Source organism: Labrus bergylta, chromosome 5 (assembly GCF_963930695.1).
Source record: "Labrus bergylta chromosome 5, fLabBer1.1, whole genome shotgun sequence".
Lineage (NCBI taxonomy): Eukaryota > Metazoa > Chordata > Actinopteri > Labriformes > Labridae > Labrus > Labrus bergylta.
The window spans coordinates 18,342,293-18,472,582 of NC_089199.1; the positions used below are offsets into that span (position 1 = coordinate 18,342,293).

At 41.1% G+C, this 130,290-nt stretch overlaps 1 protein-coding gene across 4 annotated transcripts; it reads left to right on the forward strand.

Annotated features, from left to right (window-relative positions):
* The first annotated feature begins 10,457 nt into the window (after nt 1-10,457).
* On the forward strand, nt 10,458-117,649 carry LOC109983382 (chemokine-like protein TAFA-1). Of its 4 annotated transcripts, none has more exons than XM_020633080.3 (6): nt 10,466-11,218; nt 13,453-13,589; nt 98,924-99,064; nt 109,432-109,556; nt 110,919-111,010; nt 112,274-113,587. In XM_020633080.3, exons 2-5 carry the CDS (start codon nt 13,466-13,468, stop codon nt 110,943-110,945), a joined length of 417 nt encoding a protein of 138 aa, XP_020488736.1. In that variant the 5' UTR covers nt 10,466-11,218; nt 13,453-13,465; the 3' UTR covers nt 110,946-111,010; nt 112,274-113,587. The 4 variants fall into 4 exon arrangements, with proteins under 4 accessions (XP_020488737.1, XP_020488736.1, XP_020488734.1 ...); XM_020633078.3 differs by lacking the exon at nt 112,274-113,587 and adding an exon at nt 116,371-117,649 and having other exon boundaries at nt 10,472-11,218; XM_020633079.3 differs by lacking the exons at nt 10,466-11,218; nt 112,274-113,587 and adding exons at nt 11,776-12,071; nt 116,371-117,649.
* The last annotated feature ends 12,641 nt before the right edge of the window (nt 117,650-130,290 follow it).

The following is a 130,290-nucleotide window of genomic DNA, read 5'->3' on the forward strand; positions in this document are numbered from 1 at the left end:
AACAGAATGTATCAAGATTATTTAAGTTCAGTCAGGACCACTTTGTCAAAAGAATACTTTGACGCACTTATTTATATTTGGCGGTATGGCTCTGTGAGGGATTTCCCTGCCCTTCCACACACTTACATGGAAAGCATTAGGCAGGAACAGCACATATTCCTGCCCTTCCCGTGCATACAAGGAAAGCTATAAGGCAGGGAGATAAGCAGCAACCCCCCCCCCCCAGAGCAAGCATCAATGACAAGCATGATATTGATTAAGTTAGAATAGCAGAAAAGGAGGAGCTGGGGAGGAAGAGGGGTGCAAATGCGCTTGCAAATGCGGCTTGCAGAGGGAGCAGCAAAAGTAAGCAGGCTAGAACAGTTTAAATAGGGCGGCATATTTACTATTTGGTCAATAGGACGCTTCAAAGCAAATCAGCTGGCCATCAGCTGATGCGGCTGCGTGGGATCAGCTGTTACCGAAACTCTGGCATGATAATAGAGCGTGACTCCGTGGCCTGCCTGAACTAACGCTACGCTCCATTTTTTCAAGCTTCAAACTTTTATCTTGTATCAAAAACCACAACCCCGTTGGACGTGCTGAGTCTTACTTGTTACGTTCAAAATAGCATGTCATTTTAGCATTCATTGTTTGAAATTTGATTTGATTTGATTTGACTGATTTCAGGTGAAACAGTTGTATTGCCATAGCACTGAAAACAACATAAAACCTCTGACAGTTATAGTCATTGAAAACCTCTAATTGACTTCATAATGTTGATGCTGACAAGAGGTAGCTCAATTACTACCATTCCACATCTCCCACTGTCAGGAGCACCCCCGACCTTTCCTCCAGCACTAAAAACAAAGTTGAAACAGAACAAGCTGCTGCTGACATGATAAACGACAGGGGTGATGCACTGCAATTAGCTGTGATGAATTGCACAGCCACTTTAGATACTCTGTAAATAATTGATTTTAAAAAGAGTCATCAGATGTTTGCATTCCTAAACTACAAGCATCAGTGTCAGTGGGTGATGTATGGAAACCCAGTTAAGAGCCCATTTCCCTCCCATTCCACCGGGAAAGAGAAGAGGCCGCAGTAAATAACCAGCACACTGCCAGAGGGGGAAAGGAAGAGCGCTGTGATGAGAGGAGAAAATCTCCTGTAACCTCACCACCTTCCTCTCTCTCTCTGCCTCCTGCTTATGCTACATCATGCATTTATTTTTTTTCACCCCATCCCCCTTCACCCTCTCCTCTGTGTGTCTCAATCTCCTTTGCTTTCTTGCCCTCTCAATCCTACTTCTTTCATTCCTGCATGCCTGGTGGACGATGGCTGAAAGGAAGGTGGAATTGGATGCCTCCCTCTCAGAGCTTTCCTTTCAGACTTGTCGGAGATTTCTCTCTCTGGAGTGAGATGTTACAGCTCACTGGCTCATCGTTGTCCAAAACATCAACTGTCTGTCACGGTCAGCCATGACTCTAAAGAGTCCAAGTCATTCAGAAGAACAAACACGCTTCTATAAAAACCTGCAGAACATACACTTTGATTAAACACACAATAATAGTATATTTTACATACTAGACAATGTTTTGAAACAGCATTTGTCATTTCCTGTTATGACTAAAGAGATGAGAAAACATTGCCATTGCTGTTTCTTCCATTACTAACTCCCAAGGCTGCATTTAGGGGCTCGCAATAACATTGCAATCTCTATTTTCTGAATTTGGTTAGTCACTCCACCGCGTGTGTTCTATAATTCTGCTCTCAAGTATTGCTGACTCACTCAAGTACCTCCAAATGAACATTAAGAAGTCCCTCTCCAATGCAATGAATTGTATTGGAAAATGCAATCCTTCGTGGGTTGAAGCATGGCATGTTTGGCATTCAACAGCGACGGAATCTTTCCTCAGGGCTTCATCGCCCCTTCTGACAGACCATAATTGTCGGCAGAGGGAAAACGTTCAACACCCTTGTCTCACAGCTGATGAAAAAGGTCACTTCGGTTCGTCCATATTGCACTGACCTGCTGAGTCACCGGTACATTCAACAGTGGCTGCACAGGCTGACAACTCAGTCGTCGGTCCCCCCCCCCCCCCTTTTTTTTTTTCCTCGTCGGCTTTTCACAGCAAAGCAACAGCAGTTTTAATCCCTTCCCACAGGTTGAAACCATCTCCTCTCTTATCTCCTCCTGCTTCTCTTTGAGTGATGGACAGGCAGCTTGAACCGTTATGGAAGGCAGCTAGACAGGTCAAAGGTGGCTGAGCAGAATAATCCCTTTATGAAACCCTCCTGCTCCACTGAAGTAAAGCTGGCGCTAGGAAGGTCAGCGTATAGGCTCCGTCCCTCCTCAGCATCAGCCAGAAATTGTACCGCTCTATTCACTCCTTTACCTTGAGAGGCACACAGCTGGCTTATCGCCCTGGAATTGGCTGTGCAGCATGAATGCAGCAGGAGAGAGAAGCCGGATGAATGTTTGAATGGGGCTCGAGTGTGAATGCCTTTTAGCTGTTATACTCTATCTGCTGCAAGCTTCTTGCTATCCTCTATCTCTTGTTTAACTCTGTCTCTTTTACTTTTATATCAAGCTTTTTTTCCAAACATCCTCTGGGTCTATGTCCTTGGAATTGAATCCATCTCAGCTGTTTGCGATCTGGGAGTTTTAAGCCGACCTGAGTGAGGCATGAGTCAGGCTGAAAGGGATCATGCCCTTTTGTACGGGTCAGCTCAGGATCAAACCTGTTCGACTGCAACACTGTGTCCAGATGAAAAGAGTAAAAGTCAGTTGAGAGAACATCTCACTGGCCTTGGAGAAGGCATTAAGACTGATTCTGTTGGTTTAAAGTTTCCTGGATCAATATCTTTAAACAAAATGAATTAAGAGAAATGTGTAATGTGAAATGTTCATGAACTCACAAATAATTAGCACTCCACTCTGCAGATCATGCTAAAGTAGAAGTTTGTTTAGATCTCATTGCACTCTTTAACCTAGTTTTTTTTATATCTCCACTATATTGTGTTGTATTCACCTGTCAAATATTAAATGGTAACGCGCCAAAGTTATTGTCTCTCTGGTTAACATAGTCAATATTCAATGCCGAAAAGGCAATGTTACACTACCTTTGAGCTGCGGCTTTTTTTCCCGGCACCCTCACCACACCCTCTCTGTAAGTCGCTCAACCCCTTGAGCACTCTGCTCTGCCGGACCCTGATAACCGCAGGTGAGATGACAGAGCGCTCAGGTACAGGAGTTGCTCTAACTGTCAATTAAAGGAAGGCTCAGAAGATAGCCTCTGAAGTGACTTCTCACTAAAGGATGTTGTAGCCTACCTTTCTCTTCTGTTATTTAGACAGCGTGTGATGGAGGGCAATCCCCCGTTGGAAAATTGTTGCATGATATATGGTAAAATATATAAAGGAATGCTCATTTATAATGCTATATTAGTAATATGAATTAACTTAGTGTGGCATAAACTTCAGGTTCAAATTTGTGTGCAGCTCCAGACAGAGGCAGGGGCAAAAATGGCTCTTTTGATGGATCATTTACATTTATGTTCTATTCTGTAAAGAGGGCATTGCTCCCTGTAAACTTATAAACAGCTAAAGTTGTTCATTATTTTACAGTGTGTTTTAAAATCTAAGAACAGATCCTAAAAAAAAACAACATGAACTTGGTTGTTTTGGCATTTTTATTCTGGACGGTAAAAAAAGGGTTTTGTTCTTTGTTAAAGTCCAATGGTAAAAACTGAAAGTTAGAAACTGAAGTTAGAAACACGGCTCAGCTTCTGGAAAAGCCAGCTCAAGTTATGTTTCTTCTATGAAAATCTGGTTTTACAGTAAGGAAAACATCTTGTGCTTTTCAAACTTTTTTCAACACATTTTCAGTTTTTTGGTATTCTCTCACTGTTCTAATCAGTGTCATTCGAAGAGAAAGCAGGAAACTGAATGTTTTGACTGTTCACTACCTGTCCAGCACCAAAAGCCATGCAGAAAAAGTAAACATCTAAAAGGTAAAGAGACAGATATTTCCTTCAGAAGTTGTGCGTGAGAAAAACAGAAGTAAACAGAGTCTTCAAGTGGATGGTAAGGCTGGTACAAGTTCACTGATGTTTTTTTGCATCATATCAACTCTAAAAGGTGTTTATGTGTCAATTTATTGTCTACATCTTGTTGCAATGCCCCCTCAGGAGGTCAGAAAATCTAATAAGGCAGAAAAATCAACAGAGTGATAAATAATGTGCAAACGCATTGTGTTGCTTAGATACTTTTTTCAGATGATTGCTATGCTGCAAACATGCTTCTAATTTCTGTTAACAAGTGGTGATAGACATGACTAACTCATTCCCTGATTCATTTCTAATAACAAATAGGAGGTGTTCATGAGTTTGACAGCTGTCATTTTGTGTAAGCCCCGAGCAAATTCAGTACAAGCTCGTTTTCAATTTGAAAAGTGGAAAGCGGCGGGTTCTTGTTTTCATCAGCATCACTCACTTCATCACGCCTTTTTCTCTCAGTGAGTCCCCTGTCTCATCAGTTTAATAGCGCTGTATTGAGCACAGCGTTTCCACAGGTGGTCTCCTCGGGCAAGAACCCAACCCCACTGTCCCTGGTCCAATTACAGCAAGAAGGAGAGGACATTTTTATTGGTCTGCGAGGGGACATTTCCATGGCCGCCATCGTCTCCAGGAGTAGAGTCATATAGCGCTCAATTACTCCTCAATCGTGAAACGGCAGGAGAGAGAAATGGTCCCCTGCTGAGTCCCATGGTGAATCCCAACACATTACCTGCATAGAATTTCTGACCTACTTCAAACACACACTATAAAAAACAACAACTTACTGTCACTCCTACCAAACAATATATGATTGAATATGTGGCGAGCAATATTCCCCAGGGAGAGAAAAACAGAAAACCTCTTATTACATACAACACATGAAAATGATTTAAAGTCATTTCAACAATTTTAAATGCAAAGGTGGTTTAAATAAGAAAATCATCATCAAGCAACGCATCACTAAACGAGGGAAAGCCATTTTAATAACTATAAGTATGATTTAAAAAGCCCAAAAAATAAACAAAGATGGCAAACCAAAGTACTTTTTTTCAAAGAAAAAAAAGAATCTTCGTATGCAGATGATTTAGTTAAATCCCTAATTTGCAGTATGCTTACGCAACAGGCCAAATTACTATGACTTCAATTTACATCCAAAATAAGATTAACATAACGAGATTTGAAATTGTAACAAGATTCATAAAACATGAAATAACATCTTTTCCTGAATTCTACTTCCATTGAGATGGTCCTAAATCACAGTCAACAATTAAATCTTGTAGAGCAATTTGCAAATGACTTACTGATTAAAATATGAACAATGTAAAAAAATGAATCTGCTCAGTGCATCTCTTGTAAATGTCAGTGTTGTCAATTCATGTTAATCCTTGCTTTTCATGGTTTCATAGATTGTTCTTGGAATAGAAAAAGAAGCAAAGGCTGACAGCCGCCTACCAGCCACAAGGATACACATTTGTTTGCCAAAATGTTGTCATATGTTCATCAGCATACATAAACATGCCTGCACGCCAAGCAGTAATAAGGATCATCTCATATAAATGTACAAAAAACAGTTGCAAATATACACTCTATAAATTTGCAAACATTATGCACCCGAGATGTGGTTAAACATGTCTTAGGGTCCATTTGGAAAAATTAGGAATAAGTGAATATTTTTAAATGTCTTTCTTTTTTACATTTTATTCATGGTGGTCTGTATGATGCACATTAAAATGTATAGAGTCATACCTGTGGATAGATACTATAAATGGGATACAATGTGAGAAACTTCATCAATCTAGAAAAAAGGAAAGAAGGCAGGAGATCAGACTATATCACAGTCATTGGTGCCAACTGGTCTAGTAAAGTAAACTAACACAATTACATGGACATCCTGGAGGTCTAACATAGCTTTAACTCCCTTTGGAGACCTTACTGTTGCTTTCTTAAGGCCCTGACACACCAAGGAAATTGTCGGCCATCGGTCCTATAGTTGGACCGTCAGTGAGCGGTCGTCGCTCTAGTTTTTGCTGTGTGAGCGGCTCCGTCGCTATCCGTATGCCTTTTTTTGGCCATTTCAACATGTTGAATCAGCGTCAGTGGTCGGTGAGAGAAACCTCTCTGATTGGCTGTTCGGGGGTTTCATTTATCTCTAGCTCTCGACACAGGTTCGGAAAAGCCCCTTGAGCCTGATGCTGTAGTAGTATCTGTGATTTCCACCATTAGTGCGGTTTCTCAATATTTGTCGCCTCCGCCTCATCTTTTATTTTTCCACTAAAAGACCAAGGGCTGACAACGCCATTTTCAACTTTTTGTCAAACATTCTTGATTAGTAGGCTACCTATAATACGAGTGGTGTGCGACATTGGTGTGAAAATGGTTTTCTCGTATCGCAACATCAGACTACCGCCACCTGCTGGCAAAGAGAGTTATTTCCTCTCACACATGCACGAACGTGGTGGTTTTGGCCAAGACAAGAGGTGACGTGAGACAACACCACAGACGGCCTTACGGCCAACTTCCACCAGCTGCGTGTCCGGTCCGTCTCCGCTCCATCCCGGCAGCGGAGGTGATAGGTTTTCACTTTATTCAATGTGTGTGCTTCCACTGGGTCTACTGCGCTTAGTCTCATCTTTTTTGGATACACTGCTCTTTGTTTGGCCTGACTGTTGATTTTTATTGTATTATTGTCTTGAGTTCCTCCTTTTGCTTTTTCTGTCAAAGCACTTTGTAAACACCTGTTTTTAAAGGTGCTATATTAATAAAGTTATTATTATTATTGTTCATTAGTAGTAGTAGTTAATACTGTACATTCCATAACAAGCTGCCTGTTAAAACCCTAATTAAGTTTTTTAGTCAGGCTGGTGATCATTCAGGTGTGAGCTTCCCTGTCTTGAAAATACAGATGTTACTTTTCCCTGCTCGAGTTAAATCACAGGAATATACCGGTGAGTTATTGTCTATAAGCAATCAGGACAGTCCTTGGCTTATAGAGTGGCTGGCTCGCTGTTGGCAGTGTGAAGGCAGACAAGACAGGCAAACAAAGAGAAAGAGCTATAGCAAGCAGGTCATTACAAGAGTCCCAGGGGAAACACAACACACGGATCAAATGCAAAGACAACATGCAGGATGTGGCAGATTACCCCTTAAAGCTGTTAATATGTGAAAAAAAAAAAAACTATGCACGGGTACTCATGTTACCTGCCCCTCCCTTACACAAATAGGGTCCTATTTTATAGGATCTAAAGTGCACAGTCTAAATGTATGCTGAAAGGTTATTGTGGGCATGTCTGTCTAATTGTGCTGTGCTCAATGTGGGCACGGAGTGAGGGGCAGAGCTCAAACATATTGGGTTAAGTCTCTTGATTGTACATGGGTATGTTTTAAGCATTACATGAATCAAACTGATAGCTCATTTAACTTCACTCACAGCCCACTGTATGAAATATGTTTATGCTCAGATTGAAGTTATATCAAGCAGAAATCATAAACACACAGTGCACAACAGCGTAACTTAATTTATTCCTAAAATCTCTTGACACATCGATAGTATCAAGTAGGACCCATTGATAACTGACGTTCAGAAGGCTTAACGTCAAAGAAATGCAGGATTTAAGATAGCGCCCATCACGTAACATTCCTTCTGGTTGATTTTGAGCAGTCCAACAAGAGAAGATTGAAAAATCAGTATTTCCCTGGTTAAGAAATAACAATTTTCTTTGCAGGGCTATATCATTTCATCTCTAAGTGTTTATTCTCTCTCATAAGTCCTGCTGAAAAGGAGAAGCTGACGATAAAGCCTGAAAGGTTTATATGTGGAGAACTGTGTATCCTCAAACCTTAGCTTTTACATTTAAAATCCCACTGTTACAAATCTACAATATCCTCCCCGTCAGGTTCCCTCGGTAATGAACACCTGTGAGCAAAAGCTGGAAAAGGATGCTCTGATAAATGTGAAATAAATTATTTCTTCAGATCAAGCCCCTTCGTTTCATAAATCATTTTCTTCCCTTCACCATACACCACTGACCAAGAATTGCCGCTGCATACTTCTTCTAAATGAATTCACGCTTCCTGCATTAATCCTCACTTCTTTTTAGCTATTTTCTTTCTCTCCCCCTGTCCCTGTTTCCCTCTGTCATTCTGCCTTTATCTGTGATAGTATGTTTATGGAATAGGAGCCTATTGAGAGTAGGTTTTCTAACAACAAATCTTTTCATCAGATAAAATATGCTTGGCCTGCTCTGGCGAGATCTGATTAAAGTACTTAGTCATATTAATGGACATAGGCTCTATTTTTAAAGGAAAGCAGAACGCTGCTGTAGGTGGGTGGATTTGAGGGGTTTAAAAACATTATTTTGGTCCTGCTAGCAGATGCATATTGAATCTTGTTGGCTGCACTGCAAGGAAGATTCTTATTAGCCAGAGGGAGAAACAGAAAGAAAGAGAACGACAGAATGAGAGGGAAACACAGAGAGTGAGAGAGCCACATTGGCAAACGCTGCTATTTAACAGGGCTGCCCAGATCCAAACACAGAGTTGGCCAGTGATTGGTCGGTAGTGGTTAGGTCTTGGCACGGACTGCAGCGACAGCTGTTTGGAAATGATGGAAGCCCCTGAGAAAGGCGACAGGAAAGAGCGGGACCACGACAACAACCCAGAATTACTGCAAAATTTCCGTTGTCCCAGACATTCTCCCAACACGGCTCACACTGACGCAGAATGAAAAAATCAGGAGAGCGAGACAAATCAACAAAAAGAAACAAATAAAGATACAAATGAGGGACTTGTGTTGTCACTGCTCATTGCTGAATGGAACATGTAGTAATTGGATGCCTTCAATCTTAAGTTCTCCTCTGGGGCTTGTTTGTGGGCCTTTTTTTATTTCACGGCTTCATCTCAGTCCATCGGGACTGATCATGAAAACAAAGACAAAATGAAATTTGAGCGTGGATGCTATTAAAGCTCCTCGCAAAAGGAAATATCAACACGTACAAATAAGCCTGTTTATTGGTAATCAAGCTGTTTTGTGCAAATAAAGCCTGACGGTGTAGGAACACTAATCAATGTGGTAATTACTCTGCAGTTCCTGCTTAATGTGTGTCTGGTCACTTAACATGTGGTGTGCTTTACCCAACAGAGATCAAGATGGCAGCTTCACTGTTCATAACTGTGTTCCTGCTAGATTATTGCAGATCTGTGTGGATACAAAGGACACGGTCCAAAGGCAAAAACACACCACCATTGTGCAGGAAAAACCACCACAGCACTCCTATTTTGAAGCACAGGAGGAGGTCTCTGCTAACAGCCACTATCTTAGCCACTCAGGTACTCGCATCACACTTTGAGTAATCCAACAGAGGGAATAATAAATCCCTTCAAGATATCTGCCTCCATTTTTGTACTCTGTGTTTGTCTACGTGTAGCCCCTCTCTCACCCTGCAGTAATACTGTGCACATCTAGCCATCAGATCTCACTGTGGCGTCTACAGAACACGCAGAGGTGGTAGAGGAGATGGTCCAAGATAACCTGAATCACAGTACAGTGACCAGCAATTGAGTGTGCCGTCTTGGGAAATTCCACCCACAAGATAAACGGACTGCAAGAGCCAAATACACAGCTGATCATTTTGAACAAATAACAGTATCTAGTGTTCTGACACAAAGTTTATCTGGATATTTCTCATCAAATGTATCTGTCCGCACTCCCCCGCAGCACCAACACCATCCTCACAGTCTGCCAGCAGCCCCTCAGCTGTGCATTGTTGTGAGCAGCATAGGGTTCATTTCCCATAAAATGTCAGACAGTGAGTGAGTCAGCCATGGCAGGTTTGCGTAGGATTGGCATAAACTGTAAATCTCATGGTTGACAGTATAATGAGTTAAAGAGGAGTTCCTCCATATGGAATGGAAGCGTACTCTGCTTTCACCTGCCTGCCTGCCTGCATGGCTCAGTCACAATGGAAACACACACACATGGGTAACACACCCACACAAACACATACAAAAGACAATGGTTGTGTTTCCTTCAATGCCATGCAGCTGCTGTGGATACAAGTTTTGTTTCAGTGGTGGGAAAGCTAAAAAAAAAAAGAAAAAAAAAAAAAAAGGGGGGTAGGCAGTACAAACAAGCCCCCACAAAAACAGGTAGAAAAGCACAGCTGGCTCGTGGTGGATAATATGGTGATTGCAGAGCTCTGATGAGGCACTCTGCCTTCTATTAAAAGTGCAGTGCTGGGAGCATATTCCTCTCCCACCCTTCAAACTCTGCAGGGCGATGACTAAAAGAGGCACATTCAGTCATCTCCCCCTCCACACCCTCTCCAACTGACAAATGCACACAGCTAAGAGTCAGCTGAATGCTGCGCTCACATGTGGATGGGAGCCTGGGATGTATACAGGGCTGGGTTAATAAAGCATGCCTAATTTACTGATGAAGTCTTGATGCAGAAGTGGGCAGTCTTTGCTTTAAGACATGTGATCCGACTCTCTCTCTCAGCCCTCTCTCTCACTCTTGCTCTTTCCAGCTGGGCTTCATTGTAATATACACACACACACACACACACACACACTCTCACTCACACACACCCAAGCACGCTCTCTCACACATTCGCTCAGGCTCTCTCACACAGACTCTCTACTTAGTGCGCTGGAGAGAGGACTGAGGCTCACACTATCAGCAAAGCTTCTCAATGGGGGGACGCAGCCAAGAGCAGACAGAGCAGTCATTCCACTGGAGTCTTCCGCCGCATGCGTGAGAAGGAGACGACAAGTAAGGGGGCTAAATTAGCTCCCTGTCATCACAACAGTAGAGTTCTGCAGACGGAGCAGAGACACGGGCTGAAGGAAGGCAGAGAGCAAGAGATCTGTGATCGCATGTGGCAGATACAGCAGTGACATGATCAGCCTCCCATCCTGTCCAGTTTGTTACTTAGACCTCAGGCTGTTTTTTCTCCTCACTGTTTGCACTCGGAAGTGAGAAGCAGGGGTCCAGAGGAGACTGTGTTGAGGGAAAAGAAGAGCATTTCAGCACCCCTTTTTTTTTGTGTATTGTTAAGCTTTTCTGGGACCGGAATTTCAGGCGGGAACCCCTTGCTTCAAAGTATGGATGTATTTAAGACAGAGGAGTGAGTCTGCAGTGATTCTGGCTGAGCTCCTTTCCTCCTGAACACATTGCTCAGGTAAGGGTGTGGGACTTTCGAGGAATCCTTCCTCTGCTGTTTTGGGGACATGATGGGTGGGATGGGGTGGGGTTTATTAACTTGGACAACCCAATTTTAGGAGACACAACTGCTTGTTGAAAGGATGACAGACTATGACTGTTTTTCTTCTGCATGAAAGTAGTGACAAAATGAAAACAGAATTTGCCAATTTAAATCTTCTAAAAATTAAAATACACAAGACTTTCGAACATGTTTAAAATTGGTACAGTTAGTTCCATTCTTTATGTAAGCAGTGTGTATATGCTGAAAGACAGACTAAAAGTCAAAGTGTTCACTGAATCTGAGTTAAAGTGCGTTTGGAAGAGAAGAGGCGTCTCATTCCCTTTTCCTGAGTGGTTAAATTAATTAGTGTGACAGTGTGTGTCCACGAGTCGTCCCTGAAGTTGTCTTTGAAATCGAAGTGAAGGCTGGAAGAAACAGACCGAGGCTAATCTTCTAAAATCACGTCGCGCGTTGTGCAGGTGCTTTGGCAATTTATGCTCCTGCAGGTGTTCTGCTGTTTAAGGACCGCATTTTACTCTCTCAGGCTGGACTTTCCAATTACGCACAGAGGGGCTGTCGTCTCTCGTTTTACGTGACAGAACAAAAACAAAGAGTAAACAGCCTGCGGTGTGTTTTTTTTTTTCTGTTTCGCCAGGAAGACAACACGGATATTGACTGAGAAAATGAGGCTACAGCAGCCACTACAAGAGTTCTGTTCTGTTTTTCCTGAGAGCTGTTTTCCCTCTGAACTTCGTCTGATATGATGCCCAAGCTTGTTCGCTTTATTTAATGTCTGCTGTGCGCCTTCTCCTCTGGTAAAACGCTGCTGGTAAGAAACCACATTTGATTTTCGGCAAGAATGCCTCCCGATAACCGGGAGCAGCTCACAGTCTCTGCGCAATATGCAGCTAACCACGCGAGCGCAACGATCCCTCTGAATATTCAATCAGCTCGGCGATCAGAAACACTGTGTGGTGTAGAAAAAAAAAAAAAGGGAGGAAAACATATCCAGGGGACCAGTTCACATTTCCATCAAACCGGCGGATTAGTCTGGATTCCGTTCAGGGGTGGGGATTTACAACGGTCTGTTCATAATTATATGCTTACTTTTGCCTGAATATTAAACAGGGCACAAAACACACATGGCCTTTTGAAGTAACTTAATGGCTCTAATCCCAGTTACACATCTGAGCACAAAAAGGGTTTAGTTGGAGCAAACAAGCAAGCAGTAGCGTTGGTGCTTTCTGGATACAAGTTACTCATTCACACCTGCTTCATGGCACTTTTGAAACATTCATGTGTTGAAATGTGTCCCCTGGGTTTGAAGTTCATATTGAAGAGACTCCCTGGGGCTCACCACATTCTCTTGTGTATTAAGATATTGTAGAATCGAACACCAAACAGAGTATCAGATCCACACCTACTACATCATATTCACTCGAGTAACAACCTCTATGAAAAATGAAACATGTGAATGTACATTTGCAGTCAGTGTCTGAGTGATTTGGATTGAAGATAACATTCTCATCAAAACTGCTGAGTAGTGTGTGGACAGCTATGGGAAAGTTAATAAACTCTGCCACGGTTTGGTTTAAAGGAGATGGTGTGATGCTTCTTTATTCCCGCCGCAGGTTCTGAGTGGAGATAAGCTCCAATAACACCTGGAAAGGAGGAGAGCATGGTTATTCTAAGAGGGCTAAGGCGTGTCTCCATATGCTGGCCATCAGCAGCCATTAGGCAGTCGCTGAACAAAACTGCAACACAGCCATTCCTTTTTTTAAATTAAATCTTTTCGAAACCTTTCAGAACAATCCTGGCTTCATTGTTGCTGCTGATGTTCATGGAAATGTCCTTTTTTTTAAAAACAGCATAGATAAGACATAGCATTTCATTGTTAGTTTTCATGGGAAAGCCTGATGTTGCTAAACTTGTTTTTTTGTTAGAGTCTGTACTCTGCAGGTATTTTTAAATCCTGATTTTTTTCCCTTATTTTATTTCATACATAAAGTAGAAATCTCTTGTACACTTTTCGTCATAAATATTTATGTAACATAAGCATATCACAAGTGGAATAAGTACATCTCCGCTTCCTCAGTGTTGTGCGTTTCAGTACACATAATGTTTGTGTTGTAAAATTTTAGGTACTGTTACTCATCTCTGTTCCTGTTTTTTCCCCTGCTGTGCCTCCCCTGCGGTGTGCCGCCCTGCAGACCCGGCCTCACCATGTCCTGGTTGTTGGCCATGTGGATTAGCCTGGGCTTCCTGCTGCTGTGCCAGGCCACACTCTACCAGACCATCCAGCAGCACCATGTGGCCCGGCCCGGTCGCACAGACATCCTCACCCTGGGTACGTGTTTGTTTTTTTCACATTTTGGGTTCACAGCACACGCGGCGTTAACCGTGCGAGCTGCTGCCCTCTGGAATGGGCAGCACTTCTCTGCTTTGGCTGTTTGAAGGCAACAGAGAGAGACTGCTGCAGTATGTCAGAATGATTTGCCACGGCGTTGCACTGTAACATGATGATTCACCATGCTCACAGTCACACAGGCTGAGTAAAGGGGAGGCGGCTAATTGTGCTTCTAATTGCAGGTTACCTACTTATATTTAGTCACCCTCAAATCTAAAATTCCATATTCATTTTGTGGTATTTATAGAAGACATCTGTAGACTGTATTGCTATCTCTGTTTCTCTGGCAGTGCTGTTTAAATCTGAACATGAAAACCCTGTTAGACAAAGATCTTCTTCAAACACTCTGAGTAAGCTGGTAGGGAGATGAATTGTCTACGCAGTGAAGAATTCTTTACTACACCCTGAGTCTTGCTGGGAGACTGCTTGGAGTAGGACAAGCTGTAGGCAAAAATCCCTATTACTGTGCTGGTAGCCTAGGGAGCTTTGATCACTGTGGCTTAGATGGAAATGACAATTATGTTTCCCTCTTTTGCACTGGAAACGTTTGGCAATTAAGCCCGGTGCCTTCTGCACCGTAGGGGTAAAAGGGGAGGATAGACGCCGAGGCAGATCTTAATTCTCTGATTATCGAGGAGCTTACCAGCAATGCTTATTGTGTATGTGGGAGTGTTAAAGGGAAGGCATACGATTTTTTTTCTAGAGCAAAGCAAAGGCTTTCTTTAAGCTTTTAACAATGAGTGTGACTCCCATGCTGAACCCTCACAGAGAGTGAGGCTCTCTCTCCAGAAGTGAAGCGGCTGTTAAACATTGATGCTATCTTCTGCTTGGTTCCCCGTGTGTGTGTGTGTGTTGGTTTATGTGTGTGTGTGAGTTACATTGCAAGGCAAAAATACAGTAATTGATGCACAGCAAAAGGGGGGGAAACTCCTGCATTGAATTCTCCATGCTTGTGTTGAACACTGGTGGCTTTAAGCAGCATGTCAGAGAATTGGCTTTCTTTGCTGTGGAACAGCTGACACATGAGAATCCCGGCTATGATAGATGGAAAAGTTCCTAAAGTATCTGAGTTGCCGTTAATTGGAACAAGAGGGTGAGGGATGAGCGACACAGAGCTCTGAATGAATTCTTAAAAGCTGGCTTCCAGTTTTTCTGTCGTTTTTTTTTCCTTCTTTTTGACTGGTTGGCAAGTGGAGCTTGGTGCCAAAGATGTACAAGCAAGTGCAAGGCTCAGTAAGTGTCTCTTGAATAATGCAGTGGTCCCAAAGGGCTAGAAGGGGAAAAATAAGAGCCCCCCTCCCAACCTCCCCTCCCTCCTCCAGCTTCAAGCACCACCCTTGGCGTATATCTAGAAGAGTCATCCAGGCAAGGGATAGTTATGGGTGAGAGTTCTCTGTAAGGTTTCCTGTCAGGCGGTTCAAAGCGCACACTTACTGCTTGCAGCGCTGAAGAGGGTGCATGCTCCCACAGTGACCAGCATTTTCTCACTCAGGCCATTATCGTGTGGCATTTTCACGGCTCTTGTGGGGTTACTTGTGCTGTTTAGAACAATCAAGCCTGAGAGTATGCAAGGTTAGAGAACTCAGATGGATAATAAACACGGAGTTCATTGATTTGATCTTCTTGGATTTCATATAAGAGACTGATTTAGGCCAAAACACTAAATTTTAAGATGTAATCAGAAGAAGCTATTTTATAGTCCACAGCGTTCACACTGCAGTAAACAGTCATTTACAGCGGCGCTACAGAAAACTTTTAAACTCAAACAAATCATGATGGATGACGGCTGTAATTGGTGCTGACAATCATAATATTAAGATATGTTGTGGGTTTTTACCGTCTTAATCAGCAGGCTTCCCAGGGATAAGTGTCCATCACAACCAGGCGTTGGAAGCGAGCACATCTGTTTTTCTTTTATTTCCCTGCAGCTCTGCGACTGTACAATTTACTGTACATCATATTTTTTATTTAAAGAAGAATAAGCCGACATCAATCTTACTCATCCATGGAGTAGCGTTAACCGATCTAACCAGAACTGCTCTCTCAGAATTGAAATGCTATGATGAATATTTGAATTAGAATTGATTTTATAATTTGAGAGGCTCTCCGGTTTCATTGAGGCCAGAGCCCTCAGATATAAATAGATATGCCTGTGTAGGACGTAGCTAAGAAAGAAAAAAAAAAAATGGAGAGAGATGTCTTGCCTTGAAGAAAATCTATTGGCTTTCATGCTTGGCTGTTTTTCCTGTAATCAAATAAGGTGTCTGTGTTTCTAAGGGAGGATGAAAAGATGCGTGATACACAGAAGACAAAGTTGTAATATGGTTTTGTTAATGACGCATGAGGATCTCAGGATACGAATTGTCTGTGCTGATGAGCAGATTCATATAAAGTGTTTTATATGGGATTCACATACGCAGTTTGTTTGCTGACTCTGATGCGTTTTCTGCAAAATAGCTGGCTGACAAGATGGGTGAAGCTGTTTTCCTCCTACTGTACTGTCTTCAGTACAGTCATACGTCTTGAAGGGAAACAGGGGGTTGGTATATTGCAAGAAACCACATCCTGATATAAATTTCTTTTGTATTTCTTGGCATGCAGCCCGGCAGACTGTCTGAGAAACTGAGTGGTACAAAAACTCACAAGCCATCCCAAAAAAATAAAGACTAAGACAAACAGACGTGGGGATGATGTGAGGGTATCTGAGGAGGGGAAGTGAAGGGCATGTTGAGTGAGGTGCAGATGTAATTCTCCAGCCTGTTGATGCGTTTAACACTTTAGAAATTAGCTAGTCTGCCTTCTGCAGCACTGAGCTGCAAAAGGAAGATATAAAGTTTCAAGTTGCATTTGTTTATTTTAAATGTTTCTCTGACAAATCGGTGTAGTCATCGCCCAGGCTGAGATCGAGTAACAAGTTGCCTTACTGCCTCGTCACCTGTTCAGGAAGCAGCGCCTGCTCTCCTTCCCATGAGCCTTTGCTCCACACTGCTTCTCCTTTGCGTCCTGCTTGTACCGCCGAAGATTGATGGCGGCCTGATTCCGGGCAGCCAATTCTGGTCTCTCAAGAAATAATCCACTACATTGACAGATGAGCCGAATGTGACATGACACACACACACACACACACATACACTCGCCCGGCTCTACTCCCTCCCCACCTGCCAAGACAGTGAGCAAGAAGTGCTCATTGCCAAGACTGCTGCTGCACAAACCAGGCTTCTCATGACAGCACATAGTATTGGACTCAATAGTAAGGCAGTAAAAGTAAAACCAATTTACATTGTCAGTGCATTGCTGGCAGGAGACAGTGAAGAGTTGACACGTCTTTCTTCTCATGCTCCCTAAAAAAGTTGTCTAGTCAGGTTATTAAAGTTATGTAACTGCATTAGTGTATTTAAGTTTAAAATCAGTCATGTTCATAATGTATCAATACCCAGAGGGGCAGTCTGAATATAACAATGCTTGAGCTCTTGCTTTGTTGTATTATGACTCTGACAGGGCAGATAAAGAGAGTCTCAGATCTAATAGAACAACATGATATCTGTTCCAGGTGCAGCTGTAAAACTAACTCCACACTGCCTGTTACACTTTGATGGCAATCTGTTTTGTTTGACCATTTTTGCGTCAGCCATAATGACAATGCTGTACAGTGTACATTGCACTATTAGGGGAACAGTCTTGTTTTACTAAGCGCCTATTATGCAAGTTACCTGCTGTTGGTTTGAAAACAAAGCATAATCAAAGGCTGGAATGAAATGTGATTGAACTTTAAATGGCAGACAAAGGTATGCAGACTATGCATGTATATGAAAAATACTATACACGACTGCACAAAATGATAAACACAAGTGAATTGGTGCCGCTGTTTAGAATTTATCCACTGATTTGACATGTCTTATAATGTCTCATCACATATGGCTGAGAAGTATTTTAATTGGCTGATTGTTCAGTGTGCCACAATGTCCTCTCGGGGGGGAAGAAAAACATGCAATTACTTGGATTAGCCAAGAAACATAACGTGGAAAAAGAGCAAAAGTGAGTTCCTAGTCAAGCTTTAATGAAATAAGAAACTCTTCCTCTGCTCTTCAAACACTGTTGTATTCAACTTTAGCTTTATGTATCCAATGAAGCTCCAGTTCTTGAACTTAAGATCTGAGGATCAGGGTTTTCTGGGGAGAGGAAGCTTGACAAGATACGGGGTGCTGACACAAACCTTGAACCTGATTTAGAATTGCTGTCTCAGTAAATTAGGATGGGTCTGGAAGCTATACCCACTCTAAGCATGGATTGATTTTTTTTTTTTGCACCTCTTTTTCTCTTTCTTTCTATCCCTGAATGATTGGCTGCTTCACATGATTGATGATTTTTCTCTCAGTGTTTGGGAATGTTTGAAAATGATCCTAACTGGCTCACACCTGAATGCACACACTGCGTTTTATCTTGGAGCTCGTTTCCATAGTTTTTGAACTCCTTGTGAAAATTCCCTTTTTTTTTTCTTTTTTTTTACATCGTCCTCTTCAGTGGAGGAAATCTTCTTGTTATTCTGCTTCTTCTGCCGGTGTAAGAGCTTTTGTGATCCATCCATATTACCCTCAGAAAACGCTTCCTTCCCTTATAGTGTTTTTGTTTTTGCCAATTAAATCTGCTTTATTTACATCCCCATTAAACTGTGGGGACTAATTAGAGTGAGAATTGATGGTGGAAGAAAATTCAATTAAATTATAGTCACTTGAATGGATGAAGCCTGAGTCATATAAGTGGTTGAAAAGGAATTCTTGGAACCCTCTGGCAGCATTGGCTCATGTGGAAACACGGCAACATATAGAATTAACTGCCGATACAGGCTTTATACACACACACATGCACACACACACACACACACACACACACACACACAATCCAATCATTATATCTCCAGGCTGTAGAATTGCCTTTTATATTATTGAAGTAGGATTGTATTCATTTTTTTTTTTTTTTAAATTGGTGTTTATCATGTAAAAGTACCTCTTTCAGATCCTAATTTAACTATAGGGAAATTAAAGAAAACATATTCATGACAAACATTTGATTTAAAACATACATTTCCTGAACATGGCATCTACAAAGCCTGCCAACAGAGGAAGTAAAATCCCATAATGCACCTCCACATGACTATATAATTGCTTTGAAAACTGGGCTTAGGTAGGGAGCTCATCAGCGTTATATGATCCCACTCTCTATCACACAGCATGCCCTTCGAGGTAATGAAAGCAACCTTTCCTAAAAAACTAGGCAATAACTGGCTGATCATTCAGGTGCCGAGCTGCTCTCTCTCTCTCTCTCGCTCTCTCTCGCTTTGCCTGGCCGTAGCCTGCCACTCCATCCTCTTGTCCCCCCTCCCTCCCTTCCATCTCCTCGTCTCTATCGGCCCCTCAGACGATTTGTCATGGATCAGATGAGACAATTTGTCATGGATTAGTGCACTTAAATGTCTTTGTGATAGTGGAAGCAGTCAGTGGAAAAGCTTAGGAATCCTATTACACTGCGTTTTATGGCCGGCAAGAGGAGGAGGGAGAAGTGGAGGTTGAATTGGCACTTTCTATAGCCTGCGTGCCATTTCTTGACTTTTTCTCCTCACATAATCAGATATTCACTTATAGAGGTGAGCTCCAGTGATGTGTCTCAACTGGGAGAGTAGATCAGAAATTAGTTGTTTGTTCTTGAATCACCACTTGCTGCATTAGTTGACATTTAATTGCCTGTTTGCCACTGTTACTATATACTAAGTGTTCATTCTTCCCCGGCTCATAAGCAGTTTTAATATAATACAAGCGGTAGATCAATTTATCCATTTCAACCCACAGTAATTATGGGGGTCTTAGAATTCAATAAGTAGTAATGAAAGAGTGGATCAAACTAGCTCTAGTTAGCTAGCATAAGCTATTGCTAAATGTCCAGATATGGTTACAAATTCCTTTCAGAGCCCTCGAAGTTTCGAGTTTCTTCAAAAAATGTACCTTTACTTCCTCGACTACCTTTACTTCTTTAGGTTTATGTCTTTGGGTAGTTGGTTGGTTAACAAGGCATGCTAACATTTGTAGCTGCAATATCACCCTTATGAAGTATTGTTGTTGGACATAATATTTCTTCTGTTAAAATTTCAATATATTTTTTAGCATTTTTTTATTTTTCAGTTGTACATATTGTCCAATATAGAGTTTAAATTGAATTAAAGGAATGGGTAACTTGTGAGTGCTGATAGCCTAGCGGTTATGTTGCGCACCCCATGAACAGAGGCTGTTTTCGAAACCGCATACTATACTACTAGTACATACTGATTTGGCCAAAATGCAGTATGCAGTATGCAGTATGTGAACAACTGCGAGATCTGCAGTATGCCAAAAATACCAGGATGTCATACTGATTCGGGAAAATTGTACAGTATGCATCGGACCAGTCTACCTCGCGTACTGTTTCCCACAATGCAAAGTGCCAGGTCAGAGATCAAAATGCTGGAGCGCAGCTGTTTGAACTCGTCGGTGGCGGTGACTGAATATCTTGCCACAGTATGAACCAATAACAAATATGACATGTTCATATATTTATAAGTCTTACCACCTCGGATTTTCCTGCTTTGTAGACTGTACAGTGCATGTGCCACAGCTGGACAAGCAGCTGCAATTACAGGGTCCTTGGCTTGCTCTATTACTACAAATTATTCACAGCTGAGTAAAACCAGTTTAACCGGGGCCAAGCATACTGCAAAATAACTGACGACTGGCAGTCATACTACATACTACTGTTGAACTCAGTGTGCAGTATACAGTATATACTGCATACTGATTTAGATAGTATAGATATGCGGTTTCGAAAACAGCCAGAGTTATAGTCCTCGTAGCAGTGGCTACCTCGGCCCCGTCATGCAAGTCATCCTCTACTCTCTCCTCCCTACCCCTCCTGTCTCTCTTCAGCTGTCCTATCAAATGAAGGCAAAAAGGCTTTAAGAAATTTAAGAGTTGTTTTAAAATAGAAGGATAACTTTAACATTTGCAGGAACGTCTGGTTGCTGTAACAGTCTTTCCATTGGTTACTTGGAGCGAACATCTTCATGTGTCTGAGTAAATCAGTGATAACGAACATATTCAAAATAATCTCTATAAATTACCTCAGACTTCTTGGGCTGAAGGCAACCCTATAAAAACAATGTAAAGGTTATTGTTTTGCTAACTTTTCCAAAAAGTGAAAATATAACCAACTGTGAGCTGAGTATAACGAGCATCAGGCACACCACACTGTGGTTGACCCAGATGGTATGAGGCACCGCTGGTAAAACATTGTGTTTTGATAAGAGTCCCTGTAGAGCAGACAAACAGCATCAGGGCAAAGGAGTTAGCAAGTGGCCAATTATATGTTTGCCTTTTCAAGACTTTGCCCCCTACTGTTTTTTAAGTGCCACTCACAGCTGTGAATGAGTTAGTGAGAAATAATCAGCGCATGTCTCAACGGGCAAATAGAAAGATTCACCTGTGGCAAAGTTGCCATGTCATTAGTATTTATTTGCTCAATGGTCTTTGTCACATCACGCCTTGCACTGCATGTACTTTCACTCCTTGAGTGCGATCAGATGACAGATTACGTCCTATTTATCTCTGATGATTGTCCCAGACAGAGTGCAAAAATTCAATTTCATACTGGGTGGCTCATTCCTCCAATTATTTCTAATGAGTGGAAAAGTATATAAATAGACAAACAAGTCGCACAGTGCAAAGTGTGTTCAAACAACCCATCTATCTAGCTGCACCTTGGGTTACACATTTGTGTCTTGGGGTAGTCTATTTTCAGCTGTATATTTTAGAGTAGACCGCTATTTGTACTTTTTCTACCTGGATTTCTTCAGTCTATCTGCTTTTAGCACATCCATATCATTTTCACTGAAGAGAGCAGCAGAAAGTGACTGTATCATTACCATTTTTATATATACAATATCTTATGCAGCTTCTCCATCACCTCTGGACCCTCAGTAGCGTCTCACTGAAGTAAAAAAAAAAGCTTGCTTATGTTAATGGAGTAAAGAGACACACTGGCAGGTAATTGTGATGCAGCAGAGCTACTTGGTGGCATCATTTAGAACCACTGCAGGGGACAAATGTTACTCATTGAGTGTTTTGTTTGCAGTAGACTCACTTTGCAGTGGCAAGTCATTTACCCAGTGGCAGTCAAATAAGGTTTTCTTAACCATGCTGCAAATTTTCTTTCTAACACTTATTTTAACTGCATTTATCTTCATTTTTTTGAAGGCAATTATTGGGAAAACTTTTCGGAGATTTAAAAAAAGTTCATCTTAGTGTCATCTCCAACACAACCTAAACGTAACACCCTCTGTAATGACCATATCACTGAAATTGTAAGTGATATGGCCAAGTTAAACAACCGGCTGTTTTAATTAGAGCTATGGATTACAACAAGCAGCATCACTCTGAGTGTCAATGCATGTACATGCACAGTTACTTTCCAGTTGAGTGACCATCTTGTCTCTGTTGTATATCTTTTCCGCAAGTGTCTGATAACTGCACTTGAGGAATCAACGCTACTTATTTGTTTATCTATATCTATTTATTTCTACAGATTTCACAAATCTAAAAATATCACAATATCAATATTTTTATCGGCCCTACAAAATACAGTCAAAATATGGTCAGGACCTAGTTTTAATGTCTCCTTTAACTTCACTTCTGATATAAAGGTGATTCTTCTTGGCTTACATCTTCTTCAGGGTGTGTGCGATGGGTTTTTTCGAATGTTTCAAGCCCTATGAGTAAAAACCCGAGTGCCTGGACTTGGATCATTCATACCAAAATGTTTTTTGTTTTTAAGTTTCCATCCACCTTTTTTTGAAGTATTCCCTTCCATGAGCATTGTTAGTTTGAGGGGTAGCAGAAACGCTCTTGTTGTCTCTCTTCTTCACTTTCATTGAGATTGATACAGGAAAAAAAAAAAGACAAACTGACATTCAAGCCTCTGAAATATTTACAGTTAATTTCTGTAAATTAAACTTTGCATGCGTCTTTATGAATAAGTAACAATTGATCACATGTCTATTTTGTAACAACTCCACAATTATTACCATTCAGTCTTTCAGCTGGATAGCGCTTCACAAAGTGTTGAGCTTTCTTCTTGGTGCTTTTGGTTTCGTTTCCAACAAATTTACATTTTTGGTTTATTGTCAGGTCTAACATAATGTTGATTTTGGCCAACAGGCAGCAAAAAAACAACACCTGGTATCAAACAACACACAAACAAAGGAAGCCACTAATGAACTTAACTAAATCTCCTCTGATGAAGAGTCGGATTTGTTTTTCAGGAGCTGGTGAGGAACCAAAAATAGAGCGACGAAGATTCATCTGGTGGACACATACATAATGTCCATGTAATGTCCATGAAGTACAACTCTAAACACACTCACATCTCACTACCATCCTCTGAGAAAACTTGTGAAAACCACTTAATGTTTGCATCTTCTGGGTTTCAAGATTGTTTTCAGTCTCCTAATAACAGCACATTTGGGATCCATGTATATTTAATTTGTTGCTACGGTGACTTGCTTTCTCGGTGCTTCCCAGTGAATCATTCATTCGAGCCCTGACAGGGGACAAAAATGGATTATGGTGCTTGGAATTATGGAAACAGAAATCCTCTTGCTTGAATATGTCCCCACCTGTCAGAGGAATGATTGAAAGTCCGTCTAAATTTTCCACCCGGGGTGCTCTGTCAGCATTAGCTGAGCTCTATTTGTCTTGTCTGATGTGTCCCGCTGAATCTATGCGGCTGAGGCAGCGCCGTATTGTCTTATCACAGCTTTATCTGACAGCAGAGCCTCTAATAATGAAACTTAGGTTGAGATGTCACAGTTAACTGTTCATCACGGATATAAAAAATACAGAATACGACACATGAGATGGACATGCACAAATACCTGAATAAATGGACTGCATGTCTCTTTGCAGTTCTTCTCACTATTATGTGCCTTGTATTACAAGTGCCAGTCACTTATGTTGTACAGTAGATGGCAAGAAAAGTGACAGACTGTTGGGAAAAGGGAAGACAATTAGTATTCACTGGCCCTGCAATGTGTCTTCATTTGCCACAGTACATGTCAGGTATTGTGAACATGGCTCGATGCCCTCACACCTCTCTGCTTGCCTGTTGGCCAGCAGAGAGAGAATGAAGGACGACGTGGCACCTGCATGTGTCTGTCTGTAGCCTAATGACCCAGAGGAGACTTCTTTCTCACACACGCTGTCTCTCTCCTCACTTTTATGCTCTTTATCTTAGTCGTTTTCCGGACATCTTGTCTTCTTATTAGCCGCGCGGCTTATCTGCCTCGGGTCTTATCCCAATCTTCTTCTTCTTTTACTCACTAACTCCTCGACGCGTCACTTTCGTCTTTAGGCTTGCCAAAAAGGACACATTTAGCCTCAGTTATCTTGGGAAACTGAGCAAAGTTGGCAGTGTGTATTTGCGGGGAAATATTATTTAGAACCTCAGGCAGCCAGTGTAGGATTTTCTCTTTCTCATCTAACGTCCCAGAGGTTTAAGTGGTATGAGCTACAGAGCTTTTCCAACAAAAAGACCTTTTGACCTGCTTTTTGTAAGTTTTGTGAGTTGAGTTTAAATGAGGATTAATGCCTGCTCTGAGGAACTTGTTCAACCTTTTCCCTGAGGACATTGGTGGAAGTGTGAGAACGGTATACATATGTTCAAAATAAGAGGTTATTGGAACCGAGCTGCTAGAACTGAATACCTTTCTGCACAATGTCTTTGATCATAACATCTTTTCCCCGTCCTTGTGGATTTCAGCCGTCTCAGAGGCATAAACTGCAAAGCACACATGCATGATAAATAAAGAGCGCTGGAACTCTACTGAAGAATAACTGGATCCCTCACCTCATCTTTTATCATAATAATGTTTTCTTTGTCCTTGTAGAGTTGAATCCACATCAAGGCTTTCGAGCTCAAACTCCCTCGTGAAAGCCAAACAAAAACATCAGTTTATTTAATCAAGTTACCCCGCTCTTACTTAAGGACAACTTGGCTGAGTCCAAAACCATTTATGAGGAACCAGGGGAGCTGAAGCATCTGGTCTGTCCCCCCAAAAAACTAGACCTAAAACAAACCATGCATGTTAGTGTATACTGTCCACACCAAATTCAATGTAAAATCAGGTATATCAATGTACTGAAGACTCATTCTTGAACTCTTAAAGCAATTTTCTGATGCTGCATGAATGGTTTTCCTTTTGTTTCCATTTTTAGAAAATATTTTTAGACTTTTTTTTTTGTCCAGTAAATTTCCGTCGTAACCTAAGCGTGTAATGAAAAGTTTGAGCGGATGTGTTCTCTCTAGGATCAAGGGCTTTAGTTTTGCTCTAAGCAAATGCAAAAAAAGCTCTATACGAGTGCAATGTTTCACTGAAAAGAGAAGCAGTACCTCTGGCTCACTAACTGTATATTAGCTTTTAGTATTACATTCCACCTCTTCCCCTGTTTTTGCTGAGTGCATGACTCGCGCCGAGCCACGCTCACACATCTCGACACGACTCCCCCCTTCTTCTCTTAGGTGCAATCAAAGCGTACGCCTTTGATTTGAGCATGAATAAACCAAGGGACTGTTTTGAGATACATTCAGAGGAGTGAGCAGCATCTTTTGTCTAGCTTGGATATTGCACTTTTCTTTTTCACAGACTGCACGTCAGAGCGATGGCAGACACTGGCTCTGTCTAAGCACTCACATTAGTCACAGTCCCCAGTATTATTCATTCGCTGTTGTCAGACTTTCACACGTTCATCTCCTGTCTCACATCATGATGGATGATAAAAAATTATGATAATAAATACTGTACATGGCAAATCTCACCTTAGAAATAAACATGCATTCAGCATGCAGTTGCAGCTTCTCTGAGTTTGCTGGAAATAGTGGAGCTACACACATCCTGACAGGGCCGTCACAGCGGGCCAGGTCTCTGTGCAGCACCATGTCGCTGTAGTGATGTTATTACAGTTTTGGATGATTCACATGAGAGGGCAGGCAGGCCGACAGCATCACTGTTTTTTTTTTTTCTTGGCTCTTCAGCAAATGAGAAATGTCACCCACAGTTGCAGTCGTGGTAGGCCTGAGGGGGTACATATTAGAAAAGTTGTGACTATTTGCTCCACTTGTGTAATGTAGTTGCTGATATATATATACCAAAGGATATGGAATTCAAAAGGAGGGTGGGAGAGAAATACTGAAAATACAAAGAGGAAGAGGGAGGTAAAAGTGGTGAAGAATATAGAAACCCGTGAACAAGGCTCATTTGGAGCGCTAAAATAGACTATAACATGCAAAGTCAATTTCTGACACTTTTAACTTCCACCCAAAAGTTACCCAGCTGTGTATACATGTAGCCTTGTGTGTTTCATTACACTGTGTCCTGGGTTGAGATGTGCAAATAGAAAATGTTTTATTTCCACCCAAGCACCCACTGAGGCGCAAACTATGTTTTCAAGCTTGAACCCTGTTTTAGATCGTACCTTAGCCTTTTGATAACCTGGTGTTAGATATGTGTCATACTGCTTCAGTGTCACAGAAGAACTGTCAGACATCCTTTCTGTTCTTATAATAGAACGCCTGTGTCATTTTCTCAAACCTCCAACATAGCTCTGTTGGGTTTTAATTCATGTTACTTTAATGCCTATAGCTCTGTCTTTGTTTAGTTTAATCAAAGCTGCTTTACAGGACTTTACAATGTCAAATCGATTCTGAAATAAACCGCTCCTCGGGCTCATAAGGTGTGCATAAAGGAGCAATAAAGGATGTAGGAATACAGTTAATGGCAGCCTGTTTATTGCTTGTTTGGAGCATGTCTTCCTAATAGAGTCTGAAAGCACAATTTAACACAGTCACTGAAATGCAAACACTGGCTTTGTTTACATGGACACGAATAATCAGAGTAGAAATTGGAATAAAAATGTTTCATGTAAAACACTTCAATCTGAAGGGACTGATCTGATCCGGCTCATCCGGAAATAAATTTCATTCCGATCCACAGGGGTGGTTTGTGCCAATCTTCATTTGGATTAATATTGTTGTTCAGGCTTTATTGTATTTTTTTTATTGTATTTATTTAGATTTTACAGGGTACAGTGAGTGCATATTAATCAACACATCTGCATATATGCCAGAGTTAGCCAAAAGGCTAGTTTCCATCTGTTATCCCTGGATCTGATTGCTTCCTACTGTTTGGGATAAAGCTACTCTCACTGGGCATGTCTGCCTCTCTCTTTCACTGGGCATGTCTAAAAACCCTCCTGCAGACCTGCCTGGCACTCTCCATCTGTTCATTGATTTCAGGACAATATATGTACTGCTGAGATTGCAATAACTGCAAGAGAAGAAGAAGAAAAGTCAAATAAAAATCCAGATATCCAAAGTCTCAGACGTGAGAGAGGAAGAGAATGAAATCTCTGGCACAGTGGGTGGGAGAGTGGAGGAATAACATCTGGAGACGTGCAGAAACAGCATTGTTTGTTTACAAGACAGGGGGAGTCAATCTGCACGGTGACTCTGGCGTGCTTACTAAAAACTGTTCTCTGTTCATAAACACATAGCGAGGCTTGAGTTCTGCTTGAAATAGATCTCGATCCAGAGAACAACTTTTCTGACTCAAGCCCATTGACAGAAGCGTATCTGACGCATGTAAGAACAGAGATCAATTTCTCAAAAGTTATGCACAGGTTTTATGTGTTAACGGAAAGGAACAGCTTATCTTGCTGCAATTTCAGGTTGATTAGACTGCACGTCTAAATGATTTTATTTGGATCAAATGCTTGATACATGCACACACACATCATATTTGGATCACTTTATTTCATGGTCATGTAGATGGTGGAGTTGGAATCCCCAATCGAAATCCCCCATGTTAAAATGGCAATTTTCACAGCAGAAGTAAACATGTTTACTGCCCACCACAACTCCACATCTTTGGCTGTTACTAGATTAATCAAAGTCTGTAGGTAGTATTTCTAATAAGGCATCTGACATCAATTGACTTCAAAACGCCTCTTTAGAATCCAATGGATGAGTCACTGAGACTAAGTCCTTGTTTTATTACACCAATGGTAAAAACGTGATCTATAGCTTTGACTCAAATAACACTTGACTCAATTACGGTCTGCTAGAATAACGCTGGTCATGTAAAAAAAGAAAAATTACAAAAGAAAACCCCAGAAAATACAATCAACCCGTCAGTTTGAAGGGTTTCTCCTCAGAACAATTGTCTAAACAGTATACAACCACCAACAACTAAAATATACACCTTCACAGAAATCTTGCCAAGTTCATCATTCAATCAACAGAAATGTATTTTTAGATGTCATTAAAAATAATTTATTACTAAACATATTTGAAATAGTGAACAATGCATAACGATACACTCAAATACAGCACAAGACATTCTATTGTTTTTATGTTTAACCTTTCCTGCGGTGGTGAAAATATGCTTCACCTAATACACCATGAGGCTGAAAACACCTGGAATTAACTTGAGCACCACTTCAGCTCTGAATCGATTAGATGAGATTTTCTGGAGCCTGGGGAGATGAAAGCTTTACAGCTGAGCCAAACAGATGTTATCCAGCACCAAGGCTTGGGACTAGGGGACCTCTTTCTGACTTTCCAGCTACCCAGAGGCAAGTGCTTATGATAGTAGTATTGGTGATATTGGAAGGTGATTACTTAGAAGACTCTGGTGACCACAATATCTCATCCATGAGGTGAATGGGATGAGAAGCGGGTACAGACTTGTGTGTGGTCTCTGATAGTGGCAACACTTGATATAGGTGTCTTACACATGGGACAGCCACAATAACACATTCATTCCTTTTCATGAAGAAGAGAAGCTTATGTTGTCCTTAATGAGGAATGTGACTCTTGCATTTCACGCGTAAAGGATAAAGATAAAACAATAGATGCATACAATGTAGGTTTAGCAATACAATAGTGTGAAACATTTCAGATATATGAAAAAAGTCCAATCTTTTTGTGTTATTGAGGGAGAGTTTTTGTTCCTATTTGTTGCTGAATACAAGAGTGAAGACGATTCCTGCTTCTCTGTGGATATGTGGATCCTGTTCAAGCATTGCTGCCAGTTGGAGGAGGCAGAAATGACTTTGAACAGGGAGAAAATTTGGCCGATCAATCTCCCATCCCCTGTCCAAGAACTAGACTACCATCGATCATTGTACTCTTCTTGTTGCATCTCATTCCCTAGTAAGATGCTAGCTGCCATCTTCTAACACTTGCCTCTGGAGTTTTACATGTCTGGCTGGATTCACCTGTTTCAGAGAGCAGAGCTCCGTATGCAAAAGAGGGCTTGCTGCCGTGCTGAGGCTGATGTGCGGCCAGACAGATGGTATCCATTTGATCAGGGAGATGCTGTAATGGTGGGCCAGGAATGGCTAAGACAGACGCCCAGTGAGTGTTCATGAGCAGGCAATACTTACCATCGTGCCTGGCAGTGAAACTTGAACCTTTACAAAGATAACCTTGTTTTTCTCTTACTGATCTGTCAGGTTGTTCTGCCAGATTGATATTTAGACATGAGCACACGTGTATTTCACATCAATGGTGACATGCCTCTCTGTCCATGCTTACTGAATACATACGGATATTGTCATTAATGTTTTTACTGTTGTTCCGACATGTCTTCAGACCAAATCAACAAAATAATTTAAACGTTGGTTAATAAAGCGAAGATCTTCTACAAATCACGCTCCAAGTGTTCAAGTCCTGAGTTTCATGCTAGGGTAAGAATGCTTACTTGCTATCAATGAGATGTTTGCTCATTGTTTTTACCGTAACCTGACTACAGTAAGAGGGAAATAAGCACTAAGTACAGCAGGGGTTGATAGGAATCGCTCTCATTTTTGCTCCTATTGTGTATTTCATAGTTTTGTGACTATTAAGCTTTGTTTTATTGTGGATAGTAAGATACATCGCCACCATCTCTTGATGTTATACTTCTCTGTTACTATGTCTTATGGCGGATCAGAGGCAAAACGACTTCACCCCACTATTCCACCTCAGCGTGTTACACGATGCAGATAAGGTGTAACTGAGGTGTAAATAAGAGAAGTCTTGAGCTGGGAAAATAAGTGACTTGTAAATTCAGATGTTTTTTTTTTTTTTTTTTTTTTAATTAGTACCTTCACCAGACGTTATTGAGCACAAAAAAATCAATTATTGAGCACACTCGATTGTGTTTGCACTGTTGCAATGAATCAGCTGGCAATGCTTTATGAAAAAATGTCACATAGATTCATTTTATTGTGTTGTATGGCATGATTTCCTTTTTTTTATATTTGTCTCTTGTTTGAATTTTTAAATGATCCTTTTAACAAAAGATAACTGAAACTGGCCTGATCCCTTTTTAGTGAAATGTTTGCCATTCATGTTCTCAGTCATTTGTAGCACATTTGTATCCAACTGTTTTCATGTGTATCAGATTTGAATGGGAATAGCTCTTTGCTCCATTATCAAACTATTTGACCTCATAACCTTAGCTGCTGATCCCCAGTATGCCCAACTATGTTTTATGTTTTCATTTCAGCTTCAGTTCACAGAGAATATGCCAAGTACACAGAAGGGTTTGTTTCTGTTTAATTGTTCTTTAAGAAGAGAGGCAACTCCTTAATGTTTAATCTTTCTTTGAACGCTGTGATTGTGTCCTTTTTCTTTTTGACCCAATTACTTGTCACGGAGCGGAGACATTTGTAGCATCACATTTAGCTCTTATCTCTTCACACTTGCAGATCGTTTTTAAAAGGTTAGACATTAATGGCAAGAATCCCCTCCTCTCTCCTCCTCCTCCTCCTCTTCTCCCCCCCTCTTTACAGATACGAGATTACACATTTTACCCTGAGCAACAGACAGAAACTAATCCGCGGTCCATGCCAGATATTAGGGCCTGTGCTCGCTGTGTGGCTGACAGCTCAGCAGCAGGGCTGAGTTTTGATATTGGACATTTAACAGACCACTGTAAAAATCCAGCTGCTGAACCATGCACAGATTCACATACATTGCTTTTTCACCATCAAAGTGCTTAAAATAAAAGATAAAACATCAAAAGCTTGAACCTCCACACACAGAGACCCAAAACAGATGTCACATGGTGGTGTTGATGAGGAAGTATTCAGCGTGATTTGGAGTATAGCAAATTTTAAATAGCAAGATAAGCTGTGGGGCTATCACGGTAAGTGTGATAAGTATCCCATTAAGTTCCCTATGGCCTCCACTTTCTCTCTGAATCAGTGGATCCTAAGTGGAGAAATTAATATTTAATGACTCTGTTAGGTTGCTAAAGACACTTGCCGGGTGACTACTTCAAACATGCACGGTATCAAACCAACCTTTTGACTCTCCCTCTGCAGAAATAAGCTTATCACAAACTGGAGATACGCTTTAAGACCAATATTCTCTTTGGGTTGCCCCAACTTTAACATAAATTTACATTTGATTTCAAAGCAGTCTGCATGAGTGCAGAAATGTACCTACAGTTTATTAAATACTGTTTATTTTCGCTTGCATTTTTCGCTTCTCCCCCATTTATGCCAATAATTTTTTTTTTTTATACTTTTGTCAAATGAATATACTTTATCCTTCAACACACACTTGTTGTGGCTGTTCAATGGCTATACAATCAATGTTTCTTCCCCCTACAGTTAGAATTGTAACAGCTAAAAGAAGGGCCTGTAAATGTCAGACTCAAACAGATTACAACAGTGTAAAAACTGTAATTCATCCCATATTTATGAGTGCTTGTTATTTTTACATATTCATCAGACTGTGGAGAAAAAGCACATTAACTGTTGCCAGTTTTAAATTCCATCTGCCTCTATACTTCAACACTCGGAAAAGCAGCAAAATCATCAAATACTCCCTCAGAATTTAAACATAAGTAACCACCGTTCACTTCTTGAATTAAAGTCACACCTGGATGCATATTAAATGGATGGGGGGGGAATCTACTCAGCATTCATCATGCATGTTCCATATATAAGCATCTTGCACTTTATTAGGGTATCATACATTTCAGATCTGAATTTCAATATCGAGATCTCAGCCTTATTCAGAAATTACCATGACATTATTTGGCTTAGTCAGAACCCAATGTCTCTGTTTTTGACTAAATTAATACTGGCTGCTAAGAATATAGCATGTCGTTACATTTGCTTAGGATGAGTGCTTGTGCATGACATTATGTGTGAGGTTTTGTGGTTAACCACCGCACAGGGTGTAATTTTAAAATATTAAGTAACTTTCCATTTTTTATTCATTCTTTTAGTTTGAATCTGAAACCAAAAAGTTATTCAAATGAAGCATGCACTGATTTCCCCCCCGATACCAAAACGTATAGAAGCATGTGCAACTTGTATAACAAAAGAGTTTCAATTTAAGGCTGAACAATCGGTTAACAAGAGTATATTACTGGCACAGCACAGATTTTCTCATGTGTTTACATGTGTCTTTGAACCCCCTGTCATTCACGACAACATTTATGGGATTAACGCCTCTGTTGTCTCTTTAAAAGAACACACACACACTCCCTTGTGTAGCCCATACAGCACAGAATAGATTCCAGTTGATAGACAGCCAACTTTCCATTGTGCTCCTGTTGTGAATACAGCCAGGAGCTCTGCAACGCGTTAATGAGTAATACTGTATGTGTGTTCGAGACACGCGCAAACATGGAGCCAAAACTATTCATAGAGTTGCAGCGGCGTGTGTGGGCTTGTGTGCCCATGCCTTCCATTCATACCAGTGCGCTGGTCTAAATCCAATTCATCAGGCCTTAATGGACTGCACAAATTGTCTCTCTAGGATCTTACCTCGAGGAGTGGATGGACTAAGTAGGAAGAGAGAGGGAACATATGGTGCATAGTGTTGAGTACTGCATCGGGGGTGGTGGCTACAGGATTTCTCATTTACATGTAAAAAATAATTAATAATTAATAATTAAAGTTGGAATGATTTTTGTCAACAAGCAGTGAGCTCTGAAGAATAATAACGGGACATTCTCTCTGAAGATAGTGTCGTATCACACCGCGCAGCGTAGCTAAATCAAATTCAATTAATTTGTAAGGAAGATTTTCTCAAGTTTCAAGAAAGGTGTGTCATTATTGTGCTGCACATTCAAATGTCACACCTCTCTTTACAATCACAGTTGGAAGAGCAGAACAAATGTGTGTGTGACGGTTTTTGTGCAGCTGAATGTCACTGCGCACATTTTCCAGTGTGGATGCACCTTCAACTAAAATCACAGATGGCAAGTTTCAATAGCAACAAGCATCTGTCACAGAGCCGTGCTTTTTTTGGCCAGTAGAATTTCGGTGTGCTGGAGATTTGAGAGAGCTATCTTTTCTGCTTAAATCCATTTGCTCCCTCCATTTCCCTGCATTTGAACATGATCACAGAGCTCGCAGGGCTCAACTGCAGCGACAACAACAACATAGACAAATTGTCTGTCATTACTGTGGGGCAGCAACACTTTTCAGGCATCCTTTTCAACTCTAACAGGTCCTTTGATCCCCTTTTGTGTATGCAGTGTGTTTACGCATGTGTTAATACCACACCAACCGATAGACTGTATATCTCAGAAAGAGTCCAAGATTTCCATAAAGAAGTGCACAAATTCAGAGCCTTGACTGAAAACATTTCCTTGGAAACACAGTTTTAGTCGTTCGCCCCCGCACTATTTTTGTGTTTCTTAGCTTGGTTTGTCTGCACTCTCTCCAGCTGTCAGATAAGCACCCCTATGACTTTTTTCACTGCGACTAATTATTTGGAACCATTTTGGAAGAAGACTAACACAGGTAGTCGACTGTCTCGCTCCAATTCTTATACTTTTCTCGCTGTGTTTAAAATGGAAAAGGAGAGTGGGAGAAAATGAAATTATCTGCAGCAAAACATCATTCCTCCATTGTTGATAACAGCCTTAACATTGTGAGAGCACAAACAGACCTGCAGCCACTACTGCTGCAACAGTATCTGTAGCATTAATGTTGTAGTTGTTGTTACTGGTAAGACATTGCGTAAGAACAATCAGAGATTACATTACCTGACTAACATCCATATTGACTATATTTTTAATTTTTTAAGAGTCCATACCAAAATGCTACAATGCTTTAAAGTTTAATTTCACTTATTTCTTGAAGAGAGTAAAGCTGGCCACAAACTTAACCACTTTTAAAAACTACAGAGCACAGATATAAGGACAGTTTAAACCAAACTCACGGGATTCTGTGCAAGCTGAGGGGGAGTTGTCAGACTACACATCGTGCCATTGGTTACGCTTCAATGTCTGCTCACTCTCTTTGGCTATTGACGGTATTCCGTCAGAGGCGGTTTAACCTGGAATCCCAATTATCAGACATGTTTGATATTATGATTCCAGATTGGGGGAGGCTCCCACTCAATCTGCAGCAGTAAAATAATGGTAGTGTCACCACACACTTGAGGATTCTATGGACAAAGTAAATCAGATACGAATAGCCACACATTGGGCCACGCCCCCTTGATCAGACCCAAAATCTGGCCTAAAGTCGTCTAGTGTGTGTCCAGCTTGAGAAATGTTAGAGCTATGCTAACAAACATTTATTTGAAAGTTCTTGACCACATGGGGTCAGATTGCTTCCGTTTTGTCCTTTTGTGATGAATCTTAACAACATCAGATTGTAAAGTCAGTCCAGGAGAATGACAAATACTTCCTCTTCAGATTATTTAGCCTTTATTTCGATATGTTATCCATCATTATTATCTATCTGATGAATACCACTGAGGAGGGCAGATAAACGTATGGTGCCACTCACTAAGCATGGCATTGCAAAGGATCGTATCACATTGAGACCATTGTTCTTATCTCTAAGGCCAGATGAATTCATGAGAAATCTAAATTGCTTCAGTATGCTTTATTCAAGTAGCTTATATTAACGTAGTCTTCCAAGCCTAATCCAAATTTTTCTTTCTTGTCCACTTCAAATATAAGTGGCTGCATCAATCTATTTATATGAAGCTCACGGAGCATCATCAGCAATCTTGTAAAAAAAAAAAAATCTGTGTTATGGTAACATCATTGTGTCAGAAGTGTATTAACCAGTGCGATGATTATAGCATCCCTAATTAACCAGCTGTCAGAAAACATTCAGCAAAGTTTGACTGGACCAATTTTCATCACACAAGCTCAGCAGGGAAACTTCTTTAATGCATCTGTACAAGCAATATGAAGTGGAATTCTCGGCTAATCCATTATGGTACTCCAGCATGAGACATAATCATCATTTTGTATCATACAGACCATGTTCCAGGTACCGTGACATGAGAATCAGTAAGGGATCAGTGAGTTTTTCTTCTAAAGCTTTCCATTCTCTCCCCTCTTACAATGAGGGACTCACCCCTTAACCTCCTTTCTCCCCTCTCTGTTCGCCTGCATGCGGCTCTCCTGACCTTACATCACGCTCCACCTGGCAGGAACACTAAAAGTCTTCTCCATTCATCGCCATGCTATTTCTGCTTCTTTCATACCATCACTCCCCACAGCCCTGACATAACCGAGCGGGATTGACTCTTCTATGATTTTTTAATAATTCTCACGTCTTGGGACTCCTTGGCGGAGGTGAAGAGTATTTTGTGTGATCAATGTTTTCCGGACTCTACATCTTGTTTTAATCAGGATATCTTCTCCCCAATCTCAAGCCTGCTGAGGCAGGTGTGCCCATCTCCTTTTGTTTTTTTTTGCTTTCCCTCTCTCACCTCTTGTCTTACACATCTCCTTTTTCTTGAAGTGTGAACATGTTATTTAAGTCTTTCCTGAGATAAAACTCCCCTGTGGGTTAAGGTAGAGAGATGGTATGTTGTGAAAAGAGGGAGAGCCTTGACTCAGAGGTCTGCTATATGTAAAGCAGAATGGAGGGTAAGGCCAGGGCGATGCATATTCAACAAGAAGAGAATCGTTGCAGTTAAATTTTCTGTTTTATTTCAACACTGTGTCATTTCATATCCCGCCTTTAAAGTCGATTTTGACACTTGAGAACAAAGGCATATGGCTTAGAACGTCAAAGTAAAAGACACAAATATGAGATTATAGTTTTTGTTCACACTCTGCTTCTCTAACACCCCACTTCGAGGTGCAATCGTGACATAATACCTCTAAGCAAACCACTCTGAGGTGCTGAAAACAAACAAACTTTGTTCCAAGTCATTAAAAGGCACGATGCTGCAGTGACAGCACAAGCTTAAGAAATATTTGTAGATTTAAGTATATATTTTTATATTTTTTTATATATATATATATATATATATATATATATATAATTGAGCTTTCTGTGGATTCACTTGGAGGAGAATATTGTCATTTTAGGGATCAGAGTGCTAAATCGTGTACAGTATAGTCTATCAGAGGCTTTTGTACCTAACCCCTGGTTTCGCAGCGCTTTGGTGTGGGTCGGATCAAAGGAGCTCATCAGATCAGAAGGATGCCAGAGCCTCCCTGAACCCACACTGCAAAGGTCACGGTTTGCTCCATTATTCATCAGGTTCTCATGCTGAAGCTGGGGAGCGTTGAGAAAGAGAAGAGAAGAGAAGAGAAGGGGAGAGAGAGAGAGAGAGAGAGAGAGAGAGAGATAGAGAGATTGATTTCGAGAAGCGTCCCCTCTTCTATACCTGTCCTCCCACAGAGACCCCTGCCAAAAGTTATCCTTCGTTACTCTAAGAGCCACAGCTCTCCTGTGAATAAGGAACAAAGGCTGCCAAGGCAAAAATAAATGACGGGGTAGAGAGAGAGAGAAGCACAGAAGAGGTGGAGCAGCTCCCTCTTGTGAGGCCTGACCCGCTACCTCAAAGACTCCCTCTCTTGATTTAGCCATCACTCCCTCCTGTCCCCCTACCACTACAGAGGGAGGAGACCAAAACCGAAAGATGCCCTTCATCTCTGAAAAACATGACACCCACAATGTCCCCCTTCATGTCGTTAGCTACAAGCATTACTTTGCTCCAAGACCCCCGACCACTGACCAAGATGAGAGAGCTTTTTTTTTTTTGGATAGAGAAAATATTCATTTGGTTGTCTCCACCAGCAGCAGCTCCACACACAGCAATTATGGTGTCTTCTCACCCCTATCAGAGTAGTGTGATCCTGTTATTCACTGTGAAGGAAAGGAAAGAGCTAAAAAGAAAGAGCTAAAAACTTTTCCACTTTTCCAGTAAAATACATTTGGGGCCTTGCTGTACATTCTGTTCAGCAACTGTATTCCCCATGTATTCCCCATGTATTCCCCAACTGTATTCCCCAGCATACATATGCTGGAGCTGTTTTTTGTTTTAGATATTTTTTTTTTTTTTTACAACGTGGCATTGGCTGTCAGCAAACTCTCTCCAAACGGTGACCAGTGCTTTTCTATACGGCCTCTCAAGAAGTCCTGAAGTCCTTTCTACCCAGAATGTTTCAGGAGAGATCTATGAGTGAACACATCGCTTTCTTCTCTCCATCCGGCCCTGCTATCTTCCCCATCCAGTCAACACACAAACACACACACATCTACACCTCCTCTGCAGAATTGTGAGAGAATTCTGTGATCCTCTGTTGTACCAAAAAACCCTTACTCCCCTACTCAACTTTTTTTTTCTAATGGCAACATACAGTATCAGCAGAATTACTGCAGCTCGACTTCGGTGCTGCAGCAGCCTAGCTAGAGTGTGTCAAGCCCAGAGGGGTTTATGCTTTTGATCTACCGCACAATGGTGTGTACGGGGAGGAAGTGTACGTACGTGCACATGGATTCGTGCACAAATGAGCGCAGAGCTCCGCCGCAAATTTTCGTATAAACACATGCACCTCACCAGACACACAGAAACAAGCCTGCGCGCACACACATCCCCTTTGATATGGTTCCAGGCTTTTAGTGGGTGATTAGGAGAGGCGACCCAGCTAAGGTCTAGAGTGATAGGAGGAAGCAGGAGCCTGCTGCTCTTTAGTTAGAGGAAACCAATAGTGTGTCTGTGTGCAGAGGAGTAATTATGCTCAAGGGGAGAAAGGAGAAAGGAGTGAAGAATCCAGTGAGAGGAGGAGGATTCAGTTGAGGGTGAAAGTTAGGAAGACAGTGCTGGGAGGTTGATTTCAGATTCTTCGCCATGTCATCTCCACAGACAGCAATTAGAAATCCTCCAGGGGGTTAAAGTGTGTTTGTAGGCATGGTTGTCCATGAGGCTAAGTATGTGTATTTGCATTATGGTGCAGGGTGCGTTAGCAGCAACTGCTGCATAAATGCAGTGACGGATCCCCTGCTGCAGTTCATGCATGTGTGTGACAGTGTGTGGGCCAGTGTACTGAATCCATTCCAACACTTGTTGGTGGTCTAAGAGCTTTGAAATATTAACGATCCCTCTCTCTTAATGATTCATAAATTGTATTATGATACTTACCACTCTACTGCTATATTGCATCTGTCCAGTCCCTATAATTGGACTGTTGGCTTGGTTAAAAAAAGAAGTGTGGAGAGTGGAGCATGGGATGAAAATCAAGTTTTCCTCACTTATTTCAACCAGCTGCAAGGAAGTGCTGAAAGTCCATTATGTCAGTAAATGATATTCATGAACAGATTCTCTCCCAGGAATGTTTTTTTTTTTTTCATTCACACCAACATTGGCTGTAAAAACATTTGCAGACTGCCAGTGACACCTTGCAAAGTATTAGCTTTAGCAGGGAAACAGGGGAGTGCTTTATTTACTGTAATAAAACCCTCCATTATCAGGATAAATTGCAGCGGATTTTTCTTTTTCTCACCTCACTTTAAGATATTGTGAAGCTCTACTCTAATATGTGCTAATCTAAAAGAAACACAGTCGCATTACGTTTTTTTTTTTGCATTTTATTTATTACCTAGCATCGATTGCATCTGTGAAATCACCACTCGGGACTAAATGAAAAGAAAATAAGCTTCTCACTCTGAAGCTTCTTTATCTGCAGTTTCTCTCACTCCCCCAGACTTCACCTTGCTCTATTCTCAATTCAATAACACTTAATCAGATGGGAACATTAATATTTGGAGAAAAGAAAATCTCAAGTGGGAGGAGATGGCTGGTGCCCCCTACTCCATCTTAAAACATCCCACACACACACACACACACACACACACACACACACACACACATACATTACAGGGGTATAAGTGGCTCATCTGCAGGACCAGCTGGATGTCTGTTTACAATAGATGAGGTAAAGCGTAGAGCTCCACTTATTTGCCTGTCTCAGAGTGGCTCATAGAACTGATTAGCTTTCAATGGTGACATGTCTACAAACTGAGGGTATTTGTGCTTTAGACAAGCTTCAATGTAAGCTGTCCCATTACACACATACAGACACACAGATACACACACACACACACACACAACTGTGGCTCAGATGGTAGAGTCGGTTGTCTCTCAGCCGGAGGGTTAGGGGTTCAATCCCCATCTCCTGCAGCAACATGTCCGATGTGACCCTGGACGAGACACTTAACCCGAATTGCTCCCGCCGCCTCGTCAGCGGCGTATGAATGGACACTTTACAAAGCAACCTCTGCCATCAGTGTGTGGATGGAAAGCGCTTTGAGTAATCAGAAGACTAGAAAAGCGCTATACATGCCCAAGTCCATTTGCCATTTACCCTTTATACAGGCACGCACACACACACACGCACGCACACACTGAGTGATAAGCATCTGAGGCTTTTGTAGGTCAGTAATAAAGTAAACTTACTGGAGGACTTTTTTTGTATCTGTACTTAACAGAATATTTTTTGGGAGAGAGAATGATGACAATTCTTCACCTGAGCACCCATGGCCATATCTTAAGCTGTGTTTGAACTGAAATTTGTAAAGCTTAGCTAACATTTCCCCTGGACGTCAAATATTTTTGGGTTGTTCTTATATTATTTTGACTGAAGTCATGAAGTTGTGTACTTTGTCCACCACTGATAAAACTTCTACCGCTGTGTGATCGAGAGCATCCTGACCAGCAGTGTCACAGTCTGGTACGGAAACTGCTCTGTCACAGACCGTAAGGCGCTACAGCGGGTGGTAAAAACCGCCCAGCGCATCACAAGGTGTCCACTTCCCGCCATTGAGGACGTCCAAAGAAAACGCTGTCTGCGGTGAGCTCACAGCATCCTTAAAGACTCCTCCCACCCTGCCCACAGACTGTTTACCCTCCTGCCCTCCGGTAGGCGCTTCAGAAGCCTCCGGACCAGAACCAGCAGACTGAGGAACAGCTTTTTCCCCAGAGCTGTCTCTCTACTGAACTCTGCCCCCCGAACTCTGAACTCTGTCTCCCTCCCGAACTCCGCCCCCCGCTGACCCCCCTTCCCTTGCACATCACCTCACACCCATCATCCCCCCACCACTCCTCCTGGTCATACACACACATCTCTCATCCACCTGTATTATTGTATTATAGTATGTTCATATCACCTCAATAAGTTATCGACCTGTACAATATGTCCATATTCTGTATATTATCTGTAATCTAGTATAGCATGCTCACTGCACCTTAATCTGTATATTATAATCCTAAGAATATACTTATATTTATAGCATTTATTTATATTTATGGCATCCCATTAATCCAGCCATCCATATATACTCAATAATTCACTTTTGTTTTAGTCTACATCTGTAAATTTTGTAATTACACAGATTCTTGCACTTTCTGCTTATTGCACTTCTGGTGAGATGCCAAACCTCATTTCGTTGCTCTATACTTGTATGTGTGTAATGACAATGAAGTTGAATCTCATCTCATAAAAGGCCACGTGTATGTTCTATCACGCTCACGTCTCCCAGCAGGAATCATCAGTGCAGCTGCAATTTCTTCCTACATCGCTCTCATGAATAGAGAATGTTCCGAACATACTGATCATCAATCATTTATATTGTAGAATTCAACTGGATCGTATCAGTTATATCTCTAATACATATGAAAGAAACACAGAAACATGGGATGAAGAAATGAATTGGAGGGGCTGAACGATCAACCTAAAGATTTACCAAGAAGCACTCAATAAAACAGGGCTAAGAGGATCCTCCATCACCCTCAAAGCCCGACTGACTACAGCAAAGGTCAGTTCCTCTGAGAATCTATGGCAACGACCAGTCCTGGATATCTCTATCAGTGACAGGAAACCCTTTTTTTCCCCTTTGTCTGAACCCACGCTGGCCATTGACTAATGAAGATTGATCCAGATTATTATTGGTATAACAACTTCCAGGACATAATAAATCTGTATGGACAGAGAGAAACAGAGGGACGGATAGGAAACAGTGCAGGAGAAGAGAGAGGGTCGCTGATGCACCTTGTGCTCTTGTGTTATAAGGATTACTTGTTGATATCAAGGAGCAAGGCCAGGGCTGAGGTGAGGTGTGATTGAAGACTGTGATAGTGCTTGCTGCAGTGCTTGGAACATTATTTAATTTCATGAGGGAAAAAAAAAAATGTCAGACCGAACAAGATATGACTTGTAGATGTTGCATCAACACACATGATCTCTGTAGTAATCATTTCACCACTCTGGCAACACACTACACATATCCGTGCAGGCAGAGTAGCCTCACAGATGTTCAGTGTTTTCATGATAATGTCGCTCATGTACGGGAGACAAGTTGACATGTTTGTCATTGAAGGGAAAGTGTAGAGTCGCCACTGCTTGAGATGATATAATGAATGTATAGAACAGCTTCTTCTGTGCATTTTAAACACAGCTACATTTAAAGGGATTCACTCCAGGACTAGGAAAACAGCATGGGCTTAATAATTTTTTTGTTTTTTTCTTATTCTGTACTCAGTATGGTCTTCCTTTTTTAAATCTATTTTCATAGCATTATTTTAATGAGTCTAGCAGAACAGATGAAATACAGTAGCTAGCAGGGGAAGCTCTGTATTACTGAGACAAAAGTAAAGGTTGGCTGCCCACCAGAATGATGCAACACGGTGACATATTTTATCTCCTGTCCTTACGTAAGCCGTTCTTAAACACAGAAGGTGCAGGGCTGTTTCTAAAAATGATAACTCACCAAACTCTGACTTTTCTTCACAACTTGTATCTCATTATTTCCTTTCATCTATTTTGTTTCACTGCAACACAGAGAAACACGACCCATGCACTGGAGTGCACACAACTCACGTAGCACACGAAGTCGTTAACTGCTCCCACATTTCTTTCCTCCATGAGACATTCTGAGGCGTGCAACCATGTCCTTTCTTTTCCATCGAAAGTGATGTATTCAAGCTTGCAGCGAACTCCCCCTCATCATCTTTCCACCCACTCTTTGGTATGTTGTGATGGGTGGAGACATTCATTGTCGGTGCTCCCTGGGTACTTCCACATCTGGAGCCTGCCACTACCGCTCTGTTCGAGAATTCTTGTAATGACCCCCACGAGCAGACCCTCATTCAGGGTCCCGGTTGCTGCCATCTCCACTGGGTGGGTGGGGGGGGGGGGGGTACACCTCCACCAGCTGACACGGGCTGATGTGCATGTTTATGTATGTGTTGTCTCTAATCATGCTCAGTTCATTGCTGTGCCAGGCTCCAGGCATGTGAACTACCATAATGGAACTCGTCTTGCACTTCGACTTGCTTGTCTGCTACATATCTGTACACATTGACAAAGCATTGTCTGTTTATTCACTCGCCTCAGGGTGTTCCGAGACAAGCTGCTGCATTGACTATAAATGCTTTCTACCACTATATGTTATACTCATACCGTACATTGCAAAGCATAATAGAAAGTGCTGGATTTGATCAGGTTGCTTGATGTCACACAGTAATGGACTTTTATAGCCAAGGTTTAGAAACAAATCTGATACCCAAATTGTCCTTAAAAACAACATTTCACCACATGTATAAGATAGCAAAGAGGGATAGAGCAGATTAGAAAAGGAGAGAAGCTGAGATGAACGGAAACCCTTGGATGTAATAGTGAGGGATGGTTCCGTGACGCAGCCCTACAGAGTGAGATAGCCCTCCATCTCACTTATCTCCTGTTTGCTCAATTTCCTCTGTGTACGACAGTGCACCTGGGGTCTGGCTGCAGCCTCTCAATGCTCCTCAGCGGCAGCCCCCGGGAGATAATAGCCAATCCCACTCTCCCCACTCCCAAATCAGACAGGGCCAAAAGACCTTGTGCTTTGTTTAAGATTTCCAATGAACAGACCCATGTCCCTGTGGCGGCAAGCTATTACAAAACCAGACAGACTTATATCGGACTCTTTTTTGCTCAGCTAATAGCACAAAGAAAAGAAAAAAAAAAGAAAGCTCTTTGGTCCTCAGACAGAGGTCGTGCCAGCTAAAAGAGGCTATTTGGCTATTGTGTGTTTCAAGATGATTACTCCGAGGATGATGAAGAGAAGTGTTCAGCTATGATTACCTTGAAGTCAATAATCCAGTCACTTCAAATCAGAATGTTACTTATAGTGAGATAGACTGTTAATGGGCGCAGATTTTGTGAGCAGCACGACACATTGATAACGATGTGGCAAAACACTCTGTATACAAAGTTGCAGCGCCGCTGCCAATGTCTTCTACCATTATCCTCCCACCTGACACCTTGTCGTCTTTGTGTTTGTGTAAGGAGTCAGAGGCAATTATCGGATGGTTCTTGAGGTTGTGTCAATCATTCTTCTGCCTCTTGGATAACTAATTCCTCTTTCAAATCGGAAGTTGTATCTGTCATTATTAAAACACTACAGCTGCCTTTAATGAAAGGTAGTCACAGTTCTCAGTTTCATTTCATGTGACTGCTGAAGACTTGTTAGTTTCAAAAGGCCAAACACACAGCTGGTAATTGGATATTTCTGTATAGCGCTTATATCCTGAATATTTGTGAACCACTGAAATGGCTCTCTTGTGAAATGTGAAGAAATCACCATCATAATGTGTGCAACAATATTAGTAGTATATGTGCTGTATAGAAGCCATTGGCCTTTCTCTAAGGCAGCAAGCTGTTACTCTGTGGAGACAAATGCGTATTTAATAGTGTCCAGGAGTGTCTCGGCTTTACTGCAGCAGAGATCAGCCAAACAAAGACTGATACAGCATAGGATAACATCCCAAGGGTGCACTCTTTCTGGTCAAAGAGGAAAACAACCACAGGTGAATCGTTAGGAAATCAAAACCCTCAAAAACCTAAGCACAAATCAATAAGCAGAGCAGCCTGTACGAAACACACAAACCAAAACCGCCTTCGACTTCCCGATTGCTGCACTATCAACATTTCATTTTGATGTGACGGGATCAGCAGTACTTTGGGAAAACCACTTGGGCCCCATCCGTCATTGTGTGTAGACATCCGACCTGCTAAGGCCCCTCAGAGATGAAAACACAGATATTATCTGCATGCATTCAAGCTGACACGCATGCAAACGGCATTGCAGGAACCTGAGCACATTTTCATATTTATAGTCACGCGGTACTCACACGTATTATAAGCAACAGAGCTTTCAGAGCTTGTAAGCTGCAAATAGAAAACAACAGCATAATCAGCTAGATCCTTATAAGCAGCTTTACTTTCACTGCTTCACAGTTCTTCCCTTATTCCTGCTCTACTGTTCTCTCACTCCAAAGGAATCAAATCTTAAATAGTAGCATACTAGTTGGGGCTTTTAATGTCTCCTTTTTCCGAACTCAGAAATGCTGAATCATTGCTAACCCACTTAACCCAACACTTCCGGAAAAGCACGGGAGATTACAGAAGACTTTTATCCCTCAAGTTAAAAAAAAAAAAAAAAAAAAAAAAAAAACTTGCAAAGGAAAGGATCGGAAGGCATGGTGTTTTCTTAATCGGCCCCTCTCTAACTAATGCTCTTAAATGATAGATTACACAAGGACACCCTCGGTGGTATGGAGGATGGTGCGGAGATCCAAGAGATCCGTGAGTGAAATCAAAATGAGAGACACATGAGAAGGGAGAGAGACACATTAAGGAGGAAGAAATACAGGCGATAGGATTTCAAATTTCAACTCAGCAAGTCATTCAGCACGTGGATTCTAAATAATGCAGACACAAACGTTGCAGAAACTTGCTTTAGCACATGCAAGCCGTATTGCACATCAATTACAACTGATTGGATGAAGCAAACTGGAAAAGCCTTTTATGTTACAGTAGAACCTGTTCTTTAAAAGTAAGGCCTCTGTATCAGAGTTGTCTCTAGAGAGCTGCCATTAAGAAGGAAGTTAAAGTAAGTAAGACGATCAAAGCAGGGATCGTAAAGAAACAGATGGTGCTGGGCTGCCTGTTTACACTACTAGTCTTAACTGCTGGGACATTAAAATACACCCACACCGGTACACTCACAATCGCTCACATTAGCGTGAGTCAGACAAGAGAATTGGGCAATGTGAAGAGAAAGTCAAGAATGCTTGTTAGTGTTAATGGAGTGTCTGGCACCATTGTAAAGGCAGTAACTTATCATTTAGTGGGGTGTCCCCCCGCTCCCCCCGCTCCCCCCCCCACCATTGCTCAGTCTCTGTCCAGACATGTTGCCCTCTCTGCTCTTGTCTCTCTATGACAGCCAGGAGGTATAAGTTAACTTTTCCTGTTGAAGAGAGGCACTTAACATTGATGTGTGCATGCTGAGATATTTGCTGGTTCATTTACTTGTGAGTGGACACGCTGTGTGCTCTTCCTTTGTGTGTTGCTGCGTGTGTGTTTGTAAAGAGCGTATATGCTGGTGCACAGATGCATATTGAATGTTGCAGGTTTCTGCATTCATCCTTTATAAGTGAACTGTTTCGGTGCAGAACTCTGGTTAACCCCCCCCCCCATCCCCCCCGACCTCCCACAGCTTGTTCTCATTCAGTCTGCGAGTCTCTGTTTGTCTGTGCCTCCCAGCTCATTAATTTTGCCGGTGATTTTTGCCTCTCAAGCACAGATATCTAAGAGTTCTGCAAACACACAAATAGGCGCTCATCCACATGTAATTATATCAGATTATTTTCACATTAAAGTCATCGAATATGATTGCCAGCCTCCTCGTAATCATGTGAAATCTATGCACTACCCCCACAACTGTCCTCCTGCTTTTTCTTCCGGAAGTCATTTGCTTTGACACAATGCTACATACAATTACACGTAATTGGTGATGTTGCATGATGACCTTCTCCTCCCAAGAGCAGCCTGATGATATGTTCTAGAGATACGTATATCCTATAAAGCCTTGCAACTGTGCCGGAATGTAAGAGGGTTGTCTCTTTGTGATGATCCGCATACCCAAAACACAAGTAACTCTTCATGATCACGAGATAAGATAACACCAGGAATTTTGTGATGACTTTATGCTCAGAGGAGTCCTGATAGAGAAAAGAAAGCTCTGAGGTAATTTGCTTTCAGAATAATTGCCCAGGCCGCATAAAAAAAGGGCAAAATTACATGGTATCAGGCTGGAAAAGAAAATTGCTGATGGAAAGAGACAGGCCAGAGAAAATAAAGATTGAAGAAACACAGTGTGCGCTCTTTAAATGTTTCAGAACAACTGATATCGATATTAAGCAATTGTTTCCTTGCCTATGTCCAATAAAAGTCAGACCTGCATCTCTTTAAACATGATTGATCCTGCAACCAGGCACTCCACATATCAGACATCAACACTATAAATGATCAATGTCCAAACTTTATTTGTATGCAGGGTCAAGACATAAACAACACGTTGCCTCTTAATATTAAAAGAAAGGTGTAAAAAAACACGTCTTTTCTCTCCATGGGTTGTAATGGGCTCAGCTAAAAATAACACCTTGGCAAACATAAGCATTATTAATCCTGTAGTACGGTTTCAAAAGGACATACATGCCTCAGAGGGCAGACTGCAGCTTTAGTGATAGTTAAAAAAAAAAATCAAATTTATTAGACAGCCAAGCCTTGGATGTGTAATTAGGCAGCTACCTGGCAAAATTCTCTCTGATGCCAAAGTTTTCAAAGCTCACCATGCTTCAAAGCAAAGTACCCCTGAAGAAAGGAATCAATTAATTCATTATTTATTATTTACAGACTATACACAGGAATAAACAAAACCTTTTTTTAAACACCCGATGTAGCCTCTAAGCTAGGCTCCTCGGAGAATAAACAATGGCTGGTTTTAGTGCTCCATTTCTGCATCCAGTCTCTGCATTTTTCCTTTCCATTGTGTTCGCTGCTCACCGCACTCTGTGAGCCAGAAATGTTAAAAACATGTGCCGCATAGCAAAGAACATCGTCTGCAGCCTGCGATTATATGACTTATTCATATGAATTTGAGAGGAAGAGAGGCATTGGAAGAAGATAGATGGAAAGTGTTCAAGTGGAGAATAAGAAACACAAAGTGACTGAGACTGAGCACCAAAGAGGCAATGGCAGCTTTGCCTCTGACTCACCTTTGGGAGAGGGCCAGGTGGAAATTGGGTGATGCTAATGTTGAGTGACTTGGCCCATTGGCTAGTGGGAGCTAAACAAAGTGTGACCTTCACACGATATAGGTGACCAGACTTTCTCCCCATACATTCTCTCGGAATCAGTATCACAATAACGGTTCACGCAGAAGAAGAGTTTGTCTCTGTGTTTTTGGTGTTTTAATGGAAAAAAGAAATAGATGATTGGAATTAAAGAAACAGCTGCACTCCTACTGTTGAGAAACGTACACAAAACTATTATTTGGAATTCTGTGAAGACCCATTCTCTATAATATGACATGCACTGTAGCACATCACGGCTCAGCAATAAATCAGTATCACTGTTCATTTTTTGAATCCATCTGGGCATAGTTGTTGCTGTCGGGCATAGATGTTGTGTTCACTCTCTCATGTGCAAATAATGAGCTTGTTTAATCTCATCATTGTGATGTCAACATGATAAATGTGTTTAATTTGAGGTAATAAATATGAAAAAACTATCGGCCACGCAAGATGATTGTCATATTAGAAAGTCACATAAATATAAGTAAATAGAAAAATATGGGAAAGGTACAGAGCAAAAAAAGCAGACTTTAAACCTTAAAATTGAAAAGACTGCAGAGCACTGAGCTACGATTTGAAGCAACCTTTGTCATAGGCAGACTCGTACTGATGACTTCACATTGTGAGCGGCTGAAGGAGGCATAAGAGATTCACACATATGACTGCACACGATCCTTTCATTTTACACTGTAATTTAATGACTCACTGCACATGGAAACATCATGAGTGCTATGGAGAGTAATAACATGCCTTCACATGTTCTAAAGTGATCATGATTTGACATGATTTATATCAACTCAAACAGAAGAGGAGCTGCAGCAGAGGAATAAATCACTCTGCGTTTGTGATTCACAGACGATAGACTCAGCATCTCAAGGAGAGAGCTGTTATTTTAAATAATGACCTTATCCACCTCCTGCATTATGCACAAAACTTTAAACATTACAGCATGGCCGACATCAGCAGTGCTGTCACGCTGCTTTGCCTCAAGTAAAGCTTCCTATGACAGTCTTGCCCTAACTGCCTCGCACTTAATTAGCTACAGTTTTCTTCATCCTTCTGATTCCAGCTTTTATTTAGTAATGAGCATTTTCTGAGGAGCACCCTTTGGGTTGAGCAATCACAACACCATTACCTCAAGGGGTTTTCATCCGCTGTAGAAGCAGTGCAGGGTCCATGCACTCACAATTTGAATGTGAAAAGTGAAAATAACTATTTACTTGGCCCTTGGCATCAATCAAATTCTCGTCCTTCCTTCAACAGTTGTTAAGGAAGTGTGATGTGAATGTTGCCCTGAGCTGCTGAGAACCTTGCAATGCTAGGCAGTGCTACAGATTGAATTCACAATGGTTGAGGGTTGCCATGGAGACAGAAATCTGGACTACCTGAGTTATGATTTATCAAAACACCCCCAGGTATGTATAGCCTAGATACTTGAGGCTCTCAGCTGAAGAAACTCCTCAAAGTGTCTGGACAGTCAGAAAGGAGTGAGAATCTGTCAGGAACAGAATGACATTTTTAAGAATCGACTTTCGAGACAGAAATGTAGGAAACACCTTGGATTTTTATGAATTTGTCTTAATCGTGCAGTGTATTTTTGCTATACTTGCTGATTTATGCCAACAATGTGAAGTTGAAGCGATGGCTGATTAAGGGGGTTAAAATCAGTCATAAATTCTTGAGTTCTAGTCGACTCAGGGGCCGTAACCTGAGTGAACTGCAATCATTACAACCTCTTGGACACGGCTCTGCAGAAATAAAGCTCTGAGCTCAGAACAGGGGAAAAAGAAGGTCAGGGGCCAAACGGTGGCAGGGGAAGCGGGTCCGTGATTACAGTAAGAAGCTCGGTCACTTATCGATCCCCCGGCTCAGGCTGGAGCGGGTGGAATGGCTTGAGCTCTCACAGATGCTCAGAGACAAAAATGGAGCTGATGCAAGGAAACCGAAAGAAATGGGGGCCAAGGAGAGGTCAGGGACGCCTAGAAGCAGAGGCACGCACTATGAAGTCTTTCCAAATGAGAGCAGGAAGGGCCATGTCAGCGAGTGTTGTGTAGAGACAACACCAAGTGTGTGAAGTGAACCTGAACTGGGCATCTCTGGAGAACTTCTCTGTTCTGGCTCTACTTGTAAACTAAAATAACTTATAGTCTGTACTCAGTCTGTTCTTTGGAGTATTCTTGAACAGATACCCACTCTATACATATAACCTCCACCTGTAAAATAATTTTAAGGGGATTTAGTTACTCTCAAACATAGCCATGATGTCCCAGTTTGTGAACATTTCTTTCTGAGAATCAGAGTCTGATGCAGTCTAGGAGTAATCACAGTGAGGGTTTATAGTACAGCTAATTTGCTGTTACAGTGAACTTGTTGCCTTGGATTTTTCCTGGCCCACTGCTGAGGACTTGAATGGCTTGTGGGAAAAAAAAATACGAGGTGATGTTTTTGAAACTTCAGAGCAGAGCTGTGAAGCTGTAATGGAAAATGCCAGGTTCTGCAATGATGGCTTTAAACAGCCGGTGCAACAGAAAATATTTGTAAAGTTTGAGTCACTCCATCAATCTCTGCGTAAAAAGGCTGAAACAGAACCAAATCATGTATTCTGAATACTTGCACTAAAAAGACATCAGTGCCATATATTAAACACTTGAGTTGCTTAACAAGTTCATTGAAAAAACAAGACTTCTGAAACCTTGTCTTCAGAACTGTCCAATCCTGCAAGACAATCTGTTTTATACCATCCATACATTCTAAAACAAAGAGTATAGTTCAACTCAGACACACAATCATACACACAAAGTGGGCAATTTGGTCAAATTGTCCTCACACTCCCACAGCCAGCCCCACTTCTTCTCTGCACTGTTATTTTCCATCCTGAGCCCTTTTCATCCTAGTCCCCATGCAGCCCTCACAGTCATTTTACCCCCGTCGAGTTAATCAGAGGTGGAGGCTACAGCAGTTTGCCTGCAGAGGATACACTATAATCTGCGTAAACACACACACAGACTCACTGCACCTGTGTTTGTGTAGGTTATAATCAGGCAGCTTGGCTCACTCCTGGTGTGAGTGGAGGAGAGGGCTGGACTGGGCAGCGATGAGACTGTATTGCACTCATGATGGCCTAAAGTGGTAATCACTATCTGATGGTACTTAAGGGGCTCATTCAGGCCTCAGCTCCTTGGTCCCACACACCATTGCTCGACACATTATACCCGCGACCACATCCATCATAAAAATGCAAATTGATGTATTTCATACACCTCCATCTTTCATTTTACTCCCAGAGACAAATTTTGTATTTGTTTCGGTGTCACTTCAGGACAAGTAAGCAATTCCTGAAATTGTACATTACCATGCCTGTCAAAAGATGGTGTTTAAAAACAGCCGCTGCCAATGTTTCATCCCAGTGCTCTCACAGGAAGCAACACGAGTTTGAGCCAGAGCCACCCCCGACTGAATGCTCATGGGGATGCTAAATATAGAACGCATTTTCCATATTTCTTTTCATCAACACCAGGGCCATTGCCCAGCATATCATTTTCTCATCATGCAAATTGGCAGAAACTTGTACCATTTGCCTTGTTCATCTATTTGGCAGACACTGCTTGTTCACTTTATGAGACAACCGCACAGAGCAAACTGAGGGTTTCTGCTTGTTTATCTGACTTCGATGTCGCTTAATGTAAATCTATAAAAGTGAGAGAGCAGACAGAAAGAAGTTTTGAATTGTGATTTGGTGAGCTGGTGCATATTTATGAACTTCATGATGAAGTGGCATTTGAAGAGCGGAAAAGAAACAAGTTCCTGAGTCTATAGATTATAACGGAAATCACATATCCTGTGGGTAAAACCTGTCTTTTGTGATACGACTTGGAATACAACTAAAACCATTATTATAAACCCCAGAAGTCTGCTAGCCCTCATTGTTTCTGGCAGGGGTATACTACAACCTAAACATGAGTAAATAATTTATGTTTCAGCTTTCACAAAAACTTCTAAATACTTTATGATATTTAGGGATAAGGAAGACAAACTCTGCCAAAGGCTTTGTAAGTGTTTGCATAGTCTGGATGCTGTTGAGAAAATATAAATAAATTAAGAAGAAGCTGATGAAAATATTGGGGATGTGTTGTAGACACAGAGTGGTAGTGGAAGCTGTGGCCTTCTTTTGGATCTGCTACTATGACAAATTCTATTTAAACAATGTCTGTTAAAACTTTAAGTGATTCAGTGTTTTTAAAAAGGGTTTAAAATATAAAGAAAAGACTACATAGTGTGTGTGTTTTGTTGCTGACTTTAAGCTTTCAGTTTAAGCTTTCAAGTATGTGCTTTGGGTATAGTTATGGAGCATATTTTTAGTCAACAAATGTGCACTAAATGTTAAAAGAAAGCCAAGGGTATTTGAATAAAATATTAAGATTTGTCCTTTCGGTTCCCTTCCTCCTGCAGTGTTCTACAGTAGCTGAGTTTGTCAGTTCAGACCTGGGTCATGTGCTGCACTGGGAAGGGAACAACATGGTTACCTTATGAACATTTGGGACATTTAAATATTTCTATTTTCAGTGCATAGCATATTAGGTGTGTTTACTAGATTTGTTGATAATGGCCTAGCATTGAGGTGGTAGTGAGAGTAATGTCAATTTTGTCAAAGATTCTGAACCACACAGTAAAAAAAGAACTTGTTTTTTGGAAGAAAAGCAATGTATTTGAAAATGTACAGGCACCAATGATCCGAGGTTGTGACCTTCTGGCGTTTTTGAAGCCACTTCCACAATGGAGGCTTTGAACAGGAGCTGACTTAGATTCCATGTCCCCAACCTCCACCGGGATGCACAAGAAATTATTCTGGAGATGGTATTTGAAGACGTCACGGACAGGGTCCTCAGCCAGATGTTCCCATTTTACCTGTACTACTCGTTTAAGTTTACTATGTCTGTCCGGCAGCCTTCTCCGTCATCTGTTCCAACTCACCACCAGGCGGTGATCAGTCGACAGCCATACGACTCTCTTCACCAGTGGCCTAGACATGCAGCCACAGATCAGACTATTCAAGAAATTCAAGCATTGCACTTTGGCCTTGGTGTTCTGATCAGGGTACACTTATGAACATCCTTATGCCTGCTCATGGTGTTCTTTATGGCTAATCCATAGCACAGAAGTCCAGTAACAAAGCAGCATTCAGTTTAAGATCAGCTAGGCTGTTCCTCCCAATCACCCCCTTTAGGCGTCTCCATAATTTCCGGTATTGGTTTTTTGTTCCGTCGCTTTTCGCTTTGACGTGATATTGATGTCCTTTTAATTAGTATCTAATGCACATAAAAACAAATGCATAGTTCTTGAAAAAGCTGTCAGCTACTATACAGTATGCAGCAGGCTTTCCCATAATTGCATGCATTGTAAAAGTCATTTGATCAAGAGCAAAACTATTCAGACTTGTGAGAAGTCTATATCACTTTTCTCCAAGTCAGAAACCCACTTTTTTATAGATGCGAGATTCTCAAAAAATGACGGATCAAATTTTACAGTGAGAACTTTTTTCCCCCCAGATTTTTTTTTTTCTTTTTTTTTTAAAAGGTGAAGTTGCCACAAACATTCAGACAGTTTTAGTGCTAGAGATTCCTGCAGAGAGGAATGTGTGCTCAAGGGGGAGAGAAAAATGTCTCTCGGCATATTTTGTGAGCTGAATGATAAAATGATGCCCACAGGAAATAATGTAGTTGCAAAGTGAGCAGAAATTACAGTTAAACTCAACCAAACTTGTATTTTTCTTCCTGTGGTGGGTCCTCTGCGCTTGTCAGACAACTAATGCACAGTGATGTGTGTGTGTGTCTTTGAACATTTCTACACTCCTGCAGGGCTCTCCTGATCTCCTATTGCTTTAAGGCCTCTGGGTTTATTTTCCTCCTCGACCACAAAGGAAAGCAACACTTCTTTCATCATGTCCTCACCCTTAATTACTTGTGATCACCCATCTCATTTCTAAAAGGAGCTATTCACAGCACCACAGCTTGACAAAGCCAACAACAGAGATGTTGTTTTTTATTGCAGGGATGGAGGAGAAGGAGGAGGAGGAAGAGAAATGTGTGTGTTTGTGGTATGTCAAGTCAAATTGTTTTTACATTTCATCTTGTTGGCTCCTTATCTATTCCACTGTTTATCTGCATCTCTGCTGGGGTATGTGCGAGCTCCTGGCGTGTGTCTCCGTGTATGTTTGTGTGCTGCAACTGCCAAAGTAAGGAGGCAGACAGCTCGCTGTGTCGAGGGCTGTAGGGGGAATGTTCAAATCCGAGTCAGCGGGGGATTGTGTGTGAAATACAGATGTTAGAAATGGCTCGACTGTTTGCCTATTGTTATCACGGCTCTTTGGCTAAGAAGAGAACAGTCTTGGGTTTTGACTTGACAAGGGAGAAAACAGAATGATAAATTGTCCCACCAGCTTTCATCCAAACCATCATCCCTAACACCCCCCCCTCCCAACCCCCCCCCCCCCCCGCACTGCAAAAAAATTACAAAGTGATACACAGACAGCTACAAAATAAGAGGAGCAGATAGAAGTCCCCACCCTCTACTCTCAACAGCTGCCACTCCGGAAAACAGGGCATGAGTTAATACGGCAAAACAGGGTTACAATAGTTGGAGGGTGATTTCAGGGCGCTGAACGGGGGAAAAGTGCTTACAAAGAAATGTAAGCACAGTTATGGCTTGAAATCTGCATGCGTCATGATGGAATTGAGACATTAGCTTTGTTTAGTGTGGAGCACTCTGGAAAATAATCATGCATTCCGAGATTTATGCTCCCCGTGATAATGATTTTTTTACAACGCTTGTTTTCCACTTGTGTTACATATACATGCTAATTAGCCTGAAGAAGAAAGAAGTCAACCCTCTGATCTCTCACGCTGAATGCTGACGACAGGCACTTTCGCTGCAGCTGTAATTAAGTCCATCTTATAAGTTGCTCAACAAAGTAGCTTGCAATGCTCCTCCGTGAAATGAGGTCTGTATTAAAAAAAAAAAAACTAAAACGGAAAAGAGCTAGACACAAACAGCACATATTCAGGTTTCAGACACATCTTTAGTAGCTGCTTCACCCTTTGAACTGTTTGGCCTCCGCACAGGCTGACAGTGCATGAAAAAGGAGATAACAACACAAAAATGTTTGGCAGTATAAATAGCAAGAACAGCAAGGCACTGGGCTAATTAAAGACCTGGCACATAACAAAGAACAAAGTTAGGTGTTAGTCTGACGGTAGGTCTGTCTATGTGCTAATTAATCTACAGAGACCGTTGACATGGTTGTTGCCAATGTTGCTCATAAATCCCAGCAATTTCATTCTTTTAATGTATGCAAGCTTCTCTTTTGGTTAGCGTTCCTTAAAAATTCTCATAATTAAACTTGAGTGAAAGCTACTCCTGAGACCTTTAACCTCATATGTCCATATCCGTTACATGAAAAGCGCACACTACAGTCCTGGCCATCACATAACCACATAGCCGTCAACCCAGCATCCACCTCCCCACAGGAGAAGTAAGGGATCTAAATGTCCCCACCCTGAGCTGCAGGAGCACTCTGGCTGATGTGTAACATTAATTTATCATGATGTCAGTCAGCTTTCATCAGCGTTAAGCTCCAACATCCTTACCAGATGACCAGCCGGGACACCGGAGGGGCTATATGTGACAAGATGACTGTCCCCTCTGCTCCGCGTTGGTGGTGGCAATGCCTCCACCTCACTCTCAATTGCCTCTGCAAATAAAAAGAAAAAAAAAAAAAAGGAAAAAGAAACAGGTGAAACTGATACATTTTAATATCTTCTGCCTCGATGCCTTCCCTTGGTCATGTTTCCCAAAAAGCCTTCGCTGGCTTTCCAATTACAGTAGAGAACGAAACAAAAGATTGGAACAAAAGCACGCACACACACACACACACACACACACACACACACACACACACACACACACACACACACACACACACACACACACACACACACACACACACATACACACTGCATGTGTGTATGTGGGCGATGGAGTTATTGTAGGTGTGTGTCTTGGCTGCGTGGTTGGTGCTATATCTAGATTTCTTGCACTTATGTCAAGGTACTGTACTTATTTATCATATTATATAAAACAGTGATATAAAGCTTATGTAAATCCAAACTTTGATAGTTGAATGAACACTTAATTTCAACTGTGACCCCTTTGGAGCATGTTTTAATGTTTAGAAGGTTGCTTGTCAAAATCTACATCTTGTCTCTGAGGTTAAAGGAAAACTGTGTCCTTATAAAGTAACTGGCTGAATATCTACATTCGATTTTGAATGTGTGTAATGAAGCGTGCGAGCTGATTGTTTTTGCACAGTGAGAGCCCTGTACACTCTCTCGCTCTCTCTCTCTCTCTCGCTTTGGTTCAAACATATCAGGTTTTATTCCTGTTCTTTAAAGTGTTCCGGGCAGTAGTGACAGAATTTGACCTCTCTCAGTAGTGAACCAATAGCTCCCACAGGAACAGAGTTTAAAAAAAAATAAAAAATCATTAACCAATAGAAAGATTAGAACGTGAGATGCTGCAGAGCGTAGCAGCTTCCTCTCTTCACACAGTTCAGCCTTTATGGACTGTGCAGCGTTTCCACTCATCATGCATCACCTTCCCGTGATAGCTTTGCTTCCACAGCCAGCTAATTTTACATTATGTATCTTGAGCCGAGTGGTATTATGCAGGCTTATTGTCACTAAAAGGAACAGCCAGTGCCTCTCTCACTGAAGGGATTCTTTTCGTCTGTCTCACTTGTTTGCCTTTTTGCATTTCCATGAAGAGAAAGAGGCTTTCAATGTAGCACACTCCAGTGCTATAGAGAAGACCTTCACTTTTTCTAGCTTATCAGTGGCTCAACTAATCCAGTTGGCCATGGCTAGACAGGAGCAGAAACATGCCTCTGCATTATTTTACACTACTTTGAGCTCTGCGGTTGAATGATTTTTCTTTTTGGGTTGTTTGGGAGTGTGTGCTTTCATCTACTAAAGTGATTGGGTTATTAAGAGCCTTGAGTAATCCTTGAAATCATTCCCAAATGCCCCGTCCCTGAAAATGTGGAGATGGTAAGAAATGAGTATAACAGCTTTTGTATTTTTCCGATGGTGGATTTTTGTGATACCGTCAGTTCACAGTCATAAAATCAGAAGTGAGCAATAGCAGCAGGATAAAGCTCTTTTGTTCCCAGGCTGCTGTCAGAGGAGTCTTTGCTGTGGCTCAGAGGGACAAAAAACACTTTCTCGCACTTTTTCAATGAGTGACTCAGTAAAATGTGGTTCACCACAGAGTGTATAAATATTCAGTCAACGCGCAGCCCCATAGGGATCTGTGTGGACTATCAATATGATGGATTAGTCTTTGCCTACTGGAGAAAAAATAATTACTCAAAGCAATAATTACAGCAGCCCCATGCTGAATTGCACAACTCTGAGCAAGTAGATAAGATTTCATTGTCAAAGTGCTGACGTGCACAACATACAAGTTGAAGGACAATTAGAGATCAGCCAACTTCACATGTTATCAGTGTAGTTATTCTTCTGCCTCATTTATTTCTTAAAGACCAAACAGCAAGCTGCTTCTAACCGTCACAGCCGCATTGGTTTTTATTTTAATTTCCATTGTTTATTGATTTTCTCCCCTCCCATAGTTTATGTTTCTACAAACATGTGTGCCCCCTCCGCAGACGGCAACTGGCATACTGAATGATGAGGAGAAGAAGTGTCACATCAGATACCGTCATTGACTGCAGGCCAAGGAGATAAATGTTGATGGCATCTGCAACATTACAGCTTACAAAACGGACACACGAGCCCACAAGTCAACTGTCTTTTCCTCGTGATGCAGCATGCACAACGCAGCTAGAACTTCACCACATATGGATGGAGTGAACATGTTTTCAGGAACATAACATGTGGAAAAATCGATAAACTTTGTCGATAAAAATCTAGTTTTCGCAAAGTGGAAAAAGGAGTTATGGACTTCAGTGCAGAACTCACAGATGAATGTTTTATTATAACAAAAAATTCAAAAGGGAAAAATACTTCTGTTAGTCAACTCAAACAATGTCCAAAAAAGTCCAGCAAAAAATCCATAAAAAGCCAAGATGAAACATCTTACAGAACTTGGAAAACATAAGAACTGACAACAAGATGGAATGAACACTGAGACTAAATAAACACAGGGGGTAATCAGACACAGGTGAGACTAACGACAAGACAATCAGGGCGACATGTAGGGAAACCGGACAAAGGGAGGAAGTAAGACAAGCCAAGAAACACAGGGGGACATGAGGTACAAAATAAAACAGGAACACAGAAGACACACAGAGAACTCAAGAATGTAACAGTAACAATAAACACAGAGATAAGAAATGACACTGAAGACTAAACTTGGAAATAAAGCAAATAAAAAATACACACAAGAGAAACAAGTCACACTAAAACGACCAAAAAAGACAAGGAAATGACAACTAAGCAACAAAACGTGGAATAAACTCAACGAGAGTAAACCATGACAAAACTAAGTGTGGCTCCGACACACTGGCCTGTAAATGCATCAGATTTCATGTCGACAACCAAACCACGTACAGATTCATCCCATCTTCTAGTCCCTTTGTTGAAATCAATGTTTTTTTTTTTCTTTCTAGCTAGGGGGCAACGTTTTGATCACAAACCATCCATTCAGTAATTAGAGCTGGGTTTATAACCCTTAATTTGGCAGACGTTGTAAGCAAGCAGTTATATTTGTATTAATAGTGAACTCGCCTGTGATTTTTTTAGAGTACAAAAAACACACTCAAAGTTCTGTTGTTGATATTTTTATAAAATCACTTTTGTGAATGGATTTAGCTGCTTAATTAGCCATTAAATTGGAAAATAATGCAAATTGATTATGCCTCTGTTGTTTTGGACCTCTGTATGAGCCTGTTTTTTCATGGATGCATGGATGCAAGTTTAATGCATGAAGTACATAAGCCCAAAGAAACGAGCAGAGCTGCGGTGTTAAATTTATCACTGAGCGACAGTTAAGCTGTGGGGCAGAAGCTTGCCTGTCATCGATAAACTGATAGGAGTTGATGAATGTGTTGTTAAGTCCAGAGTGTGTGTCTGATTATCTGTATGTGTTTCTCTGTCTTCTCGCTTCATTTTGGCTGACATGTACTGTATGTGTGTGTGTGTGTGTGTGTTTATACAGCCAGTACAGTTTCTGCCTCCAGCTGTGTTTTTATTTATACTCTTAAGGTCTTTAGGGTCTTCCTAAAGTTATTTCATGGTGAGGAGATCCATCAAGCCGGAGCAGGAAAAACAACAGAGGAGCAGAGGTCAATCGAGAGCGCGGCGCACATCAGAGGAAACAATGGTTGCTGAATTATTGAGTCCTTCCTGTCCTGTCAGCCATTTGTCCCAGGCCTAATGGGTTCTTTCCTCTAAAACAGAGTGTGAGTGTAGGGATGGAATTTACTTCCCAATTTTCTTTCTGATAGAAAATAGGGATAAAGGGGATCTTCCCCTCTGTGACAAGGGCCTGTTACGTCACCTTGTTTAAAAAGCTTCATTGATATTAAACTTTCACTTTCCCCCTTTTTTTTTTTCACATGGCCTGTAACTCATTCAAATTGAAACTTATTTTTTGGGTAACTTGCCTAGTCTGATAGATATCTCAGGATGAAGGGTTAGCAAGAAGAGATAGGATTCAATACACACACACACACACCAATATGTATTGAAAAAGTGGCATTGACTGACCGGCTGTCTGTAGAGGTATCTGTCTGCCAGCTTCTTCGATTAATCTACACCTCCCTGCTTGGATTCAACTCTCATCACACTGCTATCAGTCGATATGAACTCAGCTCACATAAACAAGTTAGCACGCACACACTTCAGAAACGTGTCCTTAGGCACAGACAGCTGGTAGACACACAAACACACACTGGCACATGCACGCACACACACACACACACACGGTGTTCACACCTTTCCAGAGCATGTTGTGGGCTCCTGTGGCTTTTATTGGACGGGCTGCCACCCAGCCATGAGTTCAGGAATCTGGTCTGTCAGTTGGCAGTCAGGACTCTGCAGGTGTCTCCTCAGCACAAAAGAGAAGTCAAGGGCCAATAAACAACCACAGCAGTAGGACCAGGGGCGATTTTAGAATCAGGCCTTTAGGGGTGCTCAGCTCCTAAAGAAATTGTGACATGGAGAGTTCCTGTTGAATCCTCCTGCTTAACCACTCACCTCAAGAACAATAGTTTCCTATATGTGAGATTTTTATTTACAACAATAAAAGTAACATGAGGTTACACAAGTTTTGCACCATACATGGTGCAAAGAAACATGCACCAAACATGGTTGACAAAGAAGATGAAAGCTGAAATATGATGTTTTTGAAAAAGTATTCCATTTGTACAGGTATTAATATTATTATCATTATTATTATTATTAGTAGTAGTGGTTCCTTATTTTATTAGCAATTCAGTATAAAAGGTGATTCTACTTATTATTGCGCAGGACTTTAACATGTTACAAGCATATCAATACTGTGTATTATTACTACTTTGACTAAAGTTAATAACCTGGGGGTTTTTCTCACTAATGAAATCACTTTTCTGAGTAAAATAGCAAAAAACAACCTACTTTAAGAATCATTGACCTCTGGGTTTGTCTGCCATTTGTTAAATAAGAAAGGGAAATATTTTCCTCTGCATCCTGACAGGGAATTACCATTTCAAATGTAGTGTTTAACTTCGTATTACCTGTGATATAGTGGTGTTTATAAAATGATATAGCAGCTCTGAGCCCTCTTCATTAATATTAAACACGATGCTACATTATCACACGGCATAACTGATGTTCACTTGTGAGTCAGAGCGCTAAAACCACCTGATAGGGAAAAGGCTAATATCTCTGGCTGGTACCTGAGAATCTTTAAAATTATGATATTGCATGTTTACACATTTAATGGCTTGTAGCTCTCGCTTGCCTGTCTGTGTTTTTGCAGCGCTGCTGGTTCAATTGGGACTTTAGGATTAAACAATCTGGAAAGGAGGGGAGGGGAGGGGGGGAATAAGGTGGCAGTGACAAAGGATTCGTTTTTTTTTCTTAAAATATGATATTTGTACACATTATTCAATGTTATAGCTCAAATATACAATTAAAATATTCGCAAAGTTTCTGTCGATTTTTAATGGTCTTATAAGGTTTATGCCCCTGTCATTAATTATGAAATTTATAGGTGCTGAGACATCCCTAAAAAGGGTCTAAAATAGCCTATGAGTAGGACCCAAGGCCCAATGATAGTGAGACCATGTATTGTTCCCCTGCACCAGGAGCAAAGGCTTTATAATCACATTTTTAAAAAATGTGCCCGCTCCTCACTAATGGCAGTACATTCACACGCACCTCTGCCTCAGCGACATGGAAGTGACACGCCGTGGGCTGCAAATGTCTTCTCTGGAGACTGTGCTGTCAGTCGGTACGCGCTCCCAAAACTACAGCTGTTGTCCCCCAGTGTCTGTTTTGGCGTGATTGCTGTCAGGTCATTCAAATCAAAACATGGAAAAAATAGCCCACTCCCCAGCACTCCTTTTTCCCCAGCATTAGCTTTTCATCTCATTTTCTGAACCAGTAATGTTTGATCTGGTAGCCTGCATGCGCTCAAATAGGAAGTGAGTGTTATAAAGTCTTGTGGGGTTGAATGCCAGTTTGCAAAATCTGCAATCCCTCCATGGCTGGAGTAGATGCATCCAAAAAATGTCTGGGAGTCCGTCGGTTGGATGAAGTTTGACCAAGCTTTGAGTGACTCACATTGAACTCAGATGCACTCATGCATGTGCTTACTTTGCTCATGATGTTGAAAATAAATCTTTTAGCTCCCTGCATGTTAACTCAGAGTTCAAATGCAATGTCCAGTGTGTTTAGACTCATAGCTAAATTAACATAACGTCCTCCAACGGATTTATTTTCAACCTTAATAGACAGCCACATTATATTAGTCAATGACAGCAGTATGCATAGATGTCTTCATTGAATTAGGGAAAGTTTTGTTTGGACAGAGACATGAAAATGTTGTTGCAAAATGTGGATCCAGCATATACATGTAGGAATACTGATTCCATTTTCAGTGTTCTACATTTTTTTTTATTGTAACTCATCCTCAAAAACTGATGTGTTTTACTGCATAAACATCACATGAATTCATCAAACCTGTTGTTAACTTAATAGCCTAGATGTTAACAGCTCATTAGAATTGCCTCTTCCTCAGGTCATTGTTGAACCCTGGAAAAACTATTTCAAGTTTGTAATTATGTTATCCTAACACCCCACGGCTGTTACATCACACCAGGTTAGTTTATCCGCTAACGAAAGTGTGACTTTCATGGCTGACTTTTATTCAATATTTACATGCACTCAGACGTTGATACTGTAAGCATGAACCCCTCTCATTTTGATACGTGTTATCCACAGCAATCAGCCAACAAGAAGATTTTAATAGCCCCCCTATGGAACTCTGCAGAACATTATTGATTGAGCGTTGATGATTGGTGTTTCCTCTGCCCAACACCTCAGTCAGAGTTCAGTCTTATCCTTGAGAATGATTCAGGGTTTTTCCCTCGCTCAAAATTAGGCAGTGTTGTTACCTTTCCTACCTTTTACATGTATATGTATATGTTGCGTGCATGCTGGCTCGACACTTCTACAAGCTACATTAAGAATTCTAATAATTATGTAAAGAACTTGCATTAAAAAATAAAATAAAATTGAATGTGTTAATTTCCATGGTAAAAGCAATGTTCTTGTGGCATTTGTGGTGTCTCAAATGAAAGATCTCTCTGCAGGCTGAATCCACATTCATGTAGGTTATGCCATATCGGCCTATAGCCGTAACTGCAGTTAGAAATGACAAATTCAACAGGTACTAAAAACTGCGTGCTCCATGAAAAACACCAGCCAGTTTATGTTTGTTTATATTTTTCACGAGGTCTTGTAAATCAAACGCCTCCCTGATTAAACTTTAAGAGTCACACTTCAACATGAGAACAGCCTTTTATAATCCTTTAGCAGTGATCAAAACATTACAAATAAGATTAGTCCATAAATTGACTGCTATGCAGAATATATATGTTTTATTTGGAGTGTTTCTAGATAAGAAAAGGCTTTATGGTTGTCATTAAAGACTGTTCTCTAAAGACCAGGAAGGAGGGAGGAAAGTGGGGCGGGGACACCTGCGTGGGATCAGTGTTACACATCATTTAACTGAGAAACAGTGTTTCTTTTCGACATACCTTAGCAGCCATTAGTGAGGGTTTGTCCCAACTTGTGAGAAGTGTGGTATGCAAGGACTTCAACCACACGGCTAACTGCCATTATCACATCTCAGGATGCACCAGAGCCTAAACAATTACAATGGCCCGTGTTCTTGTGAATATGTGTCACATTAAATTTGCTCTGACAGGAGGGAAGGAGGAAGGGAAGACAGAAATGCTGTAGGGATTAATGCTGAGCTCAGAAGCCCATTTCTTCAAGGCATTAGCTGCCTGGTGGAGCGCTGAGGGCCTGACAGGGAACTATGACACAGCGTGTTGAGCCATTTGGGAGTGTTACAGCTCAGCACACACGTTTTCTTGGACCCTGAGTGTGTGTGAGTGTAAGCTACCAGACAGATCACACACCTAACACTTGTACCTGAGAGAGGACAGGTAGCTCTGAAGTATTCTGAGGACGGCTGTGTGTCGACTTTTGCATGTCATGCCTTTTTAAAAGCTGAATTTTCTGTCAAAAAAAAAAAGTGGAACAAATTCATCATCATAACAGGGCATGAAAAGTTTACAGAATGGAAGAAGACATATTGAAACAGGACCCAAGGCCACAAAACACAGAGGTAAAGTAAAGGTTGATGAATGATGCAAAAACATCTACCCCCACCGGTTTGGGTTGTATGTAAATAAGTTTGGCCTACAGGTAGCTCTATTTGAAGGGACAGAGCTCTAGAAACAGGCCACAGGATATCAGATTGGTGTTTTAACGGTGTGACCTTTGAGTGAGTTGAATACACGGAGACAGCAGTGTGGAGCCTGATGAATAGCTCGGGTCTTTTCCCAGCTGGGGAAGCAGATGCTGAGAGGAGAAACAGAACATGTTTTTTTTCTATCCTCCTGCACTCTTTTTCTCCCTGCTTCTAATCTTCTACAGTATTAAAGATATGGGAGAGAGGCGATTTGTTGGGGGGGGGGGTTAGGATATGACACACTATTAACTCTCTTGGCGTTAATCTTAATGCCTCATGCTAGGGCACTATACGCAATCCATTTTAATGCAATTAGCTCTTGCCAGGAAGGATGAGTTATTCAATGGGAGCATAATTGCATCCTCAAGATTTTACACTGGTTCATTCCAGGGATGTAATTACTTTCATACATGGTTTAACACATGGCGCCACTGACACATACAGTATGTACACGCACTGAGGAACTCACGCAGCCACAAACACAGTCATATGGAATTAAGTTGACATGCGATATATCACACAATTTTACCTGATTATTCAAAGTAGAATTGCCGAGCATCAGGTTTCATCAGTGCTGGTATTTCCACAGAATCCCCAGCAGCTGACACATAAGAATCGGTTGTGGAAATTGGGGGGGTGGCGGCTCTGGATGTGTCACCCGGAAGGGGGGACAACTGTATCTTCCTGCTGTCCTACGAAGCCATAGAGTTGCTTTTGTATTAAAATCAGGATGACAAAAGCTCCAAACATTACCCTTTTACATTTCAGAGGAAGATAAAGTAGGGGACAGGATTCAACGCTGGCATTTCTCTTAGTCTGTTTACCCCCTTCCACTTTCTCTCTTCCCATCATCATTCTTTTTGGCTCTACAGTAAAAGTTTCCTTTGTCTAAAGTATTTCCAAGAGAGATGGCATTAGTGTCCTTAACAGATTCTACTACCAATTCCAGCCCTTCTTGCCATGACCCCCCACCTCATGATTTTGGTTAATTGGTTGGGTTTTTGTTTATCTACATGTTGCAGATGGAAAATCCAATCAGAAACTACACCATGATTAGTTCAGGTTTTAAGTTTTTTTTTTTCTAACTCTGGGTTGATTTTTCTTTCCCTAAAGGATAAAAGACTTTGAAAATACGAGGACACTGGAAGATGATGACATCTAGTTCAGAGCTATTGCACAGATACAAAGCCAAAAGAGTGGTTTCATCAAAGTTAATAAATTATCTTCCTGCTCACGGTGAATTGCTTAAGTGCGGAGTCCCTGATGCCTTTCCCCCATATTGTCTATATTACACAGGGGGCTTACAGCATTGTCTCTGTGAGGCCAGTGCTAAGTCAGTGATGTCTGTGTAAATAAAGTTCTGTGTAATGGGGGTGGGTGGGGGGTGGGGGGTGGGGGGGGCAGCAGCAGAGACATAAGCCCAACGAGCTGCCGCAAGGGAGATTGTTTCTCTGCTTCAAGTCTATAAATAATGGAGATGAAAGGGAACTGGGCCTTGAAATGATGTCGAGTGGCTGTGGGCAGCCCACAGGCCCCTTGTCAGAGCCAGGGGGGAAGCAGGCCCCACGTCCACCCACAACTCCAGTCCCAAGCTTCAAGTTAAATTTGGCAAGACAGCAACGCTCAGCCATTTACAATGAGGGGGTTGATCAATTGTTATGCAACTGTTTTACTTCTCCTACCATTGTTTTTTTTTTTATCGAGCGAATACACTAGCTGTGGGAGGAGACCAGAAGAAGAAGTGCTGTTTTAAAAGCTTGTTACATTTGTTTTTGGCATCCTGGAGCCACATTTGGCTTAAAAAGTGTACAATTATGCATGATGTGATGAAATCTTTATCACACTTTTCGAAATAAAGCACATGATCCAGATGTTACTCAGACAGCTTGGAAAGCTTATGCCTCCCAGGTTCTGAAAAGGATGTTTGTACTGAAACCAAAATTCTCTGATGCGGCTGTTGAAAGTCAGGCCCTCTGTGCTTGTGGGAGGAACAGTGTGCCTTTCAAGGTGGCATCTCCACATGTCCCCCTGCGGTCGGAGTCAGCTGCAATTAGCTGCTAGTCCAGATGCACTCACTTTTCCTCTGCGTAGAAAATTGCTGACAAACTGATTATTCAGGCCAACTTGTCGTTCGTTCAAGTTGCATGAGACCTTTTGAGGGTTTTGCTGATACTTACCCTCTGCAGCATGCATGACCTTGAATGCAGACACTAGAAGCTCTCTGGTATACGGACATATGTCAGGGCTGACATGGCGGGACTTCAGGCATAAGTCAATAGGGATGGCGGAGGCACACCAAAACCCCTAAATGAGTGAGACAGGGAATGGCTGACACCTGCACAAACTCGACCTTCAGCTATCTGGATCTGTCACATGCAGACATGTCCTGTCTGCCTTCTTCCACACACATGTCATCCAGGTTGGCAAAATATTCAGGCACTATCTGATGTCTGCTGCTGTGTGCTGCATGGATAATACTGTATGTGTGGTCCACTGTGGGTTTATGAATGAGAAGAGAGACAGCTCAGGCTCAGCAATCTGACAATGCCTCATTGCCTTAATCCTGGACTCCAGTAAAGCCATTATACCGGCTTACTTATTGACCTGCTCTTTTAGCCATGTTACTTTTTTATCCTTTCTCTTATCCAGTAAGTGCCAGGATTATTTAGATCTGTTTTTACCTCCAAGCTGAATTCTTTACAAAAGCATGCACAGGAGCTTAGCGTTTGCTAATATGTGTGTAGGCATGGAAACATCTTCCCCAATATTCTATTTTTTCTGACTGTTGTTGCATTTCACAGTAAAAATTGGCAGAGTACCAGCACTGTGAGCATATTTTGCATGGCTGCGAGTGTAATTCTTCATAAATAACCCTCACCGTAACCCACCTCACAGGAGAAAAACTGACGTCCAGTCAGAGCGAGCGTGTCTATGACCATTCTCTCGCCATGCTCAGGCACGTCTTGTGATGCAGACATCCCGCCAACTCATTTATAAATGATCTGAAAGCATGATACAGCCCTAGGAAAAAAAAAATAGAAAAACGTGTAGCTGTCTAAGTGAATTTCACTGACATGGTGCTTTATATAGAGCAGACTGGACTTCAGAGCGGAGAGAGCAAGAGAGTGAATTCCGTTTGGTGTTGGACTCCACTGTTGTACCTTCAGGCTACAGTTGTGGACACACAAGGTCCAACTGTGACATCCATTTCATTGACTTGGTGCTGCAGTTTTCAACCATTCTATTTCACCTTCTCCATGCATTGTGTCTATCACCAATCCTGCATCTTATCAGGCTTTTTGTGTACAGGGATTGATCGCATTCATAATTCCTCTATAAATCATTCATTCTTAGCAGCTGTATTAATTTACATTACTACATGTCTGCATACTAATAATGCTGTGTGCATCAACCATCTCTGGAGGAACTATGTAAAAGTGGAACACTTTACTTGTGTTTTTGTCAACATGTCCCAGGGTGGCATGTTGGGAATGTGACAGTAGCATCTCTTGTAAAACATCTTACCCAAGGCTCTAGGCTTGGAAACTATATTAATAAACAAGCTGAAACACATATTAGAAGATATTCTGTACCAGAATAAAAATAGAATGCATATCTATTAGCATGAACATAAAAAGACAAGCTTTTACTCTTGAGTGAAAATGTCTTTTTAGAATAGAAGTATCTTATTACTATTCTTATTCTTGACCTTTATCAAAGCATTGAACTAGCATTATTCCTTTTAAAATGCAATAAACATATAAGATCCAAGCCCAGTTGACCTGCTTATCACTTAGACTGTTGAAGACTCTTGGAATGCCCCTGGAGAATATGGGAACTTCAAGCACTAGAGCGTACTTTACACCATTTACAATTTAGGTCATTCTAAATTTGCAAACCTCCTTATAACCTGCTGAGACTCAATGAAGCAGTCCTGTTCAATTTGACAAGCCAATGGACTCCTGGGTAACATCAGGAAAATTAACCTTGCCCATACTCCAGCATCTGCTGCAGGGTCCTCTCCATCAAAGCTGCACTTCCACCAGAGCTGTGACAGGTCCTCTGTCACACCTCGGCCCAACAGCTTGGTGTTTAAGATGGATGGATGTGAGCCCCTTTGCCCAGGTGAACAACAGTGGGCCTTCTTTGCCTAGTGCTGCTAGCTGCCAGCCCAGCAGCTGACCAGGCTGGAGCTGACAGCTACCTGGCCCAGGCACAAAGCTGGATTAGACAGGAGAAAACTGCCAAACACCCTTCTGGTACTGGAACTACAAGCCTTACCAGTTTTTTCAGCAGGTCTGATTCTGAGTACTAAGCCCATGTCCAAAATCTGCTGACAGTGTAAGCTTGCATATTAGGTGGCTGGGTAAAGAGTTACTTTGAATACCCAAGGTGACTTCAGAGTGTTGCCCCTAAACCTACTGCTGTCTCAGGGGGATACTGGGCAATGGGCAGATGTAAATAAACAAAGGCTAGTTATGCATACAAGTCAGCTTGGGACCACCATCAGTTTTTCTCAGGAATTATTTCTACAAAAAAAGCACACCACATCCCAACTACACAGCACTACATTAAATAAATATGATGCACTGTCTTACCTTTCTTTTTTGGTATGTCACAAAAATGTGAGATGTGTTTAGCTGTTTCAGTTTAGGGTTTTCTTTGTGTTTTGTGGCAGTGAATTGTTGTGTTTGTTGAATAAATATATGATGTGGTAATTGCATGGAACCACAGATAAGAACAGCAGGGGAAATGTTTAGAGGTTGTGAAGATACACATTTTTCTGTGTTTTTGTTGTCAGCTCTCTGCTGCCTCGTTTTTGCATCATTTTGGATGTTTTTCCCTGTTGTTTTCACACTTTTATTGTGCAAGTCTCTCAGGAGTGTGTGTTCATAGGCACAGTAAGATTGGCTCTAAACGGGCTGCTGATCCTTTCTTGGTAGGAGGAAGAGTAGCCATTATTCAGGCCCAGGCCTACTCCAAGCTTTCCTGGTCAACCATCCCCAGCTGACTGACAATGAGGCTGGACAGTCGAGTAAGCTCAAGGAGGCTAGTATGACAGGGGAGCAGGCGGATGTGAATATGGATGGAGGAGCTGCTGGGAAGGTATAAATTTTGGTGGGAGAGGAGGAGGAGTGGAGCCACAGAAGCCTGAATTCAAGGACCATCGCTTGTCTGAAAGTGAGGTGGCAAAGAAAACAGGCTGCCTCTGTACTGAGCTCAAGAGCCCAGTAACGCTCAAACACCATGAACATCCCAAAAAGCTACTTCTCAGTGGCCGCTGAGTACCAACACTGTACATCTGAGAGGCCACTTGGACAAGGGGGCTCAGCAGAATTAAGTGTAACTAATAATGGTGATACTTATATATGTAAAAAAAACACCTTTTTTGAAACCTCAAATGCTGTAGCAAGTGGCTTCATATTTCAGATTGTGATACGTAAAACAGCTGTTCAAACATCTTTGCCCTATAGAGGTGAAATATTTTTTCGTAAAAGTCATTGATCTTTGGGTTCACACTTGGTAGAGTTACTGCTGTAACCCCTTTAGAAAGGCAAACATGCCAGTGATTCATTGTCCTATTAAAACATTTACAAGACAGCACCTTTGGTCCAGTCAAGTTCCTTAGAAGGCTCTTGGTTTATGATGTGGATGTTAACAATGACATCAAATAATAATTTATGTCTCACCATCTTGGCGTTGGTTACAATATTTGTGTGTATTGTTTTGGAGCGTTTCTTTCTTTGTTTAAAAACTGAAAGTTAACGGCATGCAGGATCTTTAGTTGATCTTAGATGCAATATCCAACCGCAAACAATGAAAGTTTACGGCATACGGGATCTTTAGTTGATCTTGTATCCAGTATCCAACCACAAAAAACAGCAATTACTGTCATAATAGACATACAGCCTATAGATCCAGAAGGAGTTCTTCTTTTGAGGGAAACGCAGTGACTGGGCTCAATTCACTCTGAAACTCCATGCAGTGAGTTTGAGTGCACCCACGGGTTCACTGAAGGGTTTCTTTGCTGCCTTTTTTCTGTATGATGCTTTTCTTCTCAAAGGTTAATTGAATCTGTTGACCCCAGAAATACTCGAGGAAAGAGAAAATATTAGTCACACTTCGAGCAAAGAGCAGAAATAGACAAACTCAAAGCAACATAGCAACATTTTCCAGTTGTACCCGTGACATTTATAGACGTCCTTCCTTCAAACTTTAGTTCTTTCGTTTAATACATACATTTTTTTTTTTTTGCTGGCGTTGTATGGCACAAAAATGCTTAAAACCCTCCACTCGCAACCTACACCTAATTCTGGACTACAGGTTGGAAGTCACACATGAAAAGGGTACAGTTCTTTATAATGACAATACACTCGGCTATTGTGTATTGGGCTCACGAGAACAAGTCGATATTTTGACACTATTTTCAAAATAACTTGGATGACAAAATCCAATGGCTTGATCATTTATTTTTATTCCATAGAAACTCATGAAACTCAAAACAATGCAAGTAATTTTGAAACTTTTCCACTAGTAATCATCTTGTAATGAATGCCATATTGCTGACAGTACATATGGAAAAAACAGTGAAATGAATTCTCTTTGAAGAGGCATGTTTGAAGGTGTTGTCTTTATATAGGGAGAAGTCATGGCAACATAGATGAAAGTGAAGCTGTCGATAGTGCGGACAACTTAAGAGAAGATTTAAAGCAGCAACACATTTCCTTTCACTCGTCTAAACTGATGTGCATATTGGAGCAAAGTGAAGGACCTTCATTTCTGGTAAACTGTTAATCTATTTAAATTAAGTTGAATAAAGTATTTAAAACTTACCAACACATGACACATTATCGTTACTCAAAAACTGCTGGATTGTACTTTTACATTGAGAGTATACTTTAGCACCTGTACTTTTTTAAACCAAAGTTAAATCAGTACATCTGCTCTTAACATAGTCCATTTTTATGTAAACACTAGCACTTGTGTCTGGATAGAGAATGTGTCTTACCACCTCTGGCACGTATAACAGGACAAAATATTTCTATACAAACATAGGACTCTGAATTACAACCCACTCATTCTGGCAATCGATCACCACCTCTGTCTGACTGCAGGAAATCACATCATATTACTAGCCCTTCACTAATGTTGTTAGCGGATATTGTTCTGAGGCGAAGTGTGGACTCGCCCAATGTGATTAGGCCTTATGATGAATTTGCCCTGTTGTTTGGAGACCGTTAACTGACTAGAATGATTGACCTCCACCAAGAGCCTTCTGGGCACTTATTGATGTTCCCAGAGTGTTATTCCTTTAATGACTGCACTCTGGTCATTGCCAGCTTTATTGCTTGAGGAAAGACAAGTTGAGTTAGCAAAGTTATCCTAAATAGAGTTAAAGAGTTTCATGGTCACACATAAGGGTTACTGTAAACACAGGGTTTGACAGCATTTACCGCAGATAGTGTTTATCACCTGGAGAGCTGTTTTTAAGTGAATGTTTGTGGACTGTAACAGTGTTAGAATTACAAAGGGCCAAATGACTAGAGGGCTCAGTTTTGTATGTATGAGAATCCCACGTCTCAGCTGGGGTGAGGCTGGGTAGTTTCAGCCATGAAACAGACCACAATGTGTCCTCTAGGTTTATTTTCTCTACCATCAAGAGGCAGCAGAAAGGGGAAAAGTCGCTCAGTTCAGAATTATTAAGAGTTTCTGAGATCCATTCGAGAAAATGATGTGTTTTCGCTGGCAGCCCTCCTTTCTCCTTCCTGCTTCCTACGCTGTATCTTCAGGTATACAACGCTGTGTTCATGTGTGGAGTTGATGTATATAGACAGTCTTTCCATAGCCTATGCTCTCTGTGTAGGTTGAAGTCAGTCAATCGAATGGTTATCCGTGCATTCAAGCCGCCCCAAGAGTCCAACCCTTACCTGGTAAATTGAGTCCCTGAGGTCATTGTCTGAAAGCTGGAGAATGTGAAGACACATACAGCAGATCCACAGCAACACTTCTGAACAGGAAATGGTAACCAAGAGCATCGCCTACTTCTCCTTTTATAAAGTCTGCCCAGCCATTGCAGGTTATTTAACAGCTTGGGTGTGTGGCACAGGTTTAAAGTGGGAAAATCAAGGGTTGACACCTAAATCTATCCATGTTGCCTCAAATTAATTAACACTTGCTGTTTGGGAAACGAAATTGGCTAGGGATAGTTTTTGCATGTAAATTATAATCTTGCTAATCGTGATTTTATTTATCTACTGTCATCTACCTAATAAAACCATAATATGTACTAAAACACTATTGCTGTTATTGTGCTTTTAGGCTTGACACTGTGGAGCAAGTTTTTAATCAGCTTTTGTAGCTTATTCTTTTAATTTTCAGCTATTTCAATTTTACACTGACAACTGCGGTCCACTGTTTATTAAGAACTATGCAAGTGCCCTGTTATCCTATCTTCCTTGTCCATAACATATTCTAATGAATGAGGCATCACCACTGCAACAGGCATTTCTACCTTGTGAAAAAAATAGGGATTAGTCATTGCTTTAGTAATGTTCTGTAAATGTGCTGTTTGTGTTCTCTACCAATGAATGGAATACAATAAACATGACATTTAGTACAAATATGGTACATTGTGCATGTGTCAGCTGGTTTCAGCCATATCACATCATACATGTTTTTCTCATTTCCCCCTTTTTGTTATGCTTGTTAAAGCGGGTAGCTGAAATCTTGGGTCAACTCATTGAAAATGAGACGGTCCCCAGTATATCATGCTGCTCTGTTGAAGACTTTTTACATACACGAATTAAAAAAATACTAAACCTGTATCTATTGTCATACATAATTGCATGTGACAGGAATTCCATGAACAGAGAGTGTGTGACGGATAATACTCCTCTTGTATAAATCTAATGCATAGGCCTGTATGTTTCTCACACAGCCAACACATTTGAGTGAGAACAGTGCCCACATGCATATCAGGGGATGTCTGGCACATTATTCGTATGCAAGCTTGCCCATCATGTCTATGTGGTCATGTTGACCTCGATACTCCCTCCACCCACTTACAAACACACACACACACACACACACAAACACACACAAACACAGTTCCTGTCCACGTCCACCACACCAACATCCCAGATGTGTACTTACCCATCAGCAGAGGAGAGCAGGCTGATCGAGCTGCATGCTGATTTGAAAGCGGCTCCTTTCCATGCGCCCACTGCCCACACACTGCAATAAGCTCCTTCCTACAGTTATCCTCACATGTAAGATTACACTTTGAATGGTACACCTGGAAACCAAGAATACTGTACATGCGTGCTTCAGCCTTTTGATGTATTACAGGCATTGTGTAATACCATGTGCAAAAACTCATGTGGGACCAATGAATACTTTAACGCAGATGCATGTTGAGCTGTGGATACAGCTGGCTGCCTTACAGAAAGGCTTAACATTATAGTGCAGAAATCCAATCATTATGTATCACTCATATTCTCACTAAAATGTACTTTAGTTTTCACTGTCCATCTTAAAATGTAAAGACCATTATTGCCAACACCATAGACAATGCAAGTTGATTCACAAATGATAAATGCACTTGTGTTTTAGGATTATATTCAACTGCAAGGGTTCATAATTGATCTAATTTGTGTCCCTTAGATTATTAATGCTACAAATACATGCAGGATGTTTTTTTTCACACAGTGACGCTTTCCATTGTTGCGCACACAGTAAGGAGATTATGGCTACTTCAACAATGTAGACATTGGAGAATCCATGAATACTTAAGCGCATGGTAAAAATGATGTAACGGTGATGTAAGTCCCTGAAAGCCATTAGTCAGAACAGTTAGACCTGAACCGCTTTTCCTGCTCCATTTCACCTTTTTTGGTTCTGTCCTCATGAGTTTTCTTTGTGCTTCAACAGTGTCTGTACAAACAGCTTAGAGGTGCGTGGTTCAATGTCTGCATGTCGGTGTGTGTGTCAGGAGTACTCAGGGGGCCTTCATCATGAAAATGAATTCAGACTGTTTGGATTTGATCATTCTATATGATGGACTTGGACAAGGGCCTTTTGGTATTCACTTTGAATGTCAGTTCAACGCTGATGCCGTCCTTTCAGCTGTTGAAATAAAACATTGTAGATCTGTCACACAGTAGCCCTGAGCCCCACCGTATGTGTGCATACAAGGAGCTGAGCCTTTGTGGAGCTGACAATATCACTTCATGACTCACTGTACGCACAGTGGCAATCCTTTGATCCCCATCACTTTGACTGTTGAATCTGAAACACACACACACACACGCTTACAATAGGAGGGCATTTGGCCCACACGCCACACCACAGGGGATGCTGATTCAATATCAGCAGTTGAAAAAAAACTCAGTACATTTAGTCCAGTACTGTTAGGTACTTGTATTTCCTATTACTTCTACGTCATAAATCTATTGCACTACAGTTCAGAGGGAAAGATGTGTTTTTGATGTGATTAGTTTCTAGTTCCTCTACCTTTTAATATTAATAATACAACATATAATCAAAAATATAAAGTAGGATGTGCCATTGTAGGTTAACATAAGACAGTAGCAACCTTAGAGAGAACTTCACAAGAAAAATACTTAAATAAGCACTAGTTTTTCCAGCTGCAACATCAAAATGCTCTTGAATGCATCGATTTGTCCATGTGGAATACAAGGGTATGAAGTTTCTCTAAAGGGATTTTTTTGCTTCATGAAATATTTCACATTTGCAATACTTAAGTACGCTTTGATGTCTTATTGTATTCTTTACTTTCTATCTACAGTTTTGACTTGAAGCAGAATACTTACACGCAGTGGAATTGCCACTTCTACCTCAGCAATTGATTCAAACACTTTGTTCTCCATGGCTTAAATAGAGCCAATTAGAGCAGGGAAGCATTTAGTGATTCATGCAACATTTGACTGATCCCAGTGGATTCTCCTCTTTCCCATTCTCTCTGTGTCTCTCTCTTTCCTCTTTCCTTCGTTCAATCAAGTCCCTCTGTGGTGTGTTCGTCTTTACAGGCAGATGAAAATGAGACTCCTCCACCCTGTTCAACTCCATTAAGCAGCTAGTGTGCCTCAGTTCACTACAAATCATAATCTGCTCATGGTGAGAGCAACTATTAAGCTTGGATGGGACTTGACACCAGAGAGTCACATTGAGTTTAAGTGAGGGTGTGTGTGTGTGTGTGTGTGTGTGTGTGTGTGTGTGTGTGTGTGTGTGTGTGTGTGTGTGTGTGTGTGTGTGTGTGTGTGTGTGTGTGTGTGTGTGTGTGTGTGTGTGTGTGTGTGTGTGTGTGTGTGTGTGTGTGTGTGTGTGTGTGTGTGTGTGTGTGTGTGTGTGTGTGTTTGAGAGAGTCCAACGAAATGATTTGCATGTTACACCTGACACACATCATACCTGCATCTTATAATCTCTCTTACAAACACGTTATCTCCATCACCGTCATGTTGCAGATGTGACATGTTTTGGTACACGGATGACAGCTTTTTCAATCTTTTCACGCCTTGCTCTTAACACGGGCAGTTATGGGAGCTTCCTCCCTTACCTTAGCATGGAATATGGAGGTGAGATCAAGACCTCCCCCTGAGCAGACACCACATCGGGACACAGCAAGCCTTGTCAACCACCAATGCAGCATGTTATATGGATAAATCTTGCCTGAATTCAGATATGACAGGCCAGCGTGTCGCTGCAGCAACAACTATTCCCCACGTCTCCCAAGTCAACAAGATGGATCTATTACTCTGCTGCTGCATTCAAAATGTTCATGTGGTTTTTGGAAACTTAGCCCTGAATCTTTGCTGCTTGTAAGAAGATTTGAGAATGATTAGTAAAGGGGAGACAAAAGCAGAAGAAACGATGAAGAACATGGTCTGTTTTCCTTATTCTTGCCGTTAACCTCAGTGTCCACATCACAACCGTTCCTGGGTGCTTCTGGGGAGCGCTCTCAGTCTGGCAATTCATATTTAGTCTCCTGAATGAAACATTCATAACACAGGTATGCAGCCGAAAAAACAATAAGTGCTGCTGCTTTGGAAATGCCTGCATCAATCATAAGCGTGGAGAAACCTAGCATGAGATAAAAGCAAGCGCCCTTGTCAAAGCAAGTTGGGCTTACCTCGGGGGGCCGCGAGGGGTTCATGTGCACACAGGTCCCAGCAGTTGGATCAGCAGGAAAAAACATTATTTGCATTTTCCAGGACCACCCATGTCTCGTTGAGATTATTATTTTTGCCTTTCCGCTGGGTTTATCTCTTAAATACACAGAGCCGTACAGTAGTACAGCCTCTTGTTAGCACTGCAGGGTTTATTTTCAGACTTCAGCCTTCCTCAGTTGTGTAACTTGCCTCTCAGCTACCTCCATTTTTCTAAACACATTAGTGCTGAATTATGGGTATGCATCATGTAATTATTGAAGAAATGCACACAGAAAAAAGGCTCTCCCGAGAGACTCAACTGTTGTTATTGTTGTTATTATTATCATCATTAGTGCTATCGGCTTGTCTGCAGAATAAATATTCCAGCTCTCAATTGTAGGACAATTGCTGATTAATCCAGAACAAACAAGGCCTTGCAATTTGTGCTTCAAGAATAAACACAAAAGAGGTCCTCTGCTCCGTAAAGTACTCTATCTTATCGCACATCGGCCTTCTTCCGCTTTCCCTTGTTCTCTGTGGAGCTGCTGAATCTCTAATTAAACCTCTAACATGTGGAAAAGGGAATTCCCTGGGATGCTCTGACCACCCAGTGATAAACCTCTGTGGGAAACATCCCCTCCACCCATCCTCTTCTCTGCTTCCATCACTTGCAATTTGACTCAGACTATTTTCTTTGATTATATTAAATAGTGCAGACCAATTTGCTGTCCAATCGAGACCCTGTCAGACCCCCACCTCTTCAAATTTACCATGCTGCAGAATTTCTCGCTTGAGCATGAAGTGTTGCTGTCCTGTGTACAAGTCTCAGTGGATACATGCAGACATTGATGTGTTCAGTAAGTTGTGAACTGTGCACTGCTTTCCTCTAAGCCTTTTCCTCTATTACAGTCTGGAAATATCACAGATGGCTACCACATGTTTTAGCATGCGGCCCAGGTGCTGTTTAGTTGTCTAAATGCTCCCTATAGTGCTGAAGAGAAAGCAGAGCCTTAAGGTCTCCTCTGCTCATTAAGAGAGAACAGGTGAAAAAAGAAAAAAGGAAATTAGAAGCAGTGTGCTTAGCCACTCATACAGATTGGCATTTGTCAATGCATATTGCCTACTGTATGTCCCAGAAGAATCTGCACATTCTTCGAGTACTTTGGCTCAAATACACTATTCTAAATGAGTTGTAAGAAAACAGGGGTTATATTTTAAGTTGCATTCTTGAAATTGTGTTGGTGAAGTGCCAGCTGGTGTATGCAGCAGAGCAAGCCCTCAGATAACACGACGCTCCAGTCAGAGATGAGGATGAGGACAATATAAAAATAGTTTGAGCAGTCAGTGAAATTTGATGTGGAAGAAAAGTGGAACAATAGGTGTTTCTGATGCTTGACCAAAGGTGACACATCATCTATGTTAAATAAGGTAGTGCAGGATGTTGACATGCTTCTTCTTTTCAATGGCCATGCAGTAGAACTTTCAAAGAGACCAGTTGATATCTTCCACAGTTACTGTTCTTGAAGGAACAAACGGACAGGGTATCCTTGGAACATAGCCTCATGTTAGCATTGCCTAAAGAGTGCATTTTATGTTGAACATGCAGTAGTGACAAGTCTGAGTTTGAATAAGAATTAGGAAAGGCACAGATAATGAGATGGACACAGATTGTTTTTTTTGGGTTTTTTTATCAGAATATGGCCGTTGTTATCCAGAAATAAAAATATGTGCTTCATTGACGCAGCATGTGCCACCTGAGTCCTGACAGCTCAAGTCATCTTCCACTGCCACTGCCCGCTTCTGGATTAATTCATTATGCCTTCATTTTAGTCAAACATACGCAACATATTGAAATGGACCACGCTTGAGCCATGATCTGTTCGGATCACCCACCATTGTTTCGGCTGGACGTGATCCGTGAATGAAAAATGTATAAACAGGGTGTGGCCTTAATCCATGTGCAGTGTGTCAGTGTAAAGAAGGTAGTCTCTTAGTAGTGCCATGTAGACCCGTTGTACAAATAGGAAGACATTACAGTTGTTTTTAAGATTTATTTTAAATAACTTTCATGGACTATATAGTGTTGATATTTCATTTTGTATGATTACTAGGGGTAGGTTTTGTCAATAACCTCACAATTCAATTCAACTTTGATTATTTGGGTCATGATTTCATATGTATTTGATTCAGTATTGATCAATATGATTTCAATTCAGTAATATGCATAAATGAGAAAAATACCCAGATAATTCTTCACAGTAGCGTCTTATATTTGTTATATAGTGATGTGTGCATTATTTGTCGAGGACAGTTATTAAAATTAAAAAAACAAAGTAAGTACAGTAATGCTTTACAGAGCACAGTAGTGCCTGAGCTGAAACAGTCAAAGTAGTAAACGTTACTGTGCTGTTATGGAAAAACATAAATCTGCATGGACACTTAAACACAAATCCTTCTGCTTGTTTTGAAAGTGAAACTGTTAGATTAGAACATGAATAAAGTTTTGAAAAATTAATAATCAATTTCAGGATTTTTTTTCTAGGAATAAAATATATTGCACTACATTGATGACTCAATATTTTTACCCAGCCCTAATGGTTACTGATACCAGTATTATTTTTTTTTTTTATCCTCTCTCCCTTTGGCAAAGTGTTTGATCCTTGACAACTCCTGCAGATAACATACTGTTCCTGAGAAGGGAATGGATGCTTTACTCAGGGGACTGCATACAGCAGATTTGTAGTTGTTTTTTTTCTCTCCCTAAAGCTTGCTGCACCAAAAACATGCTATATTCAACAGCAAATAACTGCCATGTTCATACAGTAGTTGCGTTGCAGAGTATAGCCTCACAGGAAGTTTGTAAATGATATGAATAGAGGGAAGATAACAGTTTAATTTACATTTTAAATGACCAAACTGTAAAAGATAGTATTGACAATTTATCCTATGCTTATTCTTTCAGAGACACAACCATTATCATATAATCATCTACCGTACACTTCAAACATAACTAAACCCTTCCTGTGTTAGCCGTTATTTTCAGAGGCTGAATATACCAAATCTTAGTCAGCATCACTGAGCGTTGCTATTTCCCAGTTTTCAGCCTGAATTCATGATGCAGGCGGCTGTCACCTTAGAATGAGTGTAGGTGTTTGAGTGGTAAAAAAAGAGAGAGAAAGAGAAACAGATTGGGTCCAGTTGTGACAAAAGTGAGTCAGCCAAGGGAAACAGGGTTGTTTGCTGCATTCAGTCCCCCCTTCCTCCTCTTTCTTTAACTCTGCTGGGATTTAGTTATTGTGTATGTTCTCTCCTGTTTGGCAGGTAGTTTCTCCTGATAAATGAGCAGCAGTGAATCATACAAAGAGCTGAGGAAATTGCTTTTAACAGAGAAAAAGTTTCTTTATCGCTATATCTTCTTGCCAGCCTCACTACATTTTATTCCTTCTTCTCTGACAGCTGAGCAAGATGGGTCTTTGGTGTAGCTATAGCTGGGAGAAAAGAGTGCAAGGGGACATATTTATATGTCTGGCAAAATGGAAATGTTGAGAACTGGCACTCACATACTGTACCTGCTTTCCATAGAAAAAAGCCTCATTCCAACCAATGCCAGAAGCAGGCTCATTTTCTCACTGAGACACAGAAAAAAAGAAAATGTCTTTCAACCTGCATCTGCTCCTCGACGCTGAGAACAAGGGAAGCTTTCAGTTTAAGTGGAGTATTTGAGTGAAAGCGCGAGCAAGAGAGAGAAACAGAGAGAGGGAGGAAGAAGGAAAGTGAACGAGGCAGTGAGCTGGGATCAGGAGCCATTTCATCACTCATTGTGTTGTGAGACTGTCCCACTGCTCGGGCTCAGCGATGCAAACTGTTGGGAGGAAAGCGTCCTGCCGAGCGCTGTCTTTTGGCTGCCACTCTGATAGATTTAAGGCTACATAAAAATGGGCAATTTTGCATATTGCTAACCTAATTTCAACTGGTAAAATGCTCTCAACTTTTCCACTCTATATTCAAGTCTTTTGGAAAAACTTCCACTTTCAGTATTTAGACACTAATATTTCATGTTTTTTTTTTCTGGCCTAAGCTAAAGTCATTGTGTTTCTCATTGCATTTGTGTTTAAAGGTTACATAGTATTATTATTCTTTTCAACAAGTGTAAATACATCTCAGTGCTCCCCAAAACCTGTTTCGTGAAGGTTTATTGGCAGACTCAGACGACAGCATAAACACCTAGCTGTGGAAGTGTCACCCATCTGGGGGAGGGGTTACTGCCCTTTGTGATGTCACAAAGGGAAAATATTTATACAGCCTGTTTGATCACACATTTCTGAAAATGGAGCAGGCAAAAGATGGAGAGGATGGACTTTTCTCATAATTGGGGAGTTTGTTAGGCAGGCTGGGGGCCCATATTAGTGTTAGAAAAACAAGGTAAAGTGTCATTTGTGACCTTTTTAGTACCACACACTTTCTTTGACTTCAAATGAAGTCACACAATATCACACTAAATCAATCAAGAAGTGTCCATGAGTGAAATGAGCATTTGAGTGTGTCGGTTGAACTGTGTGTGCTAATTGGCCCAGTAAACGGCAGATTCCTTTGCAGCCAGAGCTCATCCCTGCAACATGACCTCTAAGTCATAACTAAAAAGGGTCACCTGCATGAGACCTTCATTATACCACAGCTACATGCAAATCAAGCACACCGACAAACTCCAGAGTAGAAAAAAAAAATGGAAACCATTTCTGGAAAGGTTAGATGGGGCCCCGTCCGCCTGTCTCCGAGTCGTCCTTTTCCAAGGTGAGCTCCCCGGCCTCATCATAATTGAAAATTAAGTGTTTGCTGCGGTATAATTAAATGGTGACTTTTGAACTCAAATGAGACCTCAGACGCATATTAAGAGATTAGGGGGCTTGGGTCTGTTCACACACACACATGGTCACATAAACGCAGGCATGCAGAGTCAGACACACATGCAGTGACAAGGTAACAAACGGTGACAGCTTCTTAATTATCACCCTGCCTGAGTCGTTAAAGCGCAGCCTCCTACATCACCTTTCGATTTCTACAGCCCATAAGTTCACGGAACATCTCATTTATTTTCAATTAATTATCAGATAGCATCATAAAGGTGGTGGTAATGATGCGGGCTAGGGCTTTGACAGCTCTTATGGGGCTAATTCCACGTGTGAACTTTGAATTTCAGGTGCAGAAGGAGGAATTAAAAAAAGTTCTCAGTTGCTTTTATAAAACAGACATTTATTGAAACATTCTAATTTTGGTTAAACATGGACATAATTTAATGCAACAGCTTAAGTATTTTTTGTTAGCTTTGATGCTATCATGTGTGCAAAGGGGTTCTGCACAGCAGCCTGTTGAAACAGATTAGTCATCTCAAAGCTTCTTGAAAGAGTCTACTAAGTCACATTATTTCTATACACTGGTTGCACTTGCCACCACGTTTTAGTTCCATTATTTCACTGCAGTGGAAACTGTGTAATGTCTTCATTAATTTCTCTTTCATAGATTCCTAATCAATCTTATGTTAAAGTGGAGATTATTTAAAAATGTGGACCTGGAGCCTTTTTCACTTCTGCAAATTAAATCTTAAATGAAGTTTTGCCAGGATACATCTTTGATATAAGCCATTTGATATTAATAAGATGAATGATTATGGTATTTCATTTATACAGTGTTACACATTGTTTGAATGAGGCTTACCTAATTCACCCTAATTAATTACATTTCCTTGCTATATCCTTTCAATCCGATGAATTATTCAACTTTTGAATTGCCCCAATCACCTTTTGCAAAGATCATTTCAATATACATTTCCCATAAAGTACATTAGAATAGTACTGCACCATCAGGCAGAGGGGATCAAACCATCTTTAAAGTGAAGAATTATACATTCTTAGATGCTTTATTTGTATTGGGGGGTCAAACGTGACAGATGGACTTCAGTCCACTAATAGCATCACTTAACTAGGACAAGCACAACACCATAACACTCACATCAGTCCATTTAAACTGGCTGGGATTGTTTTTCGTGATGCTTTGAACTCTGCATTGGTTTGAATTGATTAGAACACAGTGTCTCGTACTTAACCAGAGAGGTCTGCATTTAAGAAAATCACAACAGCTCTTAATCCTGACCCTGAATGAGGGCAGAGCAAAGGCAATCAATAGCATTAAAACGTAACTCTTATACTCCCACTTATCTCAGCCTCATTCTGTAATATAAGGAGAATGGAGAACAGGAGCCTTGAAAAGTCTCAGTGCTTAATTCAAGTCGAAATGTCAGCGGTCCATTTGATGATGTTAGTGTGGCATGGCCCTACACAGCACGGAGAAACCTTTGTGCAGAACAATACCAGGCTGCTCTCACATGAGAAGGAGTGAAATCTTTTGATATTGACTGTATTTCAGACTAAAGCGTTTCCATGCGGCTCAACCGTATTCACTGACTTCATGTAGAATATTTCACTGACATATATATTGCGCTTCATTTTGTATCGCTCGCTTCTGTCCACTGCCGTATATATAGCAGGGCGCCTGCATGCCAGGGATAAATCACTTCCCAGCCAGCTTATTACATGAAATGAAGGAATTCATCATGGTGACAGTCGAGCGTTGCGAGGTGTTCGCTGTGATTTATCTGGGAGAAATTGATTGATTCATTAACACAGAATGAACAGTGCTTTTCTGTGGGAGCAGCCAGCCGCACCTTGAGAACACAGCTCCAGTATGGGCATCCCCTGTAGCAACATACAGAGTCTCCCGTGTCTCCAGCTCAGCTCATTACCTGGCCGGTGCAGTCAGTGGCCCACAGCTGGGAGTGGGCAACTTGTGGCAACGAACAGAGCGTTCCTAATTACTTCATCCATTTGCCTTTCAACATAATGGTGAACGACTTACAGTATGACAAGGTGTTCTGATCTACACAGCTTTGCAGAGACATACACTGCAGAGTAACGGGCTCAGGACTGATATCTTCTATTAACATGGCTGATTTAAGACTTTGCAGTAACTAATATGACAGTTATAAATCCCTTTTATAGCACAGTGCAATATGCAACGATCAATAGTTTGGAACTTTTTTTTTTGCTGAGTTTAAAAGTTCTATGTGGTTAACCTTTCATTTGTCCATCGAGGGGAGTGTTTGCAATTTCATGAGCCAACGTTGTGTCATTTTCAATCCTGTAGTGTTCAAATTGGGATTTCACCATTTTCATGCTTTTCTATTTGGTTCTCATCGTTGTGCCAATGTTGCAGAAAGTTAATGTCTGTTAAATCATCTTGATCTGAAGTTTAGGAAGTTGATTTGGGTGTTTTTTTTTTTAAAAGCCTTTTTGTAGCCAGACTGTGCATCAAAGGTTTTACATTATAAGTATCCAGGTATTCCAGCACGCTCCTGTTTATCTTCCTAGCAGGAGCGAACAAGCAAACACATGCAGGGGAAAAGTTTAGTTGGACTGTGTAGTCTTAGAAAAGTTTTCGTAGAGTGCTGTGACAAGGTCAGTGGGAGACCTAGTGTTGATGAAGGAAGGAGAAAAAAGAGAGAAGTGCTTTGTGATGAGTTATGTGAGGAGACACAACAGTATGGCGAGCTCGCTGGCTGGCAACCTGTTCCATCTGTCTTTTTATTGAGCTTCCTGTTCCTCCGTCTCCTTTCATCCTTTTCATCTGGAGCTCTCATAGAGCTGTGACCGAGGTTTATTCTTACCATAGCTTAATATATTGATTATTTCAAAGATTAAACCAATACATCACATTAAATGTTTAGTCTATAACACATAAAAAAGAATTATACTCTTCCTCAAATTTGATTCCATGTTCTCCTAACTCATTTATCAACATGTTCACATTCAGAACACTGCAAGAAGCATATTTTTTGGTGTGCACGAGAACATTTGCCTCTATGTATTCCAAGAATAAAAATGAAAATGTATGTTTTTGCTAAATTAGTTGGAAAGGAAGAAATGGCGCACAGGTTTGTCGAGCAGCTGCAGGCTTAAAAAAGAGAATAATGTAAGAGATTTAATGGACCAGTCTAATGTGTTGAGAGTTGTGTGTTGTTATTTAGAGGCAGTCTGGTGCCCTTTCCATGTGATTTAATCATGGTCACTTTACACAGTGGATGTTGGTGTGTAATGGAACTGTGCCCTGGTACGGCACTTTTGAATTCAGGGGATGTTAATTTCTCAACATGGTTTGTGCTTCCTTCAGAAGACTACAGGGATTAAATGAACTTTTCATTATGTGTAAATCATCTATCTACAGATTCTGAAAGAATAATGTATTTTTTAATGCAGATTTTAATACATTTAATAGTTGGAGTGTGATTAATTAAAAGGTTAATTTGCAGCTCTTTTCCCATCGTTAATGTGCATCTGCTTTAAGCATTTACTTTGCTCTCATTGATAAAGTCTTGCAGTATATGATGTTGCATCAGAGACAGATATGGTTCTTCGTCCTCCTGTTAACCTTTCTCTCTGCTTGGTGCCAAAATATCACACAGACGAGCAAATGGAATTTAAAGGTCAGGTGATAGAAAACCCAAAGATCAAAGTGCTTTTTGCAGGGATCAGTGCCCCTCCACAAATGTTGAGCTCTTACTCTTGTTACTTAAATTAACTTTTTGATTTCCTCATGATTCGTTTATTTTAATCGTTTCTATTGGTCATTTTGGTTCTGATTTGACTGCAGTTACTACTTGGAGAGTAATTGATTAATCAGGGTTTTTTTACATTTTGCAAGATTTTTGCAACAAAAAACAGACTTGGTTTACCTCCCGCCTGAGCTCTGCTTGGTGCCAAAATATTTCACAGATATTACACACATTTTAAGGTCAGGTGGGGCAAAAAAACAAGACTTCAAAAGAGACTACAAAATCATAGAGCCCTTACTCTTAAGGTTTTGAAAAAAAAAAAAAATTCCTCATGATGGTTCATATTTCATCATTTGATTTCCTTAACACTTTATTTGTGAACTCAATTGTTGAGATATGGAAACATAGGGGACGCCTGTAGCCTGGAGGTTAGTGCGCCCATCCCATGTTAAGGAGGTTATAGTTCGCCAAACGGGCAGCCCTGGTTCGAATCCGAACCTGTTGCTCATTTCCTGCATGTCACTCCCCGCTCTCTCTGTTCCTGATTCCCAACTCTTTCTGTGATTGATGATTGAGAGCAACATCATTTGTCACTTTATTCCCTTTCATCTGTAATATAGCTTCCGTTCATTTAACTTTAAACCCCTTAGACAACAATCTGGGTCCCATCGTGTTCCTCGGCCTTATCAGAGCCCTCCAGCTGATACCAACAAAGACAGGAGAGAGGGCGTGTCAATCTCTTCTTGTGACGTCAACATAAAGCTGCACTTTTCTCAGAGGCCCACATGCCAAATTTGAGGATGATTAATGAAAATCCAAATGGAGCAGGCGGGTCTGAAGACATTTCTATTTTGAATGGAGTTGGCATCTGCTTCAGCCACAGCAACTCTGAGAGTGAAAGATAGGAGACCTTTTTAAACACATTTTTAAAAGCTGCTATTGTGTGCAGCTGAATGAGTCTGTCTGCTTTGAAAACGTGCGGCAGATTACTGTTGCAGAATGCCATCAGTTGCGATAATAGGGCTCTTCCAGAAAGGTCTTTGGAGATAAACATAGGAGTGTCATAGTGCAGTAACTACTGTGGATTTACTCTCCCCTCCATCAACCATCTGTTGCTAAACCTGGAGAGCCGCTCTCTAATTTGATTTGTGTGCGCGAAACAGCTGGCAAATATCCTTATTGCATTTCCGTCCGTTTAGAGTGCATAGGTGTTGACAGATCAGGGCAATAATGGGGAGATTAATGTATGAATTAGCCGGCGATGAACTTAATCAAAAACTCACTTCTTTGCAACTGTGTCAAGCAAAAGACAAGCAGTACAATTCCATTAGGGCCCAATTAGGAAAATGTGCATTCACTGTCGTTAATTTCTGTTTCAGATGACAGAGTTAATTGCAATAATTACTTTGAATTATTAGAATCTTTTTCTAAAGTCTAAAGTGCTGTGTGTGCATATGTGCCATATCCAGATGTTTATTTTTGTACGGAAAAGGAATGTTTTTAGTCCAACAGCTGCCAGCCAGTGGGGTCACTGAGCCTCGGTGACCTCTGGTGCATGACCTGGGTCGACGAGACGCTGTACACGGTGTGATCCGACCCCATCAAACACGTCACAGTTCAGATGGGTCAGATGCTATCTGTCCTCTCAGTTCACTCCACTGTTGGAGAGAACTTTAATGAGAGAGAGACCTGGGACGTGAGAAAAGGCTGAAAGGCAGTGAAAAAAACTGAAATGGAGACATTCTGAGACAAGTATTAGAGTGAAAGATGGCACTGAAGTATGTGTACGTGTGTGTGTGTGTGTGTGTGTGAGAAAGAGAGAGAGAGAGAGAGAGAGAGATTGAGTGCGAGACACAGAGAAGAGTTGATGAGTCTCTAACAAGCGGCTTCATCAGATTGAGAAATGAGCTGCCAAACAGGATCTTCTTTTGACCTACCTTGGGGATGGATGGCTGGATGGATGGATGGATGGATGGATGGATGGATGGATAGATGGATGGATGTATGGATGGATGGATGGATGGACGGATGGATGGAGACAGAACAGACATAAATAGGCATAGCTTTTGCAAGAGTGCCCCACAGAGGCTCCTTTCTTCCTTCCCCTGTCAAGGTTTCTCGTCTGGCAGCCAGCAGACAATCATTTACCTCCCGGCTCTGATTCCACAGTCACGACTTTGAGCACCAGCAGAACACAGGTAATGACCAGGGAAATAATGCAGCAGATATGATGGATAAAGAGACTACACACTGTGACTGCTGCGTTTGGCTCCATAGAGGCCATATCCTTTCCTTAGCTGATATGTTAAGCAGGAGGGGGGATTTTTTTTTTTTTTTTTAAACCATAATGTGTGGATGGAAAGTTGCTACCAGAATGGAAGAGTAGCTGAAGTAGACCTTTATGTACTTGAAAATTGTGTTTAACCTTATTTTTTCTCCTGGATAAAATATTCACTAAATGTCAACACAATTCAGTTCTCCAATATATTTATTTTTCTTTGAAGGGAGATTCTCTCTGGGTGCTCCTGCTCTCTCCCTCTCTCTCTCTCTTTCTCCATCACAGAGCTCATTGCATGCATTGCTCTAGCATTAGTATGCACACTGGGTTCAGTCACACTTTGATGTGCAGCCACATGATTTCACAGTCCACCCTGGTGGCACAGATCAAATTTACAGGTATGTAGAGGCAAGACTGATGAGCAGATTCAGGTTTTCATTTCATCTCTACTTAAGGGTTTCACAGTTACGAGGCAGTATATTGCTCAAGGTACATGCACTGTATGTGAATGCTCGGTGTAAATGTTTATACAAGACTCTAAAAATTCAATCAATTGGTCGTTTTGTCACCGTGAGTTTTTCATGAGCGAATCTTGTGGCGATAGAAAAACATATTGGTAAACATTTTGTGTATTCTGTCTGCGTGTTTCTCTGAAAGTATAAGTTCTTTAAAAGAGGGAGTGACCTTGAGAATCGCCTGGGCTTGAGTTCAAAACAAAGTCATGATTCTAATCTTTATAATTAATGGCTATGAGAGCCTGTGCCATTCATTACAGCTGATATTTAATCTCCTAGATGGGGGATAGTTTCTGTGACTGAATCATGGCATATTTCAATTCGTGATTGATTCCTCTCTGCAGACGATTGCTGTGGATGATGAAGTAATCACTCTCAGTCAAAAAAAATAAAAGAGTGAACTTTTTTTATTTTCTTTCCACGGAGTTCCAGCGTTCAGAGAGTCCATTCGGTTTGTTTCCAAAGTAACAGAGTATAAAAAGAAGCCACAGGAAACATGAAAACATTTGATTGCAGTATTATCCCGGCACACAGAGTGAACATGTGATCCATGTGAACACACTTAATAAACACTAAAATATTGATTCAAAGAGATGTGAAAATAGGCTAAAGTTTGTTGTTGTCTTCCTCTCAATGGGGAGTCGAGATGATAAACTCGTCAATCATTTCATCTCGCATCCCTTTGCTTTGGTACATGCTTCATTTTACTCTGTTGTGGGCCCAACAATGGAAAAAGATGAGACTGGGACTCGTCTCCCACTTGTGTTACCACATCAAGATGTTATCTCTAACTTAAAAGCTTATCTAGCCTGCAGTAATGATATTGAGTGACTGAATTGTATGGTTTGATGGATATCGTTGTGAGTAATCTGATGCCAATATGTGTTCCAGTTCTCATATTGTTTCAATTTTACAGGCTGCAAATAACTTTGTGCTCCCCTTCCCCTCCCATTCTTAACCCTACGTAACCCCCCCCCCCCCCCATCCGACTCTCACTAGCTCAGTCATTTGTCGTAGCTCTGATTCTTTCCCATTGGTGGAGAATTGGGTTAAAACCTCATTTTAGTGCTCTGTGGCACAAAATAGACTACATTGTCCGATGTCTATTTGGGCCCTGGTTAATTTGTTGCACTTTGTGTAGAGTGCTGTGTTTTCAAAAGTCGCATTCTGCCTTCTGATAAGACTGAGCACTGTAATGCTTTTTGAAAGTGATAATTACTCTGATTCTGTTAGGAAAGATTGGTGAGGATGGTGAGGATTACTAATGTTGGTTCCTTTCTTCAAATCACACAATAGTTGTCTACAATTAAATCCATTAATTCATTAGGAATGCATGGCAACAATCACGATTGCAATGCCTCTTTTGCTTGGAATTTATTTAAATAGAATTATGTGACAGATTCTGACGTAGTTGGAAGACAAAAGTGTCTGATTTTCCATGTGAGAGGGCAAGGTCCGAAACCTGCTGCTCTAAGGAGGGGCAAAACATGAACTACTTGGTGTATGCCCAGGTTATGAAGGCTGTATTTTTTCAGACAGTCTTTCAAGGAAGTCATATGTGGGCTAAATTCGATTTTAGGGGCTGCATCATTCAGGGTGCACATTTGAAAACTGATTACGTCACAGCAGAATGTCGAGGCTGTCCCATTCCTAATGGCCCAAGAAGGATCCATCCAGGGCATTGATCTTCTTACTACAAGTGTTGCTGGAGCATTTTGATGGGATTCATTGTAGACAACAAGCTGGCAGTCTCTTAAGCGGCTGAGTTATACTCTAACATTTAAGTAATTGTTATTTCTGATCAACCCAATAGCTACCTTTACTAATGTTAAAATCACAAAAGGGCCTTGAAACTTCAAATTGTCTTTCAATAGGCTAATTTATGTGACATAAGTTTTGTTAGCTAGTGCCGGAGCAGATGTTGAGGTTGCTAGGTAACAGGGGCAGCGCTTAGAAACATAAGGGAAAAGGCAGAGACAGCTGGCGATGCATACAGGGAAGACCAGTCTAGATCTGGTCTAGGCTAAATAAGCTGGGTCCCTCAGCTGGGTCCTTTGAAGGATGCTACCCCCAAAACAAGACATAGCTGTAATGTTGCACTCATTTATGAGCAAAATGTGACAGAAGTATATGTATTACTAATAATTTCATGAAATATAGAGAATATTAAGTTGGAAACCTGGTGAATTATATAACCAGATCTCTTTTTGGTCAATCCACATTTCAATACCAATATGATATCAGATTTTGACCGAATAACAGCGTAGGTATAACCATTATCACAACATATCTTTTAGAGGACAATTCAATAACCTTGAGGTAAAAAAACATTTCACAAACCCATTCCAGCAAGTTTTGACCAATACAAGATCAACCCTAATGACTAATGGTGGATAAGTAAAAAAAAAAATCCTTGTGCATTTGGACATTTAATATTTAAAAAAATGTGAATCAAGTGATTTCTTCAGAGCATGACCCATCATCTTATAGGCATGTATGAAAAAGTGGATGTTGACTGACCAATTTGAATAAGAATTCTTCAGTCAAGAGAAATGATACCTTTTGGTGACAGCCTCATCTGCATGAAAGTCCACAACACACTCTTTACCGCGCCGCAAAGTAAGGTCAGCCTCTAAATGTCACATTTGACACCTTTATTCTGCATTGTCAAACAGCAGCTAAGTGTTTAGCACATTGATTTCCCTCCCTTTTGCTTTTGCACATATTGATCATGATGTGAAAGTCAGTCCTTGGGAAAGTGATCAATGCTCTGCCATATAATCATCTCACGGCGGCGTCATTTAAAAGCCAATATCCGTTTTAATAAGGTGCTTAGTGGGAACCTGTTTGTCATGTACATGTCAGGCAATGACACAGGACCAGAAGAGAAAGTATAAGCAGTGAGTCATGGAGCACATGCAAGAGCTGTCAGCTATTGTTAATAGATCAACTAGATTTACATATTTTGTAGAGCATGTAGTTATGAAGACGAAGACAACTGTGCATGCCTGAGAGCGGATTCAAATGTGCCCCAATCATTTAATGGAGAAAATGGTGAACTTATTGCACTTTTTAAAATTGTTTCTGCTCTTAAATTTTTAAATTTATGTTTTGTTGAGCATATGTTCCAGTGTATATCAAAATACTTGTGTATAAATGTGTTGTACTATATATTTTTTTATCAATATATCAACTTGTAAATAAATGGGTAAATAAAAGGGCTGCTGTGGCTCAGTTGGTAGAGTCGTCGCTTCTCAACCGGAAGGTCAACGGTTTGATCCCCAGCTGAGCAACATGTCCGATGTGTCCTTGGGCAAGACACTTAACCCTGCATTGCTCCCGCTGCTTCAGTGGCAGTGTATGAATGGATTAGTGTTGTACTTAATCTCTGATGTACGTCGCTTTGGATAAAAGCGTCTGCTAAGTGAATTGTAACATTGTAACATTGTAAAAGAAGGATATCGCCTGGTAATTTCTTGCCTCAGTACTTATTGGCAGAATTAAAATGTGATCGGGATTAAATTAATTGCACTCAGGGCCCAGAAATACATTTATCCCGCAGCTCCCTGATTGCTAACGCTGTCCAGATAGTGTGGAGATTATATTCACAGCAAAGCGCCCTTTCTCTACATAAACTACTCTGGGAATTTCTTCTGCATGCAACCATAATTTGATGTTAAGTGCCTACTGATGCATTATGCATATCAGATAATGCATTGTGTGTAATCCATGCAGACCTCCCCTGAACCTATAGAGTGACTTGTCGTTGCAGACCTGACACGCAGAATCCCTTGTATGGCGTGATCACTGGTTGAGACAGCCACCATGTTCTCTGCATCACGCTACTGTGTCATACTTTGTCACAAAATATAAGTATACAATACAGGAGTGCTCATGTATTGCACTTAACAGTACTCGGAAGTTCAATTTCAGCCATTTTAAAAGGTGTTCTGTCCAAGTGTAAAAATTTTAATGGACACTTGGGTTTCTCATTCATCAGTCTTTCATTTAGAGCAATCATTGACCTCTGTTATACGGACATTGGACAGAGGTCAGGTACTCTACATCTGAAGCATTGCAGAATAACACACAGAGATGCCATATATACCTGCTTCTGATGATTTTATTGGTATGTCAGGATGAAAGAGGAACACAGAAATATTCCAGAGGAGAGGATTAAAGTAAGAAAAAAAGGGCAAGAAGACAAGTATGCTGATTTTAAATATTGCCTCCCTTTATATGGCTGTGACAGTATGTAGTAAATTCAGAACAATAATGTTTCTGGCTCTGCACTACACTATTTCTGGCTTCTCCCACCTGTCATGGAAATAAGATAAGCTAAATTTAAGTGAGGAGAGACGAGCCATCTTTTTCCTGCAGGTTTTTCGGGGGTTTTTTCTACCAAATTTGAATTGCAATGAATTCCTTACAAAATATAACTGTTGTGCACATAAAAGAGTATCCAACAAAGTAATCCTTGCACCTGAAAGACCACAGAAGTAGGTTACATCCTGCATATATTTACCATAATCACCCTCTCCTCTCAATTCATCTACAGGGAAACTTCTGAAAACTTTTAATGTGTTTTTCCCAGAGAAGCTGGGCATTTTTTTTCCTTCTTTACCTGCAAGTCATTAGTTTTCATCACTTTCTGAACAACCATGTAGGTAATAAAAGCTAGAATTGACATTTAAGCTATAATGGGTGTCAGCAGCCCTTGTCATGCTCCCCCACCCCCCCCCTTCACTGGGCTGGAGCTTGGCAGTGGGTCTAAACTGAGTCCATGACACGGAGAGTTATATATGCCAGGGCATTACAGAACCCGTCTTAATCCGGTTTGTCACGCTGCTCCCTCTGGACGGGGGTAATTTCATGGTGCTGAACTGGTATTGATAGGGCCTTGGTAAATGAGGCACGCAGCAATCGTTAACTTTAATAACCATAAAGATGTGAGCATTGGAGTCATACAGGCTCATGAGAGGAAACCCATACAGGTGATTAAGAATCGACCACTGCCCCGGCCAACATCACCTCCAATCTCTTATTTCTACTAATGGAATTACCTTTTAAAGATGTCAGACTATTACCACCAGTGGTGCAATAGGTGCACTATTTTTTTCTTAACTCAATTTTCCAAGTCTCCATGCATGAAGAATGGCTGTAAAAGGTAATCAGCATTCTTTCTGATCTTTTTTTTTAAACAAATACAAAGCAAGTTACAGTAAGTTGGGCCCCCTGTGGTAGAGCAGTTTTCTGAGACTATAGCTTGATTCAGATGTAAGCCATACCAGTTGAGGGTAAAAAGCAACATTGCGTCATGTGACTCACCGTAGTTGGGTCAGTGCTCTCTGTCAGTCAGCTTGAGCTCTTCTTCCCCTTCTCCACCCTCTCTCTCTGTCTCTCTTTCCCTCCCTCCCTTACGTTTGCAGTAGCTCTAGGCGCTACTGTAGCTGCTTTGTCCACTTGTTTGTCTACCCCCATTACTGTGGGTGATTCTGCCTCGGGAGGAAAGTGAGATCCAGGCCGCAGACGGGTCAGTGAGAAACCAGCCCGGAGCCTTCACACTAGGCTGAGGTCAGAGGAACCATGCAGGTCACTGCAACAGGGTCCTGATGGGCGCTTGATAAACTATGTATCCACTCCAGCTCCTGATGAGTCAGTGACACATGGGTTAAAAGGGTCTTAGTTTGAATGAAGAGTGATTAACGATGTTGGAGATTAATTTGTTTGTTATTCTTGGAGACAGTCTTTACTGTCCCAACGCTCTTCTTCTCTAGATGTTTTTTTTTTTTTTTTTTTTTTTTGTGAATGGTGCAAATACAACTGGTAGCTTTCCTTCCTTGAGGCTATCTTTTATTATTCATCGTCGCCAGTCGGCTCTCTGGGAAAGGACTTCAGAGTGAGAACAAGTGGCCGGGGCTCCAGCCTTTAGTGGAGGATTTACTCTCAAAGGCCAGGACAACTCTTTCTCTGCGGAGGAGTAGGCCATGTCCAAAAACATAAGAGGATATGTATCTTCTTTATGCTTTTACCGACAAAGGGTGCTCTCTCATGTGGAATTCACACAGTCACTGTCCATGTTAACACCTCCAGGCACATGAATAACAGCAGAGCTCTTATGTGGTGCATACACACAAACATGCACTATGCATGCAGTCACACTGTTTCTGCACACCTCTCCTCCATACTCCAGGAGGTGTGATTTAGAGAGCATTAGCATTGATATACTCCATAATGACAATAAAGTTGGGAGGTATAAATCTACTCCTCCAAGGGGTCTCTCTTCCCACACTCCTCATTTTAATTGGTCCTGTTTCAGAAATAGAGGAAATTCTCTGTAATTTCTGCTGGAATGTATAAAACGTATCAGTTGCCAAGAGGGAGGACATGAAAAGTAGTTCCCTGGCACTGCCTCTAAGGCCTCCATTTGATGCACTAGGCAGTGCTTTGTACCACGTTTAAACATTATCCTAAATAATCCGGGTGGTGGTGGTGGTGGTGGGGTTCCAGTGTGATGTTTAAGTAATGAAATCAAAATTCTGACGAGCGTCATTAAACATATATGCATGGGGACAGTTGACACACTTTGATGCCTTTGCTTCTTGAAACAGATCATCAATACCCGTCAGAAAATGTATTGTGACAAACAGAATAGGACTTTTCTTCATTTTGGACATATCTGACAAAATTTCAATCAGATTCTTTTTATTATGTTTAAAACTGTGTATCACAACTAGTAAAAAAAAAAAAGGTCATTTTGCATTATGCATGCATGATTTAACAAAGACAAAAGTTAGCAGGAAAAAAAAAACAGTCTTCTGCTTCATAAAACTTTGCGGGGGTTTGAATTAACTTTTCTGGCGCACTGTACAAAGTAACTATTCACTGGAAAAAATGCATTCGGAGACTGTTAGAGTCTCAGATTGTCTTCCAAATGGGCTTCATTTTCAGCGATAAATTTGAATACAGCTCTCACTCATGTATCAGATTTACATTTTTAGCTCTACACATGTCTACACTTACTTACCGACTATGGGAACAATAATTCCAGCCACCTGAGATGTAAATTCACAATTAGTACCTAGACAGTGGATAGTTGTCAGTTACACAGCAGCACAGGGGAACAACAACAAGAGGATGGGATGTGGCTGATGCTGCAGCTGCCTGTCTGGCAGAACAATGCGGGCAGTCTATTGTGCCTGCGCAAACGTCTCATTTTCATGTAAGTGTACAATGATGAAGTGGTTATGACGAGTCCTTGAGAGGCTTGAGTTTTCTGAGTTCCTTCCCTTGGCCATATGTCATTACTTAATAACTACAGCAGAGTGAAAGGCAGTGTTAAGATTGAGTGCGAGAGAGACAGAGTAAAAAAAAAAAAAAAACAGCTTGCTGATGGTGCACCAGTGATTACCAATTATTGCTCCTCTGCATAGATTACTGTTGTTAACGATCAAGCTCAGCCAAAGTATAGTGGGGACCTTTTTGTTGTTTTGTTGTTGTTTTTTTTTATGGTTACAAAGTCAGAAGCACCTGCGTTTATCTCTGTGTCATAAAAATTGCCAGATGCAGTGAGATCAGAGGGAAATCGGTTGCCAGTTGAGTTAGTTTTTTTTGTCACTCAGAGGATACAAAGAAAATGTCACTTTCATTCCACTGAGCCGGGAGCCTTTGGATGAATGAACTGTCATGTTTAAAAAAAATGTTTTTTTTTACCATGACCTTGAGTTTGTGCACAGAAATAAACTAACCCACCAGTGGCTGGGTGTTTTAGCTTTTGTTGGTGACTATGCATGGATTAAAGGATTCAAAGGATTCCTGTTAAGGCCTGACTATAAGATGTCCCTGATAAACCCATTTTTCACACTTAAGTTTAGACGACAACATATAAGCCAAACATATACAGAACACACATCACAATCATACATTAAAAGCTCTTTTGAAAAGGTGAATCTTGAGTAATGATTTGAATGTAGATAAGTCAGTGCAGTGTTGAATATTTGTGGGGAGAGGGCATATGGATAAGGCTCTGTCCCCCCAGGTTTGGTGTTTGGTTCTGTGAAGATCTGATTATAAGATGTACCCTCTTTTTCATACAGTATATTGCTTTCAGGAAAATTGTCTTTTTAAAAAAAAGATAAATAACCTACTGGTCATTTCCGGATATTAGTTTTGTTAACAAAGGAGACATAAAATTACACTGTTAAAGCACACTGTTATGTACATCCCTTGTTTGCGTTGCATCTCCTATCAGTCACACAACTCGTACACCCTCCTGACAGGCTCCTCAGAAGATGTTGAAAATAGGACTTTCAGTTAGGACCTTTCCAACTGTGTGAGTGTCTCGTCATCTGTGACAGCAGTAATTACTAGTTTCTTAATATGTTTCAGTCTCTTCTCTCGGTCCATAACAAATATAGCATTTGAAGGCCCTTCAGACTCATATTTACTCGCCATGGATTTACACTGGCTTCGAAACATAAGCCTCAAGAAACATGTTTATATTGCGCAGGGCTAACAGAACACTTTCAAGGGCTGAACCCGTCTAAATGTCACACTATGAAGTGCCTGTGAAAGTGGTATAGTGTTATTGTAGAAGTCATTTATTTATTTCAAAGACACTATCTGATGTAATTAATACTTATTGAGTATAACACAGCCCCCTTATTTTCAAAAGTATTATCCAGAAAATGTGTCTTTGTACATTTAGAGGATTACCATTTTGGTATGCAAATGTTAATGATTTTTCATTGCATTATTTCATTTTTGAATAATCAAATGTAAACATTATCCGGACTCAACTTTCCGTTCCCAGTGGAAAATCCTCTAATATATGTTTTAAGCATGAATTTCTTCTTTTTCTCTCAGCCCCTTCCCCCTATGTGTCTCCACATTCTACAGCCTTACCTCATTAACAGCTCCTAATTAGCCATTGGGCTAAGCTGAGAACAATGAAGCATTGATTTCCTGAAACATAATCACCTCATCCAGTCGTTTAATGGCTGCTGTCACTGTGGGTCGCAGAGAGAAAAATGACCAGTCAGTGGTCCCATCGATGCCCTTCACCTCCCCTCACCAAAGGCTAGAGTGCACAGCCACCCACTCCATCTTAGCAGGTTGGTTTAACCCCTTTAGCTGCCTGACAGGCTCCCAGCACTATATCCATCACATTCTGCAGCTGTGTCACGAGTTGTCCTAATCCAATACTGCAGCTACTGTTTTCCAGCCAGGAAGTTAACAGAATATGGTGGAATAGCACAGTACATAAAATGCATAAATACACAAAAAGACAAACTCTTACGGTGACAGACCCTCACACACAAACACCCACACACACTCAGACGGAGAAAGTGGCAGACCATTTACCCCAGCAGCTACCTGAATGGGATTATGTCTAGTTCAAGTGGCCATTTGTCGTCTAAGTGGCTCTCTTGACTGGCCCAGTAGAGTCATCGTAAAGCCATTTACTCTGCTCTCTCTTTCACATACCAGATGGTTCATCGTGATCACGCCTAATGTCCACCTGGCTGATGGCTGGACCTCGCCGCACGGCTGACACACACAAGTATCTTTGTAGGTGTGTGTGAGTGAAAGGGACACTCCTCAAGTCTGATGGCAATGATTATAATCTTAATGAGCACAATGATTTATGTAATAAGTTGTGTTCTGATTATTTGTGTTCAATCAGATGTCAATAGTATTCAAAGAGTTCACGTCTGCCAAATCAGTATTTTTTTAATTTACAAAATGAATGCCACATAAGCTATTCGTTTTAACGTAACTGATTCACAGTTGTTTTAAAATTCTTACATTTTTGTACAGGAGAAAATGTGTATTAGTTTATTTCAGTGCACATTAAAAAAATCACAGGCAGTGACTTAACACCTGATCTGCTGTATAGAGTAGCAGGCTGTGTGGATTGAGTTATGATCGTACCTCTCGGAAAATATATTGAAGCAAAGTTAAAGTAATTCAATGTTTTTTTTAATCCTCGCTGCACTAATTCTTTCTTCATGATTAAATCCATGTCAATCTGAATCCTCGAAATGAAAGAATGTTGTCAATTCTTTATAATGGGCTTCCTTCAACTACATTATTCCTAAATAAACCTGATTTGTAGTCAATTTATTGCAAATGTAGGTGTTTTAAAGGTTTAAACTTACTGTACATTTTAAACCTGGAGTCTTAAGGCAGAGGAAGTTGTGTGCGAATCAGCTGAACTGGCCTTGCAGTTTTTAATCATGCACATGTGGTAATTGCTCAAGTTCGTATGTTTGTTTATCTCCCACCTTACGAAACCATCATGTCTTTGATAATGCAACCACTGTTTGTTGTCAGAGCTCCCTCCAACATGTCAAACTCCCCTTAAGCGCCACTGAACAAGAGATGTGAATATGACAGAGCTTGTCTTCTGTTGTCCCCAGTCAGATGTTCCCAGGTTATAACAGTGAAGTGCTAAGCTGCAAATCAGGCACCTAAGCAAGCTTGGGGGGATTCAACCCAATTCAGTATTCTGTGACGCAGTGTAAAGTCTTCACTTATTCAGAGAACCGCTTTGACTTGAAAGCAAGTCTGCAGGTCAGGAAGCTGTCGGTAAAATATTCAACATGCCAACACATTGTGGGGTTTGAGGTTTTAGCACACTCAAGGGATACTTCTCCTCACTTTTATAGTCTGTGTTCTGCCTCCTCCTGCCCCGAAATATCCAACAAGCTCTGAGAGAGTGACATTAATACTGCACGACAGCACGGTCCAGCAGGACTGCAAATGTTTGCCTTTTAATCCAGGACTCTGCGGCCTTTGGTCTGGCCACAGCAGACATTGATGGGAATGGGAGAAGAAAGCTGTTGCCAAACTTGTCGAGGTAGCGGGGAGCTCGGCTCCGTAATTCATGATGCAAGCCTTTTTCAAACATTTGCACAGCCAACCGAGCAGGAGAAACACACACCGGTTGTTGTCGTGCCAGTGGAAGCGAATGCATCTTCTCACCGCAGCAGGATGTTCTCTTTAAAACCTGGTACGGTCGAGTGAAATCAGACACAAACAATATGGAATGTGGCATTTGGTTGTCTCCCGTTCTTTTAGCACTCTATGCATTCAGTGGATTGAGGAGGATAAGTTCAACCCTGCTCCTCTCCTCTCTCCTCCCTTCTCCTCTGTCCGGGGACGAGCTCCAGTTTAATTGTTGGACGCCGGTGTCTGTTGCAGTGGCTGTCAAGGGAAGATAAAGAGTTTTTCCTGGGGCGTAGGGAAAGGGGAGAGTGGTGATGGAAGGCCTCTCTCCTGCAGCTCCGCTGGCTGCATTAGCCCCACGCTTTATAATTGTGTGAAGGGGGCACTTCCAGTGGCTCCCTCATTACTCACTAGCATGGCCAGTCCCTGGCAGCCAGACACACCTTGTCCTCTAGCTCTGTCTCTCTGCCTGTCTCTCTTTTCAGGGTGTCCCTCAGCTCCATCACCCCCTCTCCCTCCCCTGGGCAATCCTCCCCATTGTTATTTTGACCCAGCGCCGCCATTGGCACAGATCGCCTTTTCTTTCCACGGTATTTTGTTGACATCCTCTTTTGTCAGACTGGGACCTATTGTGCTGCATTTTCTCTGACTGATGTCACCTATGCTTTGGAGTTAATGCTTTAGCATAGCCTGAGACTGTATTGGCTCAGTCGTGGGATTCAAAGCCAACTCTCAGGTCTCCACTGGAGAAGAATAGACAAATGATTCATCCCTTTTTAATCACACTGATAACATCTGGAAGATATTAAAGATGCAAAAGCGGGCGGATTAATACGCAGGAAGTGCATGATGTGATCTTCATCATTGGCTGATTGGTATGGAGTAAGGACAGCCCGTACTAGCTAAGAGGCAATTAAATGACATAATTGAGATGCCTCAAGGGCCAATTTGTTACACATACTTACAGTGTAAGTGCCCAATGATTGTACTGCAGCATGCCTCACATGATGTGACGAGTTAGCCAAAGCATGTCTCTCATTCATAAAATTGTCGCTGTATTTTGACGTTATAAAAAACACATGTAACCGGGGAAAGGTTTGTTATGCAATATGTGCTCTGTTCAAGTGATTTTCAGAGACATATTTTTTTTTAAATTCCTGCGCATGTTCTGACCTTGTTTTTCTGTGTCTTTGTCTCTGCAGAGGGAGGTACGTGTGAGGTGATTGCCGCCCACCGGTGCTGTAACAAGAATCGAATTGAGGAGCGTTCTCAGACAGTCAAGTGCTCCTGTTTACCGGGGAAAGTCGCCGGAACGACACGCAACAAACCCTCCTGTGTGGATGGTGAGGACGTTTTATGTATTAGTTCAAATTAGCAACAAATGGGGCATTGCTTTTAAGCAAAATACTGTCAACAACATAATATCAACTATCATATTCCAGCTAAAAAAAAATATTGGCATGGTCATGTCATTTGTAAATGAATTAAAACTCGAAAGATATTCTTAAAATACTGCAAGAAACACTTAGCATGGGACTAAGGAAGGAACCTTAGACCTAGAGATTTCTTTAGAATTTGTTTAATTTATTCTTACCTTGACCATGTGTGCCTTATTGAACATTTCTCATTGATTCACTCTGCCTACATGACATGTGAGGTGAAAATGTACATTTAATTTCAGAAACAGTGGATAATTTCAAGGTGAAAGAGAATCACGTTTTAATGAGGGATTTAAAAAAATACTCCTTCGCATGCTTTAAAAAACACTGCAAACTTGCAGCATATTCTAATATTCTAACGCTTTCTGTTTTCTCTCTGCGAGTTTCCTAATATTAAAAATACACTGAACCATTAAGAACCCAGTAATGCTGTGCTGCTAGGCATCATGGGAGCTGGAGGATGATCCAGCCGGGCTGTTGAACACCTGAGCAGGGAGCACGTTGCAGATCACATCGCCTAAGGCAGCTCAGGCTGATGGAAATGAATAACTAATAAACACAAGTCAGGGAAGCTCCAGGCGAGTGCACCTGAATTACCTCAGCTGAGAAAAACAATCAGGCAGAGGCAGCTTCACGGGGGAAAAAAACTCGACAGGAAGTCACAAGTCTACCGAGACAGAACTGCGATGCCCCCGCTCGCTCCGTGAAGCTCATTTATCGCTCCGCAGTCTCGATCTCTTCACCCCCACCTTTCAGCAGAGATCAAAGTCACATCTCTGACTGCCCTCTTGCAAAGATAGACACAAAAAAACGGCTTCATTATGAGGGATGTTACATGAAGGGCCAGACAGGCTTGTATCAGAGGGCTTCACAGGGTTGTTTGGCCACAGCTGACACTCAAGAAGATCCTGGAAAATGAAGAATAACTTTCAGTCAGTTTAATGAAAAATTACCAGAGGCTTGTAAAACTTTTTTTCTGTGAGCCGGTGAATTTTCAGTCCTTGAGACATTTTCTTTGCTCTGCGATCGGCGGCATCACCTGAATGAAACATTTACAGAGCACTGACCTTGAGATAGAGCTTTTTTAGCAGACTGTGTTGTCCTTGTACAGGAAAGACAGACAGCCAGACACCATCTCCCCCACAGCAGACTGGGCCTTTTTCACACAACATGACCTGGAAAGGCCTAACACAAGGCCTGAAAAACCATGACATCTGACCAAGACTTTTTATTTTTTGCCCACGACTTACAAGCAACCCTCAGATGAAAAAAAAAAAAAAAGAGGATTTAAAGACACTTAAAAAAGTAACCAGTAGAATATGGACAACAAACACAGCACCAAACATAATTTCCACATACTGAGGCATGGAGGTGGAGATGTGGGATATGTTGTTAACACTTCATGCCTCTCTGCTTCAGGCAACCACAGAGAGAGTCCTTGCTGTTAGTGTATTGATTAACAAGCACTTACAGAAGGAGTGGTGATAAAAATGGAAATGACAAGTCACTGAGCAGTGAGCTGCAGTATTGAACACTGCTGCACCATACTAGAAGAGGGGGTGAACTCACCTCTGCGTAGTTTTATTTCCTTCTGTGGGGGCCTTTTCCTCCTCACTTAGATACATTTTACCTGCTTGTTTGTTATTTATTTAACACCGAAACCACTACGGGATAGGGGCTGAAGGGCAGAAGAAATAATTATGTGATTATTCATAAGAGCTCATTTGTAGTCGCAAGTGTCACGCTCTGCAAACACGGCGTTTAATTAAAGGATCTTTTTTTTTACGATCGGAAATAAATCATCTCAGGAAGTTGGGGTCACTCTTTTCAAGGATTCTTTTTGATAATCTGTCTAAGTTATGCCTGAAAGATGCATGTGTTTATTTATTTTATTTCCAAGTGAGCCCTGCAGGCTGCCGTAGCGCTATATGAGAGATTATAGACTTGTGGAGTCAGTGGCCTGTCCCCTCAGCAACGCACCGGCCTGGCCCAGATGGAGCTTTCTCCCCGGGTCTCAGTGTTATTAATGTTCCATCCAGATGAGAAATGATGCTGCAGCCCAGCTCATATCCCCCGCCCCCTGGGGACACCTGCTGCCATTTTTCCATACACAGGTTATGTTCCTGCAAAACGAAAATACAAAAAATAAAAAGGAATAGGCAGTGTTTTGATAGAGCAAATCAAAAGTATATTTTCAGAGGTCATTTGGTTTGGACACACACACACTCCTTTATCTATGGCCAAATCTTCAGAACCCGGCAGACTCCCTGATGTGTTGTATTATGGGTCATTAGTATCAAAGTCCTACATCAAAGCACACAGTGGAGATCAGTACCATAGTCAAGTGTTTACCTCTTGAATCGGGCAACATGGAGTTATTTCAGTTGCTATTGGTAACTGTTTTGCTTGTTATTAATACACGAGGATGTGACGACAGCTTGCGTTGGGAGGTGTCATGCTCGGCGGGGGTCTGCTGTCAGATTATCCCTGTAGTGGGAATCGATTATTAACTTTGACAAGGAGAACTATGTCCCAGTTATGTCAAGGCCAACGAGGCTCTTAGTGAAGAACATCCCTTTTAACAAGTCAAATGCTCATATCTCTGTAGCGTCGGCAGGCCGATCACACGAGCTCAGATTAGGCTCTCGTCACCGCACCACTGCCTTTATCCCACTGTGTGAGTCTTATAAGCCCTCAGCCACAGCATGGACACAGAAAGCCACACAATATGCACTCATTTAACCAACACATGCATGCACATGTCCTAATATGCACACATGCTACCACTTTGTGTTGTTGTCATGTTGCTGCTGTAACAGTAAACTCTTTCAGTGAGAGATGCACGCAGATGCCCACTCACCACTGATCACCGATGGGGAATGAACCCTTCTGTGTTGCTGTAGGCGGACAGAGCCGAGCATGACAGGTTGTCATGGTACATTTGAGAAACATCTTGGACACACACACACACACACACACGGGTTATACTTAAGGGGAAGGACAGGGAGTGCTGCAACACATACTGTACATTACTGGTCAAAAGATTAAAGTATCATCACAAGGATCTCATAGAGACTGCAGTTTGTAAAAAACAATTGTCTCACAACACAGCCCTGTGTTATCTAAAGAAACATATTGCTGTGACATAAAGACGTTTTTTTTTTTTTTTTTTTTTTTTAATAATACTGATCAGTATCAAGTTGTAATGGGATAATTAGATTTTATTCAAACTTGATTCTTTTTTTAAACTTTTTTAAAGGTTTTATCCTTGGGCTTTGTATGCCTTTATTCAGAGATAGATATAGTAGATAGAGTCAGAAATCGGGAAGGGAGAGTGAGGATGAGGAATGACATGCAGCACAGGGGCCACAGGGCGGATGTGACCCTTGACCACCCACTTGGAGGACCACAGCCTTCGCACATGGGGCGTGGGAACCAACCACTACAGGCTACCGGCGCCTTCCCTTAACAAAATGATCTTTTGTAGTATAGAATGGTGTTTCTGAGGATTCTTTTTCTCTCCAAATGACATCATACAAACTTATCATGAAAGCCAATTTTTAGTTAAACATGTATTCCTTGATGATTCAGTATATAACTATGTGGGTATAAATATCGCTTACTAACATTTTTCCTTATTAGCAAGCCATGTCCCTTTATTTATTTGTGCCAAAAACCTCAGATCAGAAAATCAGATTTTAAGAGTTTTAATACATACTTGTTTACAAGGAGAGGAAAGACCAAAAAATACCTTAGTAATATCTCCCCCACCTTATAAAGCCTCAGCTCTCCCATCGGTTTGTCTCCCACACTTAGCCATAACTGTCAGCTTCTGTATGTGGTTGGTAAGACGCGAACCTGCTGCAGATCTGGCCTTAGGGGATGGAAAAAGGTAACACATTATATACAAAGAAAAAATAAACTCCTTTCACTTACTGACAAACAAACACAGGCTGAGGGAAGGAGAGACAAACACACTGTAGAATCCTCTTGAGACAACATTGCTTTGAGTCTTCTGAGTTGTTGAAGATAATGATTGTGAAGCAGGTTTTCTCCTCCATCTTTCCCTCATCCTGTCAAGCTCTGCCAGCATGGACGGTGTGATTAGACTGTCAACCTATAACCTGCCAGGAGACAACCCGACCCTCAGCCGGAGCCAGAGGTCTCCTCAGTTTAGTTTTCTCTCTCACTCTCACTAGTAGAGTAACAAAAGTATGTTTGTGTTTGAGCTGCAGAAGTGAAGAGAAACAGGAGGCAGATCCATGTCCGCTGTGTGGGAGATTCATTTTGGTAAATGCTTTTTGTTCCTACATAACGGAAAAGGAAGAACCACACAAAAAGAAAAAGAGTCATTGTTCATCCATTAATACACATGAGCACACACACACTCACCAAATCCACCACTCACTCACTCACTAACACTCCTACAGTGATGCTAAAAGTTCACACACAGACACACATTTTTAAACATTTATGTTCAGTTCTATATTTTTATCTACCACAACACAAGAGGTTTAATATAAGTTGTGAATAATTTGGTCCAAATTCATTCCAAGCACTCTTTTCCCTTCATGATTGGCAGTATTTTTCCTAACAAATGTGGCTGTTTGTATGTTCAAGTGCAACATTCTCGGGTATTTCCTAGAACCAGTTTGAGTACATTTGAGATCACACTGAAACTAATATTACAAGAATTCCACTTCTATCTGCAGGTGCCAGGGCAGTCCATGAGAAAATCAGAAATTCATAGAAGATGTGTGATTAGAAACCCCAAACGATATTTCCTGAACAGCTAATCAAACCACAGCTTACTCTTCTGTAAGAGGGCCAAAGACTAATGTAGCATAATGACTCTCTGAAGCTGACCCAAGATCAGGGGTCTGAGTTACACTCCCGCTGTAATTATACGCTTGCATCATTTGCGTCATGCTCCCATGACCCTTTCAATACTTTACTGCTGTTACACAAAACTGGAACTCAAACCTCTAGCTCGTTTTTTTTAATCAGGCAGTTCACTCTTTTTTACCTCATTATGTCAATGAATGACTGATTGTTGATTTTTGTTTGGTTCATATCTAAGCACTCAGGACACTTGCAGGGCGCTGATGTGAACATATTTATTTAACACATGTACTTATCTGTCACTACCATCAACCTCCTCCTACATGGCCACTACTTTGCACTAATATAGCAGGTCACGTATCACTCATAGCTAAACATACATTTGATATTCTATTATACATATGACTACCAAATTCTCTATACTATTATAGTATACATGAAACATTTCTATGCATATAGGCATGTTTAACATTCATATTTATTTGGGTATTTTCATATATCCTATACTTTTATATAGTACTCAATACTGTGAAATAAGACCTGCAATATTTGACTTTGAATACTATAAACCATGTGTTTTATGACAATTATATTCAAATCTCGTTTGTGCTATTACCATAGAAATAGATCAATAGGACATTACCTAATTCATTTAGATTCATATGGAGAAATGTCTTTGTAATTTTTAATTGTAATTAATATTTTTTATTTAGTCATATACTTACATTATGGTAAATGGACCTCAGCTCATATAGCAGTTTTCTAGTGGTATTAAGTTAAGGAGACGAGCAAAAGATCTTGATTGTCGTTTACCTAAATAAGTTAGTGAAAGAGGAACGTGAAGCTGGTTGTCAACCATCGATCTCGTACCCCAAATCGAACAATTCACCCTATCAGAGGGACGAATAATTAAAGCTTAATCGCTTTCTGCTCAAGATCGTAACTGAAGACAAATAAGTGAGAGAAAAATACAATGTGGCTTACATCACAGGAAGGCTATCATTTTGCTGTGATTAATTTCAGTCCAGCAAGGGATGTGACATCCTACAAGTTAAAACACATTAACTTTTTCATGGAGCTCACACACACATATTCACATTATGACACGGACAGAAATCAATCCTCTTCCTCATCCGTCAAGGTGTTCAAACATTCTGCTACCTGGCAGGGACGTGTCAGCGGGTTCAATCCATCACACTGCCAGCTCACCAGCGATCTGACAGACGCACTTGTTAAAGGTCCATCGCTTCGTGTTTCTCAATCAATTCAAGTCCCATTCATGGTTGTTTGTCCATCAAAGCTAGAGACTCCAGCCTGCTACATGGCTAACATCTTGAATCAAACACTCTTTCAGCCCTTGTTCGCTGATTATTTCAGGCCCATCTGTCACTTTTGACAGTCAACAGCAGCCTCTTTATGACAACGTGTGGATCATGTTAATTGGTGCCGCGGCTTTAAACCACCGTGAAGGTTTCCAGCTTATAAACAGATGGATTTGGAAATTAATTGCTGGTCTAAAAGGGGTAGTTTGAACAGTGGACGACGGACATTCTCCAGCAGACACAGAGGAGGAGTAAAGTTTGCTGATGTTGGAACAAAGGTTATACCCTCTATGCTGACAGCTGCACTGGGAGTAGTTAAAGAAAAATGACTGCTGGAGGTCGGTGGTCACCAGAGAGTGATGCATGGATCCCAGCCCAGACTTGGCTTCTCGCCAGTGGTCAAGGTCAGAGCCAGATGTCCTGGCCTGGGTACAGGCATGAAGAGTGTATGTTCAAATTAGTCTTGAGTTTCTGGTTTGGATCTTCGTGGCCATCAGACCAGGCATAGCATACGGTATATACAATGTCTTATCAAGTGTTCTTTGTTGGACTCAATGTGCTCCACATACAGTAAGGTGATTGAAATATATATTTAAGGCAAAGATCTAAGTTAAATGTGAATATCAGTAAGTAAGGCTGTCAGTGTTAACACATCAATCACCATGCATTTTTCCTAAAGGCATTTTTTGCATGCTATTTTGTCCCTTTATGCGCCATCGCAGCATCTCATTGTAGCCACAATGATGAACAAAGACAACACCTCTGAGCCTTTGAATGTTTCTTTCACTTAAAAAAAAAACCTCCCAGACAGCTTAGAGGACAATCAAAAGAAATATGCAACTTGTGACATCAAATATTCACTTGACTGTACCTTAAGCTGTTTTTATTTGTTACAAGTTCCTTTTTTCAGTGGTTAAGGTTATGACCTTCAACCTACTTTTAAAGTAGAATGAGAAGCTGTCACTAAGGGCCCTACTCTAGTTTACAGTATCTGGATCTTAACTTGTCTAAAAGCAAAAACACAAAAAAACATTAGACTGATAATATAGCTTTGATATTTTGACCATGTCACTTTTTGTCATGAGGTGGTGGATGCTACCATATTAGGAAAATCATTTGAAAGAGTCCTAGTCGTATTTAATGTTCAAATAGTGTGCTAGTATCTTAAAAATACCTGAACATTCAAATGTTTTTCCCTAAAGTTGAGCAAAAAAAATCTACGTCAAATCACAGCAAACCAATAACATAAGTAGTTGACATTGTTCTGCATGTTGGAGATTCAACATCAAATTGAAAAAAAAATAAAACATAGGCAAAGCATAATTTAGTCATTAGCAAGGTTTTGGGACTAATGATATTGAACTTATTTCCAATTTGTAAATTTGCCGGGACTGATGAAGTCAACAAGAACAATTAAGCATCCCACTGTAAACTAAAGGACTGCTGGTTTCTGCTTGAGAGCTTGTCGAGGACCTCAGACTGAAGAATCAAACTCAGAAAACTCAAAGGAAGCCTTCAATGCAAAAGATGAGGTCAAAGGAAAGATCCCCATGATCATTTGTCTGGATGATGATATTTTTCTCTTATTTTATCACCCTGTTAAAACACTAACTGAACAACCTTGAGCTTTTGGCTGAAACTCTGTGATATAAAACACTGCTCACAGGTTGAAAAAGTGCACCGTACATTTCAGTTTAGTTTAATAACAAACTTTCAAATCAGTGAAAGAGTTTATTCAAAAACCTATATGATCAAGTTCATGGATTGTACCTTGATCAGATGTGTTTCTTAAACTTCCTCTGTTCTAAAACGTGCAATGGAATTTATGGTCATCTTATATAAAATAACACAAAGGAATACTTCAAAAGCCCACACAATGCTGGATGTTTCAGGCTGCCATTGTATAAATTATCTATGCTTTGTGTACACACATTTCAGGGCACAGAGGGTGAGAAGATGCAGTTCTGTGAAGTACAGTAAATATCATTCAACGTTCATGCAAAGCAGCTCTCATGTTTAGGCGTTTGCAAGCACAGCTCTCCTGTGTGGGGTGGCACTTTTATCTCCAGACCTCTCTAAGCTTCCCTTTCCCTCACCTCCCTGCTTTCTAACTCAGTGGTTTCAGTCAAAGGAATCGATTTCAGTCTACAGGTGTTACTTCACCATTTTCAATTTCAAAAGTGCGTTCTGCATTCACATAGTTGAACATAAATCCTGAAGAATTACTTCTCGATTCCGCTCTGCAGTGAGAGACGGGGCCAAACAAAGTGATTCCGCAGCCGCATATCATCATCTGGATTCTTTTGAGATGATTAAACACATTTCCTCATGCCGAATCATAATTCGCCTCCTAACGAGGGCTTCCTGCATAGTTATGGTGTTGCACCTCAAACAGCGCTGAATGCCAACATGGTTAATGATGTGAAATACATATTTAGCTCGTGCATGAAGACAGAGGGAGAAACAGCAAGGCAGAGGACGCACAGTGGATGATGGACCAACATGTGGTAATTAGAGAAGGTAAACAGCCGAGGGGAGAGCCAAAGGCCGAGTTCACAACCTGTCAGTGGATGCCCTCATGCTGAGGTTGAGTATCCTCAGGGCTCATGGATGGACTGAGGAAGTGGCTGTGAGTTCAATGAACAACACTGGGGTGTGACTCTGTGTCAGGTCTTTTTTTTCCATGTGTTTATTCATTTGGAACCGTAATAGGCTTTTTGTTGTTTTGGACTGCACTTAAAATCGTCTTCATCCATCAATGGAGGAGGGCATGCTGCTCTTACTCATAAGTGGTTGCTGGATTCATGGTAACCTTGGAAACATAGGTAGAACCTAAGGGGGGAGATTTTTTTTTTTTTGTAATGTTACAGAAATGTGTTTGCAAAGTGAAATAAAAGTTAAAGTGATCACGTTCACCGTGTCAGTGACATCCGCTTTATTCCACCAAGATGAAAAGGAAATGTGCTGTTAGGAGTTTTTAAAGGTCGAGTTTTCAGAAAACAAAATACCTGCTGAAAACTTCTACACAGAGAAGAGACGATTGATCACCTCTAAAACTCCACAGATCTTTGAACGTTTGCTGTCAGGAAGCTCTTGCGGAGGTGTGTGAAGAAGAGAACAGTCCTTCACACATCGTGGTTAATAAATGAATCGCAGCTTTACTTTGAGAAAAAAAAATGTCTTGATTTGTGGGATTCATCTCAAAGAGAGGTTGAAAAGCCAAAACATCTGGATTCTACACAAAGAAAAAACTATGGAAACAATATAAAAAGTATTGTAAGTTTGCTTTATATAAATAGTGTTCTAATAAATTTTGTTTACCTTGAGTAATTGTGATTAATTGATCATTTGGAACTAGGTGAAATATGCAAAGAGAATTTATTTATTTAACTCACAAGATGTATGAAAGATTTATTAGGGGAGGACTTACATATAAAAGTTTTTATTTATTTGGCATCACCTTACAGATGCAATTTACTTTTAATTCACATATTTACTCACACACACACACACACACACATGCTGATGGCCGGGATTGGTATGTAAAGGAAGAGAGAGAGGGAAGAAGATCTTGATCAGAAGATGAGAACATATTTGTTTTTCGTCTGATAGCTGGAGGAAGAATTCAGTCGATGTTAATGAGAGGCAATTAGTTTTGATTAAAAATGAGATTGCTCCCCTACATGCAATGTAGCTATAGCAAAACAAAACAATGATTAATTTCTGTTTGTATAAGACAATATTGTCAACAGGAAAAGTATCCAAGCAGCAAGGATGCAATTGCTCTGAGGCCCAAAGAGAAGGCAAAATATTCATTCAGGGACTCGGCTGGGTGTATCTCTGGAGCTGCTCATAAAGTGTGTGGGTGCTTCTGTGTATTTCTTTACAAATACAAGTGGCCCTTTACATATGTAAACAAAAAAACCTTCGCATTTGCATATTCATCTGTTTACTGTTTGAACTGTTGTTTTAAAAAAAAAAAAGGTCCATCAAATGTCCTTTTTCCATTTTCTTTATTTTAAAGTTTTTTCTTCCGTTCCTTCTTTTGGCTCCGTATGGTAAAATAAGCTGTTTTTTTTGTTTTGTGTCTGTGCTTACCTTCCCCAGCGTCCATTGTAATTGGGAAATGGTGGTGTGAGATGGAACCGTGTCTGGAGGGAGAAGAGTGTAAGACTCTGCCTGACAACTCTGGATGGATGTGCTCCTCCGGGAACAAAATCAAGACCACAAGAGTGAGCTCCTGCACACATACACACTCACTGAAGCACAAATGCATCTACCTGCATGAACAGACCGGCACTCGCGGTGCACAAAAGTATACTTACTGCACATGTCCAATACATGCATATGCCTGTTCTGTATGCAGCTCATTGTATGTGCAAATATTATCCAGGCAGATACTTGCAAACATAATCATGCGTGCATATCAGCAAACTCACCCCACTTGCAAACAGCTAAGGAATAAATAGCAGATAGATGTATTGTTTTTATTTGACCTCTAAGACCTGACATAAATAAAAATATCACCATAAATTATAAGAGGCTGTGTTTGGCAACTGTGAATTGAAGCTTTGACAAACCTCTCCTTAATGTCTGAGTGATCGGCCACTAATAACAAATGTGTATACGGTCAAACTGTGGATAAAACAAATGTGCTGATGTCATGCTGTATAGAAAATGTCCAGAGTGCTCAGCACATCTGTGCCCTCTCTGTATAACACGGTGGGCTCAGTGCAGTGTTAGCAACCTATCTAAGAGCCTGCTGAGGTGAGGAACAAACATAAAGCAGACAAACAAACAGGTGGGCTCTGCCTCAGGCCACACTCCTCTCACAGATAAAGTTAACGGCCACTCTGTTTCTCTCTGCCTGTCGGCTCTGTAAACTGACTCCAACTGCAGCATGCAAAAATAATGAAGCGAGTTAAGTCTTCAAAGAAGCAGTCCTGCACTCCGTGACAGGTTGATCGCCCGATTTGTATTCATTTAATTGACTCACCCCCCCCACCTGTTCGCGATCAGCAAACCCGTCTTCTCTTAGCGCTTGGTGACAATGACTCTGAATACGAGCCGAGACTAATGTGACGGCAGGGGGAGAGGGAACAACCAGTCAAGGTTAGACCACACAGGGCTTCTCAAGGTTGTTCTGCAGATTATATGCCAGCAAATAGACATAAAGCTTTTACGGGGCCCCTGCACAGCCTCCACAGACCCAAATATTTCAGAGTGAAGTTTGATGGAATGGGGTCTTTTCATCCTGTCAAGGTAAGGTTGCGAACTTGGTTCACCCTAAAGAATGCATCTCTAATTTTCAAATCAGTCCTTTGCACAATTTGATAGAAGTAAACTCATGATTGTTTGTGTTATTTTGCACAAATGTTTTAAGTGAAACCTCTTAAGATAGTTTACATGAAAAAAACACAGTTTATCATATCTGCACACACAAATGAAGATAGAGCATTAATACATCACATTTAGTAAAAAGCTTTGGTCTGATAACATCAAAATCTTAAGAGAAAAGGGCCAAAAACTCAGGCCTGAAGCTGCTTTTCTACCCAATACACACGTGTCCTTTTCTCTTGCCCCTCTCTTTGCAGAACACCCAGCCATACTCCCCTTTTTAGCCTCTGGAAGCAAAATGCAGAGGATGCGTCAACAGAAATTGAGCTGCATTCTTGCTTCTGTAAAGGTTAGTCTTTTTCTCAAGCTGTTATTTGTTTCTGTTTTCTCGTCTCTCTGTAATGCACTTGATTGTCGGCCAGTAGGAGTGGGACCAACTCATGTTCAATGACTTCTCATTAACCCAAATGCTCAGCGCAAAATAATCAAGTGTGTGTTTACATGCTGTGCATGATTAGGCAGGCGTGACACAAATACTGAACGCACCGCCACCCTCTGTAAATATTTATCAACCAGCCCAGGAAGCGCACGCATAAATGAAAAGTAAGTTGCAGCGTTTTTTGTTTTTTTTTGCATAAACAGAGGCACATGTATCACTACAATATATTAGTCAGCATGGTGGAAATGCATATACAGTAGCAGCAAACAGTACTAAAGGAAACACACACACACATTTAGGTACGGTCCCCCTCAGCAAAGCCCGGTTGTTTGTGAACAGGGTGTAATGGCAGGATCAGTCCCCCTTCCTCTCATGGCCTCCTTTGTTCCATGTCCTGATTTTGCTATCTACCACTGTGTGGGTTTGATTACAGAGCCTTCCACTGTTCTGCCAATCCCATTAGTCACTAATCTGTGACATGCTACTTGCTCCTTTCTATGTGTGCTCCTTGTTGTGTATAAATGCACATGTTTGATGTGTTTTGATACATCTGTGTGGTCAGCCCCAGGCAGGCCTCTCCCCATTTCCCTTCTTATCAGAGGCCACTTGATATCCTGATCCCCCTCTGAGGATCTTGTTGAAGCAGCTATCAGCGAACAACATAGCCCACAGGCTACATGAAAGGCCTTTCATCCTGCACTCTGCTCCCTTTTTTAATCAACATTCCTCATTCACCTGCCTCTCAGGCCAAATTGCCTCATTTGTATTTGCTCTGTCACGAGCCATTTTTTTTTTTTGGTTTGTTTGTTTTTTTCTTTTTTCAAATCGTCCACCATCCTGTTTCTCCCGCAGGTTTATGTTTCATTGAAAAGTGTCAGTGAAGAACAATGACACACACACACACACACACACACACACACACACACACACACACACACACACACACACACACACACACACACACACACACACACACACACACACACACACACACACACACACACACACACACACACACACACACACACACACACACACACACACACACACACACACACACACACACACACACACACACACACACACTTTCATAAGAAATTGGCATGAAAAGTAAGAAGCCAAGCAGAGCCCTTGCCTGACACAGGTGTTTCTGCTTTTCTTTATGTCTTTCAGAGAGGGAGTCCTTCATTGCCTGTTCTGTAGCAGCAGACAAGGCAGGCCTTTTTTGATTGGATAAGTCACAGTGTGAGAGAGAGAGGCTGGGGAGCACCTCCCAACTCGCCCCGCGTAGTTCTGCATTACCCACTCCCCTTGCTAAATAGATCAATCCACGACTGCTCGCTACGAACAATTACACACTTTTAGAGGGACTGGAAGAGTGAGAGAAACTGTAATGAAAACACCTCTTGTTCCTATGTACTGCTTTAATGAGAGTGAAAGGAGTACTTTCGTATGGAAACCTCACGTTAGAGCTGCTCAATCCAATGTTGTTATATGAAAACAATATGTCATACTACTACAATCTTCATCGGGCATTTCAAGAATTTACATCACTTGTTTACTAATGGCAACTTAAACCCTCATCTACAGAAGCCGTTTTAACTCCACAAGGCCACTATGAAATACAGTATATAATTTCCCATGAGTGAATGCTAAGTGTGTAATTCAATTTGATACACTGTGTGTTACCTCCGACTTGTCCAGCATGATTTACTTGCTGTTCAGAGACCCACATCCTTCATAAAAAGAACCGAAGGGCACTTTTTCAGGCAAACTAGCACACTATGACAGAATGTAGCCCATCTGTGAGACAGTTTCAGAGCAGAAGTGACCTGCCAGCACACTCATCATCGTTTAATATGTCAAATCTGGTGGCCGAACACTGCAGAGGAACAGAATGAACTCAAAGCCAACGCTCCACTTACAGTTCAACTTCATCAACAAATCATCTGTTTCACCTCTGTGCATCACACTACCACTTAACACCTCCAACCCCACCCTGCGATCCTGTATGATGTCATCATGAGGTAGAAAATAAAACCAAACTGTGGGTCATCTGCGGTTAATTAATACTTTTTTGACACATGTAGTTCAAGTTTTAACAATTGACAGGGTTTCATCCTCATGATATATTCATACAGGTTCATGGTGGAGGTGTGCATTACAAATGCTATTGATTAATTTATACTCATTGCCTTTTTCATTGTCAATGTGACATTAAATGGTTCTTGGTGTCTTTTGTTGTCTGGAGTCTTCTGTTTTTAGAGGGTGCTCTTTAGTTTCTTGTTTGAAGAGGTTTCTAAGCTGGCATGATTGATTTGTTCGGCACTAAAAGAGAAAGAGGGATAGGGTAGGGCTGTGTTTGCACTGAATTATTTTTGCTAAGGCAGTTGTCCTTGGCTCCTTTTACTAACTGAAGTCTGAGTAAATTGCAATTTAATGCGGCCTGCAAATTAGAATGCAGACTGCTTAGTTGCCAGCAAAGATGGGATAGGCAGGAAATCCTTGAACAATCCGCTGCTACCTGCTGCACTGTTCATTTGAAGAGACAGAGGGCAAAATAGAACAGAGGACACTTTAAGTCACGCACACACAAATGCAAGGGGTTGATTTGACAGCATTTGCATACTGTCCTTATTTCTCCGCTAACAAACCTCAGGTGGATTGTGTCTGAGACAGACTGTGAGCTGCTATGGCTAACCTGTTGCTGCTCGTGTTCTGACAGAGTACATACATTTGGATATGTGTCGTCCTATAATAGATGATAGGGATGCAAATGCTTGAAAGATAACCTCAGAGGATTGCTGAATGTAAGGGTCATGGAGAAAAAGGGACCAAAACTGTACGGAGGAAGACACTTTCATGTTAAATATGAGACTTTTAGTACGCGCAGAGGAGACGCTGTGGTGCAACGATGATAGACATGAAGTCAGAAAGTGTCTCCCTAACATGGAGCTGTGGGACAACTTATTTGACATCTTTTTTAGCAAGCCATTATACGTTAAAAAGGATTTTCCTTAAAGGAAAAAAAATGGCTGGGGCGTACCAATTGTTTCAGTGATTCATAACTTGATTCACTTGATGATTGATCTGAGCTGTATTAAAAAAAAAAAAAAAATCATACTGGATCTTTACAAACATATCCAGGTTTTTTTACCCAGGTTACTGCAGAAATGACAAAACAGAAATTCTGTGACCTGCATCAAAAATACCTGTTGTAACTGTCCTCCCTACATGTGTGGGTACGCAGTTTGACAGTCAGCCTGGATTCAAATGATGAGTGAGTCAGGTTCTCAGTTGATCTTGAAACTATAACAAAGAAAATGCACAGATTAGCAAGGTGCTATAAATAACCTCACATAATTCAAAAATTCACTTGTAATACAATTATAACATTAATGCTAAGCTAATTATGCTAAGCTATGTGCTAAACTAAGCTACGTGCTAAGCTAAATGCTATGCTAAGCTATGGGCTAAACTAAGCTAATGCTAAGTTAAACTACATGCTACAATAAGCAAGTCAAAAATACAGATTCTGCAACCACATTCTGTCAAAACAACTAAGGGCTAGCCACCTTGCAATCATACATAATAAATGACTTACAGCCGTTGCTGTCTTAAGCGACACAAGTCAGTTCGTTGTTGAGCCAGGAGTTGGCACATGTGTGCTCTGACGATGACAAAAGGAAGACCCTCCAACTTCCTGTTCCTTTTATAGAGTGCACACTTCCTGTTTCCTTTGAAACAAGTTGCAGGCCAACAGGTGGTGCCATTGCAACACATGACAGAACACCTGTCCTTGTACTCTGACCTAATGTGCCTATTTTCAAGGCATCATATACCTTTGAAATCTTAAAAAGGTTTTATGGAGAAGCGTAGTTTATCCTGCTCATTGAAAAACAAGGCCTAGGATTGAAAACATGTTTGCCTCGATGAGGTAGAAAATAAGGAGCTGCATCTTTTTGTTTCGACAGGTTATTGATGTCAAAATGACCTAAATGATTTACTTGAATCCAGTATTTGAGCATTTTACGTTTTGTACGACTCAGTTATCTTTAAACACCAACACAAATCTACAAAAACAGTTGTTCTGCATTATGCTACAGTGGCATTCATTGTTGATGCTAAATTACACCTAAATTATCATGCCTGAGCGTCTCCTCTGTTGGTTGTTTGAAGCATGATCCTAAAATAGCACAACATTCAATATAGATGAATACAGGTGCACACAGTCCCACGCACAGAAACGTGTTATTAAGAGCATTTGGCTCTCTTGCTCACATGTCCAACATATTGGACCTCAGAGACTCTCCATGAGCTCACAGAATGTCAAAAGCACCCTCCACAATCAAATCCACACACCTGGCTACCACCTGCCAAGCCTGCTGGAAATGTCATGACTATGTTTGCTTGTTGAGCAGGATTATGGGATTTCTAATTGGCCCCACACTGTGCATTAGACTTCACATGTCTTCAATGAACAATGTTAAAGCAGTAAAAAAAACTGTGAAAATAGGATCAAAGTGAGTTACAGAAATACTGTGGCAAACGACCATGCTTTTGCTGCAGAGACAGTCAAAAGAGGACAAGGAACTTTGTTGCTTTAACTGCTGCAGACATCCGGCAAACAGTTATTGAGCTTCAGGTTGAGCAGGATGCTGAAAAGCAGGATATTCAATAGCAGTCTCAAGGTTGCACAATGTAGTATTGAAATGTGTCCCGGCCTGCAAACGAGGCTCAATAAGAGACCCTGAACCAGAGTCACAGAGGTATAGCTCAGTCTCCACTGCGGATGTGATCCCATTTAGCAAAGCCAAAGTCATTTTTCTTGGGTTGGTTGGAAATCTTCTGCCTTGATTGGCTGGCTTGGTATGAAGGTGTAAATGAGGGGTTTGGGGGCCTGAAATAAAGTCATAAATATGCCAGGGTGTCAATTTGTATAGCAGACATACACAGCATGGAAATACACCAGGTTGTTTTGGGTATGAAGAGTGTTCCTAATATATCCCACAATACCTATAAATGCCAAACACCCCCCCATTTCTGCACTGTTTCCACTCGTATAAGTCGTCTGTTTTTAGTAGCAGCAGGCACCAAGAGGTGAGAAAGGGCTCTATAAAGCCGCCGCAGTTCAAAAGCCTCCCCTTGTTTTTGAAAACACGCGTATGGAGCTATTCCTCTGGGTGTAATCCTCACACACTTGTATGCCTTTGTTCTATCTAAGTGTATGTGTGTTTTCTCTCCTCTCCTCTTCCTCCTCTGTGTTGCAGATTCATCCAAGGACCTAACAGAGAGCTCCCATTGCAGGGCTGCGTGCCAGGCTTTTCCCCTCATCTACCCTTTCTCTCTTCTCTGAACGGACTAAAACTATTACATCCACGGCAACCGACTGGATTACCTGGGACCACAGAAAGGATATCCACCCAGATAAAAACAGCTTTGCTCGTGTGGTGCCAAGGATTTGAAACTAGACTAATCCCTTGTTTGATCAATGAGCCTCATGTTGGTGACTCTCCTCTTCCTCACAGCTGTGGCCAGTTTCAGACCGACTCTGTCTCTGTTTCTCTCCCTCTGCTCACCCTTAGAAACTGATTCAGCTTTGCAGGGGGTAATTTAGAGGTGGTTAAAACATTATTGATAGGCGTACACCCTGCCCAAAGGTAATCCGGTGGAGGAACATGGACACAGAACTAAGGGCCGATGGAAGGAAATAACCTTAATATCCTTTTAATGTCTGTGTGGAAGGCATTCGTATTTGACTCGCTACCCCAGCTGGACGTCCTTGCTTTGAAACACTCAGATGAGAATTGTTTAAAAAACACTGGGTTTACAGTGACCGAGACCTCGAGCAGCCTGATAAGCTGTTTAAGAGGTCTTCTGGCTTCACCTTCATCCTTCATGATGGACATTTTGATTTTATTTGAGGGCATGTCCGATGTAAATTCATGAGCACTTCTTTTCTTTGTATGTAAGATAATTGTGTATATATACATATATAAATACATGACCTATAAGATGACAGATCCAAGAAGCTGAAAAATATATATTTAAGAATTTGGAAATTTGATCAGCCACTGAGTGTATTCAGAGACTGTTGTCCCAGTATGTTGTGTGTTGGACTGCTTTGCATTGGAAAAAAGCCACTGTGGAGTCATAACAGTAAGTATTGGTCCCTTTCGTTTTTCAGCAATGTCCTTGGTTAAGCCCCAAAGTGCTTGTGGTTTCTGTAAAAATGAGGAAAACACTGTACAGAACTGCCTCACAAGAGAAAACCGCACTAGGAACAACCCCCTGAGCGTTGCACTCAGATGCATTAGGGACATAAAACAGCAGCAGAAAAACTTGGAGCATAATCGGACAGTCATGGGCGACTGCCTGACTGTGTTTCTTCTGTAGATCTCCCTCGCGAAGCGCAGAGAAAGATGATTTATTTGAGTTGACAGCAAGAAAGTATTAGTCACAATGGAGAAACATACAGTTACCCCCAAGTAGATAAAAGTACATTACAGGACGGCCTTATGAGAAATAAAAAATGGTTTTCTATACTGATATGCTGTCTCCCTTTCCTTCATAGCGTAACTGATATTTTGAGAAATGTTCCTCTTATGACAATTTGATATGTTGTAATATGTGGCGGGGGGGGAATCTTGTCAGAGTTTCATTTATATGATATGTTAACATTGTGAACTGACTTTTTGCTTGAGTAAACAAGCAATCAACAACAGCACGAGGCAATGTGAAAATGACTCCTGGGCAGACAAACACACACACGCGCGCACACACACACACAATAAACACACACACCAATCGGTGATGCTTCATTTATACAATTCCCTTGGTGGCAGAGAGGATTTATCAGAACACCACATTCAATTCATTCATGCAATTAGAATAAAGATTTCCAATATCGTGCCAGGCGAAATTCCAGATGATTTTCAATATCAACCTCCTCCCTCGGCTGATATGAGATTCGTTTTTTCTCCCAACGGACGCACTAGCGTACATTCATCATTTAGGAATTTGGCTGGTTTCATTGAGCCCTGCGCCTTGCTGAGCAGTCACAGAAGGTATGAAAAGGACAGACACATCAATCTCCCATTGGTCTTGCCAGAATCACGAAGGAATATGCAAAGAGAGGAAGCAAAAGTGTGGGGGTTTTTTTCCTCCTCAATGAGCCATTGCCGTCTTTGTTTTCTCATATCTAATAGGATTCACTGTCCTGCAGTCTTATTGAGCTGGTGTGAAAGAAAATGAGTCAGGGAATGAGTTTGTGTGTTCGTGCAAAAGTGTCTTGGGGTGCTTTTCTGTTGTCGTAAATGAGTTCATGTGAGTGTATGTGTGGATTTGTCTGTTTTACCGTGCCTCTGTGGGTATTTTTAGAGCGGGTAACCACAGTCTGTGAGACAGGCGTCCCACAACGACATACTGTGAAGATTATCCTCAAATTCACTGCTCTTGTAGAAAATCAAGGGATTTCGCCCTCCCTACTTATGCCAGTTCTAAGTGGATTTCTGCTTAAAAGGTGCTTGGGGATCAGAAACGGAAGAGGTGCTTTTTCTTATTCTCTTTTATGCACTCCTTAGCTTTATCCAGCGATGATGGAATCACGCTGTGGAGGGAGGTCCTGCTCCATTTTAGGCAGAGCAGAAAGGAACTCAGCATGAATAGATAACAGGGCCGGGTCCTCCTCCCTCTCCGCGGCACTGTGCAATCTCAAAAGAGAGACATCCATCAAGTCCTGCCGACCTCCCACCGAGACACGGAGACAACCGTGTCCACAACACACTGGATGGCTAATCAACGGCTGACAGCAAGGACAACCTTTTCATCCAGCCAAGATGTGCAGAGGACTCAGGATGGTGATGTTTATAAAACTTGTATTAGTAACTTCCAAGGGTATCTCAAGTAAAACAAAAAGTTTTGCCTAAAGAGGGTAAATGCTTGGTTGCTTTTAGGAGATTCGAGTGTCTCCACTTTCACTTCCTGCACTTATCCCATTTATATCCTCGAATCATTTTGCATAGCAACCCTTCATTTGTGGGAAGAGTACACTCTACATGTGGGGGCTTTGTGGTTTGTAATTATTGTCATTATCGACATGAGTCATGGTGAATGTCACCTTTAACAATTAACATCCACAGGAGCTGGACAACTGAGAGCATCTCAGAACTATATATGACTATAAATGTTGTACTCTGTGAAAGCTGTGCTTCTCTGACCATCAGTAAAACAGGTTGATTTTCCATAAAGAAGTAGCCTGGTAAAATTGGACAGTGTGAATAAAGAGCTGACTCTACATTAAATATATAGTCATCAATAGACGGAAGAAATGGCAGAATGACATTATAAATGGTTAATGATAGGAAGACGAAATCCTCTTCAAGTCAAGGGGTGTGTCTAACACTTTCTGAGTTGGTTTGCCAATCTGGGGCATGATGAAGTATGTCCCCACAAACATTACTCAATTGTTTGTTTTTTTGTACCATTTCTGTCTTAACAAATCATTCAACAAACATTAACGTATCATACATTCATTGCAGTCCTTTATTTGAGTCCTATTTAAGAACAGCTTGGAAACATATAAATCGTAATGCCTTATCTGTAAAGACTCAAAAGATGTATCACCAAAAGTCCCCAACAGTAGAGATTTGCTTCATTGAAATGCCTCAAAGCTGCCTGTTCAAATAGAGCTCAATGTTGTGGTTCAATCATAAGTCCTGCCTCTGATAGCCAATTATAGTAAATGGCTGCACCTGGGGTGGCCAATCAGATTTCCTGGCAGGTACTACGCCCCCCTAGTTCACCCTCTGGGAAGACCTTTGCTCATGAGGAAGTTGAAATGGTTACACTTCTACACAGTCTATACAAAATAAACAGTAAACATTATGCAGTGAAACATACCAATGCACCACTGCAGCCCCATTGTTTGTGTCACATGAGCACACACTCTGATGGGTACACAATACATCACTGTCAGAGTCCCATGACACTGTGCCATGCCTGCCAAACACCAATACACTTGTCAGCAGAATGACTTGCCAGTCTATGATTGTCAGCAGCTGCCATAATGACGATTTATTTATCTGCTGCGCTTCCGTTTTTCCTCACCTTATTTTTCCTCATGCTTCAGCCCAATGTGTTGCGTCTCGCTCCCACCAGAGGCACCAGTTTAGTCACAAGACAGCCTTCTTAGATATTTCAAATCTCACACTTTCTGTTTTGCATAGCAGCGTCTCCTCTCCACACAGCCGAACGTATATGGCAACACACGGTCTCTCTGTTTCCACTTCAGATTGAATAAGAATGGAAAAGTGAGGTCAAAAAGAAGCTGATATATTGTTCTCAGCCTGAGAGCAGTATATCAGCATGGTTTGGATATTTTTCAAGCCACAAAGATTGAAGTAACGCCCTATATTCCACCCTCCAAGTCTACATCTTACTCATTACATTTATGCTGTGTATATCAATGCTTTCAGTCATTAGTTTTAATGGGGAAACACACAGATGCATATCTGGTCACCAGCAGTGTGAACTCTGCAGTAATCAGCATGGAACCTCACACAACATGATGAGAAGACAAAACACAACACATTGTGCTGGCTTTGACAAAAAGCTCTTATTTGGTTTTTAGTTTGTTTCGTTTTTTCACACATTCTCCCCTACAAGAAAGTCGAAACCTCAGGGCTGTGCAATACAATGCAATAATATAACAGTGCCATCTTTTGTGTCTTTACTGTTCACTGTGTATTTATACATCTATTATTCATGTTTAAAAAATATCAACTTGATGCATCAATACCTGTAAAGAATACATCTCTGTTTGTATATAAGTGTTACTGTGTATGTGTACAGGTAAGTTAGAGGCAGTAAATATGAGGTGTGAAACACCAGGAACAGAAAGTTATTTGGCTGTCTCTTTCCTTTCTCCTCTTTTTTTTAGAGGTCAGATGAAATTTTTGTTATTTGTTCAAGTTTCTATGGAGAGTTCACAACAGCAGCTTGGCCTTCAGGCTGCCTGCCAGAGACAAAGCTCTGAGCCGCCAGTCCAAACCTGCCCACACACTCGGTATGCTGTCGTGAACTTTAGACCACTGAAAGGAAAATTAGATAATCTCTCTTGCCTACACACAGACTCAAAAGTTTTTGCGTGTCCCTAGGTTCATTCAACATCGGTCTCAGAATCTCTCTCAAGTTATTATCTTTATCAGTGGATTTGTTTTTTCTGATATTTGGGTGACTTTTAACCAATAGACGCATTTTGGAATTTAAAAATTGAAATGTTGATGTAACAGCAGGTTTTTGGCACAGACCTTACCCTGAAAGAAGAAAAATTATACACTTGGATCTCAGTGGTAAATCTAAATGGATTCAAACTCACCTTCACAGAAAAAAAAGTTACTGTGACTGTAATTGTCCATGCATTTCTCTGATGCTGTCTCATCATTATTCCCCTCTTTTCAAGGCCTTCAGACTTAAAGTCCTTTATTGTCTGTCGCCTGTGAGACTGAATAATTACTTCTAAGAAAATACATTGGAAGTTACACAATCTAAACACGACAATCCTGCAGAAATATCATCAATAACATACAATAATACAGATTTTTTTTTTACACAGACGATGTCATGACTAATCCCTCTTTTAGATCGAGATTATTCAATATTCTGAAAAAGTAATGAAGCACTCCTTTCACTTTGCAATTTCAATTGGAACATTCAATATGTAAATGTTAATTGTAGTAGTTACATAGAAGTGTGGCATTACACTCCCTGTGTCTTTCTAAGTAAATTCTTTAATGGTATGATACCGCTGTGATGCAGAGCGACAGGCAGCTCTCAGGAGAGCCTTTAGTCTGGGTTAATGGTAAAGGTGATTGTCTAATGGATGCAGGATGGGATCGCTTTCCCCAAACCCATCCTCACCCAATGAGCTGCTTCATTCTCTGACATGCAAATGAGAGGCACAAGGGCAAGCAGGGAGGATGAAGGGCACAGTCTTTGGACCAAGAGGAAACAGAATCACCCTAGAGGGTCGAGCATGCCTCATTCTGAGTCAACACTATTATTTCACTCCGGCCTGTGAAATTTAAGTGTCATGTGTGCACACAGTGCCACAAACACAAGCAATATTTCTTGCATCAAGTATGGAGACAGCTGTGTGTGACCTATAATCATATTCCAAGTCTTGTTGAGTCCATCAAACCATTATTTAGTGGAATTTATGTTATGTTATTTGGACTCGAACTCACTTCAACTCAAATCATCCCACGCTTTTTAGGAAATCACTATAGCAACAAACATATAGAAACACAAGAACACACATCTCAAGTCGTCCACTAAAGCAAACCTTGCAGCTAGAAAGTAATGTTAACATGAGCATGGTGCAGAAATCAATTTAGATGTGGGTTTTTTTTCACCATGACAGTGCCTGGGTAAGACTGTCCAGGGCATTTCTACTTTGTATTACCTTCCCCACCTTGTTTGTCACCAACCTATCATCCCAAATAGAATGGTGTCTGTGTCTCAAGGCGATGGTCATTGATCCATATTGAGAAGTGAGATAGTACTGTCTGAGCCATCAGCACAATGCATTTTATTTCCACATTGACGAGAGCAAGACACAAAGACCAAAAAAAAGCCCTGCTGTAACACTTGGCTTTATATGTTCTTTGGCATAAAAGAAAAAAAAGAGCTAATATTTATGAATTATTTGTCATAGTCACTCATATCTCATAAGCTGGAATTCTGTTTGATGTTAAACAGAATGACAGTTTGTGGGATTGCACCATAATATGTTTGACAAGCAACAAGCCTTTATTGTAACAGTTGTTTGTTTTTTTTTACCACCGTAGCAAATTGGGCTAACAACAATCTAAAATAGCAGTGACTTCTAACAAACAGAATTCTTAAGCATGTTAGTGTATAAGAATCAATGCAAAAACATGCTGATGGCTTAACAAAGCGAGCCCTGCTCACTCTGTGTCCCTGGTGGATTTATTAGGAGGAGAAGTTGACAGCTAGCTGGAAGGATGCAGTCTACGGCTCATTATTGTGTCATATAGGTTCATATTGCCTGTAAGACTGCACCACTTTCACACTCAAAACTAGCTACATTGTGTCAGTACAAGAAATCCAATGTCTTCACTTTAAATCAGGCCTGCAAAAAACGTCTTCTTTAAACATGCTGTGGCTTCTGCAAAACAATACAAATAATTAGAAGTTGTAAAGCAGAGACTCCGGCAAGTGAGTGACTCTTGCAGCACAAGTAGTCTTTTTTGTTTGCTCTCACGAAATCAATTTTCAACAATGTTCTGTACTGACAGACAGCAGATAGAGGAAAAACAGGCCTATGTTTTCACAAAGGCTGTAAGTGACATGATGTTGTTATAAAACGAATTCGATAGAAGAAAAAAAATACAAAAGTGAGTTGTTTTTTATCATATCTTACATTCATCAAAAGGCATTGAGTGTCAGTCGTGCTCACATCAACAGTGTTAGGATAAGCTTTAAAAGTGCTTGTTTATACAGTATGAGTCGCAAATCTTTTTGTGATGGCACAAATAAATTGTTTTACTGTTTACGGCTAATATCAATGTGCACTTAAAATGAGGAATTACTCTTCAAACACAGAAGAGCTTACTCTTTGTGTTAAGTATTGTGCTCTATACTGTGACGGCCCTATGGCCTGTTAGGTTGTGCTTTCTCTTTTCTTGTGTTGCAGGTTCGTGTAATTGTTAGGCGTGGCTATCTATTCAGCCTGACTGAGAGCACCTGGGCCCAATGCTCCCAGTCACCAATGTAGTCTACTCGAGGGACTTTCTGCATGCGCCTTGTTTGGTTACTTCATTCTCCATCCAACACATGCACTATACACTTTTCACACACCCACTCGCTTAAACTACTGACTCTACTGACATCCAAACTTCATCTCTGTTGAAATTTTATTCATATTTTTGTAAATAAATCGGTTTAATTAAGTGTTATTTCTGTGTCTCTCCCTTTATTCGCCATGGCTTTTGAGCCGGTCATGACAGTATGATGCTCAATGTGTTGATTTTCAAAACTTGTGAAGTTTATTTAATTTGATTAGTCATTGAAGCCCCACACATTCACAGTGTATTCCTGACATGAAGACAGTCATGGACTTTAATCAGTTAGTTTTATGTTCTTGCATGAGCCACTAATTGTAGCACTGTGTTTCATGTTCTTCTTTAGGGCCCTGTGGTGGTCTTTGGGCTAATCCTTTCAACTCTGACTGATACATTGAGCTTCTAGCATGGTAACTACAGTTACAGTGTGCATCCTGATAGCATCAAATACACTTACAGTAACATATTATGCTTTCTTGAAGATCAAATGAAAGCAGCTCAGTGTTTATCAAGAAGCAGATTTACAGTATAAAAAGCTTTAAATTAGAAGGGTTTCGCTAGTTTTAAACTGCAATCCCCAGTGCACTGCAGGCCACTGTGGGGATGTCCCCTGCCACTGCTCTCATTTCATTAACACTGGCTATGCATTTTCCAGGACGGCTCGGAGCAAAACTATTTAAACCCGCTCCCCAAAATGGACGACTTAATAAATGAATGCCTGGCCTGTGCCATCGATTAAACAGTGCAGTCCTTCTCCTCTGGTTCGTACTGTAGGCAGGGTGTGTGCGCTCAGCCACATAATCTCTCTTTTTCATTTCAGCACCTCCAGAATTGCCTTCTAAACACAAATAATGACAGAGGCAGCAAAGCTCTGCGAGCGTATCCATGAGCTCAGACGAAATGTGTTGATCATTTGGCTGATTCATAATTTTCTCGTTACCCACAAGCACCGTTCTTTGCTGCGGCCCTCAGGCATTTGTTTCAGTGCATGCTAAATAGTATTATATTGATGCAACATGCACCTTTTAAGGATGCACAAACTCATAACAGTAAGTTGATGAGTCATAACCAGCAAGGTATTTATCAGTCCTAGCTTTCTTCACCATTACCATAGCAAAAACAAAGTTATAGTCATCAATAATTTATGATAATAATGATAACAATACTCTATCTCATGATGATGAAATGCCAATTTTAATTATGGTGTGTAACTCAAAACTATCCACGACTTTGTGTTGTATTGCAAATGAAAGAAGTGAACCTTCCACCCGAATCAAACCTTTTTTAATTACATTAATCACATGCGCCCATATTAAATGAAATCCATTTAAATAGCCCTGGTTGCGCAAATAATTTGTGTAGCCAGGTTGAAAGAGTTGGAGTCAAAGGCGGCATAATTAGACGGGATGATTCTGAAACCTAATACAAGATGTAATTAAGGAAATTAATAAGGTGTCAGCCCCCTTTCACTGGGTGCTCCGCCTGATGATTAATCACAGCCTGAGCTAATTTGATTTGTGACAAGGAAAGGGATGACTTGGTAAGTCAGCTAAGAGAGCCCAGTTCGACAGCACATGACATTAATAGCTCATGAAAAGTGGCAGCTCAGAGGGAATCAAAATACACTTGTGATCAACATGAAGTGATGAGATTAAGAAGTCCTTGAGAAGAAAAAAAAAACCTGGTAATAAAGTCATGGAGAGGGCACCGGCTTGAATTCCACCGAAGCCTCTGATGTTGCATTATTATTACAGCTAAGTAAGTGGACTAAACAATTCTATAAACAAGCAATTGCTGACCACAAGACTTTTTAATGAAGGTGAAAACAAGGTAGAAACAATACTTTGCAAGCTTAATGTGATCTTTTAAGAAGCAGATTAAAGCCCAAAAGACTCAAAGAGAGTGCAGGGCATTAATCACTTTGCAACCATATTGAAAGATTGCTTGTGAAATTCACGTTTAGTGACACAGAGATCAGCCTCCTGGCTCAATAGGTCACAAATCATTGGACTTAGTTAAAGATCTTAAAGACGTGTCACTTCTCCTCCGAAAGGCTTCTTCAGTTCTAAATTTACCGGTGGACAGAGTACAACTCTCTGTGGATCATTAGCATTCTAATCATTGACCTAGCTTCAACTAGAGTCGTTAACACCTCTGGTTGTCTGGTTGTCCTACAATAGCATTGTAGGGTTGTTGATAGATGATGTATCAGGGTGCACTCACACTAGGCTATCCGTAGCGGCTTCAAAATCTTCAACTAAGTCCAGTTGCCGTTGGCTCAAGCTTCGATTTAAAATGACCTGGATGACTGAGAACGTACACAGATATGTCACAAATCCATTATGGAGACTGTAGGGACTTGGGTTGTGAACCGGAGGGTCGCCGGTTCAAGTCCCGGTGCGGACCAAATATGGAAGTTGGTCTGGTAGCTGGAGAGGTGCCAGATCACTTCCTGAGCACTGCTGAGGTGCCCTTGAGCAAGGCACCAAACCCCCTCCCCACCATCAGCTCAAGAGTGCCCACTGTGGGCCGCTCCATCACTCTGACATCTCTCCATTTTCTGTGTATACAGTTTTATGAATTTGACATACTGTCGCTATCTTCCCAGGCTGTAATATTTGTGTTGTGAACACAAACACCTTGTTATTTTTAATTGTTTATCCATAGGATCCTGTTTGTGCATGCGTGTATATTTCAGCATACGTGTGTGTTGCATGGTTAACAGAGTGTAAAAACAGAAATTTCCCCTTGCGGGGATCAATAAAGTAAATCTTATCTTAAGGCATTTCATTGCTTTTCGCTCACCCTGTGAGAGGTATAATGGAGACAGGAAAACAGTATGGAATTCTTTTCACAAGTGAGTTCATCTAGTTTTTCAGGTAAGCGGGAGGTGAAGTGCACATACATTGTTTACCCTGCAGGGGGTGGACACAATAACAAATACACCTGTATAAGGTGATGCATTTTTGCAGTGTTGCGTTCAGCTATATTTTTTAAAGTTATAAGATGTTAATGTTTAACTACCTAACAGATGTTTACTGACAGATTTTAAACCGGTTTCTCTCACTCATAGATAGCATTGAGATAGTCCCACCTAAAGATAATTTTTCAGTACAGTATGCGAATGAACAGGGGGCTGAAGCCTATCCCAGCTGTCATTGGGCGAGAGGCGGGGTTTTCTGGACTGTTAGCCAATCAATCAAAGACTAACATATAGCGACAGACAACCAGACAAACTCACATCTGTGGGCAATTTAGAGTCACCAATTGACCTAACAAGCATGTCTTGGGACTGTGGAGGGAAGATGGAGTACCCAAGCATCCACGGGGAGAACATGCAAACTCAACACAGAGAGGTCCTCCTCGCTGTGAGGCACCGTGCAGCCTTGTATGAATCAACAATGGTAAAAATAATAAATAATGATAATATCATATAATATAATATGATAATAGTAAGTAGAAGACAAATTCATGGCAAAAAACACAAGAATACAATGTTTGCGAAAGGACCCCAGAGTCTTCTTTTTATTTTCATTTTTTTATGCTAACCATGTCTGTTTAAAATCTCTGGCTTGGCAGGGTCATGACCTGACCCCAGAGTGAGCTCATGGGGAACAAACCTTCAGAATACTGCAGTGAGAGTAAGTGCAGAATGAGAAATAGTCGGCAGCCTTTTAGTCCCTGTAGTAGTCTCTGGTGACTTTGGGATTTTGTCATACATGCTTAGTGCTGTGATCGAGCATTGATGCTGCTAATGAAGATCTCATAAGCAGAGATCATTATGCACAGCAGCACCAGCTCTTTATCCATTTCATATATAGGATGTCATGAATGTGCCGAGACATGCCCACAGTGTGATGTAATTGCATATTCATTGGTATTTATAGAAAAGGCATGTATCAAGGTTAAATCACATTCTTCTGTGATCCAGACAAGAGGTGCATTCATTCTTGTGTTTATTCATTTACAAAATCATGCAATATCTTCTCTAAATATAATATAATATAATCACTAAAAGCAAAATAAAATATACAGATTGTGACCACTGTAAGAAGAGTTTTGAATACATCATTTCAGAAATGCTGCGTAATTAAACTTTTTTCATGCCATTTTATCGTTACATTTTCATAGGTCCGTGCTCAAAGAGAAAATTATTATGAGAGATGTGATGACTTCTTACAAACAATTTTTTTTATAATTAATCAATCCATTTTGTTGTTGTTGTGTAGTCATACAAGCAGAGTTTTACATTCAACAAATGCCATTTGTCATGTCTTGTCCTTTAAAATGTATTTGATTCATGAATATAGTTCAGTCAGACAACTCATGTTTGTATTGTTTTAAATTGTAATTGCAGCAGCAGAACACTGTTGTGTTTGACGTCTTGGCTCTGACCCAATCACTCCTCACAGTTTTATTCTACGTGCAGAAATTTGAGGAGTGATGGGATCATATCTTAAACCCCGCCTGTTGGATCCTACAGGTGGATGCTGGGGTGGCAGTGGGACTGAGCAAGAGTTCTATGGCAATGAAAGAGCAGAGCAAATCTTGCAGCTTAAATAGACAGCTAATTGGAAGGAGGTGTTGTCAGGTGATTGTTGAGAGTGAGGCACGTCAAGTGTGGCGTCGCCTCATTTTTGCAGTTATGCATCTTGGGAAAATCTAAATTAAAGCATTAATGTTTGGGCCTATCAAAGCCTGACCAAATCCTTAGTGTTCAATTTCTGGTAAAGCCCACTGAATAATAAGCAACGAGCTGGGGCTGATTTGGGTATTAAACCTGCTGGTTTATATCTACCTCTTATCGTTCATAAAATCAAAACACACGTGTTATATTATTATTATAAAAACATCACTATCCCCCTTTATCGAGTCTGCATGAGGACATGAACTTTCAGCCCAATTTCATTCTCTGAACCAGGCTATGTTTATTTCTGCTGTCAATGGGCATTTTTACATGGGTGTCTATTTTACTTACAGGGCTTTTGCAGCCAGCCTCAAACGGACACTTGATGAACTGCAGTTTTCTGTACTTCCACATTGGCTTAATTTTTCAAGACAGTAGTTGGCGCTTGGTCTTGAAATATATTTTCCCAAAGAAACAGATTAAATGGAGGTTGGAACACGGTACGCTGTCACATATACAGCTAGGACGTGTGTAGGTGTAAATAGCAGTCAAGCTATCTGGCTGAGTTATGCTGTGCCCTGCTAGGTGCCATGGAGATGTGAATGTGCCGCTGACAACCTGTAGCAACCTAGCCAGGTTTTCTCATGAGAGGAATATTTACTTTACTTCGAAGGAGATCTACAGCATCAGTCAAGCAGAGTTATAGCTCTTACATTTACCCTGAGCAAACAGCAAGATATGTCCTATGAATGAAAGTCAATATACCTGTCTGCTAGACAGGCGGACTGGCAGACGCACAGTCCGATCTGGCCATGACTCAGTCCACTGCCTCCAACATCTTCCTGCAGTGATGCAAAAGGTGTGCTGGCAGACACGAAAAAGTCAATATAAGTAATGACTTCTACTTATTTCAGTGCATTGAAGAGCACTGAGGCTTCAAATAAGGATGTAAGGAAGTGAAAATAAACCAAACATTAGGCTATATCTTTTCCTTGTCAAACTGTCTTCCGTCTGTGTGGGCTTACAGGGCCAAATATGTCTGCCTGCACTGTCTATTTTTTGTCTCTCCAAGCTGTCAGGCAAAGGGGCTGCTGCTTGGCAGTGGATGCAGATGCTGCCATTGACTCTTTGGTCACTGCCGCCAGCTGAAGCCCTTCCCCAACACAGTGTTCTTCCTGGCAGCAGTTGCAGGTGCTGCCCTTCCTGACGTGTATAAAAGGTCTTTCTCCTGCCAGACTGTGTGTCATTATGCTTGTGGTGTGTTCAGGAGAAAGTCAGGCCCTGACCTCATCAGAGACTCTTGCTATATATGTTTGGTCTTGTCTGACCTGCTAGACTTTTATATTGCAATCTCTATTTTGCTGTTTTGTTGTATCATTCTTTCCCAACAACAAACTTTAATACAGAATGATTATCCCTATTTCATTGTCAGGTACCTTCAGATTCTTGCTTATTTATTGTGCCATAGTTAGGGAGGGGTTGTGATTTTGCTTAAATAACAATGCCAGCCTGTGAAAATTAGTGAAACAGTAAGTCAAATAAAAATATACTTGACACCTCAAGTGCCCTTTAATAAAATATTGAATCAATCTTTGTGCAGATTGGAGCAAAGGATTCTGACATACCCTCAAGCTCAGTATTCTTCAGCCTTTAGTTGGACATGTTTTATTCTAGAATATAAAAAAAAAACATTCTTT

Excerpts from the sequence above, each read along its gene's own strand:
- LOC109983382 (XM_020633080.3), top strand. The coding sequence starts at position 13,466 with ATGTCCTGGTTGTTGGCCATGTGGATTAGCCTGGGCTTCCTGCTGCTG. Across the intron at positions 13,590-98,923 it reads CACAGACATCCTCACCCTGG|AGGGAGGTACGTGTGAGGTG; the intron begins GTACGTGTTTGT and ends TTGTCTCTGCAG. Across the intron at positions 109,557-110,918 it reads ACAAAATCAAGACCACAAGA|AACACCCAGCCATACTCCCC; the intron begins GTGAGCTCCTGC and ends CTCTCTTTGCAG.